At 57.7% G+C, this 108,735-nt stretch overlaps 8 protein-coding genes across 14 annotated transcripts; 4 read left to right on the top strand and 4 right to left on the bottom strand.

Moving 5' to 3' along the window:
* Window positions 1–1,619: 1,619 nt before the first annotated feature.
* Window positions 1,620–15,922, bottom strand: SP1 (Sp1 transcription factor). 2 transcript variants are annotated; one of them, XM_090128422.1, is made up of 6 exons: window positions 15,818–15,922; window positions 14,373–14,473; window positions 12,335–13,820; window positions 4,340–4,508; window positions 3,929–4,128; window positions 1,620–2,337 (listed from the first exon to the last, which is right to left on the bottom strand). In XM_090128422.1, the coding sequence occupies exons 1-6, from the start codon at window positions 15,822–15,824 to the stop codon at window positions 2,018–2,020; spliced, it is 2,283 nt and encodes a 760-aa protein (XP_089984548.1). In that variant the 5' UTR covers window positions 15,825–15,922; the 3' UTR covers window positions 1,620–2,017. The 2 variants fall into 2 exon arrangements, with proteins under 2 accessions (XP_089984548.1, XP_089984549.1); XM_090128423.1 differs by lacking the exon at window positions 15,818–15,922 and adding an exon at window positions 15,120–15,308.
* Window positions 15,923–15,925: 3 nt separating this feature from the next.
* LOC149913926 (uncharacterized) lies at window positions 15,926–21,539 on the top strand. Of its 2 annotated transcripts, XM_090128442.1 has the most exons (5): window positions 15,926–16,017; window positions 16,678–16,828; window positions 17,436–17,537; window positions 17,647–17,743; window positions 18,390–21,539. In XM_090128442.1, exons 1-5 carry the CDS (start codon window positions 15,998–16,000, stop codon window positions 18,458–18,460), a joined length of 441 nt encoding a protein of 146 aa, XP_089984568.1. In that variant the 5' UTR covers window positions 15,926–15,997; the 3' UTR covers window positions 18,461–21,539. The 2 variants fall into 2 exon arrangements, 1 of the variants encoding a protein (XP_089984568.1); XR_016460815.1 differs by lacking the exons at window positions 15,926–16,017; window positions 17,647–17,743 and having other exon boundaries at window positions 16,170–16,828.
* A 2,348-nt stretch (window positions 21,540–23,887) lies between these two features.
* Window positions 23,888–29,530, top strand: SP7 (Sp7 transcription factor). 2 transcript variants are annotated; one of them, XM_090128432.1, is made up of 2 exons: window positions 23,888–25,124; window positions 27,364–28,029. In XM_090128432.1, the coding sequence occupies exons 1-2, from the start codon at window positions 23,947–23,949 to the stop codon at window positions 27,524–27,526; spliced, it is 1,341 nt and encodes a 446-aa protein (XP_089984558.1). In that variant the 5' UTR covers window positions 23,888–23,946; the 3' UTR covers window positions 27,527–28,029. The 2 variants fall into 2 exon arrangements, with proteins under 2 accessions (XP_089984558.1, XP_031458674.2); XM_031602814.2 differs by lacking the exon at window positions 27,364–28,029 and adding an exon at window positions 28,057–29,530 and having other exon boundaries at window positions 23,889–25,124.
* A 2,194-nt stretch (window positions 29,531–31,724) lies between these two features.
* On the top strand, window positions 31,725–37,979 carry AAAS (aladin WD repeat nucleoporin). The gene is given in 18 exon segments (XM_031602785.2): window positions 31,725–31,743; window positions 31,746–31,846; window positions 32,331–32,455; window positions 32,769–32,824; window positions 32,927–33,018; window positions 33,182–33,228; window positions 33,673–33,771; window positions 33,978–34,157; window positions 34,360–34,503; window positions 34,724–34,844; window positions 35,063–35,187; window positions 35,423–35,483; window positions 35,566–35,656; window positions 36,158–36,251; window positions 36,341–36,408; window positions 37,038–37,119; window positions 37,417–37,501; window positions 37,666–37,979. Coding segments are annotated over 18 exon segments (1,731 nt in total). The 3' UTR covers window positions 37,807–37,979.
* Window positions 37,980–39,404: 1,425 nt separating this feature from the next.
* MYG1 (MYG1 exonuclease) lies at window positions 39,405–42,087 on the bottom strand. The gene is made up of 7 exons (XM_031602788.2): window positions 41,871–42,087; window positions 41,201–41,313; window positions 40,968–41,127; window positions 40,718–40,867; window positions 40,519–40,641; window positions 39,940–40,121; window positions 39,405–39,862 (listed from the first exon to the last, which is right to left on the bottom strand). The coding sequence occupies exons 1-7, from the start codon at window positions 42,081–42,083 to the stop codon at window positions 39,679–39,681; spliced, it is 1,125 nt and encodes a 374-aa protein (XP_031458648.2). The 5' UTR covers window positions 42,084–42,087; the 3' UTR covers window positions 39,405–39,678.
* A 547-nt stretch (window positions 42,088–42,634) lies between these two features.
* On the bottom strand, window positions 42,635–77,407 carry VDR (vitamin D receptor). Of its 4 annotated transcripts, XM_090128428.1 has the most exons (11): window positions 77,365–77,392; window positions 72,346–72,486; window positions 60,646–60,717; window positions 59,312–59,462; window positions 53,103–53,233; window positions 46,443–46,627; window positions 46,162–46,285; window positions 45,610–45,781; window positions 44,784–44,935; window positions 44,070–44,186; window positions 42,635–43,910 (listed from the first exon to the last, which is right to left on the bottom strand). In XM_090128428.1, the coding sequence occupies exons 3-11, from the start codon at window positions 60,707–60,709 to the stop codon at window positions 43,651–43,653; spliced, it is 1,356 nt and encodes a 451-aa protein (XP_089984554.1). In that variant the 5' UTR covers window positions 60,710–60,717; window positions 72,346–72,486; window positions 77,365–77,392; the 3' UTR covers window positions 42,635–43,650. The 4 variants fall into 4 exon arrangements, with proteins under 4 accessions (XP_089984554.1, XP_031458644.1, XP_089984553.1 ...); XM_031602784.2 differs by lacking the exon at window positions 72,346–72,486 and having other exon boundaries at window positions 77,365–77,407; XM_090128427.1 differs by lacking the exons at window positions 72,346–72,486; window positions 77,365–77,392 and adding an exon at window positions 61,544–63,522.
* Window positions 77,408–82,333: 4,926 nt separating this feature from the next.
* TMEM106C (transmembrane protein 106C) lies at window positions 82,334–88,182 on the top strand. Its single transcript, XM_031602779.2, has 8 exons — window positions 82,334–82,433; window positions 82,984–83,204; window positions 83,320–83,383; window positions 83,931–84,090; window positions 84,184–84,324; window positions 84,571–84,620; window positions 84,893–84,946; window positions 85,356–88,182. The coding sequence occupies exons 2-8, from the start codon at window positions 83,003–83,005 to the stop codon at window positions 85,501–85,503; spliced, it is 819 nt and encodes a 272-aa protein (XP_031458639.2). The 5' UTR covers window positions 82,334–82,433; window positions 82,984–83,002; the 3' UTR covers window positions 85,504–88,182.
* On the bottom strand, window positions 88,168–107,343 carry COL2A1 (collagen type II alpha 1 chain). Its single transcript, XM_090128419.1, has 54 exons — window positions 107,209–107,343; window positions 104,886–105,095; window positions 103,175–103,191; window positions 102,819–102,851; window positions 102,664–102,696; window positions 102,487–102,540; window positions 102,265–102,366; window positions 102,092–102,169; window positions 101,429–101,473; window positions 101,279–101,332; window positions 101,111–101,164; window positions 100,950–101,003; window positions 100,795–100,848; window positions 100,642–100,695; window positions 100,511–100,555; window positions 100,363–100,416; window positions 100,223–100,267; window positions 100,056–100,109; window positions 99,869–99,967; window positions 99,636–99,680; window positions 99,118–99,216; window positions 98,112–98,165; window positions 97,589–97,696; window positions 97,440–97,493; window positions 97,240–97,338; window positions 96,444–96,497; window positions 96,260–96,358; window positions 96,124–96,177; window positions 95,946–95,999; window positions 95,610–95,663; window positions 95,478–95,531; window positions 95,324–95,368; window positions 94,959–95,057; window positions 94,759–94,866; window positions 94,630–94,683; window positions 94,497–94,550; window positions 94,361–94,414; window positions 94,213–94,266; window positions 94,016–94,123; window positions 93,853–93,906; window positions 93,681–93,734; window positions 93,214–93,375; window positions 93,014–93,121; window positions 92,562–92,669; window positions 92,346–92,399; window positions 92,141–92,248; window positions 91,813–91,866; window positions 91,595–91,702; window positions 91,410–91,463; window positions 91,117–91,224; window positions 90,749–91,037; window positions 90,174–90,361; window positions 88,883–89,125; window positions 88,168–88,771 (listed from the first exon to the last, which is right to left on the bottom strand). The coding sequence occupies exons 1-54, from the start codon at window positions 107,294–107,296 to the stop codon at window positions 88,625–88,627; spliced, it is 4,470 nt and encodes a 1,489-aa protein (XP_089984545.1). The 5' UTR covers window positions 107,297–107,343; the 3' UTR covers window positions 88,168–88,624.
* Between the last annotated feature and the right edge of the window lie 1,392 nt (window positions 107,344–108,735).

Raw genomic sequence — 108,735 nt, 5'->3', positions numbered from 1 at the left:
CCAAACAGAGGGCAGGGCAATGGACCCCCCCACCCCACACAGCTCTGCACCGCCGGCCGCGTTTCCATAGGAAAATTAAGAAAATTAATCAATCAGCCCAAATAACAAAGGGATAATGGGGGGGTGGGGACACGACAGGGGGAACAGTGACACTGGGGTGGTGCCATGGGGGGACCCCAAAAACCTGACAGCAATGCCCATATAGGGCGTGGGTGGGTGGGGTTGGCACTTGGTTCCTTTTGGGGGGGGGTCCTGGTGGCCTTGGTGCCCCCCCCCGCAGCATTTGGGACTATTGGGGGTCAGGGGAGGGGGGGGGAACCGAATCAGCATTAAATTAACATCCCGCTTTCTTCCCAGTCCTTACAGCTTCCAGTATGGAGGGAGAGGAGATGGATGTGAGGCGCTGGGGGGTTGGGGGGGGGGCAGGGGGGGGATTCATAGTGCTTCACAGATTATTAAAATACAAATGCTTAAAGTTTCCTATATAAAAATATACAAATGCAAAAATATATATCGAGAGAGAGAGAGAGCGGGGGGGGGGGGTGGGGGGGCTAAAAGGGGTGGGGGGGAGGCGGGGGGGCTCAGCTCCTCCCTCCCTGCAGGGCCCCATTTGTGACACACAGAACCAAAAGGGGTTCAGGTCACAGTTGGGCTGCATTCCTGTTTGGCCCTTGGGGGGGGAAGAGGGGGGGTCAATAGGATGTGGGGCTCTGGGAGAGCACAGTGATGTGGGGCAGCCCCCCCCTCCTCCAGGAGGGAGGAATGGTGATGGGAGCCCCCCCCCAGCAGTGGGTTTGATCCTCATCCAGACCTGGGTTGGGAAACACCATGAAAAATCCCTCTGAAAATCAGAGGGAGGGGGGGGGTCTCAGTGTGCAGCCCCCAAAGCCCCCACTGTGTGCAAATCTGGGCACAAATGTGGCTCCAGGGGGGGCACTGAGCCCCACAGCACAGCTCTGGGGCTGCGGGAGGGGGGGGCTGCACCAGGACCCCCCCCCCCACGACTCCTTCCTGCCCAGAGGAGGGAGAGGAGGGCAGATATTGTCCAGCAGCAGGAAGAGGAGGAGGGGGAGGAAGAGAGGAAGGGACTGCGCAGCCTTGGGTGGGGGGGCAAGGCAGACATGGAGGGGGGGGGGGGGAAATTGGGAGAAAATGGAGCCTTCCCATAACATCCCCAATTTCTGACACCCATTTCTGCTGCCTCGTAGGGGAAAATCCCAGCAGTCCCATTGGGGGTGGGGAGGGGGGCAGCAGGCAGGAGGGCTCAGAGCACAAAGCGGAGGGGAGGGGAAAGCAAAACCTCACCCAAATAATGACAAAGAAAGGAAAAACCCTAAAAGCAAAAGGAAGCAAAGATTTGGGGCTGGGGGGGGGGGGGGAGGATTGGTTGGGTTTCTTTCTCCTCTCTGTGTCAAACAGCATCAAATGCGACCGAAGGTCCGAACCGCCCCCGGGGTGGGCACTGAGATAAGGCAGCAAAGAGGAACCTCTCCTCTCTCCAACGAACACATTTTATATTTTTATATATATAATAATAATATAGAATCTTTTTTTTTTTCCCCTCTTTTTTTTTTTTTTTTGCCTGTTTTTTTTTTTTTTTTTTTTTTTTCCTTTTTTCGTTTTTGTTTTTTTTTTTTTTCCTAAAAAGTATTCCAATGATAGCATACTTTTTTTCTGCTTTTTGTTTTTTCCTCTCACCAAGGCATGATGGCATCGAAGGCTGCAGCTCCGGAGGGGGGCGGGCGGATTTCGAGGGCTGGGGGAAAAAAGGGGAGGTGGGGGTCTGCAGGGAGGGGAAGGGGGGTAATAATAATAATAATAATAATAAGGTGAAGCCGAAATTAAAAAATACAGACAAGCTCTGGCCTTCGTGTGATGCTGCAGCCTGCAGGTGCTGGGGGGGGGCTGCGATGCCCCGGGCGGTGCAGCGCTGTGGCCGCCCCATGCTGGGGGGGGGGAGGAGGGTGGGATTCGGTTCCGCTCGCCCCATTGCTGCCCCACTGCATCCCCCAAGCCTTCAGAAGCCGTTCCCGCTGATGTTGATGGACTGCAGGTCGGCCACCTGCATGACGTTGATGCCGCTGCTGGCCAAGCGGGCGATGCCGTCGGGGCAGATGGCTTCCATGGCTACCATGTTGGTGGCGATGAGGGCCGACGGCGTGGGTCCGCCGCTGCCTTCCGACGGTGCCCCCGTGTCCATGGGGACGGCGGAGACGTTCATGGCCACGCTGTTGGCCGCGCCGCCTTTCTTGTTCTGGTGGGTCTTGATGTGCTTGGAGAGGTGGTCGCTGCGCATGAAGCGCTTGGGGCACTCCGGGCAGGCGAATTTCTTCTCCCCTGGAAGAGAAGAAAGAGAGAGAATTGCAGAACGGGAGCATGGTTGGGTTGGAAGGGACTTAAAGGTCACAGAACTATGGGATGGTTGGGTTGGAAGGGTCCTGAAAGATCACGGAACCATAGAATGGTTGGGTTGGAAGGGTGCTAAAAGAAATCACCGAACCATGGGATGGTTGGGTTGGAAGGGTCCTTAAAGGTCACAGAACCACGGAATGGTTGGGTTGGAAGGGTCCTTAAAGGTCATAGAACCATGGAATGGTTGGGTTGGAAGGGTCCATAAAGGTCACAGAACCATGGAATGGTTGGGTTGGAAGGGTCCATAAAGGTCACAGAACCGTGGAATGGTTGGGTTGGAAGGGTCCTGAAAGGTCACAGAACCATGGGATGGTTGGGTTGGAAGGGTCCTGAAAGATCACAGAACAGTGGAATGGTTGGGTTGGAAGGGTCCTGAAAGGTCACAGAACCATGGAATGGTTGGGTTGGAAGGGTCCTTAAGGATCACAGAACCATGGAATGGGTGGGTTGGAAGGGTCCTGAAAGGTCACAGAACCATGGAATGGGTGGGTTGGAAGGGTCCTTAAAGGTCATAGAACCATGGAATGGGTGGGTTGGAAGGGTCCATAAAGGTCACAGAACCGTGGAATGGTTGGGTTGGAAGGGTCCTGAAAGGTCACAGAACCATGGGATGGTTGGGTTGGAAGGGTCCTGAAAGATCACAGAACAGTGGAATGGTTGGGTTGGAAGGGTCCTGAAAGGTCATAGAACCATGGAATGGGTGGGTTGGAAGGGTCCATAAAGGTCACAGAACCACGGAATGGGTGGGTTGGAAGGGTCCTGAAAGGTCACAGAACCATGGAATGGTTGGGTTGGAAGGGTCCTGAAAGGTCATAGAACCATGGAATGGGTGGGTTGGAAGGGTCCTGAAAGGTCACAGAACCATGGAATGGTTGGGTTGGAAGGGTCCTGAAAGGTCACAGAACCATGGAATGGTTGGGTTGGAAGGGTCCTTAAAGGTCATAGAACCATGGAATGGTTGGGTTGGAAGGGTCCTGAAAGGTCATAGAACCATGGAATGGGTGGGTTGGAAGGGTCCTGAAAGGTCACAGAACCATGGGATGGTAGGGTTGGAAGGGTCCTTAAAGGTCATAGAACCATAGAATGGTTGGGTTGGAATGGTCCATAAAGGTCACAGAACCATGGAATGGTTGGGCTGGAAGGGACCTGAAAGGTCATAGAACCATGGAATGGTTGGGTTGGAAGGGTCCTGAAAGATAACTGAACTATGGAATGGTTGGGCTGGACAGGTCCTTAAAGGTCACAGAACCATGGAATGGTTGGGTTGGAAGGGACCTGAAAGATTATAGAATGGCTTGGGTTGGGAGGGTCCTGAAAAATCATAGAAGGGCTTGAAGTTGTGTCCTTAAAGATCACGGAACAGTTCCCCTTCCACTTTTTCTCCTTTTATTTCCCCTCTCCCCAACAGAAAGCCCAAAGGAGAGCTCCGAGCTCCCCAGATGGGCTCCCCAGCAGCACCGTGCTCCCCTCCCAACAGCACCATGCCCCCCACACCGCCCCCCACCCCAGGCCTTACCCGTGTGCGTGCGCTTGTGCCTCTGCAGCTCATCGGAGCGGGTGAAGCGCTTCCCGCACAGCATCCACCCACAGATGAAGGGTCGCTCCCCCGTGTGCCACCGCAGGTGGGCCCGCAGGTGGGAGGTCTTGCCATACACCTTCCCGCAGCCTGGGATGTGGCAGATGTGCTGCTTTTTTTTACCTGGATCCCCAGAGCTCCTAGAAGAGCACGAGGGTGGGAGTTAGAAGCTGAAGAACGCGCTTTGTTCGCTGGCGTTTGCCCCGTTCCCATCCCCACCCAACGAAACCCAAACACCGCACGGGTGACAAAGAGCCAGGTTCCATCCATGCCCGTGAGATACATCCCAAAACGCAGCTCTGGCAGGGAAGCAGAGCCCGGCAGCAGCAGCTGCCCCGCACGCAGCCTTACCTCCCCTCGCTGTCCTTGCAGTAGGGACAGGTGCAGGCTTCCCTCCGCACCTTCCGGCCCTGCTGGGGCTGTGGGTCTGGGCTGGTCTCCCCTTCCTCCACCGCTGCGCTGTCGTCACCCAGACCGTCCCCGCTGGCACCGTGCAGCCCCAGCTGGGCACCGTGCTCCCCTGGAAAGCAAGAACAGGGTTTGGGATGGGAGTCCACAAGGAGGAAAAGGGGACTGAGAGGTGTCCCCGTGCCCACCGCAATGCTGACAGCCTGACTGAGTCCCAGGATGTGATTAATCCCGGCTTCCTCTCTCAGCTTTTCATGGTTTTCCATCCCTGGGAATCCCACCTCCAGCCTCTCCTCCAGCCCCCAGTGCTCTGTGCCCACCAATGGTGTCCAGATCAGAGCTCAGAGCTGCACTTCTCAGCAAAACCCGACCTCCAACATAACTCTCACCACCTGCCAATTATCTCAGCTATTTCTAGCGCAGAAAAGCAAAAAAATGTAAACCCAGCAGCACCAGGCAGCTCCAAACAGTGTCAGTGATAAGGAAAGCATCAACACACCACTGAGGGGAGCCCTGCCTCCCCAGCAAGGCCTGCTGCTGGCATTTCCTCATTCCCACATTCACACCTCCAACAGTCAGGGCTGTTTTCCCTCTCCTCTCCCTGCTGACAGCTCCAAAAATGACCTTTTCTGGTTCTCTTCCCCTAAAAGTCCCCTTTTCCCCTCCATTTCGGGGCAGCCTGCCCCTCCCAAGCATCTCTCTGCTTTAATCCCAACCCGGGAGCAAATCAGTAAAGCAGATGCGATGCCTGGTGCCAAAAGCCCCCAAAAAGGCAGCAATAAATAACACAGCCCAGAACACCACCGATTGGCAGAGATGTTATCAGCTCCAGCTCCTGCTTAATTACTGCAATTACAAAAAGGGATGCACATATAAAGTTGAAAAATCATCTGGCACTGCAGGTGGGACATATTCTCCCCCCCCCCCCGGAGGAGCAATTCCCAATTATGAGCCATAGGAATAGCAGTGCTGAGCTCTCAAAGGCAGACAAACATAAACCATTTGTAACGGGGGGGGGTGAAGGGCGAGGAAGTTTTCAAGCCTATCAGTTTTCATTGCCGTTTTATTGCTCTGCAGCTTATGCTGTCATCTAATTGCTTCTCCAATAACCCCAGCTACACTTCACAAGTGTTTTATTTCCCTTCCAGCTCCGCTGCTTGATGGTTTTCATGCCGGAGAGCTGCGCCGGCAGGCTGAGTAATCTCTTTTCAGCAGCAATTAACATATGCTAATGGGGCTGACGGCAGATTTAGGGCTGGGACATGATGATGGTGATAGGCCTCATCTTGTGGTGATCCCAGCCCCAAATTCACCTCTTCCTACCAATCTTCTGAGATAAGGAGGTCTGTAAGATGATGCGAAGGTGGGAAGAGAAACCTGGACAGGCAGAGAAGAACCCGATGAGGTTCAGCATGGCCAAGTGTGGGGTCCTACACATGGGGATGAGCAAACACACATCAGTGCAGGTCAGGGGCTGAGCTGCTGGAAAGGAGCTCTGCAGAATGGATCTGGGGGTCCTGGCAGCCAACAGGGTGATCACGGGCCAGCAGTGTGCCCTGGTGGCCAGGAAGGCCAATGGTTCCCTGGGAGGCACAGAGCATGGCCAGCAGGGCTAAAAGGGACATCGTGTCAGTGATTTGCTCTACATCACACAGGACACAAAAAAGGACTCACCCCAACTCTGCTTCCCACTACCTGCAGAAATACCTCCAGCAAAGCAGCAGCGTTTGCTTTAAGAATCTGGTTTTCCGTGCTGTGGGAACAGGCAGCACAGTGAGCACCTCAGGTGGGATCCACTGCGGGTTCTGTCGGCCTGGAACGTTTACTAACTGCAGGCTGGGAGCAATTCTGCAGCCTGGAAGGAGCTTCCAATCCCAGAGGGCAGAGGGAAAATGATGGAGATGTTCTGGGAGAGGTTCTGGCCGTGCTCAGCAGCTCTGTTACCAGCAGGTGTCAGTGGTGCCTCAGGAAGATGAAAAATCACCAAAAAGAGACTGGGGCAGCTTCCATGGATGTGACACAGTGAACACATCAGCTCTTGGCTTCCTTCTCCTGCACAACCAGCATCCGGCGGGAGGAAGAGCTCCGGTCTCACCCTCTTCATCACACGAGGATGCTTAACGAGGCTCAAAACGAGCTGCTCTGCGGATTTCCACGGAAAGGGGAACAGAAAGAGCAGAACTTCTGCTGCAGGGGACGAAGACACTACAGGAAGCAGAAGGGCTGCAATCAAGGAAACGAGCCCTGACTCACTCAGCCACTGCTGCTGTCGCAGCATAGAAGGATCCTCAGCAGGAGAGTGGAGCTCCATCCAGGTGTCACCCATCAGGTGAGAGCTGTGCCCACATCCTGACCCCACAGCAGTGGGGCTGAGGATTGGAGGATGGGCTGCCCAGAGCTGTGCACATCCCAGGCTGCTCCCCTCTGTCCCACGGCTGCGGCACACAACTTTCCTCTTTTTGCCATTTCCAGGAACTGGCAGAAGATCTTCGCAGCTTCCAGTGAATCTTGGAGAGGCTGAAGCCTGGGCTCCACGCAGAAACCCCCAAACCCTTCTGCGGGGCTCCTCCATGCCACAACCACGGCTACAAAGGCTTTTTTCCCCTAAAGGCACTGCTCTGGTTGTACTCACACCAGAATGGAGGAAGGCTGCTGGATGCAAACCAGGTCCTGCTGCTCAGTGCTGGGCACAAGGAGGGCAGCGAGCATCTCTCCGAATTGCTACCAGGTTTGCAGATGCAGGCCAGGCCCTTTGGCAGCACCACTGCTACACTCCCCACAACATCCAGTAAATTCAGCACAAACCCTTCCCGGTGCCCCCCAGCTCTTACAACATATGTTTACAGGCTAAAAGCAGCACAGGAGGAACCGAAGTGGTTTTGTTTTTAAGCTTCCTAAGCCGACAGCTTGCAGCTCCCAGATTAGAGATTTCCCTGCTGCGTCTGCGCCATCCTGGGAGGGAGGGCTGCAGCAAACAGGATGGGAAGACATTTTTGGGTCTCCCCCCAAAAATACGTTGGGGAGGAGAGGATCCCACACCGGTACCTTGGAACCGCTTCAACCTTCCAACAGGCAAAAGCCCACGCAGTGCTTTGCGGGCTCCTGGCACGTCACACGGAGGGGAAAAAACCCAAGGCTTCCTTCTGGTAATCTATGGCTCGCATCTAATTAAGGTATAAATAAATTACGGCAGGAGAAGACAGATCGTGTACGTGCACGCTTCATCCTTCACATCTCAGGACGCGCCGAAGCCTCCAGAATATTGCAGCTTCAGAGGAGAACATGGTGGAGAGAAACCAGCTGGATAATTTATGTTTATTATCTGCACTAATATAGATTGCTTCTAAGACTAAAGCTTTTATGCTGCTGCCAAGTCCCTGGTCCACGCTCAGGTCAACGGAATCCTGAACAAACACACAGAGAGCAGAAAGCAGGGGGGGATGCACTGGGAGAGGATGGGGTGGGAGGTGGCACAGGGACCTCCTGGCCCTGCCCTCCCCGCTGCTCTGCCATTAAAAGCCCAAAGCTTTGGGCTCTGGGCTGGCGGCTGCACTGCAGACAAAGTGCTGCTTGTCTTCCAGCTGCTCAAAGCTCAGACCCGCTGGTTTTATTTAGCAAACTGGACCGAGGTGAGAAATGCTCTGCGGATGGGAGACAGGGCTGCTCAGAGCCACCCCGGGTGACCTCCAGAGGGGACAGGAGCGACGTTCATTCCTGGGAAGGAGCTGGAAAGAAACGGCTTCTTGTGCAAACAGCAGCGCTGGCAGCCACAGCTGTGCTGAGCAGGAGAGGAAGAAGGGAAAGAAATCGGCGCTGTGCAGCACAGAGCTTCAGCTTCCAGCAGAGCACAGAGACAACAGGACGGCTTCAGGCACAAAACAAGGGCAGCGAAGCCCCAAACCCGACAGCACAGCGTGAGCCACGCACAGAACACAGCACCAAACCTTCCCAGCACCCAACAACGCTGCACCTCGTCCCATTTCCTCCTCCTTGCCTTCATTCTTTCTCTATTTTTGGCAGCCTGAGAGCTCTGTCCGACCGCTGCTCTCCCAAATCGCATCCCAGAGGATCACACTGCGCTCACTGCACCAAGGAGCACAGTGCGGGTCGTAATGCAGCCCCTCCACTTCTATCTCGTTTGATTTCCTTACTAATTTGCAAAATGAGTGGAAGCCATTGATGTCAATGAGCCAAGCTCTGTCTTAGTAATAATTCTTCCGAGTTCTCTGAGTTACAGACAGGGGTGCAGGGAACACACACTGCTCAGCTGCGTGCGACGGTGCAGATTTGAAGTCAGGCTGCAGCACATTGAGAAACTGCCACTTCTTCTGCAGTTTAATGACTCGAAAAGCCACACGGTGAGCTCTGTGATCCCCTGCCATGGTTGGAAGTCTCCGTGCGTCACCATTAATCACACTTCCTTCGGAGAAGCACTAAATGGGCACTGAGCTGGCAGGTCTGCGCCCATCCGACTCTGCCACCCGCAGTTGTGCATGGGGACGTCACCTCCTGTGCTCACACTGTGACCCCCAGGCTGTGCCAGCTACCTCGCTCACACTGAAAACCATCCCCACACGTCTCCTCTGCCCCCTGCTCTTCATTGGGATTGCTGCAAAGCTGAGATTGTGCCTGCAGTGCTGGAAAGCTCCGCTGCTGCAGCACCGACCCTGCGGCACAGGCAGTTCCAACCGAACCACACCGGGCTGAGTGAAAACCCTGCAGTGATGGGCAACGAGGGCCCGAGCACAGCCAACAGGGGACAACGGGCAGAGAAATCCCCACACGCAGGATGTACCTACAGACCCCGAAGCTGTGCTGCACTGCTGCCCTCTGCAAAGAGGACTGGTAACATCTCAGACCCAGCAGGGACGCAGCGTCCCAAACGCAGCTCTGAGCTGTGCAGACTGAAGGGGAGGGGAGGGCAGTGCTGAGCTGGGCGGGGAAACTTCAACACAATCACAGCGTGCTGCTATGCACACCCAACCAGTCCGACCAGCAGTGCTGCAAAGCATCCCAGTGGCCTCGAGGAAGAGGAGGAGGAGGAGGAGGAAGGGCAGAGCTGCCCGCAGTCCTCATGCTGTGCTGTGCTGACAGCGGTGCTGGGAGGGCCCCATGTGCTGCCTTGCAGTCACACCATGCTTCGCCCTGCAGAGCTGAAAGAGAGGGCAGCCAAGGAGCTGGGAGTATTTCAGGTCCAGCCCCGCGGAGTTCAGAGGAGGAAATTTCACAAAGTAATTATTTTCTGCAGTGATGTCATGGGCGGAGTGAAACAAACAATTACAGCGCGTGAAGGGGAGAGCCTGTCAGGGCCTGCTGGCCAGAGATCCATTCCAAATCTCCCCTCCCCTCTGCGGATGATGCCATGTGGATGTCTCATCAAGGCCATGCTACAAAGCTGCCCTTAAAAACAGAAAATGGAGACAATCGGGGCTTTGTGCCGACGGTAGACACGAAGTCAGGGCACACAGCTGGGGATGTGCTCAGAGCATGGGGCCCAAAGGGGCTCCAATCGATGCCTTGATTTGACCACGAGACTTCATCCAAGCGAGGGTTGGAGCCTGGGGACAGCCTGAATGCCACAGGGATGTGATAAGTGGGTCCAGAGTGGATGCAGGCAGTGAGGATGGGGCTGGGGAGCACTCACTGCGGTGGGGTCAGTCCCTCCATGTCCCTCCGTGTCCCTCGATGTCCCTCCATGTCCCCCAGCAGTGCAGGGATGAGGCTCCCCACGAGCCTTGGATCTTCGCCCACCAGTCTGGACATTCTGGCATCCTCAGCATGACCAGCATGCCACAAAGGCAGCGTGACTGGCCCAAAAAAGAGCCCTCGGTGCCACTCTCCATGTTTGTCCACAGCTGGGGGGCTTTTCCCAGGGCAGGAAAATGAGCGCTCAGCTGTCTGCCACAAAGCCAGGAGGCTCCAGCACTGCCCCAGCACAGCCTACTGACCAACAAATGCCAGAGCCAGGCAGTTCTCCTCATCAACCAAAGCTGCAGAGGGGCAGGGATGGGTGTTTGTGGCTGAGCCAACACCAGAGCTGGGGGACACTGACGCCCCAATTGCTCTCCTTGACTGAAGGTCAGAAGGCAGAAGCGAAACCACAGCATCACAAACTTCTCCAAAGCCCTGCTGGGTGCAGCCATCACACCACTGGGACACAGAACGTCCCCTCCTGGCACTGCAGTGACCATCAGTGACCCCACTGAGCACAGGCAGCCGAATGCTGAAACATCAGCAGCCCCCAAAACCTCCTTTCTTCACCTCAGAGCTCCCTGTGGGCCGGGGCACGGTGGCACGGAGGCACTGTGCAGGATTTGGGGAGGGGCCGAGCCGGTCCGGGGCCTGTTTGCCTGCATGCCATCCCATCACAGCCACAGAGCTCACCTCTCTGCTGCTAATTGGCAGCCGTCAGCTAATTAATACAATCGTGGCCTGAACTACAGCTGCGCAGTGCACCGGGAGCTGTGCTTTAAAACCCTTTTTAGGCTGTTTTCTTCTTGAGGGGATCTCTCCCCTCTCCACTGTGGGCTGCACACGACAGACGGACTCACAGCCACGTGGGAGCAGCAGCAGCAGGGCAGAAAGCTTTCAGGACCTCACGCAGGCGGGTCGGCGCTGCTCAGCGCTCAGCCCTGCAGCCTCAGGTCCCCACAAACCCTTTGAAACCCGAAGCCTGCCCCGTTTATCCAACCTCACAACATCAAAGCGTCGCCTCGATGTCGCATCCTCCCGGCTCCAAGGCAGCAAATGCGACAGGGCGTGCAAAGAGGCTGCAAAACGCGCTGCAGAGTTGGGAAAAAAACAAGGAAAGAAGAGGGGGAGGAGGAGGCGGAGGGGAGCTAGGGTGGGTGGGTGGGTGGGTGGGGAGCTGGGGGTGGTCTCGGGAGCGGTCCTCCCTCTGAGGGCAGAGCCACGCAACAGACAGGAACCAGGATTCCCCCATGTGTTGGTGGTGGTTTTCAAACACTGCACGCACGCAGCACGATGCCACGGATCTCCAGCCCCTCCCCGAGCCCACACTGCTCCCGTGAGGTTCGGAGCAATGGAGCTGTGGGGATGAGGCAGATCCTGACCACACCGCTGCCTGCAATACCCCAGCGGATGCCTGCGAGCCGAGCTGCTGTAGCAACAGCCCAAAATACTGCTGCAAAACAACCGCGGGCGAACGGCCACGTCCTCTCGCGAGAAGGAAGCGAGCGGGGCTGAGCAATGCCTGCACTGCCTCTAAATCCAGCAGCAGCCCTTTTAGCTGCAGCCAGAACGTTACAAACAAGGAAAACAAGGAAAGCGAGCGGTGAGCAGCGAGCAGAGCTCCATGCAGCAGCGATTCCTTCTCACACGTGGCAGTTTTGGGGCAGACGCTGGGAGCAGCCCAGGCTGCAATGGGAACACGGCGTCCCTTCAGCACAAACACACCCGGCGAGAGCTTCCGCTGCTGCAGCAGCTCCCCAGGGTTTTCTGGGCTGTTTGTTTTTGTGGAGGGGGGGGGGGAGGGGGTTGCTGAAGACCTTTTGCTGCGTTTTTTCTGCGTCCTACACACAGTCGTGGCTCTTCCTGCCCTCCCCCTCGAGCTCTGTGCCCTTCCCAGGGCGCTGCTCAGCCTCCCCCCAGCGCTGTTTCACCCTTAGACCTGCTCAGCATCCCCTATCTCCCTCCTCCCTGTGCTCCACTCGCATCTGCTCAGCCAGCAGACAGCTCACCAGAACCAGAACTCCCCAAAGCTGCTTTCGGTGTCACTTGGCCACCAGCAGAGGCTCACTGTTCCTCACTAGGGCTGGCACGAGCACCAGGCTGCTTGCCAGCTGGATCCCACATCGATTACCCCCGGATCTGGCTCCAGCTCGGTGCCACCAGCACATTGCTGGGCCCAGACACCACGGTTTCACCTTTGATTTCCTCCACCTGGCTCAGGGAGGGGACCAAGCCCATCCCACTTACCGGTAGCGTTGGCGATGGCCAGCGGCAGCCCCGGCAGCTGGTGCACTTGGATTCCAGACGCTCCCAAGGCACTGAGGTTAATAGTCTGGAGGCCTGGCATAGAGGAGAGCTGGGCGGCGTTGACCGTCACCGTGCCGCTGGGGAGGGAGGCGATGGGGGTGAGCGTGGTGCTGGTGCTGCCCGTCTGCCCCAGCGACACTCCCTGCATGGGGGCCAAGGTGATTGTCTGCGCCTGGGGGTTCTGCACCTGCAGGTTCTGGAGCTGGATGGTCTGCCAGCTCACCTGCCCGTTCGGCCCCACCGTGGGTGTTCGGATGATGATCGGCCCGGAGTTGGGCACAGCCTGGAGCTGGAGGTTCTGCAAGGCATCCTGTGAGATGGCTTGAGTGGTAAAGGTCTGGCCGGAGAGCGGGGTGGTCTGCAGGGCTTGGATCGTTTGCCCCCCTTGGACTAACTGAGGCTGGATCAGGATCTGCTGCTGCTGCTGCTGTGATTGCTGGCTCTGATCCCCCTCCTTCTGCTGCCCCGGCTGCAGAGCCACCCCAGAGACCTGGCTCTGCAGGGAGTCCGTGCTGGGGGCCCTTTGGGGTGTCTGCACTTGGACGTTTGTCCCCACTGTGGAACTGCTGGAAAAATTCATGATGCCCATGTTACTGGTGGTAGTGGTGGTGGAATAGCTGTTGGCGTTGGTAAAAAAAGAGCCGGAACTGGCGTGGGATGTGGCAATGTTGGACGAGCTGATGGCAGCACCTGAGGTGGTGGGCTGGGAGCTGCTGTCCGGGGAGCCAGAGCCGCTCAGGGTGACGGTCTGAGAGGTGGGGGCCAGGCTGGCGGCCACGCTGTTGACAGGCAGCAAGGTGATGTTGCCATTGAGAGCCACGGGGACGTTGGCCACGTACTGGGTTTGCCCTGAGAGGGTGTTGTTAGCCAAGCCCACCCCCTGGATGGGGACAGCCTGCTGCAGCAGGTTGGGCATGGCGATGAGGTTGCCCGTCCCTGCTCGGCTCGTGATGATCTGCTGGTTTGTGCCGGGGATGATCTGGAGCTGCCCAGAGGCATCCTGCTGCACGTTGACTTGGGTGGGGGTGGTGGCAAACTGGAGCTGCTGCCCATCAATGGTCTGGAACTGGGGAATGACTTGGTATTGGATGTTGGGAATGACGCCGGGCAGGCCCGTGAGCACCTGCTGGTTCTGCAAGTTGGAGGCAGCTGTGACCACGTACGGCCCCGTGCTCACAGGACGGCTTTTGGAGGGATCTCCGTTGCTGCCGTTGCTGCCCTGCTCCTTGGAAGGCGTCGGCGTGGTGGAGCCAGTGGAAATGATCTGCCAGCCGTTGGCCGACTGTGCGATCTGGGCAGCGGCGGCCGTCAGGTCCAACTCACCGCTGCCGCCTTGCTGGCCCTGGGAGCTGTTGGAGTTCTCGTTGGGAGACTCAATCCTGCTGCAGGTGGCAGCCAGCAAAGCCAGCGGGGACGGCTGTGACTCCTGAGAGGGGAGAGGAGGAGTTAAAGGAGAGGGAGGCGGCCCTGTGGGCAGGCTGAAAATAAAAAGAGGAAAAAAAAAAAAAAGAAAAAAAGGCAGGGAGGAGCATACTTGGAAAAGATAAACACTCCTTCCTGAGAAAACCCACGCACAGCCGGAAAAATACAACTGCCAGACACAGGGCTGTCAGGCCGGGACAGATTGAACCCACAGAGAAAAACCCCTCTGGGAAGGGAAGAAAGGGGAGGAAGGGAGGGAGGGAGTGCGTGAGAGCCTCTCCTGCCCCACTGCAGTGAGATCTCCCTGTAAAGCTGCAGGACAGCAGCTCCTGGGACGTGCAGTCACTCGTGGACACCCCAACCAGGAACAGGGCGGTGGTGTCACCCTTTTGGGGTCACAGTGACGATCCCTCGTGCTCTCTTCCTCTCCCCAGGGGAAGCAGGCTGCGCAACACTCGGCTGAGTTGAGCAAACAGCGAGGCTGTGGACTTTGTGCCAGGGCAAGCAGAGCCAGGAAGCTGTGACACGGAGCGTGCCAGGGGCTGCACTCACTCACCTGGCCCTCCCCAGCCGGCGAGCTGCTGTCACTGCTGCCATCTCCTTCGCCCCTCTCGGGCGTTCCCTTCACTGCTGACATCTCCTCGGGACTCTCTGAATCTACATGGGCAGACAGAGAGGGTTACAGACATTTCCAGGCAGTGGGGTGAAGTGGGGGGGAGAGGAGGGTGAGGAGGGCCCAGAGCAGGGCGCTGGGGGGCAGCTGGCAGCAGGATGGGTGGGGGGGGAGGCCCCGGCCGGCTCCAGCTTTGCTCTTCCCCACCCCCACGGGGACACTCCCTGCTCCCCCACCCCGTTCCTCCGCCCCGGGGCCTCCCCGTTCCCCTCCCCGCCACCCGGGGAGCTCTGCCCAGACTCGGCCCACCCCCCTCGCCCTGCCCACGGGATTCCCCCGGGCAGATCCTCCCCCGGGCCCTAAGCGGGATCCTAATACCCACGGCTCTGTGCTGTAATCTGTCCCCTCCCCCCTCGGCAAACCCCTCATCACATTCCAACCTCCGCGTTTTTTTCCCCAAAGACCCCCCCGCCACCCACCCACCCACCGACCCCTCCCCCCCGTATCCCTCTCACCCCCGGCTCCCACAGCACCCTGCCCCCCCCCCTCCACCCCCCCCCCCCCGTGAAAATCCCACTCCTCGTACAACAACCCCCCACTGCTCCCCCCATTCCTTTCACAGTGCCCCCCCCCCCCCGCTGCCCCACATCTCCCGACGTTCCCCCCCACCGCACTGCTGTCCCCCCTCACCTCACAGCTCCCGGTTTTCCACTCCAGCCTCACAACTTCCCCACATTTCAGCCCCACAGCTCGCGATTCCCCCCCCCTTCCTCCCCCCCCATCCCATATCTCCCGCTGCCCCCCAGCCACGCGTGCCCCCTCCCTCTCCACGACCCCAATGCTCCCCCATCACCGCGCCCCTCTCCCAGCCCCACATCTCCTGGCTGCCCCCCCCCCCATCATCCCCTCCCGTTTCCCCCCCCCGCCCCATAACTCCCTCTTCCCCCCCCCCCCCACCTCGTGACTCCCTACGCTCCCTCAATCCCCCCCCCCGCCCCATAACTCCCCGTTCTCCCTACCTGCCCCACGGCTCCCTATATCCCCCCCGCCCCCCATCTCTCGCCGCCCCCCCCGCCTCTCCCCCCATCCCTCAGTTCGCCCCCCAGCCCCCCATCTCCCCATACACCCCCCCGCCTGCCCTCCCTGCCCGGCCCCGCCGTTCCCCGCCGCCCGCCCCCGGGTCCCTCCCCCGAGGCCGATCCCCCTCCCCCGGGTCCCTCCCCCGGCTCCAGGTCCCCCCGGCGCGGTGAGGCGAGGCCCGGCCCGGCGGGGCCCGGCCCGGCGCTGGGCGGAGCCGCCTCTGGCCCCTCCGAGCGGGCGGGCGCCTCGCGCTCAGCGTTTCGCCCCTCTCCTCTCCCCCCCCGGGCCTCGGCGGGGCCCGGCCTTACCGCTCATGGTGGCCGGGGGCCGAGCCCGAGCGGCGGCGGGGCGGGGAGGAGGGGGCGGGCGCGCCCGGCGCGCTGAGGCGGCGGCCTAACCCCGCCGGTGACCGCCGAGGGGCTGCCGAGGGAGGGAGCCGCGCACCGCTGCCCCGGCCCCGCTGCCCGCCCCCGCCGCCTCCTCGCCCAATGGCAGCGCGTCGAGGGCGGTGAGTGGCGGGCGCTCCGGCCAACGGGAAGCGAGGGCGGGCCGCGGGAGGGGGGAGGGGGGGAGCGGGCACACCGCCCCCGCCGCCCCGCCCCGGGGGGGAGGGGGAGAGGGGAGCGCGGGGGCCAATCGGCGGCGGGGAGGGGGGGGCCGCCGGCCGCGCTGGCCAATCGGCGCCCGCGCGCGCTCGCAGGGAGACCCCGTATGGGAGCGGCCGCGGCGGCCTGCCCCGCGGCGAGATGGGCGTTGCGCGCAGCCAATAGCGCGGCGGCATCGCGGGGGAGGTGGAGCGGGGGCGTGACGGACGGCTGAATTCGCCAATCGGCCGCGCGGGTCGCGCCGCCGGGGAAGGCGGACCGGCAAAATGACGGGCGCGTGGACCAATCGCGGCACGGAGGCGTCGGCCACGAAGGAGCTCCGCGCCAATGAGAGCGGCGCTCTGTCTCAAACTGCCCAATGGGCACCGCAGGGAGGCGGGGCGCGCCTCCGGGCTGCGCCCTTGGAGGGACGGCTCGGCGGCGCCGCGAAGGTGGCGGACCCGGCGCCATCTTGTTTCTGGCTCCGCCCCGGCGGGGTCCGCCGCTTCGCCGCGGCCCCTGAGCCCGCGCCTCGCCGCCACGACGCGGAACATATCGCGATAGTAGCGCTGTCCCCTCCGCAGCCCCGTCCTTCCGTCACCGCCCCGCCTGCCGCCATCTCGCAGCGTAGGCCTCGTCACGACGCTGACACCGCAGGAGCTCTGTCACGATAGCCAACCCTCTGCCCTGTCACGATATGGCAGCCCTGCGACAAAGCCGGGCTGGGAGCCGTCGGTGTGTTTGTTGGGAGGACTGGAGCTGGGGGGGAAAAAAAAAGCCCTCGTTCTAAATAATAATACAAAAAAATATAAAAAAAAATTAAAAAATGGGTTTTTAAGCTCCAAGGTCGTGTAGAAAATAATTTAAAATAGAGCTTTACGGGGAAAAAAAGAAAAAAAAGGGTTTTCTTGGCGACAGGAGCCGTGGCACGCCGGCCTGCAGGGAGGGCCGCTGCTGTTTGGGGTTTAACCTGGAAAAAAAAGCCTCGATTTATTAAAAAAAATACAATAAAACGAGGTTTTTAACCCCCCCTCCCACCCGTTTATGTCGGTGTGAGGTAATTTCTCACAGGAGGGGCTTCCAATGGAGCACAGCCGTGGTGGGAGGGGGCTGCGGGGTGAACCAAGGGAAAAAAACCCCAAAATAATGTTTATCAAAGGAAAAACAAAATCCAAAATAAGGCCTTTAATGCCTCCGTTCCTATAAAAACAAATCATGTTTTCGCTGTCCTGAAGAGAACTGCAGTGCTGGGGTCCACACTGTGACAAGGCCGGGGGGGGGATTGAGGCTCAATTTTTCCTTTAATAATTACTTTTCCCCCCTTTTTTTTTTCTCTCTGCAGCTCCTGGGCTGCCATCAAAGCCCTCTCAGGACTCCACGCAGCGCAGCCCATCGCTTTGAGGCACTGCTGACCCCAGCCCCACGGAGCCCTTTTCCTCCACCCGTTGGTTTTGAAGCCCCCCATCACCGCTTCCCGCTGTCCCCCATTTCCTGGGGCTGTTTTTTGGTTTATTTTTCTCTCTCCTTCCCCCCCCCTTCCCTCCCCATCGCAGCTGGAAAGTTCTGCAGTCGCCCGCCATGACCTCACCGCGCTTCCAGCGGAACTCTTTTATTTTTGCTTTCCATTCCTGGCGGATGGCGAACCCCAGAGTAACTGAAATAACACCGGGGGGGGGGGGGGGGGGGAAGAGGGGGACAACCCCAGGGAGGGTGGAACAGCCCCGCCTCACCTCAGCATTGTGCTTTTTGGAACGGCCCCCCTCCCTCCCTCCAGCTGACAAACCCACAGCATTTCCCCTACAGCCTGCAGGGAGGGGGAGCTGACGCTGCCCGCTGATTGCAGTCAGTAATTAATTGGAGGAGGGGTGTGCTCAGAGGTCCCCGCTCCCTCTGTCCGCAGCTCCTCCCTGCCTCAGTTTCCCCTTAGCAGGGCAGAGCACAGCCTTCCTCCCCAACAAAACGCCTTAAAACTTCTTTTGTAAGACAAAAAAAAAAAAGGAACTGTGCAAGAAGGGAGAGGCGTCCCCCCTCCCCGCAGGCCGTGTTCAGTGTCCCACCAAGTGTCCCCTTCCCCCTTATAGGGGCTCTGTGTCCCCACTGCAGCACAATGATGGCAGCCCCTATCACAGTCTCCCCATCTCTTCTTTCCCTCCCAACCCACGTCACAGCCACAGGGACGTCCTCCCCACCGCTGTTCCCACTGGTGGTGGCACCTGGGGACACAGAGCAGTGGCCCATGGCCCCGCTGCTGTGCCTGCTGTGAGCTCTGTGCCTCAGTTTCCCCTTTGCCTTACAGGCAGTGCTGTGCCAATGGCGAAGGGACGAACCTCCTGCCTCAGTGCTGCTGTGTTTCCCCGGGGTCGGTGAAGTTCCCTGGCTCTGCGCCCACCGGTGGGGCCGGGCCTGGTGCTGGGGAGGGCTGTGGGGCTTTATCTTTTCCCTGCATGGTGTGGGTGGGGGCACATTGCTGTCCCTAAACTGGGTCACAGCCAGCGCCGTGCGGGGCGAAGGTTGACTCTGCCCCATTCCTCGGGCAAAGGCTGCTCTGCATCCCGGCTGTTGTCTGTGCTGCCTTGGTGAAGGGGGGGAGGAGGGGAAGGGGGGCAAATTCTCCTCCTGGCCCATTATGGGGGGGCAAATCCTCCTCCTGCCCCACTATGGGGGCAGTGTAAATGCCCATCCTGCCCAACTGTGGGGGGGTGAATCTCTATCCTGCCCCATTGCTCCCTGGTGGGAACAGCTGGAGGCAGATCTCTGTCCTGCTGCAGTATTGAGACGGGGCTGGGGGGATTTGGATACAGCCCCCCCTCTTTAGACTCCCCTTCACCCCACCAGCAGCCCATTACCTCCATCAGCAGCTTCCCGTGAGCACCTTTCAATTACCCCCTCACACTCCTCATTAGCACTCATTAAGACTCCATTCCCACTCCCCCCCCAGTTACCCCCTTTCCCCTCTCCCCATTACCCCCATCCTATTACCCCCCTTCCCGTTCACTCCCCCCATTTCCCCCCACCCCATTCCCCCCCTCATTTCTCCCCATCCACCAGCACCTCATTACCCCTATTAGCATCCCCCCAACTGGCACACCATTATCCTCATCACCCCGCCCAGTATCCCCAGTAACCCCCCAGCCTCCCCCCCAATACCCCCCATTCCCCCCCCCCGGCTGCGCTCTCAGCGCCCTCTGGTGGCCGCAGATGTCGGTGCCCCCCCCCGGTTGCGGTTCTCTGCTGCCGCCTGGCGGCCGCGGGTGGCACTGCCACGTCCCGTCTGTCCCATCCCTGTCCTGCCTTGTCCTGTCCCATTATCGTCGCATCCCTCCTGTCCCATTCCTGTTCCTTCCCCGTCCTGCTCCTGTCCCCATCCTTGTCTCCAGACCCCATCTTGCCCACGTCCCCATCCTCATCCCTGTCCCCATCCCACATCAGTATTAGGGACACAGGACAGGGACTGAGGCACAGCTGTGCGGGCACGGACCACAGAGGGCACTGGGGGGCACAGGGACCAGTTTGGGTGCTGGGGGGTCACTGGGATGAGGAATGGGGGCACTGGGATGAATAATGGGGCGCAGGACCACTGCTGGCGGGGATAAGGGGGCACAGGGATGGGTGCTGGGGGCACTGGGATCGGTGTGGGGGAAATGGGGCACTGGGGTGGATAACGGGGGCACTGGGGCCTCTCTGGGCCCTGGGGTGGTTCCTGGGGGTCCCCATACCCTCGTGCCCCCCCCCCCCCCTCGGGGACCGCCCTTCCCAACCCCCCTCCGGCGGGTCGCGGCCGCGGAGGAATGAGGGCGACGCCGGGCGGCTCCCGGCAATTTGGGGCGGGGAACCGCAGAATGCGGCGCGGAGCTGCCGGGGCCGACCGCGGGGACGGGGACAGCGCATGGCCGGGGGGGGGGGACGGGGGGCATTGGGGGGGTCTTGGGCATCCCGAGGGGGGAGTCCTATAGGAGGTCTCGGGCGTTTGAGAGGACCCAAGAGGTCGTAAAGGGGGGTTCCTGGGTCCATGTGGGGACCCGAAGCACCGGGGGTGTTGTTATGTTTTCACCCTGGAGGGGTTCTCAGGCCATTAGGTGGGGGTCTGTTTTAACCCTTGGGGGGGTCTGAGGACGTTGGGGGGGCTTCTGAGGGGACTCAAGGAGTCATAAGGAGGGGTCTCTGGGTCCAAATAGGGACACTGAGGGGACCCAAAGCTCTGGGGGGGGTCACAGGGGCTGAGTGAGACCGATGGGGCACCCAGATGACCTTGGTTGGGGGCGGGGCTCCCTTGACAGAGATCAACCGGTGGGGGATCAGGTCCCCAATGTCCCCCCCCCAGCACTCCCCCCTTCTCAACGCCACCGCTTTGATGTGGCTGCGGCACCACAGCGCAATGAGAGCCACATGGCGGGGGGGACGGGGGGACAGATAAGGGACGGACGGACGGACGGACGGGGGTGGGGGGCGTGGAGCGGTGGTCTCACCGGTCCCGGAGGTCGGTGCTGGGGGGTCCCTTATCGCCCCCCCCACACACACACCCGGTGTCCCTGTGGGCCGGACCCGCCCCGGCGGTCGCCGCAGGTATTTATAGCCGCGGGCGGGGGATAATTACAGGGGGGGGGGAGGAAGCGCCCGGGGCGTGGGCAGCTCTCGGCCCCGCGGTAACCTCTGCCCCGGCATCCCCGGTTTCCCCCCCCCCCCACCCCTGGGTCCCCCTGAGTCCCACCAGGGCCCCATAGAACCCCCAAACCCCATAGATCCCTCCCCAGGTCCACATAGGTTCCCCAAACCCCAAAGGTTCCCCCAAAACCCGTAGGTTCCCCCCCCAGGTCCCGATAGGTTCCCCAAACTCCATAGGTCCACCCACACTTCTTGGATCCTCCTCCGGTCCCCATAATTCCCTTCCGGTCCCCATAGGACCCTCAAATCCCGTAGGTTCCCCCCATGTCCCCATGGGTCACCCCAAACCCCATAGGTTCCCCTCAGGCCCCTATAGGACACCCAAACCCCATGGATACCCTCCCCCCCCCAGGTCTCACTGGGTCCCCCCCATTCCTTACACCCCCCAACTTCCCTCCTCTCCCCCAAACCCCGTGGAACCCCCTGAGACCACCCCTCTTCTCCCTACCCCAACCACAAAATTAAAGCTCCTCCCCCCAGGTCCCAAGACCCCCATCCCAAATATATCCCGAGGTATGTGTGGGAAGGGGGGGGTGGGGGGGGGTCGGAGCAAGGCAGTGGGGCGCCAGGGGGTGCCTAACCCTATACGATCCCTCTGAGAGTCCCCGCAGCCCCCCCGGCCCCGCAGCCCCCCCCGGTCCGCGGCCGCCCGGAGCCCGTGGGCGCTGGCAGCAGTGCCCGGCGCACCCACACGTAATGGGGCCGCCGCTATTTTGGGGCCTCCGACCGCAAAAGAAACATCCGGGGGGGGCCGCGAAGGGATGGGGAGGGGGAAAGGGGGGGGGGGAGGAGGGGGGAACGCGGTGGTGGCCGCTGCCACCCCAAAAGCCGTGGGGTGGAGGGCAGCCTTGGTGGTGTCCCCGGCTGGCGGCCGGCCAGGGGAGGGGGGCTTAGGGTTGGTGTCCCCAATCCCAGTGTCCTTTATGGGTGGGAGGGGACACAGTGCCACTGGGGACACTGCGCTGGGGAGGGGGATGGACGGATTTGGGGACAGTGAAAGGGGGGACAGTATGGGGTGAAGGGGTTGGGGACACTGGGATGGGGGATGCTATGGGGTGCAGGGACTGGGGACAGTGGGAGGGGGGGATGCTATGGGGTGCAGGGACACTGGGATGGGGGATGCTATGGGGTGCAGGGACTGGGGACAGCGGGAGGGGGGGATGCTATGGGGTTGGAGGGACCGGGGACACTGGGATGCTATGGGGTGCAGGGACTGGGGACAGAAGGAGGGGGGGATGCTATGGGGTTGGGGACACTGGGATGTGGGATGCTATGGGGTGCAGGGACTGGGGACAGCGGGAGGGGGGGATGCTATGGGTGCAGGGACTGGGGACAGCGGGAGGGGGGGGATGCTATGGGGTTGGAGGGACTGGGGACTGGGATGGGGGATGCTATGGGGTGCAGGGACTGGGGACAGCAGGAGGGGGGGATGCTATGGGGTTGGAGGGGTTAGGGACGCTAGGATGGGGGATGCTATGGGATGCAGGGACAGCAGGAGGGGGGGATGCTATGGGGTTGGAGGAGCTGGGGACACGGTGCCACTGGGGACACCAGGCTGGGGGGCTTGGGGTCGGGGACAGCACATTCCCAGCACCTCTGATGCTGTGTTTGCTGTGCTCCTCCTCCCCAGTGCCCCCAGTCACCATTCCCAGTGCTCCCAGTTCTCCCCATTCCCAGTGCCCCCCAGCCCCCATTCTGGATTTTCCCATTGTCCATTCCCAGTATTTCCAATCCCCATTTCCAGTCCTTCCAGTTCCCACCCTGGGTGCTCCCATTCTCCATCCCCAATATTCCCAGTCCCCATTCCCAGTGCCACGTTCCCAGTGCTCCCCCCTCCCAGTGCCCCCACTCCCCCCACACACATGGAAACCATTTGTGGATGGTTCTCTCCTTTTGAAGGGCTGCACAGCCCCCAGCCCCACTGCTGCGTGGTGACCGCAGGGTGTGGGGGGCCGGGGGGGGGCGGTGGTGTCCCCCACCCTGGGATGGGGATGGGATGTTTCCATCCTGGGCTCAATGAGCTGCAACCTCTGTCCCACCCAAACTCATGGTGTGGGGGCAGAGAGCCCCCCCTAAAGCTCATGGCATAAGAGCTGAGCCCCCCCCCCCCCCCACAACTCATGTCACATCCTGAGCCAGGTGAAGGAAAGGTGGGGATGGGGGGAAGGAGGCAGTGGGAGAGAGGGTCAAAGGAGAGAAGGGAGAGGGACGAATTGAGAGGGAGGGAGAAAAAGAGGGAGAGAGGGGGTATGGGGGTGATGGAAGGAGAGGAGGAAAGGATGGGGAGATGGGGAGGAACAAAGTGATTGGGGGAGGGATGGGAGGATCAAAGGAGGAGAGAAGGTGCTTAGGAGGGTGGAGGGAAGGGTGGGGAGATGGAGGGATGGGGAGATGGGAGTGGAAGGACAGATGGGGAGATGGAGAGGGAAGAGATGGAGGGATGGTTGGAGGATGAAAGGAAGGATGGGGAGATGGAGGAAGGGAGGAAGAGATGGAGAGGTGGGAGGGAGGAAGGGAAGGGGAGATGGAGGAAGCGATGCAGGAGGGATGTTGGGTCCTGGTGTGCTGGAAGTGGGGCAACACTGAGACCCCCCCAGCACAGCTCCCCCCCCCACAGCCCCCCACTGCCCCCAAGAGTCGTTGGGTCCCCACTAATTTCTCACACAGCAGAGCACAGCTGGAACAGCCCTGCAACCACTGGGGCTGGGGGTCCTTCACCCCCCTCAGCATCTCCCCAAAAACCCCATAGGGCCATGACCCCCCCTCCCCAAAAAACCCCTTAGGGTTTATCCCCCCATAAGGATCATCCCCACCCCAAGGTCGACGCGTTTGTCCCAGTTTGGGTAGCAGGGATCAGTGGGCGCCCCGTGGAGGTGTGGGGGGGGCTGTGGTTGTGGTGTTCGATGGGGGGAGGGGGGGCCCGTGGTTGTGGTGTTCATTTAAGGGGGGGGGCGCTGTGGTTGTGGTGTTCGGCGGCGCCGGTGGTTGGGGCCGTTATTCAGCGGCTGCGGAGCGGAAAGCCCTGAGTCAGGGCTGGGAAAGGGCCCCGCTGGCTCCAGAATGGGACATTTGGGGGAAAAAAGAAGGGAAAAAAAAAAAAAAAAGGAGAGAGAGGGAAAAAAAAAAAAAAGGCAAAAAAATAATATTTAAAAAAAAAAAAGTGGTTCGGATAAACTTCTGCTCACAGGGAAATGGAGGCCCCCATCCCCACCCCTGGGACCCCTCTGCTGCTCCCCTCCATCCCTGTCCCCCTCTCCATTCCATTCCTTCCCATTCCCATCATTGGTGCCTCATTCCCAGCCCTCTTCTACCCCATCCCTTTCTGTCCCCATCCCTGCTTCCCCTCACACCCCACTCCTGGTACCTCCAACCCCATCCGTGCTCCATTTGTATCCCCATCCCAATGCCACCCCCATCCTTTCTCTCCCATTTCCCATCCTGGATCCTTCTCCTGTTCCCACCCCTGGTCCCCATTTCCACCCTGGCTCTGTCCCTATCCCTGCTGTGTCCCCCAGGCACCATTTTGGGGTGGTTTCACCCCACCTCACCCCAGAGGCCGTAGGGTTCCCCCTCCCCTCCATCCCTTCCCCTTCCTGCCCCTCTTTCCCTTCTGCCTTTTTCTTTCTCTCCTTCCCATCACTTTTCCCTTTCATTTCCCCTCCTCCTCCCCAGCCCTTCTCTTTTCCTTTTTCCTTTTCCTTTTTTTTTCCTTTTCACTTTTTTTTTTTCCCTATTCCTTTTTCCTTTCCCCCTTTTCTCTTTCCCTTTTCCCTCTTCCTTTTCCTTTCCCATTTCTCCTTTTCCTTTTTGTCCTTTCCCTTTCTCCTTCCCTCTTCTCTTTCGTTTTTCTCCCTTTCCCCTTTTCTTTCTCCTTTTACATCTTTTCCTTTTTTTCCTTTCCCCCTTTCCTTCTTTTCTCCTCCTTTTGTTTTTTTTTTACTTTTCTCACTTTTTCCCCACTTTCCCCCACTTATTTCCCACTCTTTTCTACTTCCTCCCCCACTTTTTCCTACTCTTCCCCCAACCTTTTCCCACTTTCATCCTCATTTCTTCCCCTTTCCCATTTCCCTCCTCCTTCCCCCTCCTCCCCCCCTCTCCTCTTTTCCTTCCCCCTTCCCCTTCCCCGTCCCCTCCCGCCCCGGCCCCGCCGCCCCCCGCCCTATAGGGGCGGTTCGGGGAGGGCTCCCGGCCCCGGTCCCGGCCCGGCCCAACCCCGGCGCAGCGGCACTGCGGGGCGGGCGGCGGCGGTGCTGCTCCGGCAGCGGACCCGGCACCCCGGCAGCCCCGACCCGGCAAACCCGGTACCGGCAGCTCCGACCCCCCCGGAACCCCCCGTCCATTCACCCATAGCATCGACATCAGAGCAGCGGTAAGGATGTGGGGACACGATGGGGATATGGGGACGTGATGGGGATACGGGGACGTGGGGACATGGTGAGGATATGGGGACACGATGGGGATATGGGGACACGACAGGGATATGGGGATGTGGGGACACAATGGGGATATGGGGACACGGGGACACCGTGGGGAAATGGGGACACGATGGGGATATGGGGACACAATAGGGATATGGGGACACAGGGACATCGTGGGGACATGGGGACATGGGAATGCCACAGGGATATGGGGACAACATGGGGATACGGGGACACGAGGACACTGTGGGGATATGGGGACAGCCTCGGCATTGTGGGGTTCTCTAGGGCTGGAGGGGGGACATCTGGGGACAGGGACCCCCAAGGCAGGGGAGATCCCCCTCTCCTCACTGGGATATGGGACCTCGTGGTAGGGGGACCATCAGGATACAGGAATCCCCCCAGGGGGATACAGAACCTCTGGGATATGGGATTCCCAGGATAGAGGAATCCCAGGATATGGGACCTCAGCACAGAGGACCTTTGGGATATGGGACCCTTGGGACATGGGACTGTTGGGATATGGGACCCCACGTGATTCAGTACCCTCAGATGTGGGACCCTCCCAGGACAGGGACCCCCAGGACAGGCAGCACTGGGGTTTGGTGGATACGGGGAACTGGGGCTGTTTCCAGACTGCTGTCCCCATCCTTGCTGCCTCAAGGACCCCAGGGATGGCACCCAGGGGACAGTGGGTGCAGTGGCTTTGGGTGCTCACAGGGGGTGGACGGGGATGCGGTGCTGTGCGAGCTGCCACTGGGACACGGCTGTCCCCAGGAGCTCCGTGCCCCACATCTGGGGATGGGGACATGTCTGTCCCCAGGGCAGCGTCACCCCATGATGTGCCTATGGGGACACGTCTGTCCCCAAGCCGGTGCCACCCTGGACCTGGTGACAGGGCCACGTCTGCCCCTGGCACGGGGCCACCAGGACAGCCACGGTGACGCAGCGCGGCCACCACAGCCCCTGGGAGCCATGGGGACCAGGAGATGGGGACACACACACGCACACACACACGTCCCCACTGCGTGTCCCTGTCCCCACGCAGGGTCTCATCCTCCCTCTTGCTGTCCCTGTGCCCACCTGGCTGTCCTCCACCCCAGCAGGGCACCAGGGAGGGGACAATCCCAAGTGCCACCTCTGCCCCGTGCTGTCCCCAAGACCAGGTGCACCCTGTGAGCAGGGACAGCCAGGGCCCGGACGGTGACATTTGGTGGCTGTGGATTGAAGGGAGGAGTGGGGATGGGGAAACTGAGGCAGGGGACAAGGTGGGTGCTGGGTCTGGGACAGGAACTGAGGTTGGAGCTGCAGACAGCGGCACCTTGGGGATAGGGAATGGGGATGGGGGCAGAGGACTGGGAGGTGGGGACCCAGAAACGTGTTTAGGGACATGGGATCGAGGATCTGGGATGGGATTTGAGGACATGGGAGTGGGGACAAGGGAGCAAGGGAGCAAGGGCCTGGAGTGGGGTTTGGGGACATGGGACTGTGGATGGGGACATGGGACTGGGGACAAGAAATGGGGCTTGGGGACATGGGATGGGGGGCAAAGGACTGGGGATCAGGAACCTGGAAATGGGTTTGGAAACATGGGACAAGGGGTGAGGGACTGAGAACGATGGGCCAGAAACGGAATTTAGGGACAAGGGAGCAGGGACTGGGGACTTGAGATACTGGGATGGGGTCTGGGGACGTGGAACTGGGGACGTGGGGTTGAGGATTTGGGACCAGGGAGTGGGAACGTGAGATAAGGGCTGATGTCTGGGGACGTGGGTTGAGGATTTGGGACCAGGGAGTGGGAACGTGAGATAAAGGCTGATGTCTGGGGACGTGGGGTTGAGGATTTGGGACCAGGGATTGGGAACATGAGATAAAGGCTGATGTCTGGGGACATGGGTTGAGGATTTGGGACCAGGGAGTGGGAACGTGAGATAAGGGCTGAGGTCTGGGGACAAGGGGAACTGGAAATAAGGGGAACTGTGGGCCGAGGACCAGGGAACGGCTTCAGGGGGTGAGCAGCTGAGGATTGGGGAGCACAGATGGGGGACCACAAACCCAGGGGCAAGAAATCGGGGACGGAGCGACCCCGACAGCGGCTCCGCTTGGGGGCTGAGGGGCACAGGAGGGTCTCAGGGGGGGAACCCAGAGCCGCCCCATCCCACCCATGCACTGAGCTCATGCCGTTCTCAGCCCGCATCTCCCTCATATCCCGGAGCTGATCTATGGGAGCTGTGCACTATTTTCAGCTCCTCGTCGGACGCTGGTTTCAATTAGCGCGGCGGGGCAGCGTTCCCGGGGCACAGCCTGGCCTTGTTATCCTTGGAGGGCCGCGAGCGCTGCGGCCACGGCTTAAAAATAGGAGCAATAACCAAAGAGGGGAGGGGGGGGTGTGGGGGGGGTTGTATATATATTTATATAGATAGATGTATGTCATGCTGAAAAAAAAGCCATAAAGTGGGTGAAAGGAAAAAAAAAAAAAAACAACTAAAAGGGGGTGCTGGTAGTTGGGGGGGGGTGCAGCTCGTGATGCCGGGTCTCAGCCCGCCACCATGGAGCTGCAGGGAATAAAGGAGAGGAAGTCGCCGGGTGGGGGGGGGGAGGCCGCAGCATAATTTGATTAAAAGGGCATAAAGGCGTCGGGAGCCGAGATTGGGAAGGGGGGAAGGCGGAGTGGGGGGGGGATGGGGGTCTCAGCACAGCCCCGCTATGAGCCCTCCGAGCTCCTCATGGTGGGGGGGGGTGGCAGCCCCCGTGGTGCTCGGCTGCACCAGATGCTGCACTGCGCCGTGTGCCCCATTGCGGTGGGTGCCCCCCGACGCACCACAAACCCCCCGACCCCCCCACCTCCCCTCTCTCTCACCCCCCCTTTTCCTCTCCCCGCAGACCGCCATGGCTCCGTGCCCGCGCTGACGGCCGCCCCATCCCGCAGCACCTCGGGGTGCCTCCCCACCATGGGGGATTCCTACACCGCCGCCTTCCCCAGCGCCGCGGGGCTGCTGTCCCCCTCCGTCAGCCCTCAGGCGTCCCCCGGTCCCTACGGCCCCGACTACGGCCCCTTCGGCCACCCCTTCCCCACGGGCAGCGCCACGCAGGAGGTGCTGGGGGCTCCGGTGGTGGTGGCCACCAAAGGCCACCCGTCGGGCGACTGTTTGCCGGGGGTTTTCCCCCCGCTGGAGATGCCCCATCCCTACGGCTCCTGGTATAAGGGCGGCCTCGGAGGGGGGCTGCCGGGGGGGTCGGGGCCGGCGGCCCCCGCTTGGTGGGACGTGCATCCTAACGGGGGTTGGCTGGGGGGTCCGGGGGGCGCCGAGGGGCTGCAGGGTTCCCTGCAGGCTCAGCCCGCGCTCAGCCCCCCGCTGCCCGCTTACGGCTCCGATTTCGGGGCCCTCAACCCCCCGCCCTACGGCGGAGCTCCGGGGGTGACCCCGACGGCGGCGGCGCCCCCGAAAAGCGAAGCGGGTGGGGGCAAAGCGCTGCGAGGAGGAGCCGGGGGGGGCGGCGGTTCGCCGGGCGGCCGCGCTTCGTGCGACTGCCCGAACTGCCAGGAGATGGAGCGCATGGGGGGAGCGGCGGCGGCGGGGGGGCTGCGGAAGAAGGCGGTGCACAGCTGTCACATCCCGGGCTGCGGGAAGGTGTACGGCAAAGCGTCGCACCTGAAGGCGCACCTGCGTTGGCACACGGGGGAACGGCCGTTCGTTTGCAATTGGCTTTTCTGCGGGAAGCGCTTCACCCGCTCGGACGAGCTGGAGCGCCACGTGCGCACCCACACCCGCGAGAAGAAATTCACGTGCGTGCTGTGCAGCAAACGCTTCACCCGCTCCGACCACCTCAGCAAACACCAGAAGACCCACGCCGACCCCGCGGCCCCCAAAACTCCCTCCGAGCCGCCACCCCCAGCTCCCCCCGCCCCTCAAAACAACCCGCCTACCCCCGGCCCGCCCGGCTCCCCGCGCCGCCCCGTCGCTCCGTCGCCCCGGAGGGATGCGGGCAGCCCCGAGGCGGGCAGTTTGCTGGAGATCTGACCCCCCCCCTCCCTCCTCCTCCCCCCATCCTTTCCCCCTCCTCGGTATTTATTTCGGGGTGCCCCCCCCCCCTCAATAGAAAACCCGTCCCTCCCCCCCCACCGCTCACCCATAGGCAGCGGCGCCGCGGTATCGTTTATAATTTATGTCTTAAATTATGGCGTGGGGGGCCGTGCTGGGGGGGTTAGAGGTGGGCATCCCCCTTTGTTTCCCCCCTCCCCATTTTGTTTTCTTCCCCCCCCCAACTTTTCTCACCCCGCACAGAGCTCAGGGACCGGGTTCACCCCTTCTCCTCCGCCTCATTAACCCGCCCAGGTCGTTTGGCGCTGATGTACCCCCCCCCCCCCCTTTTAGCTAGCTACCCCCCCTCCCAAAACATAAATAAACGATAAATGCAATAAAGGGATTCAAGGAGCAGCAGTGGCACACAGCCCCCCCATCTCACAAGAGGGGAAACTGAGGCACGGGTGGACACAGTGCAGGCACAGCCCCAATACGGGATGTCCCACACTGTGAGGGTGGGGGTGATTCTGCTTTGTCCCCTTCCCCCCCCCTCCCTGGTCCTTGTGGGCCCATATCCTTGTGCTCTTGTGTCCTCGTGTCCCTCCATCCCCGTGTCCCTGCATCCCCATGACTCAGGGACCCCACAAATTGCCACAACCCCCCACACATGTGTCTCTACCAGTGTGTCCCCAAACCCCAGGAGCACTCATAGGGGGGATCCCACAAACAGGGCTGTGCACACAAACACACACGTGCGCATCCCAGCTTCATCCCATGCCTCAGTTTCCCCCACTGCACGCAGACCCGTGACACGTGTGGGGCCACGTGTGACCGAGGACACCCCAGCGTTGCACACCGTGGGACACCCCCACCGCTCTGAGCTCCCGCCCCACTTTGGGTCTTTTTTTGGGGCATTTTTTTTTTCTAAAACCCAAAATAAAGCCACGGAAAAAGGCAGAGGGAGGCAGGACAGGCCGGGTGCCAGCGCCCATAGGGACAGCACTGTGTCCCCATGCCAGCGTGGCGCAGCCCCGAGTGCCACCCCCGGGTGCCACGTGTGCCACCGCGCTGAGTCACCACCGTACGGCTGGGAGGGGGGGGGGAACCACGAGGGGAAACTGAGGCACGAGGACACCCCCCCCCCTCAGCCCGCAGTGCCACAGCGCCGTCCCCGTGCTGCCACCCCCACGAGGGTGGGATTTGGGGTGGTGGGTGCCAGCTTGCATCGTAACCCCTCAAAACCTCCTCGGATTTATTTCGTTTTTAGGGTTTTTCCCCCCAAAACGCCGCTCGCTGTGGGTGGGCCGCTGCCAACGGGCGCCGAACACATCCGTCCACATCCCAGAGCCAAACCCCAAACGGGAGCCTCCCCAAAACCACGCTGGTCCCAAAGCCACCCTCGGCCCCTGAGTTCCACCCCCCTCCCCTCCCATCCCTCCCGGCTTTGGGGATTTGGAGGGGGGGGGGCAACGCCAGCGCTGCGGTGGCTCTGATGTCTCCCAGCGATCGGCGCCGTCCAAATCGTTGTCTCCTATCAAACCCCGCTCGCTCCGTAACGGGTGAGGAATGCAGGGCCCCCCACCGCAGTCCCCCCCCCCCCCCCGCCAGAGCGTTTATTTAATATCCTGAAAAAATTAAAATAACTCCTGCGGCCGCTGAAGGAAAACACGGAGATAAATGTAATAAAAGCGAATCTAAAATGGGACTCTGGGGGGGCTGGGGGGGGAGGAAGGAAGGAGGGAGATGAGAGCCCAGGAAGAGGGGCTGGGGGAGATCCAAATAGAGGGGATGGGATGGGGGGGGAGAGGGGTGCGGGAACCCGGGGGAACCCAATAGAGAGGTATTCCCATATGGCACCCAGGGGACCCCAGTGCAGGGGGATTCCCATAGGGAAACACACGCAACCCCAAGGCACAGGGATGCAGGTACCCGTGCGACCCCAGTGCAGGGGCACCCATGGGACCCCAATAGAGCGGGATGTGCGGATTTAAGGGAACACAATAGAGGAGCGTACGGACACCTACGGGACCCCAATAGAGGAAAATTCCCATGTGGGGCACCCACGGGACCCCGACGGGATGGAGATACTCATGGGACCCCAATAAAAGAGGGTTTCCCATAAAAGCACCCACGGGACCCCAGAACAGAGAGACGCGGACGCAGCGAAACCCGCGCACCAACAGCGCCACGCGCTTTTTTCCCGCCCCCGAGAGGACGCACCGCCTCTCTTAAAGGGGCAACGCCCCCCGGCTGTGGGCCCACCAAACGATCAGCTCCCGTTACAGCGCGACAGCCCCCGATTCCCCATTGCGCCTTTGTACGAGGAGGGAACAGACACAGAGCTGGGCGGCGAGGGGGGGTTGGGAGACCTTCGGTGCTGCCCGAGCGCTGCGCACACAGAACCGCGGCCCCTTTAACGCCCCCCCCCACGCCTGGGGCGGAACGCGGCGCGGTTTGGCCCTCGCGGCGCTCCGTCGGCGGTTGAACGGCGCCCGCGGTTGGCGGTGCTGCCGGTGCCGGTTCGCCATGTGCTCCCTGGCGCTGTTTCCCCCCCGCCCCCCCCGGGCGCCGTCACCCTCTGTGAATTTAACAACGCTCTGCTCTGCGGGCGGCGGGGGGAGCCGCTGCCGCTCGACTTCCAGAGCCTGGTGAGGAAACCCCCCCTTCCTCCCCCCCCCCCAACACGCGGACCCCCGGCGCGGGCTCGGGACCCCCAACCCTTCCCCCAGAGGGTGGTGGTGGTGCTGGGGGTCCCCGGAGCCCCGAAAGCGGACTTGTCCCCCCGTTTCTGCCCCTTTTTTCCTTGTATGGTTATGCTGGGGACCCCCCTCACTTCCCATCAAAAGTGGGCTCGGGATCACCCACTTCTGCCCCCCCTCCCAAATTGTGTTTGGGACCCCCCAGCCTTCCTCAAAAAGTTGAGACGACCCCTCCATCCCTTTTCCCCTGAAACTGTGCTTGCCCCCCCCCCTCCATCCTTCCCCCACAGTTCTCTGTGGGCCACCCTCAACCCCACACTCTCCCCCCCACAAGAAAGCAGTTCCTCCCCCGTGCTCCGAGCAAAGCCGTTCCATGTTGTAACCCCCCCCCCCCACACCCCTCCCCCTTATGCAACCCCTCTCCCCCCCCCAGCTGGCAGCGCTGCCCGCTCTCACTCTGCCTGAGGATGGTCTGAAGGGTCCCGGCCGCCCCGAGTCGGGGGCTCAGCCCTTCCTGCACCACCGTGAAGCCCTTTGGAAGAGGGTCCTCTGTGCCTGGTGAGTGCTGAGTGCCCCCCACCCCCTTAACAGTGATGGTGCTGAGCCCTGCGGAGCCCTGTTTGTTACTGCTCTGCATCTGCTGGACCTGCGTGGGCTTTGCTGCACCTTCAGGACCCCACAGAGGTCCAACACAAATTTCTACAACCTCCCTGCAACGGCCACGGCCCCATCTGGGACTTTGTGGTTCTGCTCTGAGGGCTTTTTTGAGAGTGGGGGGGGTCAGGATGTAGGGGGGAGCTCAGTGCAGTGGTCCCAGTGCTGAGCCTGCAGTGGGGTCCCCGCATCCACACTGATTTGACTTTGGCTGCAGGCGGGACGGGGGGCTGTGTGGGCTGCTGAAGGAGATCGTCAGCGCCGAGGAGGAAGGTGAGTGGGGCCAGGAGGTCCCTGCAGCACCGTTCTGTGCTGCCCCATTCCCAGGGATCCCCTCCTGCTGGGAGCAGTGCTGACGTTCTGTGCTCTCTGCAGGGCTGCAGTGGGCGAAGACGGCCCTGAGCTGCGTTCTGACCGCGTGCCGATGGCTCTCCTCCCTGCACGGCTCCATCCTCCCACACCTCTCGGTGGGTTTCAAAACACTGCAAGTTCCCTTCTGTGATGGGAGGAGGAACGGTGCCGAAAGGGCGCTGGGACAGCAAAGGGATGCAGAGGGAATGAAGAAGAGAAGGAAGGGGGCTTTCTGCCCGCTCAGCACTGATTTCCCCACATCTGCCCCTTCCTTTGCAGCTGACCAGTGAGGATATGATTGCTGCCTTCTCCCAGGCGGTCGACTGGTGAGTGCTGTGTGCTGTGAGACCACAGCTGTGCACGTGTGTGTGTGTGTCACACCATCCTTTGGTATATCTACACCTGTAGAACGGTGCCCTGGAGCAGAGGGAGAGGATGGCATCGCCCCTCTCTTCTGTGCTCAGCCTCCCCAGCACAGGGATGCTGAGGGGAATAATTCCCCATCGCCTGGGGCTGCTTGGTACCCTGGTGCTGTGTTGTGCACAAAGGAGGAACAGCATTAAACTTAACCAGGGCTTAAGTTAAGCGGTGAGCAGTGACTGTTTGTTGAGCAGCCTGTGAGAAGCTGCCAGGAAGAGGGAAGTTAGCGGAGGATAACATCTTGCTGAGCAGTGAAAGCTGAGATTTATTTTGGTGGTGGCTTTGGGAGTTGGAATTGGGGGTGGCAGATGTGGGTCCAGGTTGCTCCCTGTGCTCCCTCCCTCCTGCAGGGCCGGCTGCAGCGTCCGTGCCTTTGCCTGGCATCCACACACCAGCAAATTCGCCGTTGCTCTGCTGGATGACTCCGTGCGGGTCTACAACTCCAGCAGGTGAGGAGGGGGGCAGCAGCTCCAAAATCACCATCCCAAACCCACCCTGAGCACGTGCCCAGCACCCCCTCCCTCACCCCTGCCCCACTGTGCTCTCGCTGCTCCCTGCCCCCAGAGCTTCTCACAGAGCTGTGTTAGGACCCTTCTTCACACCCCCAGCCCCCAGCCAGGCTTTCTCTCGCCCTTCAGCCTCATTTCTCCTCTAGGTCTCCCTGCTCCCCCGGCGGGTCTCGGCAGGCATATAAAGCCCTCCTTAAGAGAAGACTCTCCCAGCTCATGCTGCGGCCCAAGCAGCGCTGCCCTGCTGAGCCGCTCTCCCCCTGTTGGGATTTCAAGCCAACAAGTGCCAGATCTCCCCCCGGGCTGTGGGCACTGAATCACACAAGGTGTGCTCCAGCAGCGCCGGTGTCACCTGCCTGGGTCCCCTCTGTCCCCCCCCTAAGGGCACAGCTCACGGTGGGTCCCCCTCCCCATAGGCTTTAGGCACCCACTATGTTCAAGACTGGAAGAGGTCCCCGGGGATGTCCCCTGTTGTTGTGACCCTACCAATCCCACTCGGCCTCCTGTCACACTCCCTCCTCCCTGCAGTGCCACCATCCCATCGCTGAAGCATCGTCTGCAGAGGAACGTGGCTGCTGTTGCCTGGAAGCCGCTGTGTGCCTCCATCCTGGCCGTCGCCTGCCAGAGCTGCGTCCTCGTGTGGCACCTGGACCCCACGTCCCTCTCCACCAGGTGACGTTCCCTTAGGGTGACGTTCCCACATGGTGACAGCCCCATACTCATGCCGCTGAGCCCACACCTCACAGCGAGGGCTGTCCATCCCATTTCTCTGGGCTTCTGGTTAAATTCAGTCTGGTGTCCGTCCGGCTGTGGGTACAGAACACAGTGTGGTGCATCACCAGTCCTTGGTGTTCCTCTCTTCCCCCATCAGCTGTGCTTTCTGTCCCAGCAGACCCTCATCTGGCTGTGCTCAGGTGCTGTCCTACCCCGGGCACAGCCCTGTCACCAGCCTGGCGTGGGCACCCAGCGGGAAGCTGCTGCTCTCAGCCTCACCCGTGGACACAGCCATGCTGGTGAGTGTGGGGCCATGTTTGGGGGTTCGGGGCTGTTACCCCACTGCTGGGACACTCAGGAGGCTGTGTGACCACAGGGGACAGCATTTCCTCAAAGGATGGTCTTGAATTTGGAGCACTGAGATCTGACAGCATCAGTGCCCCGCAGTATGCCACGTCTGTGCTCTGGCTGATGGTGGGAATGCTGTGATCCCCCAAACCCCTCTGTGCCCCTCCAGGTGTGGGATGTGTCCACTGAGAACTGCGTCCAGCTGCAGTGGTTTGGGGGTGGTGGGGTCACCTTCTTGGCGTGGTCTCCTGATGGCAGCAAGGTCCTGGCAGCCACCCCTTCAGCAGTGTTCAAGTGAGCTCCTGACCCTGCTCCTTCCTCTTTTTGTTCACTGTCAACTCTATTACCATTTTCATTTGCCTGCCATCAAAGCACATCCGGCTACTTTATGTCCTCTCTGCTCCCCTTCTCCCTGTGTCAGATATGAGAGTAAAGTCAGGTCCAAGGCCTCGGGCTCCTCTCAGAGGGACTGAATTGGGGCAGGTTTGGGGCAGTTTATCCCTTTCACGTCATTCTCTCTCTCTTACAGAGTGTGGGAAGCTCAGATGTGGACGTGTGAGAAGTGGCCCACGATCAAAGGGCGCTGCCAGGTGGGGCGGGAGCAGTGGGAAGGGGCATTTCCCACCACGTGGGGGTGTGTGGGGTGTTCTGACATCCCCCTGTGCCTCACAGACGGGGTGTTGGAGCCCTGATGGCAGCCGGCTGCTCTTCACAGTGCTGGGGGAATCCGTCATCTACTCCTTGTCTTTCTCTGAGTACAGGGGTGAGTGCCCCCCAGAGGGCCCCATTTGCTCCCCCAGCCATCGTTTTGCTTTCAGCTATGGGTGGTTGTGGCCAAGAGAGGCTCTGTGTCCATCAGGGAGAGCTTCCAACCTGCTGTGGTGTAGCAAAGCCGGGACAGCAGGGAAGGGAGTGGAAGAAGGAGGTTTGTGGGTGTCCTCACAACAGTTGGGTGTCCGTATTTCCCCCCTTGTGTCACTCCTTCAGCTTGGAGCTTTGCAGGGAGATTTTCACAGTGCAGCTGCTCAGCTCACACGGCTGTTTTGCACGGAGGCAGTGGGTGCTCACTTCTGTCGAGGGAAACCCTTCCCTGTGCACCTTCCCAAACACCGCAGACGCTGCTGGGACAGCAGGAGGCTCCACAGCTCAAAGAGGCAGAAATTCTGCATCGTTCTGGGAGCAGAAGCACAGATGTAGGGCAGTGAGACAACCTGCACAGAGCAGGGAAGCAGAAGTGAGTGCGCTCTCTGTGACTTCATTTCAGGGGACATGCAGGGGCAGGTGGGAGGTTCGAAAACAGCTTCGATCGTGGCAGATCTGTCAGAAACCACCTTTGAGACGCCCTATGGGGAGGAGAGGTGAGTCTGATTGCATGCAGCAATGCTGGGAGGTGGAGGGGCTCTGTGCCCCCCCAGCCCTGGGCTCACTGTGCTGTGCTGTACTCCAGGATCGGCGGAGCTGTGCAGTCCATGGTGTGGGATCCCACCGGGGAGCGGCTGGCTGTGATCATCCGAGGTCAGAGCTGTGCTGCAGCGCTGCTCCCTTTGTTCCAAATCTGCCTTTCCTGTAGGGAAACTCCTCGCGGGTTGGGGAGGCAGCACCCACCTTCTCTCCACTCTTCCTCGCTGTGACTTTGCCCCTCTGCATAAAGCATCCCCCCACGGTGACGTGCAGTGCTCCTGGTTATCCCCTGAGGAGAGAGCACTGTTCCCTCCTCACTGCCAGACACGTGAATCACCTCTCCCAGCCCCACCGCCAGTTCTCTGCGTTCCCAGTGCCCACATTGCACCCTGAGCCCCCACTCGAGGAGCAGCCTTGGGATAATTGAGCCATTGAGGTCCTCCTGGCTGCAGAGACAAAGCACAGCTTTGACAGCCCTGAGGTGCAGCGCTGGGGACGCTGTGTTGGACCTGAGCTCAGCTGCTTGGTTTTGCTCTGCTTATAAAGCTACTGGGAAGGAAATGGGGAGGGAAAAGCTGCAGGGCAGCAGGGCTGCCCCCATCCTGTGGGGGGATCCCGTTTGGAAGGGAAAGGAGCACTGCAGGCAGAGGTGGCTGTGTTCCCCACATCGCTCCCACTTTGCTGTCCCAGTGCTGCCTCTCACATCCAGCACAGCTCACGGCTGCTTCCCTCCCCCTCTGCAGGAGATCCCAGTGCTGTGGAGACACAAACCGTGGTGGCCGTGTTCCGTATCCGCAACAGCCCCGTGTTTGAGCTCCTGCCGTGGTGCGTAGCAGATGGGTTCAGGGCTTCTCGTGGTGTTCTGGGGTTGGTTGAACGCCATCCACCTTTGGGTTGCAGAGGGAAAGATGCTGTGCTGCTGCCATCCCACGCTGCTGCTTCAGGCAGTGCTGCAGTACCATTTTACCCCCAAAGCAGTCACATTTTGGACACGTTGTCCATTATCCTGAAAACCCTTTGTGGTTCTCTCTGGCAGTGCAGCAGAGATCCCACTTAACCTCACAGCGCTGCGTGTCCGCTGTGCCGCCTCTCACTGCAGCTCTCCTTTCCTTTCCTTTCCAGCGGATTCCTGCGGGGGGAGCAGAGCGCCGAGCCGCAGCTCATCGCCTTCCACCCCTGCTTTGAGAAGGGAGCATTGCTGACCGTGGTGAGTGCAGCTTTGGCTCTCAGAGCTCTTAGCCACACCTCGGTGAGAAACGCAGCGGGTGAAATCGCCCCCTGGCGCGGAGAAAGCAGGGAAGGAGATGGTGACCCGTTGCTCTTTGGGACGGCGGTGCACTGTGCTGAGCTTTGTGCTGTTGTCCTCTCCAGTGCTGGTCCACGGGGACCATCAGCCACATCCCCTTCTTCTTCCTGAGCTCCCGTGTGCCGTACGGCAGCCCTGGTCGCAGCCCCGCCGTGGTGACAGCCAGCAGCAACGTGCGGGAGCAGCCACTCTTCTCAGAGCTCTGACAGCAGCTCAGAATGTTTGGGATCCATCTGCAGTTCCCTCTTCCTCGGGACACAGCAGGGCTGCGATCCATTCCTGTACCCTCAGGTTTTGCACAGCTCCGTGCATTCATCCTGTGGAATGTGGGGTTCAGCAGGTGAGCGCCGTGCAGATTAAAGGTGACTCCTCTTCCCCATACTTTGCTCTGCTCCTCACTTTGTCCTTGCCCAGGGAAACAGGGAAGCTTTCCCTGGAAGTTTTTTGAGGGATGTGTTCTCAAAGCCACTCTTTTTGCTTCTGGGGCTCTGGTGCTGCTCTGTGATGTCAGGTCATAGTTTGGAGTGCACCTGCAGGAAAAGAGCCATTCTGTGCTTAAACTAAAGTAGATTTAAGGCTCCTGTCACAACATTTGTGTGCAGTAAACAAACACCTGGGGAGCCCCCAGGTGAGTGTGGGGTTTTGCTCTGTGGTTAAGTGGCTGCACTGAGGGCCGAAGGGGCTGTGAGGGGCTCCTTGGCCCTAAATGCAGCCTTTGGGTTTCACCTTGAGGGGGTAAGGAACAACCAGAAGCACTGCAGCTCAGCAAGACCCAGCACAGATCTTTCCCTCTCAGCCCATTTGGTGAGTGCTGCTGCAGCCCCGTGCTGGCCCACGTGAGCCCAGACAGCGCTGGGGGGAGCAGATGGGCTGGAGTGGGATTAGGGGAAGGCTGAGGGGGGCAGTGCTTAAACCCCAGGATTACACATGGTTAATCCCTGGGATTACGCTGTAAATGCTCTGCAGTGGAGACGGGGAGGGCCCTGCTCAGCCCATGCTGCCAACACCCCCACGACCCACACAACCCTCCTGAAAACCAAACCCCAAAACAAGGCAGGGAAACTGCCCCTCCACCCCACAGAAATGATGGCAGCAGCCCCCCTTGCAAGAGGACTGTGCTGGGAGAGCCACAAGGACATGGGGTAAACAACAAGGTATGAACTCACACCAGAGACGTTTAGGGATGCTTCACCTGTGGGGATCCCCAGTTTGGATCTGCTGCTGGGAACTTCTGCCCACAGTGTCACAGGACGGTGCTGAGCGTCTCCTCCTCCCCCGGGCTCGGCCGCTGGCAGGGCAGTGCCCTCAGGTACTCGAGATGCAGGCGGGTATCAGCACGGCTCCTTCTCACGTAGCGTCCCACGTAGGCGAGGACGGCACCGAGCCACCCACCCACGGCCACCAGCATGGCCACATCCGGCACCCGTGGCTGCCTGCTCCCTGCCAGGGTCTCATTGCGGCTGCTGGCAGTGGGGGGAAGGCTCTGGGACCCCCCCCAAGGGAAGCGGGAGCCTTGGGGGCAGCAGGGCAGTCCCAGAGCCAGCAGGAACAGCCAGGCTGCTCGCATCGCCCTGCAGCGGGAGGCGGGGAGAGAGGGGGGGTCCATGTCCTCCCCAGGACAGCTGGGCTGGTGACGTTCCCCTCCCAGGGGCAGCTGGGATGGGGGGAATGGGGATGGTGAGGCTGCACCTGCTTCTGCACCCCGGTGTGAGACCTTTTGCAACCCCATGCGCCCCCCCTGTGCCCCATGGACACCTCCAAAGCAGCTCCCACTACAGCTCCCACTACCTGACTAGCAGATGCATTGGGAACACACTGGTTTTTACTGGTGTTGGCAGCCAATACATAATGGACCAGACTTCAGAACACTGAATCCTAAAAGCTTCTTGGTCTGCTCTGTGCTCTCGCATCAGTCCAACGCTGTAACTGGGACCAGTGGCACCCCCAGCTCACAACACAGCTGCTTTGGTGTCCTACTGTGACCATGCCAAGCAGGAATGTCAGCCATTCCCAGCAAGTCCATGGGAAGTCCTGGCACAGGCAACTCATTGGGGATGGCCCCTGCAGGGGTGGGGAACTCATCCGCTTTGTGCTCCCACCCCTTGCAGTGCCAATGTCCTCCGGGCCATCTCCAAAGCCCCCTCCCTCGTACGGTTGCCTCCGATGAAGCCACTGGAGTGCACGAAGACACAACCGGGAATGCCGGTGAGCTGAGACAGCGCCTCATCACGAACACCCCGCCATGGCTCGGGGAGAGGAAGGCTGCAGTGGTGGGAAAAGGGGCAGAGGGTGAGATCCTGCCCCCTCCTGGCAGGGGATGTGCTGGGGATGGGGCTCACCGGCTCTCGAAGCTGCGTGGCCCCACCGGGACGCTCTGCACCCGCCACTGCCCGCTGCGGTCAGGGAAAAGCACCAGCTGGAGTGGGTTGGGCAGTGCCAGCTCCTTCTCCAGGCTGAAGAGGTGCTCCTTCCAGGGGCAGCCGCCCTGAGGGAGCTCCAGCATCACCCCACTTGCATCCACCTGGAGAGGGAACACAATGTGGCTGCGTGGTGGCATATGTGGTACTGCCCTGTGCCCCAGCATTGCCCTGTGCCTCAGCTTCTCCCCCATTCACGTGCATTTTTCCATCTGAATAGAACAGCACCCCCTCCAAATGAGACCCTGCGCTGTGGGGATGCACCACCATCTGTTCAGGGTGCATGGAGAGTGGTGGAGCGTGGGAAGCAACGTGACAGTGTGTGGTGTTACAGGGGTGCATAAAGGGGAGTGCATGTGGCTATAAGAGTACAGAGAGAAACGGGGTGCACAGCCATGCCCTGAGCTGTGTGGGGTGATTAAAACCAAGGGGACCTGGCCTCCCTTTGCCCCAGAGTTCCACCCACCCTTTAAACCCCCCCAAAACAAGCATAGGGAGCACCTCAAAGCGGCGCCGGATGGCATCCTCCACAAGCACCCGCGCAGGCAGCCAGGCACGGTGATAGTAGTCGAGCCTGTCCATGAATTCACTGCCCACCAGCTCCATTGCCCGCCTAAACCCAGCCTGGGGACGCAGCAGAAGATCAGCAGTGACCCCAAAGAAGGCAGCTCTGCGTTCCCCCTTTCCCACATGTCCCCACCTCAGTGTCTTGGTCGGGGTCGTTCCAGCGGGGGTTCAGGTGCCCCACGCGGGCGCTGAGGTTGGTGGTGAGGGCGTAGCGGGGCTCCCCGTCCGTCTGCGCGATGCCGTTGTCAATGGCATCGATCTCCTCCACGAAATTCTCATAGAGCTTGGGGACAGGATAGGGTCAGAACACCTGGAACCCAACCCCTCTTATGCGGTGGTTTCCCCAAGGGAAAGTCATGCTGCTGGGTCACAAATCCCCTTACCTTATCGTAGAGTGCAGTCACAATGGGGCTGTCCTCTGGCTGCTCCAGAAGCTCAGCAAGGATTTGGGAGCCAAAGTGGCAATAAACCAACCCAGCGCTGCTCAGTTTGGTGGTCCAGGGTTTGCTGGGCTGGAGGCTCCGCATGGACTGGGTGAAAGACCTGTGGGGTCACAGGGTCAGCCCTTGGGGGGGGCTCCCTTATGTGATGACCCGAATGTGGTGGAGTGCCTCACCTCTGGTGATGGTCGTAGCGGTGCCTCTCGGGGTCATATTCACCCCCCACATCCACCACCACATCGCACTGGGCCAGGCGCTGGGGATCCCGTGTCCGCACCACCTCTGCGTCCTGCGGAGGCATGGAGTGAGGCTGGGGGGGCTCAGAGTGGGACTGGAGAGGCCGGGGACCTCAAAGGGGAAATGGGGACACAAGAGCAGGCACCACGTGGGATTGTGTACCCCAACAAGGAGCTGGGGAGCCCAGTGTGGCCCCAGTGAAGGACTGGGGACCTGAAAGCGTCCTTCAGGTGGGACCAAGGATTCTGACAACGGCCTGGGGACCGCAGGGTGGGACCTAATTGAGACTGGTGACTTCAGCAGGGGGCCGGGGATACGGGAGCAGTCAGTGGGTGAGACCGGAGGCATTATAAGGGAAATGAAGGCAGGAGCGGCTCCCAGCGGAGGCTGAGGACCCCAAAAGGAGGCTGAGGACCCCACTGTGGCCCAATGAAGGATGGGGGTCATGAAAACGTCCCCCACGCGGGCCGGGGAACCCAGGCAGGTTCTTCAGTGGCACTGCGGGCCCCAGCAGGGCCGGGGGACCCACGGGCGGCCCTGAGGAAGGGAGGCACCCGAAGGGTGGGACCGGGCCCGGTGCGGAGGGGCCCGAGGAGGCCGCGGCCGTACCCGGTAGCGCGGCAGGAGGCGCAGCAGGAAACACGCCAGCGCCTCGTCGCAGTGGAAGGTGCCGTCGTGGGTGCCGATGCGCGGAACCGGATCCGTTCGGGCCCGCTTGGACCCGGTCCCGCTCCCGGCGACGGCGGCGGCCATGAGGGGAACGGCGCGCAGAGCGCCGCGCATCACTGCGCATGCGCGACCCGCCTTCGCAACACTGCGCATGCGCGGCTCCGCCTCCGCGACACGCATGTGTACTGCCTCCCTGACACTGCGCATGTGCAGCACAGCCTCCACACCGCCTTTTGACTGCGCATGCGCATGTCTCGTCCTACCGCCCCGCCCCGCCCTTCTGATCTGCGCGCGCGCCGGCTCAGCCTGCCACGCCCTTTCGCACTGCGCATGTGCGGCTCCGCCCCGCCCTGACCCACCCGCGCATGCGCACAGCGCGGGGTTTTGGACACGTGGAGGGGCGGTGACGTGGGGACACGAGGGGGGGCAGGTGGGAAGGGAACGGTGATACGGGGCTGCGGGGAGGGGAGCTGGAAAGACACCACAGCGATACGTGGGGACACGTACACGGGCACACGGGGATGCGTAAGAACATGGAGACAGAGGGACATGCGGCCACGGAACAGCGTGGACAGACAGAAGGACACCTAGAACAGCCCCACCCAGACACAAACCCGGATAGACGGACACGGAGGGACGCACGGACACTGCCAGCAGCTCCACACAGACCCGGACAGACAGACACAGCCCCACAGCGCAGCCGGTGCTGCTCCCATGCCACGTTTATTTGCACGGAGATGGAGCCCCGCTGCTCCGTGTGCCCCCCCCGCGCAGCGCCCATCCCCAGGCACTGTCCCCAGGTCCGGCTGCTTGCAGGGTCCCCACCCCCAGCTGTCCATGCAGGGGATCGTGACCACTGTGTGTCCCCGGACGCGGTGCTGCCTGGGGTCCCACCGAAGCACTCAGCTCCCGCTGCTCCTCTGCATTTCAAAGTCCCAAATCCGTCCTCGCGGTGGTGCTGCTCCCACTGTCCCCTCCTGAAGGACCATCAACCTGCAGAGATGGCTTCAGTGGGGTCAGAGGGGATGGGGCACCCTCCAGAGCTCCAGCATTGCACAGGAAACCTCAGCGTGCCCAATTAGCTCTGGCCGGCCTCATTAAGGTGACGACAACAGACGACACCCTCACAGGATGCTGTCAGCAGTGGGGCTGATGTGGGATACAGGGTGGCAGTAGTGCTGGGAACACACATCACAGCCCGGCCGGCTGGTCCTGGCTGTGGTTCCCTTCTCCAACCTCTCACCACTGTCTGTGGGGCTCTGAGGAGCAGCCTCAGCATTTCCCTGCAGGGATCTGGGGTGTGCAATTCCATCAGCATCACCTTTCCCAAATTGGGGGTGAGCGTAGGGGTCCCTCAGGTTCAACAGATGCCATCGATGGTTCCCCAGTGCCATGAATCTGCAAAACCTGAGCCTCTCCTTCTGAGCAGCCCCAGTTTCTGGTCAGAAAGATATGGTTCAAGGCAGCCCAGCCTCAAAACATCCATAAAGGGATAAGTCAGCTCTTGCAGACGAGTGAAAAAAACACTCATGGAGGGGGGGGAAATGCACAGATCTGGGTCTGCAGCGAGCAAACCTCATCCGCCGTGGCTAAGAAAACAAAGCAGGACCTGCAGTAGTGTGAAACAAAACTATGTGCAACCTCCTCCCGGGGTCACAGCCCCCCTCTCGGGGCCAAGGCTGACTTATCCCTTTACACACGGGTTCTCAAATGGCTGGAATCAGGAGATCTCGTTGCCGAAAACCTCGAGCACCAACGGCGTGAGCTGCATGCTGTGCTCGGGCTGGAAGGAGAGGCAGCGGTACTGCTTGGAGTGCTCCTCGTTGAGGCTGCGCAGGTCGGCCAGCTTCTGGATCATCTTGGCGTACAGCAGGCGGCTGCCTGGCGGGGGGTGCCTGCAGCGGATGTAGGTCTGCAGGATGTCCGACAGGCGGTCCTGGATGGACTCCACCAGCGAGGTGTCCTGAACGCCAGGTCGATCTAGGGAACACCAGCATCATCAGATCGGCCCTTGGAAAAGATCTTGGAGGTTATCGAGTCCAGCTGTTAGCCTGGCACTGCCAGGCTTGGGGACATTGGTGGAGCCTTCGTGCTGCCAAAGGTGCAGGGTGGGGAGCTTGGGGATGAGCGTCCTCCTACCTGGGGACAGGATGCAGATGGCCATGAGGAGCACGTGCTCTTCCTCGTGAAGGTTCAGCTTCTTCAAGCCCACCTGGAATTTCACGAGCGGCTCGAGGAGCTCCATGCTGTGGCCGGCTGGGGACAGAGAGGAGCTGTTAGCACCTGGATGAGACCTCAGATCTGCAGCTGAGAGATGAGCGCGGAGCTCAGCACCTCCTCCTTCAGTGCAGCAGAGCGTCAGGATCACAGGATGCCAGAGGATGATTTTCAATAGAGCTTTAAAAACATGATTTCTTTCAATCTTTCCTCCCCAGCCGCATCTTTAAGGCAGGAGATTATGGAGCAGATGACTTCAGAAAGACAATTAACCTACAGGCAGTTTGCATCCTTATCACTCCCACACTGCACCACGTTGTGCAGAAACACCAAAACACATTTTGCGTGCCCACAGCACGCAGCAAGCAGATCCCATCCCTGCCCTCTGTGGCCCCACGCCTGGTTCCGATGTGCTGTTTGCTCTGCCTGGCTTCCTTGGGATCTCTCTGGGGAACCTCTGCCCTTGCACCAAGGATCTCAGCATCCCAGGGTTACTCCAATGCTCTTCCCAGTGCTGGGAGAGGTTTAAGATCCACCTGAATATCTGCAGTTTACTCAGTACGGTTTTCTTACACCTGAATTTCAGGCTGGGGTGCTGTTTTTGAGCCCTCACCAGCAGCCCAGCAGCACCTTTACCTTGGGTGACATCGCTGACTTTGTACTTGAAGTCATTGCTACCACAGGTCCACGACATGTCCTCCATGGTGAAGGACTGGTTGGAGCGCAGCATGATCACCTCAATGGCACTGGATTTCAGCAGGGCAATCTGGTCCTCTGCAGTCAGATCCCTGCGGGCAGGAATGAGGAGATGTCCACAACCAGAGGCATGATCCAGCTTCTCCCTCACCCTGAATTTCTGGATAATTAAGCAATGGGTATTTCTGCAGCTCCATGTATCGAGTGGCAGCACCCAGTGCCCTGGGCTCCAGGCTGACTCTTACTGGGCTGGCGTTAAATGGGATCTCAGGACATCTTGCACAAGCAGGATGAGCACCACTCACATGGCCTTGAGCATCCTTCTCAGGAGCTCAGGCATTTTGTTTACGTGGCCAGGGTGAATCCAACTAAAGATTAAAGAGGAAAAACCCCAGGAAGGGAGAGGGAAGGAGAACAAGAAGGTAGGAACAGACCTGGGAAGGAGAACAAGAAGGTAGGAACAGACCTGGGAAGGAGAACAAGAAGGTAAGAACAGACCTGGGAACGAGAACAAGAAGGTAAGAACAGACCTGGGAAGGAGAACAAGAAGGTAGGAACAGACTTGGGAAGGAGAACAAGAAGGTAGGAACAGACCTGGGAAGGAGAACAAGAAGGTAGGAACAGACCTGGGAACGAGAACAAGAAGGTAGGAACAGACCTGGGAAGGAGACAGAGTGAAATGGAGATAAATGACTGTGGAGGCTGAGACTGAATTCCTGAGAGCAGAAAACCATCGCGGGCACCTGGCGTGGGGACAACATCTCACCTGAATCCAGGGATCATTTTGGCGAAGCCGATCACCTTCTGTATGCTGTAGCTGACCAGGTCAGCCAAATGTGGGAGCATAGGGAGGTGGGGCAGCTCGATGCTCATGGAGGGGCTCTCATCGCTCTCCTCGGAGAGGTCCAGGTTGGAAAACATCTGGGGCTCCATGGGCTCTGGAAAGAGGGAGGTGGTCCATATGGGTGAGATGCTACAGGGACAGGGAGGGGTGTCAGCCCGAAGCAGGGATGGTGTTTGTTGTGCTGGGAGGTCTTTGCATTGGGCTGGGAGAGCTGTAGGATTTTTGCAGAGGGATTTTTAGTTTAGGTCTAACCATGCAACACAGCTCATGGTCCCGATGCAGCCAAGCACTTAATGCTCTCTGCTCATCAGGAGCCTTCTAAACACCCTCAGGAGGCTCTTAGAGTCAAATGCATTCCCTAGGAGAGCTGACACAACTGTTTCTTCCTTGGCCAAGCTTAGAAAAGTCTCTTCCCCTTCTGCTCCCATAGCATACGGATGCCTGGAATGCTGCACAGAGAGCTGAGTGCAATACCTGGGAATGCACCAAAGGCATCGGAGCCAAAAACATCATTGGAGTCCTCGGAGGAGCAATCTTGGGACATGACACAGGAGGAGTGCGTTGCTGTCCTGCTGCTGACTTTGCTTCTTACAGGGGGCTGGAAGAGAGAGCGGGGTGTGAGGAATGGGGCTGGGAGAGCAGCTTTAGGGGAGCACCGAGATATTTGCACCGGGTTTTATTGGCACGAAACTGATGAAGTTCTTGGAGCTGCTGGTGCTGAGGTGGGAATCGGGGCTGTTGTGCCCCCAACGTACCCGAAACTTGTTGAAATCGGAGTAAGTGGTGTCGAAAGTTTTGTGGTGGGCCTCGAGGAGGATGTCAATGACTTTCTGCTGCTCCTCCGACAGCTTGGGCTTCAGGCTCTCCTTCAGCGCTTCCTCCTCTTTGCGCTTCAGGATCATCTCACGCTTCCTCTGCACCTCCTCATCCGTCAGAATGACTGCAGGGATGGAAGGAAAGAGCAAAGGGTCACAGATAGGCACTGAGACCGAAGCACATCCCTCAACGTTGCTAATGAGTTATTGAACCTGCATTGACCCTATTACTGAACCCGTCCTCGTCTGCTGGGTCACGGCTCCCTGCTATGCATCATTTATGGCCCATTTGGGTGCTGTTGGGTGCAGTCAGGTCACGTCAGCACCGCCACGGGTTTGCTCCAGACCTCACTGTTTGCTTTTTGCTCTGTGCTTTCGGGTGAAAGAAATCTCGAGATGTGGGCCAATGGGTTCATCCACGCTGCTCTCAGCTCTGACAACAGCACAGTGCGGTGGGCAGCAGCATCACAGCTGATTTTAAGCTGAGGGGACACACAGACATGGTGGTGATGGATGGTGGTTGGACCAGATGATCCTAGCGGCCTCTTCCAACCTCAATTATTCTATAATATATCAATTTATTGCTTGTATTATGAGCAACAGCCTTCAGCAGCAGCCAAGGGTCAGGTCCAAAGGCAAAAAGCAAAGCTTCTCCCATTTATTAGAGATGTGGGAACATCCAAAGGCAATTTGGGCTCCAATGTGACCCTTATAAAGAACCTAAAGACCTGAAGAGCCTCACAGGGTTGGAAAAGCAACAGCAAGCACCCACCCTTGCACCCAATGGCTCGTTAACGCTCCCAATCAGCAAAGCACATCCACTGGTGGGTGCTATAAATAGCAGTGCCCCTTCATGGAGAAGCTATTAGCCCCAGAACCAGTTATTAGCAGCACAGCCGAGCGTGTTATCTGATGGCAGGCGGCTTCCTGCGGTCGGGTGGAATCTGGAAGGAGAGGCTGACGAAGGCAGCGGGGCTCAAGGAGCCATTTGCACTTCTTGGCCCCTTCTGCTGCCTTTTGCCAACAGCATTTTTCCAATATGTTTTTCAACTTGCACAACAACCTCGGGGGGGATTTAAAGATCTGGAGGTACTGAATGAGCAGCTGAGGTCGAAAGGTCGCTCCCGTGACCGGCACGGTACGGTCAGTGCTGCAGGGGGCAGCCCGGACAAAATGGGGAATTTGCCATCCCCCATCCTATTAGAAAAGTTTGGGATCCATCTGGGCACTGCACGCAAAGAGGGAAATCACTGAGGAGTGCAGCAGCATCGGGAAGCACCACGTGGGGTTGGAAGGGGGACAGAGCTGAGATGGGATCAGCAGCTCCTCACCCACCCCAGCATGGAGGAAAGCGAGGAAGAGGAGTTGGGATGGGAGGAAGAGCGCACGCACCGATCCCTGGTCAAATCCCCTAAGGCAGACGGATTTCCCTGTATGGGATCTGTACAACAAAGCATCTTTCCTTATTTGTCCCGGGGTTTCGGTGCTTTGAGGCCTGGCAGACTGTGGTGTGGGCTGCACGTTGCTCTGAACCCATTGCAAAACCACCACCAGGGATTTTTGGGTCGGTGCTGAATGCTCTGATGGGACTTGCCAGAGCCTAAAGGAGTCTGAAACCTGAAGGAAGCCCCGCAGGCGGATCGAAGGTGTTTTAAAGATCAGATCAACGTGATAAATGCAATTGCAATTCCCTTCCAGCTCATCTTGCAAACAGAGGCGGTGCTGTGCGAGCCCCAACAGAGCCCAGCACCAGCTCAGCCAACGGGGAGCAGCAAAGCTGAAGCTTTGGGGTGAGAAATGGTAACAGCACAACGTCAGCGCAGGACTGATGGGCTTTATAAAATTCCTGGGAAAAAGGCTTCATCTGCGCTCACCTCGTGCACACGGAAGGATGGATGGGGCCAACACGCCCCAGCCTGCATCTTCAGCTTGTGATCACATCCCAGGGCTGCTCCCTTCCCCAGCGCTCAGCTGGAGCCGTGCTCACAGCTCCTGGCACAAACAGAGCTGCAGTGGAACGGCTGTGGGCTGCCCTGACCCCAAGCACAGGAGGAGGCTCCGCCAACATCTGCACATCACTTCTATGCAGACACAGAACGGATCTCTGCAGACACCGCAGGGACTGGGGAGAAAGCCACAGGGCTGCTCTGAGGTTACTGAGAGCACGAGGACACAGCTGGTGGGTGAGCATCTGACCATGCAAAGCAGGAGCTGGAGGTGCTGGGGATGGCATGGAGGGAGATGTGCTCCGTTGGGAGAGCACAGGGCAGCCAAACACCAACCAAAATGAAACAGAGCAAATATCAGTGCAAGACTGCTCACTGGGTGGCACTCAGGCACTGCATTTAGCTTGGCATGCAGCATTTCAGCTGGAAGTGGGGACGCCATGCAGCCCCCAAAAAGCCCCGTGGGTTCCCTTCCAACCCCAGGGAGTGGCACTGAGGATGGGGGGAAGCAGAACTGCCCCTGCAGCAGCAGCTCTGCAGCCAAGCCATGCAGTGATCCGCAGGTGGGTGAGGGCTGGGCAGCACGGTGTGTGTTTAATGTGCCACAAGGCGCTCACATCAGGGCAGGAATCATCCCCAAAGAGCCCTGCAGGGCGTTGTGACCCCACTCCATTGCCAAAAGCACCCAGGATCACTCTGCAGCCATTCTCACGAGATGCAGCCTTCAAAACCAAGGGTGCAAACCTAATTCCTCCCCACTGCCTCTCCCACAGCCGTGCCTTCGCTTCCCCCACATCCCAGCTCCCATATAACGCTCTGCAATCCATCCACAGGCAGACAAACTGCAGCAGGACACTGCAAGCACATCTGGATCCTTCCCAAGGAGACTCCTCCATCCTGGCACCATGACAGGCACCCAAAATCCCCCAGCAGGGAGAGGAGGGATGCAGTGAAGCTGCTGCGGCCGCTCAATTCAGCGCCGTGTTTTTTGCCTCCCTGCTTTGCACCAACACCTTTAGACCGTGCAGCACAGGGCAGGCAAGGGGAAGCACATCTCCTGCCCGTGTGCGCTCTAATGACTGCAGAGCTGATAAAAGCAGGGAAAGAGAGGGCAGCGAGGCCAGGAGAGGTGAATTACCCACAGGTAACGCACGGCCTCGGAGGGATGGGTGCCCCTTCTGGAGCACCACGCAGCTGACAGGAGGCAATTTTGCAGGGTGGAAGGGATGAGCTCAGCATTGCTTGGGCCATCTGAAGGGAAACATCCCGAAAACATTTCCAAACGACGCGGCTTTCGCCTTCGCCGATGGCCTGACGCTGTTCCCCTAAGTTTGCCCTGTGCTTTACCCCACGCAGATAAGATGGGTGGAAAACCACAAATATTTGCTAACGCTGCTTGCAGATTGCAGCTGTGGATCAGCCCCCAGCCCTGACCCTCACTGCTGGGCTCAGCGTGTTCCTATGGCTGCAGCTCATCCCCTCCTTGGGGACAGCGGCTGTCCTCAGCTCCCCAGGGAGTGCAGCAGGCCAGGGCTTCTGCTCCGTGTCAATTTCAACACACACAAAGCCTTCACCTTCCTGCACCTCTCTGAGAGCCCCTCAGTGCAGCACCCAGCCTGGAGGCGACGTCCCTGCAGATGTGGCTGGAGGCAATGCTAAAAGCCACCCAAGATTTAGGATGGGAGGAGGAGACAGAGCTGCCTGCACCAGACCTCAAATTAAAAGAGTGTCCACATCTGCCTCCTCCTCATCCCGTTTTGCTCTCATTTCTGTTTCAGACCCATCAGCAGCGGAGCAAACCAAGCCCATCCCAACCCGTGCCAGCAACCGCAGCCCGGGGAAGACACGAGCCCACCCCAAGAGTTCAAAGATCCACGATGCCACCTAAAAATAACAGCAGCACACCTTGTTCCCATTCATTGAACCAGCAGCAGAGGCTGCAGGAAGGCTATTTTTAGGCTCCTTGGTTAGGTTTCATTAATACAGAAACCGTTTGCTAAGGGGGGGGTCGCTTACAAGTTAACTCCGAGGCGGGCAGGCGAATCCCTCGCTGCATTTTCTGGCCCTTCCTGGGTAATTAACTGCTACAAGTCAACACGTTTCCCTTGTTAGCAACGCCGATGCCAAACGAGCTGCAGTAACCAGGGCTGGAGGCTCCCAGCCAGGCAGCCTCGTGCATTGCAGTGCTCTCCTTTTCAATAAGCTCAGTGCTTTTTCTCCCTCTGTGAGATAAGACCCATAGTATAAACATGCCATCAACGAGGACGGCTCTCCTACTGCTCTGGGTTTTGGAGCAGAAAGTGCCCAACCGTGCTGTTCCAACCAAGAAATCAGATGTGACAACAAAAAACTGTGTTTTGTGCAGTGCTTCCCACTGCTCGGCCAACTACAGGGAGCAGCATTGGCTCTTTTGCTCTGTCCAAGCATTAAACCAAAGGGAGCAGATGTTTCTGCAGGGCAGAACATAGGATGCGGACCTGCTCCAGTTTGCTTCTCCATCCCTGTGCTCTCACAAGAGAAGGATTCACCTGGTGCATTGCCTGCTCTTTGCTTTCTACCCCTCTACAGAGCACAGCTGTCGCTTTACAGGATTTAGGGGCTTCCTATTCCTCAAGATCTGTTTGATCTCTGGGGCTTCTGGACATTTAGGCATTTTTTTCATCAAGTTCTTTGCAAGTTCTGACTTGCAGATTTGCACCCCATGCCACCGGGTGCTCTTTGTTCTCTGCCCAGCACATAAGGAAACTGTCAGCGCTTCCATTTTCCAAGCCAGCTCTGAATTTTCAAGCCCATCAATCATAGGACAGGCTGTCCTGTTTGCAGTCTCCTAGCAGAGGGCTGTTATTTTGGTTTAAACTCCCGAAGTCTCGGGGCGTAGAAAGCACGCATGTGTAGGAGGAAGCGTGCCAAGCAGCTTTTATTTTTAAAAGCTGCTTATCTATAAATACAGTTGAAAAAAAAAATAAATATTTGGACAACATTAGCCTGTTTGGATTGGGTTAAAAAGTACTTTACTTCCCTCTGCTATTTGTTTAAGTCTCTGCGGTGCACGTGGCGGGATGGACGGACCCGTGCTGCAAAAACAGGGGCCTGAAAATAAAGTTATTGCAGAGCAAAAGGTGGAACGATGGAAAACGACTCGCTGAGAGTGCAGCTCCCCATCCCACACCATCAGCACCCAAAGGATCTCCAGCTCTCCCTGCTCGGCCACGTGCTGCAGGAGGACGATGACTTTGCACGGACAGGACGTGAATGGGCTCCATCCATGAGTTAATCAGCAACAGCCCCGGATGTGCTCACCGTGCAGCTGCCCCTGACTGCCAGCAAAGCCAGCTCATTAATGCCTCAATCATTAAATGAACCCAGCGCAATCATTACCCACGCCGTCCCCTGCCCTTTGCATCCTCTTCGAGCCCTCGCACGGCTTTCAGAGCTTTGAGCACAGAGGTTTGAATTGAGAAGGAGGAGAAGGGCGCTGAGGCTGAGCCTTGCACACAGAATCACAGAATGGCCAGGGTTGGAAGGGACCTCAAGGATCATGAATCTCCAACCTCCTGCCACACGCAGGGCCACCAACCATCCCACCTAATGCTAGACCAGACTGCCCCATCCAACCTGGCCTTGAACACCTCCAGGGATGGGGCATCCACAGCCTCTCTGGGCAGCTGTTCCAGCACCTCACCACTCTCTCTGTAAAGAATTTCCCCCTGACATCCAACCTAAATCTCCCTTCCCTCAGCTTAAAACCATTTCCCCTTGTCCTGCTGTCACTCACCCTTTCAAAGAGTTGATTCCCCTCCTGCTTGTAGGCTCCCTTTAGGTACTGAAAGGCTGCAATGATTCACCCTGCAGCCTTCTTTTCTCCAGGCTGAACAAGCCCAGCTCCATCAGCCTGTCCTCATAGGGGAGGTGCTGCAGCCCCCTGCTCATCTTCGTGGCTCCTCTGGCCCCTCTCCAACAGCTCCCTGTCTTTTTTGTACTGGGGGCTCCAGACTTGGACGCAGTATTCCAGATGGGGCCTCACAAGAGCAGAGCAGAGGGGAACAATCACCTCCCTGTCCCTGCTGGCCACCCCTCTGCTGATGGAGCCCAGGATCCCATTTGCCTTCCGAGCCACAAGGGCACGCTGCTGGCTCATATTAAGCTTTTCATCCATCAAGACCCCCAGGTCCTTCTCCACAGGGCTGCTCTCAAGGCCCGCTCCTTCCAGTCTGTAGGGATGCCTGGGATTCCTCCGGCCCAAGTGCAAAACTCTGCACTTTGCCGTGTTGAACCTCATCAGGTTCACCCAGCCCACCTTTCCAGCCTCTCGAGGTCCCTCTGAATGGCATCCCGTCCTTCAACCGTGTCAACCACACCACTCAGCTTGGTGTCGTCAGCAAACTTGCTGAGGGTGCACTCAATTCCATCATGGATGTCATTGATAAAGATGTTACAGAGCACCGGTCCCAAGACAGACCCTTGGGGGACACCACTCATTACCAGCCTCCACCTGGACATGGAGCCACTGATGACCACCCTCTGTCTGCAGCCTTTCAACCAGTTTCTTATCCATCGAGTGGTCCACCCATCAAATCCAGTTTGGAGATAAGGATGTGGTGGGGGACCGTGTCAAAGGCCTTGCTCAAGTCCAGGGAAATGCCAGCATACTCACACTCCTTCATCATCCCAATGTCCACGCAGCGTTTCAGCCGGCAGGCCTGGCAGTGCCGCCGGTTGTCCTTGGTGATTTTGCAATCCCCGTTGAACGGACAGGTGAACATTGCTTTCCTCTTCATGCTTCTCCTGCAGAGGAACAGGAAGGAAAAAAAAAAAAACACACCCCGGGTCACACGGTGCTGTTTTCACTGCAGGAGGGATGCTCCAAGCAGCGGGAATGGGGGAGATGCAAAGCACAAATCCGGACAGCAAACTGCTGGAGAAAGGCTGCTGAGAGCACATTGGGAATGACTGACCTGACACCCAGCAGCTGGGCTCTTGGGAAGGCTCAGCTTGGAAGGACACAGCTGTGTGCGTGCACATTTGGGGTTTGATCTTCCAGGTCTGACAGCATGGAAAAGCTGCCCTCTCAAAAGGACACAGCCTGCGGGCTCAACACCACTGAAACAGCTTTCTGGTTTCACGTTGTTTTGAAGCCCAACAGGAGGAGGTAGAACTGTAGAGAAACGTTTATCTGAGCCTCCAGGGACAGAGAAACCAGAGAACAGAGCAGCGTGTACTAAAGCAGCGTTATTAAACATTTACCAGCCTTTAAAGCCTGGCTTTGCTAGAATAACTGGCTGGAGCGCATGCTTGCGTGTGCACGAGAAAAACCTCACTGCAGGACACGAGAGAAACAACACAACATAAAAACCTCTTTTCCACCAAAACCACACTGCGCCACGTTAATTGGGACTGCAAACCTTCCGAGCACAAAGGGTCAAAGCTCCCAGCTACAAACTCCTTTCTGTGTGATATCCACTAATGACACATTGCAGGACATTGAGTTTGTCTACTAAGGGTGGGTTTTGGCGATGCCACATCTCTTCTTTGGGGAAAGTTACTCAACAGTGAGCAAGGCTTATCTTTCTGTGCATTTCTACACACAGCACTCATTGTAAATGAAGATCTGAGGATGCAGGGTTGATGTTTGTGTGATGTAGCATAGCATGAATCTGTCATGGATCAGTGATAGTAGTAGTAGTGCTGCTTGCAGAGCTTTTTGGCATCCTTCTTTTGTGGATGTTTGCAGAAGAGTGCAGAAACAACAAATATATATTTGCATAACAGGTGAGGACAGGCTGGATGCAGTGCTTGGTCTAACAAGATTTTTGTAGTAGTGAAAGCAGAAAAGGGGTTTGTATTAGCTGACAGAAAGACATTTGAAAACTGGGTGGTACTTTGGCTAAGTAGAAGCAAAGCACGCGTAGAGGTGAGTTGTCATTCAGTGCTGCGTTGAATCATGAAACGTGATGCAAAATCACAGAATGCACAGAATGCAGTCCCAGCCCCTTGCTGCAGATTGGGCTGCACAGGGTCTGTTCCTGCCCTTCAGCACCTCCAGGGACAGGGCATCCACAACTGCTCTGCAAATACCATGATTACTGAAGTGGATCTTGAATAGTGCATAATGTTAGGATGCATTTGGGGCAGCTTGGTGGAACAGGAACCTAAGGAAGACTGAGATGTATGTCGTACCATGTGCTTCATGAGACAACAGGCCGCTGGGTTCACCTCCAGATGTTTGGCATGCTTGTGCTGTTCTTGTGGTTTGAGTTTAATGCCCTATTTATGCTTATTGGACCATGCAAGAGGGCCACTAGGATGATCAGAGGACTGGAGCACCTCTCCTATGAGAAAGGTTGAGGGAACTGGGATTGTTTAGCTTGGAGAAGAAAAAGCTCTGGGGAGACCTCATTGTAGCCTTCCAGTACTTGAAGGGAGCGGATAAACAAGAGGGTCTGACTGATTACAAGGGTGGACAGTGATAGGACAAGGGGGAATGGTTTTAAACTGAGACAGGGGAGGTTTAGGTTGGATATGAGGAGGAAGTTTATCACACAGAAGGTGGTGAGGCACTGGAACAGGTTGCCCAAGGAGGCTGTGGATGCCCCATCCCTGCAGGCATTAAGGCCAGGCTGGATGTAGCTCTGGGCAACCTGGGCTGCTGGTTGGCGACCTGCACACAGCAGGGGGTTGGAACTTTGTCATCCTTTTCAACCCAGGCCATTCTATGATTCTATGTGAGTTTGAATGGAGGCAAACCAAACCCCCGGGCTGGAAATCAAAGTGAGCATCATCAGAAGGGCAAAGCAGCAGAAAAGCACATGGGAAGAGAGCAGCACTGAGACACAGCTGGAATACAACAGTGAGAAACCAAACACGACCGCCTGCAATTAATGCCCCCAGATGGAGTTCTGCAAGGAGGAGCTCTTGCAATAATCAATTACCTTGTGATAAAACCCTCTTGCAATGTCAAGTGGACACGGCACAGTCCTGAGCTCCGTGGGCACAGGACAGGGATCTCCAGCCCAGGAACAACACCAGGGCTGTGCCTATGGGGTATAAATATAAATGGTGTTCCTGGGCTGCAGACCCACGAGGGTGCAATTAGAGGCTGCTTTCAAAACAGAGATGTAAACAGCGAGGTTTTGCTCTCCTCTCACCTCACAGATGAATAAATGCATCTGGGGAAATGAATGCAGGAGAAGCTGATGGCAGAGCCTCCAGCACCTGCCTCCGCAGCCCGAATTCTGCGTTCTGCCCCACAGCTGCGTTTTGGTTTTATTGCTTTTCTCTGGGTTTTCCCCTTTCACTAAAACCAGCATCGTTCCAGGAACGAGGACAAACACTGCCCAACCCAGGGGCAAAGCAGGGTTTGGAACCAAACACCCCACAATCCCCCAGTTTCGGTGAACAAATCTCTGTTATTTTTGGGTATCTGGAGCAGCGTCTTCTGCCCCACATCCCAGGGCAAGGCTGGGGAGGGCACAAACAAGAGGAACACGAGGCCCTGGGGCAGGGAAAGCTGCAAGCCAACATTATGGTTTTGGAATGAAAATTGCAGTTTATTTGAACCCAGGGCGGCGGGGCACAATGGAGGGTTTCTGAGCAGCCTTTCCCTGCCCTGGGGTCGGTGGCCCCACAGAGCCCAGCCTTGCATCAGCAGAGCGCAGCCGTCTGGCTCCGGTGTATTTTTGTACAGAAGTGCCATACACAAGTGGCCATTTCAGGGCTCATTTACAGCCCTGTCCCAGGCAGGCTGCTGGATGTTAAATATAACCTTCCCTCCCTGCATTGAGCTGGAGGCAGTAAACAAAGCCTCATCCGGGTTGGGGGGGTGGAAGGAAGGCTGTAGGGAGTTTGGGGTCACCCGAATCACCCCAAGCTCTGCCCACCAAGTGCTGCGGTGGGGAAATAGGGAGAGAATTTCCACCAGCGTTCCCGAAATGATGGCTCTGTGCCTGCAGAAGGAGGGATGGAGGCTGCAAAGCCTGGCAATGGGACACACGACCCACAGGGATGGGCAGAGCTGTGCTGAGCCCCACGGCGCTGATCTTTGTGTGAGTGAAGTGAGATCTCAGCACACACAGCTCAGCCCAAGTGATGCTGCAGTTCCCAAAAGCAGCCCTACTCATAACCAAACCCCACTGCAGCCTTCCCAACTCCACCTTTCAATCACCAGCCCTGAAAGCACCACTGGGATTCGGGATTCATTTTGGCACCGCCTTTACCCATAACAGGGTGAAGCTGTCAACACTTTGGGGTTGGATAATTCTTATTTCTTCCTCACTGCACCTACACAGCCCTCAGGGAAGCCCAGCATCAATAGCAAGTCCATGCTTTGGCCTTCTGCCCCCCAAATCCTTCTGGAAGCTGTCAGCCATCTCTTATCCCAACCTATCTTTAAAGACCCCTTGGAACATTCTTGTTGGGAAACAGACTTTAGGATGAGCCCTCGAAGCAAGCTGAGGAGTAAGGCTGCTGTGCCAGGTTTCTGCTGCTCACTTTCTACCACTTAAATCACCATTTTGGCATATCCAAACCTTTCTCACCTTGGCCAGGTGCTCATCTCCTGCTGGATGCACAACCCCACTCCCAAAGGTCTGGGATCACACCTGGACTCTGCATTACCTGGATTTCAGCCTCATGCATAGAGTCATAAAGGTTGGAAAAGGCCACTAAGATCACCAGTCCAACCATCAACCCATCACCACCACGCCATCAACTCAGCACCTCAAACAAAGCAAGCAGCAGCTCGCAGGTTGCCTCCTTCCAAGCACAGGAGGACGACACAATGGGATGGAGATGGGAAGCTGAACAGCTCACGGCCCCGGGGATTTGTTTCAAAAGAAAAGAATAATTAATCTCCCACTTCCAGGTAGAACGGGGCAAAGACCAACTGGGGAGGATTACAGGAGTGGGAGAAACGGTGATGCAGACAGGATGGGTGGGGAGTTGTTGGGTTTTGAAACATGCAGAGCCATTCCGAGCAGCTCTGCTATTAATACCCAGTATCACTGTGCTGGAACTTCAGAATAAACCAGAGAAACTGTGGATGCTTCAGCCAAGTCGCAGCAGAATAAATCACTCCGGCTTAGATGCATTTTAAGAGCCCCTGAGCAAACAGCAGAGCTCAATAAAAGGCTCCTGTTGCCGTTGGCATCATTAATAAACAGCGGACTTTGAAGCAAGTGGCCAAAGGTTGCCTCATGCCTGTTTGTGCTGCAGTTTACGTGCACGTTTGAGCACCCAGAGGTGCCAGTAAATTCCTAACACCTTTTATAGAGCCATTAAACCCAGGTTCCTGATTTCATGCTGGAGAATCACCCACGCAGATACGACCCAAAGCAGATGGGACCGAGCAGGAAGTCCTTCACCACAAGTTTTGCCACTGCAACCTGGGATCCCCTCGTCCCTTCTGCTCCTTCCAGGCTCAATTCTGACCCCCAGGGCAGGTAACAGCCACCAGGAATTGGTATCTGTGCAGTGGTTCTCCAAAAACCTGCTCAGGGAGCTGAAACCAGCAAGTGCACGTAGGCACAAAGCGTTACAGAGGTCCTTGCAAAGGGATGCATGGATTTTCTGGGTGAGTTTTAGGGGGTCCAGCTTCCCCCATAGCAGTGCTGTGGTGTTTTCAGGCAGAAAGCACCTTTGCATATTGTGGTAGCAACGAGAATTACTCAATTCATTGGTTCTAAATAGCTTGTAAACAAGCCTGGTTGGGCAAGAAAGAACACACCAAGACCCAGCATGGGGACAGCGTGCCTGGAAAGCAAGATGAAGGAAAAATAGAGCCTTCAATTGAAAATCAAGGCCTTCTATGGGGCATGAAGGGCTAGCTGAAGATGAGTGCTTTTCACACCATGAAAACGTCTGCTCAGAAATACTGTTGCAGCTGCGTGTCGTACATGATTGCACCAGCGTGGTGCACAGAGATGGGGAAGCAGCAGAGTGCTAAGGAGGGCTGACAGTGTTAACAGCTGCACTGCAGCCACTTAAGGACCCATCCACCCCATGGCCACCGCAGGCACGGAGGGGACAGGGAAGGTTGGGGCCACCAAACCAGAGCCTGAAGGGCAGCACCTGAAAGCAGAGTTACTCATTGAGCAGCGGTGATTGAGGAAAATGTCGTTGCTCAGGCTGCAAGACTGTGGTATGTGAAAACCTCCATCCAGCCCCAAAATTCCTGCAAGGGGAGGAGTTATGACTTTGCTCTGCAAACCTGTGCCCTGGTTGCTGTAACAGCCCTGCTGAACACGCAGGGATGTGCTCTGGTGTCTGCAGTCTGCTGCCTCCATCTCATTGCAGCACGCAGTGCTTGAGCAAGGCTCTCCTCTGCCAGTCCCATGCCAGGCATTATCTCTCCTCGTCTCTCTTAGTCATTCTCTCACTTGGTGCAAGCGACCTGAACTCCCACGTGAATGGTTTGACACCATCAGGGCAAGCAAGCCACTAAAACACCCACCAGCTTACAGCTCATCAGGGCCTGGGATGGTTTTGCCTTCATTAGGAGCAGCTGCAGACTACGAGACACTCACCTGACGGCTGGAAAAAGCCTCAATTCAGCTGCAAACAAAAACTACGGCTGCTTTAAACACCCAGACTGCTGGCTCTGGGTCTGCTCTTCCCAGCCCAGGCGCACACTAGAGGCTGGCATGCTCCTATCTATGCAGCACGTGAAGTTTGCAAGGCTCCTAACAGATGGCTGACAGCCACAGGAAGGGAAATAGAGGGAAACACCTTGCAAGGTCTGAATGACTGAGGACACGCTGGCTGTCTGCAGTGCAGGCATGGCTCCAGCCTCTGCAGGGCTGCACCCTGAGCACCAGCAGCTCTCTGTGTGTGTGGGGTGGGAATTTTTTGCCCTGAAGCTCAGCTCACCTGAAGAAGCCCTTGCAGCCCTCGCAGGTCATGGCGTTGAAGTGGAAGCCGGTGGCTCTGTCCCCACAAACCCCACAGATTCGGGGCACGTTGCGGTCAAACTCACCAGCTGGGTCGGGAAGGGATGTGCTGGCAGCCATGGTTTCCATCTCTGGAGGGGCAGAGGAAAGCAGTGTTTGTGGCAGCTGTCACAGCATTACAAAAAGCAAATCAGATGCAAATAAAGGATTTTTTTGTTTTGTTTTGCTCGCGTTCAACTTGATGTGACAAGAAAAGCTGCTGTGTTCCTCTGGCTCTGCGTAATCACACCATCACCAAGCAGGCTCCAGGTAGGGCAGGACCGACCCCCACAGCAGAACGTGCTCACGTTTATTTGCTGCACTTCAGCAATAAGACCCCACTCCAAACCCCGTTCTTTTCTCCCCCACTCCTTTGCTTTCCAAAAAACGAGCCTTGAAAGAACCCAAATTCACCCAAAGCGGAGATGCAAAACCGCAGGGAAAGAGGTCACGGCTGGAGCAGAATTTCCCCCATGCAGACGGGAAGCAGCGCCAGCACTCACAGCAGCTCCCGTAAGTCAGACAAATCCCAAACACAAATCCAGTGAGCATTGTTCCAAAAATCCTCAAAGGGACAGAAAGAAGGAAGGAAGGAAACGGGGCTCCCAGCGTTTGAAGCTGAAAGGAACACCGGAACGGAGCTTGGCACGACCTGTTTTCCTGGCTGCTTCTTTTCTCCTTTTCCCCATTTTTTTCTTTCTATTTCCCCTTCTTTCCCCCCTCCCCTTTTCCCTTTCCTTTTCCCTCCTTTCCTCCCCTCCCATTTCTTAAAACTATTTATTTTAGAGGCCATTAAATGCTTTCTCGAGAGGCACCACAAACAGCTGCTGCCTCTTTGGCTCCACGCTGCTTTCTCGAGCCTCTCAGCTGATGCTGGGGATTTCCTGCACCAAACACCATCAGACAACGAAGTCTGGAACAAAAGTGAGTTAAAAAACCCCAAAGAAATCGAGAACTAAGAGCACAGCTCTGCAATTTAAGGCTCGGTATGAGTGTACCCAACTGCTATGGTTTGATCCCAGGGCAGCCCAGGCTCCTTTCAGCCCCTTTGAGGTGCAGTGGTTCTGCACATCTTGCACAAACAGCCCGTGGGGAAATGGCTACGGGGCACCTGGAACACAGAGCTGCTCCGGGAGCTTTCAGTTCTTGGTTTCACACCCGCTTTAATGGGAGCTCAGCACAAACAACGCTCTGAGAGCCTTTAGAGAAGAGTTCTGATCTGCTAAGCTTGGAGAAAGAGAGAAACAGGAGGAGAATCCCTGCAGGTGGGGTTACCTGCATCAGGGAGGTACGCCATGCTTTGCTGGTGTAAATCCCAGGAGCTGCAGAGCTGAGACATGGAGAAACCTGCAAGGAAGCACAGCATGCAGTGAGACGACCCAAGGGAGAGCACCCACCCCACAGCCCCCCCTGCACCCCACGGGGGGCACAAAGAGCTGCCCCACACGGCGCAGTGCTGGGAGATGTCACAGCTCTGCATGCAGACACGTTGCTAAGGGAGCAGGGAATGCAGTGCAAGGGCACAGGGAGGAAAGGACACAGCGAGGGGAAGCACAAGGCGTGCTGTTCACCCCGGTGATATTTCCCCATAAATCTCAGTCCCTCCATTCTGCCCGCCAGGAGTTCAGCCCTGTGCGACCGGACGGCGGCGTGGGATGGCACAAAGCAGAGCCAAATGGCTGCAATAAACGTGGGGCATCACAACAGAGGAGCACAGCTCCTCAATGTCAATGGGATCACTGAGAGCTGAGGATGGGAGTTTTGCTCCCGCTTCGCATCACTTTGTTCTTTCAGCCTGCAGAAGGGGAAGCATCACAACGGCACCGGGCTGACACCGTGCTGGGACAGAACCAAGAGGAGGCTTTAAGATGCTTTGCCTTCCTGAAGTTCTGCTGTCTTAAAGCAGGGATTGGGGTTTAGGTTGTCCTCATCACAGCACAAACTCAGGCACCACAAGGCAGGCAGCACGCAGACATCCCGAGGCATCCCTTAATGCTTCCCCAGCACTCAGTGCCACTCCTCGCTCTGCCAGCCCATCCCAGGGCCACGCACGTGGATGCTGACACCTCCAGGATGGGGGAAAAGAGGAACTGATGGCACAAAACCACCACCACGCAGGTCCCCCACATCCCTCCCTCTCTCTGCCAGCTCTCAGCTAAAGGAGAGCACGCACAGCAATGAGATCAGCAGCGTTCGTGAGGGAGCAGCACGCCAATGCCAGGCAGTTCCCCACGGGATGCAGCTTTAAGCTGCCATCTCTGACTTCTTGGAAAACGTTACTCAGCCCCATCATGGAAATGACGTCGGTGTGGGGTGGAGCACATAAAGGAGTTTCCCTCCGCCCCCGTGAAAGGTCGCTCATTCATCAAACGTGACATTTCGCCTTCGCCTCCTGGAAGGAGCAAAATCATTTGTTGTTGTTGTAAAAGCGCCGACTTCTTCCATGCGGGCACCTGAAAGGTCAAACTCATTTTGCAGCTGGTTACAGCAAAACGACAGCAGGTTCTGCCCCCAGCAGAGCCCAGGGCTCGGCCCCAAACGGCCGCGCTGTGCTGAGCTGCAGGTTTCACAGAATGGTTGGGTTGGGAGGGAGCTCAAGGATCACGAAGCTCCAACCCCCTGCCACACGCAGGGCCACCAACCTCCACATTTAATGCTAGACCAGGCAGCCCAGGCTCCATCCAACCTGGCCTCCAACACCTCAGGGATGGACGGGGCATCCACAGCCTCTCTGGGCAGCTGTTCCAGCACCTCACCGCTCTCACAGCAAACAACTTCCCCTGACACCCAGCTGAAATCCGCCCTCCCTCAACTCCAGCCATTTCCCCTCGTCCTGCACTTCTCTCCCCTTCCCAAGAGCTGACTCCCCTCCTGTCTGCAGGCTCCCTTGAGGTGCTGAAGGCTGCAATGATTCACCCCGCAGCTTCTTTTCTGCAGGCTGAACGAGCCCAGCTCCTTCAGCAGGGCAGGAGCCGTCACGTTTCTGCTTTTTGCTGCTTTTTGCTGCTTTTTGCTGCTTTTTGCTGCTTTTTGCTGCTTTTTGCTGCTTTTTGCTGCTTTTTGCTGCGTTGTGCACAGTTCTGCATCTCGAACAGCTGCAGGGAAGGCTGCTCTCGGCAGCTCCCTCCCCTGGGATGCAGCCAGGTGACACCTGGAGGAAGAAGCAGCGTGCAGCCAAGCTCAGAAGACGTGGGAAAAGCTCAGCTGTGGAAATAGCAAGCAGGGAGAGGAGCACCGGTTGGCCAAGCGCTGCAGCTCACAGCTCCGCGCCAGCCTCATAACTACTAAGCAACGAGTTATTTGGGACAGTGCTGCAACAGATCCCTGTTATTTAGGATGAGGCTGGGATGGATCCCACAGACATGGGCAGGGAAGATGTGGCAAGGCTGACCGGGGGCTGCCCGCCCCACCACTCCCTGTCTCACCCCAGGGCTGAGTCACCGCAGCACCGACGGCTCGCCTGCGTGCAACCAACGCGATGTGGTCCTTCCACTGTGCTGCTGTGGTGCACTGCAAACCCCGGCTGTGCTCAGGGAGAGCAGCAGGAATCACAGAATCAATTGCCAGGGTTGGAAGGGAGCTCAAGGATCATGAATCTCCAACTCCCTGCCACATGCAGGGCCACCAACCTTCCCACCCAATGCTAGACCAGGCTGCCCATCCAGCCTGGCCTCGAACACCTCCAGGGATGGACGGGGCATCCACAGCCTCTCTGGGCAGCTGTTCCAGCACCTCACCACTCTCTCTGTAAAGAATTTCCCCCTGACATCCAACCTAAATCTCCCTTCCCTCAACTTAAAACCATTTCCCCTTGTCCTGCAGTTATCAACCCTTTCAAAGAGTTGATTCCCCTCCTGTCTGCAGGCTCCCTTTAGGTACTGAAAGGCTGCACTGATTCACCCCGCAGCCTTCTTTTCTCCAGGCTGAACAAGCCCAGCTCCATCAGCCTGTCCTCACAGGGGAGGTGCTCCAGTCCCCTGATCATCTTTGGGGATCAGGGGGTGGAGGGGGGGCTGAACGCATCTGCAGGGGAGCAGAAGGTCTGCACAAACAGGAGAGCAATTCAGGAGGGGGTCGGTGCTCCCCAAATGTAACCCAGCTGTGGAAGGAAGCTGTGTGAAGGCATGGATCAGAGCTGGGACCTCTGCTGGGGATGCACTGAGTGCAGGAGTTACCTGTTCTACTGGGAAGCACGCACGCAGCATCTGCTCCTCTTCCTCCTCCTTAAAAGCAAAGGACCCTCCTTTGGGCTCAGCGTTATCACAGTTACTTCTGAGCCCCCCCCTGTAGCCCCTCGGGCTCTGATAGGCAGCATTTTGCTTGAAGTATTTTCTCATGCTTTGTCACTTTCCTTTTTCTCCTGCCAAATCGCCATTGCAAAACCCACACTCACAGCTCCTCCAAGACTTGGCAGAGGGGAAAAAGGCTCTGGAGAAGGATTGCTCCCACTGACAGCCTGAGTCATCTGCACAGCAGCAGGTTTTCCTTCCCAGCGTCACAGCGCTGAAACGCTGCCTTCTGACAGCACGATTCTGCATCAGCTGCAAAGCAAAGGCCAAAGCACAGCTGGAGCCAAAGCACAAACCTCACTGAGGGACACAACTCAGCAGCCATGGCTTCGGCTGCCCCACGCTCAATCACTGCACAGAGCCAGAAATACATTTATTGCAAAAGCCCAGGATTGAAAAACCTTTACAGGAACGGTCTGTGGCTTTGCATGCATGCGAAACGCAGCGTGCTGAAGGCAGCAGTCCTGAAGCTGGGAGAAAACAGGAGATTGCAATGGTTGGATGGGGTGGGGTTGGAGCCCTCACACCTTGCACTGAACACATTTACACCTAAAAGAGAGAGCAGGAATTTGTCCAGCCAAAGGTCCCAGGGTGAGGAACTTCCCTCTGTGCCAGGACTTTGGGGGGAACAAAGACACTTTGGGAAGGTCTGAGCCCTGCCCAGGCAGCACAGGGGACATCTCAGCACAGAGGGTTTCAAGTCTGCAACGTTTGGAGACCGACATCCTTAAACAACTCCAAGATGCAGAAAATAAACCACAGCGATGCCACGAAAGCATCTGTCATGTTCTCAATATCTTTGTTTTGCATTGTTGGGTTCGTTTCTTTGCCAAGGAAAACAAAAGCTTTCCCCGCTCAGCCTGGAAGGAGCAGGATGGCTTTTGAAACCTCCATAAATCCTCAGCCCAGCGCTGCTCTGAGTGCTGCTGAAGGCTTTGCTGAGCCTTGGAGAGACCCATTCAACTCTCAGGGAGGCTTCACTATTTTCCTGGCTCTCACGCTCAATTAACACCTCTGTGACACATCAAAACAAAGCGATGCTCCCTGAGCCTCTCCAGAGCCTCTGGCAATGCACTTGCATCCCAAGAATCTTCCCCAGTACAAATCAGCCTATTCAAAGCATCCAGTCGCGGCACGCAGGCAACCCCTTTCCCTATTAAAGAGGCAATTAAATCATTTCCTTCTGTAGCTCCAGGGAGCCCCGTTGCTCCGCTGCTTTCCACGAGATTTATGAGGCAGCTGACTGACAGCCTCCTGGGAAGATGAAGCACAGCCTCCACGTGCACACTTGGAGCTCAGCATCACTCTGGGGATGCGGCCCCACGCAGTGCACACGGATGGATGCACTGATGCCTCCTGCCCATAGAGACCAGCACCGTCCTGCCCAACTCTTCAGGGAGGGATGGTCGCTTTCCCAATGGGTCAGAGGAACCCAAATCCCCCCAGAGTGGGGCTGGGAGACTTCCCAGGCACACAACCCACCAAACACATCCACACTCCCTCACCCACAGGGCAGCTCCAAGGATCTTGGATGCGTTCCCTCCTCCCCACCTCACACCCACTGCAGAGTAGAAGGGCTGCAGTCTGGCTGCAAAAGGCATCAGCAGCACAGAGAGGAGCTGAGGGAGCAGGGAACCAGAGATGAGCATCGTGGTGCAAACCCTCAGCAGCTTTCCCAGTGTGGAGAGGTAGGAGAAAACCATCTGGCCGTAGACAAGCTCTTTTGCCACATTAGCCAAGTATCTTTATGGGATCTCCCATCACAATTAAGCAACAAATCCTTACAAGCACAGGTAAAAGCAGAACGTATTTCTATTCCTCCCTCCTGATAGGGAGGAATGAAGTAAACAGATTTCCAGATTCCTGCTCGGGCACCACATCAGGAATACCTCCAACCTGAGTCCTGGCTGGCCCAGCGCAGTCATTGCATCCACAGGAACTCAGCACACACTGCAGCAACGCTGCTGGAAATCCAGAGGGCACCACCAACTCTGCATCATCAGCAGCTGGACTGCTTTAACACAGGGTTTGTGTGAGCACCACGACCTCCCTCCAGCAAAAAGACGAACAGAGCTTTGCACGTGGCACAGCTAGTGGAGTTCCTATTCCTTTCCCCCTCCTCACATCTGTATTATGGCACTGTGGCACTACTGGTGGGCACGAGGGCAGACAGAGGTTTGTTTTGCAGTCCATCTCATTCAGGTTCTGCCCTCACCCCAACCTTGAGCACTCAGCTTGCTGCAAGAGCCCGCAGACAGGCAGCTCCCTGCACCGTCTGCCAACCCGGATGAGGAAACCTGGCACACCCCACCAGGCCCTCGGCTGCTGATAAGGGCTAATGACAGAGGAGCAATGGGTTACAGCATCACCGGAGCGCCCACAGACCCCCTGCCCCCACCCCAGGGGTTGGGTGTGAGGTCAGCACCCGCACAGCCCAGTTCTGGTGCTGCAGGAGTGGGGCACAGGAGAGAAAACACAGAGGGAAGGATGCAGCAAAGCATCTCCAGACCTGGGGATCTTCTTCTGTCTGCATCAGCCAGGTCCTGGTGCCCTCTCCTTGGCCATGGGATCAGAATAAGTCAAGTCAGAAGGACCCACAAGGATCAGGGATTTCCACAGAGCACTGAGACCTGAAGCTGCTCAGATCTTTGCCCTGGGCTGAAGGAGCTGCTCCATTTTAGGGTTTCCTATTTACCACGTTGATTCATTTAGAGATTCAGAGCCCAAAAGCATTTCTTGGGTAAAGGAAGTCCAAAAAAAAAAAAAGTTTTTAGACAGGAACACCATTCAGCAAAGCATTGATCTCACTGGCTTCGAATTCAAAGAAAACACCGAGCAATGATTCAGCACTGAAATCACATCACACCAAGTGGCCCCGAGAGCTTCACACACATTCCAGCCCTCAGACACATCAGCTGCCTTTATGAATTTGAGTTTCCTGGGCAGCTTCGGCTCTCTGTCCCCAAAAAGGCCAAAAATAGTCCTCCAGTAAATGCTGTTCCCTGTGCCTCCCATTTCAGACAGGTACTGAAAGCCAATCGCTCCACAGGTCTCAGCAGCCCCAAACCAGGGCCAGCCCCACTGATGGGGTCCTGCAGCACTGGGGTCCACGTTTTGGGGGAATTTGGGGGGTTTTACAGAAGGCAAACAGCTCAACCCCCCCGCAGGGCTCTGCCACAACGGGGCTGATTCCAGGAATGGGGCAAACTATTCCCGTTTCCCTTCGTGGGAAGGAACAGGAGATGAGCACTTCTAAAGGGAACAGGAAAACAGGAGGTGCCTCTCCCAGCCCTGTCTGAGTCCTTTTCCTTTTTCAGCACCAAACTTCAGAGAAATGCAGCAGGAAGAACACCCCAACCTAATGGGGGCGAGGGGGGAGGAGGGGGGAGCACGACAGCATTTGCAGCAGCTCCAACCATCATAGATAGGAAAATAACGAGCAGAAGGAAGGGTGAAAGTCTGCCAACAGACAATGCCAACAGCGGGCACAGATCAAATGGGGCCGTGTTGTTCCCAGGGAGAAGAGATCAGCACCTGCCCCTCTGATCCCACCGAGAGGGGCTGTGTGCCATTGGGGGGCTGCGTGCCATGGGCAGAGCTGTAGGGCTGCCATGGGGGGCTGTGTGCCGTGGGCAGAGCTATAGGGCTGCCATGGGGGGTTGTGTGCCATGGGCAGAGCTATAGGGCTGCCATGGGGGGCTGCGTGCCATGGGCAGAGCTATAGGGCTGCCATGGGGGGCTGTGGGCCATGGGCAGAGCTGTAGGGCTGCCATGGGGGCCTGTGTGCCATGGGCAGAGCTGTAGGGCTGCCATGGGGGCTGCGTGCCATGGGCAGAGCTGTAGGGCTGCCATGGGGGGGTTGTGTGCCATGGGAAGAGCTATAGGGCTGCCATGGGGGGCTGTGTGCTGTGGGCAGAGCTGTAGGGCTGCTATGGGGGGCTGTGTGCCATGGGCAGAGCTGTAGGGCTGCCATGGGGGGTTGTGTGCCGTGGGCAGAGCTGTAGGGTTGCCATGGGGGGGGCTGCATGCCATGGGCAGAGCTATAGGGCTGCCATGGGGGGCTGTGTGCTGTGGGCAGAGCTGTAGGGCTGCCATGGGGGGGCTGCATGCCACGGGCAGAGCTGTAGGGCTGCCATGGGGGCTGCGTGCTGTGGGCAGAGCTGTAGGGCTGCCATGGGGGGGCTGCATGCCATGGGCAGAGCTATAGGGCTGCCATGGGGGCTGCATGCCATGGGCAGAGCTGTAGGGCTGCCATGGGGGGGCTGCATGCCACGGGCAGAGCTGTAGGGCTGCCATGGGGGCTGCGTGCTGTGGGCAGAGCTGTAGGGCTGCCATGGGGGGCTGTGGGCTATGGGCAGAACTGTAGGGCTGCCATGGGGGCTGCGGGCCATGGGCAGAGCTGTAGGGCTGCCATGGGGTGAGGGGGGCTCTCCTCAGCTTCCTCTCCTCTGGGCTGAACAAACTCAGCTGCTTCTCACACTCTTTGCCCTCCAGACCCATTCCTATTTTAATATCCCTCTTCTGGATGCTCTCTAATAGCTTTATATCCTCTCTCTATGACCTATAAAACAGCTCAGCGCTGATCAGAGCAGGGAGAGCACCGTGGTGGTGAGCTGCAGGATGCCTCACTTCCCGAGCAGAGCTGTGGGAGGATGTTAATCACCAACCAGAACCAACGACAGCCCCTGACAGACCGGGATGCTTGGGTGTGAGAAACAGCATCAGGTCCGTGCAACGGAAAGCTGGGAGCAAAGGGAATCTGACACACAGGTTTGCAGTTTGTTTAAGGAGAGAAGGCTGCTGTCAGGTGGTAAACAGGTTTATCTCCCAAATAATTTGGGCTTTTGTAGTGCTGCACTTACAGCACGATTCACAGCTCTGGTACAGCTGCTGGTCTGCACTCCCTAAAGCAGCACCCTGATGGTGCCCCAGCCCAGTTACAGCACATCCAGAACAGAACCAGATTCTTCCTGACCTCCCAGGAGGAAATCCACAACATGCTGAGCTCCCCAAACTCATCACTGTGCTGCTCCAGCCCTGCCTGCACCCGGACCTCTTCCTGCACCCAGCCTGGCAGCTGGGACGCTGCTTTGTTGGCTTGACGGATGACAAAAAAAATCACGTGTAGGAGCTGAAAAACAGGTTGGTTTCAGCCCAGCCGTGCCCGGCAGCAGCGCCAGCTCACAGCCCCGAGCACGCAGGGAAGCTGCGCCCCGCATAACACCGCTTCAGGTGGCAGCTTTTGTCCCTAGCAGAGCATCAGCATCTCCATGCCCACCCCAAAGGGCACAGACACGACCCCCAGCACTGCGGCTGCCGGCTGAGAGCGAAGGCTTCGGTCCGTGCACGCTTCCATCTGCCTCCAAACCGCTCCGCTGTGTCCGCAGGGCAAACGCACGTGGCTCCCCAGCAGCCGAGCTGCTGCCACCAGCGGCACAGCGCTCATCGCAGCGCTCGAACCCCGCGTTTCTCATCGTTTAGTGGCTGAGGACGGAGCGGATCCGGAGGAGCCACGCAGGACCTCCCAGCTCTGAAGTCAGAGGGGAGGCGGTGCGGGAGCGGCGGTTCGCAGGAAGGATTCGGCTCCGTCCAACTTCCCTTCTGACTCAGCGCAACCCACAAAACTGCTCTGCCCGGATTCGGTGGAAAAGTTCAATCCCAGCCGGGCCCCGGGCTGCGCTGCTCACCGGAGCCGCAAGGGAGGAGCTGCTGCTCTGCAGTGACAGCCAGCATCACCCCTAAGAATTCGTTAACTCAGGGGAAAAAAGGGACAAAGTTCAGAACAGAGGCAGCCCTGCTACATGATTTTCTCCCCCGGGTTTCCTGTGGCTGTGGAAGCAGCCACTCTCAGCCTGAGCTCCAGCTGTGGAGGTTTTGCTTAGCAGCTCTGAAGCATTCATGGGCCACGGAACGAAGCTGAAGGAACCTCGGGCTGCGAGCACTGCAGCGCCACAGGGCTTTGTTTGCTTTTCGTACCCATTTCATGAACAAATGCATCTGTAGGCACAGCCGCCCTCCACGCAGCCCCAGCACTGCACCCCCTATGGGATCATCTCTGCCGAGTGATGCTCGGCCAGGTGCTGTTGGAGCTCCCAGGTGGGAATGCAGGAGTTTACAGAGCTGTGAGATCACAAAGCACTGCAGCAGCAGGACAGGAATGCATTCAGAAATAAACCCACACAGCTGCACTACAAGGAGCTGCAATTCAGGGGTCAGCAGTGACAGCCTCTCCTAACCCTTCCCCTTGCAATTTTGACAGGCAGGAGAAGCAGAAAAATCGCTGTTTTCTTCTCCCACATTTCCATCCTTATCTCCAGGAGTGATTTCTCCAAGCTCATGTTTTCCAATGGAAACTCTGCCTTCCAGCAGCGTCAGTGTGATCTCCGTGCTGATATCAGTGTTGTTGTGCTGCACCACATCACTGCGGGGCACAGCGAGGACAGGGCTGAGGGAATGCTGTGTGCCAAGGAAACCACAGCAGCAGTCATTGCCACCCCAACAGCATCACCTGAACCTTCCAAGATCCCGGGTCACCCAATTCCCCTCAATCCAAATTCATTCGTCCACGCCTTCATTTCCCAATCACTGTTTCCACAGCACGAGCAGACAAGGAATCCTGGCTCTCACAGTGCAAGAATCCAGGAAGGACGGACAGACAGACAGACAGGAGCTGTTCCTGCATGCGGGAAATGCAGCAAAGGGCTCTTCCCCATTTTGAAAGGTATGCAAACAGGTTCTGGTGAAGAATGCAAATTGCTGTCCTCATCCGGGGGGGGGAGTCACACTGAGAATATGTAACACCCCCAGAGACTCTGAAGGAAATTCTATATGGGGAACAAGTCTAACATTAAGCTCGTTGGGTATTTTTGCTGTTGCTGAGTCGTGGAGGAAAAGTGACAGCAAACAGAAGTGGGCATAGAAATAACATCTGCTGAAGGCATCACCTGGGTTTGTGAGATCAGCTGAAGAGCAGAAGTGGAGCCTTCAGCTCTTGGCACAGAGGAAGGATGGGGAGATGCTGCTCTGGGGGGGAATCAAGGCTGGGAGGTCTCCCATTTCAGAGCAGTGGCAGCCCCAAGGAAAGCAGGTCAGGTGTTCCAACACAGCCATACCTCCAACTGCTCGAAACAAACACGTAAACTTGGAATCAAGGGCTGGAGGAGAGCAGCTCCTCTTTGCTGAGCGCCAACTCAGAGCTCTGCAGGAAGAACCCAGAACTCAAAGGTCTCAGCATTCACAAAATCACAACGCACGGAGCAAAGATTCAAAGCCCTTCAGAGGCTGCCGACCCGTTCTGGTGGCCTTTGAAATAATAAACTCATTTATTAAGATCCCAGTAGATAGAGGACAACATCTGAAACCACTCCCAGAAGCAGAGAGCTCACAGCTTTGGCCAACTCCTGCTGCAATGGCAGGAGCTCAGTGCAGGGTGCCTACAACACCCAGCCATTGCTCAGGCACCTACCCTGTGCCAAGCAAAACCCATTTGTGCAAGAAAAGCTCTCTGCATCAATCTGAGCTTGCCCAGCTTTGCTGTGATCACAGACTTCCCATCCAGCTGTGTTTTCAGCTGTTTTAAGACATTTATTTTAGGGAAGGAGCAATGCAGAGACAGCCAGGTTTGGAGAAGCTGAGTGACGGGCGCTGATCTGTGTTGGATTAATCACCTCAATCAGCTCCATGGAAACACAAGCCTTGACCAGCCCTCCTTACGAGGCACAGACAAACCCTCCAGGCTTCCCCTGTGGTGTAAAACAGACCCAGAGTCACCACTGAGCACGTTTCCCATGAATGTGGCCTTGCAGCTGCCACAAGTCTTACTGCTAAAGGAAAGTTTTAGCTCCCCAAATAATGAGTAACAGAACCCAAAGCCTCACTGGTCACAGCAGCCTTAGGGTAAGATGGGACGTGGAGTCAGGACAGCCCTGGGCTGAAGATTAGCTGGGGTAGCCAGGCAGCCCAACCACCCCACTTTTTGCATCCTACCCCAGCTGGTGCATCTCAGTGGGATATTCCTGCTTATGAGAGCAGAAGACTGATCCACATCACCCCCAAGGCCGTCCAGCAGTCAGGACTATTTGCATGGGAAGGATAGAAGCTGCCAATGATCATCTCCAGGACGAAACTCTGCAGCCTTCCCCAGTCCTTCCAGGACAGATCTCTGCCCTGCACAGACTCCAAGAACCACAGAACCATCTAGGTTGGAAAAGACCACTAAGATCACCCACCCAACCATCAGCCCATCACCTGGGGCTCAGCCTGTTGGAGCACCTCGTCAACTTTGTACCCATGGGCTGACCTGAGGGCAATTGGGATCCATCCAAGCTGGATCTCAGCCTGCACACCCTTCCTTCCCTCTATCCAACCCAAAGCACTCCCAACAAACCCCACGCACAGAGCAGCATTTTCTCTATCAGCCATGCTGAGGACAATCAGAAACCCAACAGACACAGGTTGAAGACAGAAGGGAACAAATAAAAATCAGAGCAAGGAGCAAAACTGAGTCAGACAAAAGAAAGAGGACTTCTCAAAGAGAAAAGGCAAAGCGACCGCTGCACATCAGCACGGATTGCTCCTCTCGATAGCACCTGCCCAAATTGCAACCTCCTGCTGCAGATCCCTGAGGAAAGGAGCAGAACCAAAGGCACGGAGCTCCTGCAGGTCCCTAGGCTGGGTGGCTCCTTACCTGCAGAAGGAACGTGGCTGTGAGGTGCTGCTCCTGGGGCTCTGCCTCTCCTGCCTGTCCGGGCAAACGCGGCGCTGAGCGCAGCACGTGACAGCCGTGCCCTGCCCTCCACTGCCAGCTCCTTCTCCAGCAATTTGACTGCTGCTCAAGGAAGTGAGTGGGTGAGCAGGGTGAAAAATTGTTCCCCTCTACTCAGAAACAGCAGAATTACCCACAGATTTCTCCTTCCCACAGATGAGCTGCAATGATCCCATTACCCCACGTTGGCCAATTTCAGTTCGCCTCGCTCTCAAGCGGAGCGCACCAAGCTGATACGTGGGTTATTAGAGCTGGTAAACAGGGTGAGAGCAGGGAGTCCAGGAGGCATCATCCCCACACCGCCAGGTATGAGCAGGTTCACACCACCCATGGATGCAGGCACTGCCTCATCCTTTTGTCCCTGCAGAGGTTCTGTGGTGCAGATCACCATGGTCAGGTTTTGTCGCAACGTGTGCCACTGGTTTGAAATTATGTCATCCATGCAAGCAAAATAAGTGAAATAAAGGGCCTCTCGCAGCAGTTCTGGTGCAGACAGAAGGTCTCCTACCTGTAGATATAATTGCTATCTGAAGAGCAGGCAGCCCAACCACCCCACTTTTTGCATCCTACCCCAGCAAAGCATCCTCAGGACAGCGTGGTTGAAGCCACCCAACGGGAACACAAACTATTTCCTCCCTCTGTCTCCAGCAAACCACAGCAGCACTCAAACGTCTGAACATGATGCAGAGATGCTCAGAAAGCCATTGCCTCCCCTTTGAGCTCATCAGAGCACAACTCGAGACCCTTACAGACTGAGGAATGCTCCGCACTCACATCCCAGGGCACAAGGCTGGAGGGAAGCCGTGTGCCACAGCTCTGCTCCACTCCAGGTGGAAAAAGCTCCTAAGCAGGGACTGAAGCTCAGCATCCAGGACTGCTAAGCACCACCTTCCCATAGAGCATAACGCAGAGCTATCAAATCATAGGACCATGGGATGGCTTGGGTTGGAAGGGACCTCAAAGATCACGGAGCCACGGAACGTTTCCACACAGCGCCCTGCATTCTGCCCACCCTCGCTCCCAAAGGTGAACCAAGCTCCAAGCAAGGACACAACGTGTTCTGCAGAACTAAGCAGGTCTAAATATAGATCCCGCTTGTATCTTATCTACGTTCTGTTAAACGGGCGCATTCATCAGGTTATAAGAGTTTATCCATAAGAAACCTTCCAAGTCAGCACTATCCACGTCCCCAAAGCAGGGGAAGGGAGAGGAGCCTCAGCCAACCTCGATGTGATGCCCCCAAAGCCCCATCCCATGTGCATCCCTGCACCACAGGGCACAGCCACAGCTCCGCACCCATCACCCATCCCTTCCTGCCCAAACAGGAGGCGGTGGGGTGGGAACTCTGATAAAACAGGAGGTGCTGTTGTGTTGCAGCCATGGGTTGAGAAACCAAAAGGCAGCAAGCAGGATGGGGCGCAGCACAGCACCACGAAAACACACGGACTTCTCAGGAACAAAGAAGAGGAGCATCCAGAACAGCTCCTTCAACCACATCTCACTCAACCAGAAGCCTCCATGAACGGAAGCCATCAGGCTGGAGGCAATCACAGTGTCTGACTGCTGGAGGACCGCAGACAGGTCGGGTCAGCAGCTCCCAGATTGTTCCTGGCAAAGGAACCGCTTTGAGATACACAGATAGAAGTTCTGGGTATTGTTTTTTTAATCACTCCTACACCCCATTTCCAATCATTAGCAGACAAAAGTCACTTCCATGTGTGATATGGTTTAACCACAGGTGAGAAAGCTGTGTTTTACAGTGGCTGATTCAGCTCAAAGGGAAGGCAGACGCATGCAGGAGCTGCACTGATGCTCACCCCACTGCCTCGATCCTTTGGGTGAAGCCATGCTGAGCTCTCCTGGCCATACAAAACCCACTCCTTGGCCAAGGCATCTTTCTCCTTCAGGTCACTGAAGCCCTACTTTAAACCCTATGGAGTCACTGCCTTCCCTTATCTCCCAGACCTTTGCTCCCCTTGTCATTTACACCCCTCATGCCCTGCACCAACGCTCCTTTCCCCTCCCAGCTCCACGCCAGTTGCCAGATGCTCTCACAGCTCCACAGCACAGCAAGGGCTGAGCAGGAGGGGAAGCATTGCTGGCAGACAGGGCCTGCCCAGGGCTCTCACATCTGCATCACACAGCCCACGATGCCCACACTCATTAACCTCCTTCAACCATCACTCTATTCGCTCAGATAAAAGAGACCCAGAAGTAATAATAAAGTATTTTTTCCTTTCTATGTGGTGCTTTGGTGTCCCCTCTACAGTGGGGCACACAGCCTCATACAGAGCCCACTTAAAGACACGCTGCACAGCTGCAGCATAACACAGCTCTGAGCTGCAGCTCTCCCTCTAATAGCTCAGGGTCTATTTTCAGAAGCTCCTCTTGCCTTTCTCTTATTGGGGTGTTATATTTTAACCTTGCAAATCTGCTCTGAATTCATGCCACCGCCTCCCCTCCAACCACAGGGTGCTGCACAGCAGGAGAGCAAACTGAGCTGCCACATCACAGCAGCCACAGAGCTGTGGGAATGCTCACAGAGGAGCTGCCACATGTGAGACCACTCCGGTCCCCCAACACATTCTTTCGGGTCAAAAAACAGCAAAAATAATATTAAAAAATCCAGGTCCTGCCTGCCAAGGGTTGCAAGACAAGGAGCAATGGCTCGTGATGACTTCCACCTGCTGTCCAAAGAGGCAGCTTTGCTTCCAGCAGCTGTTACACTGAGATGCTGCTTTCCCTTATCCTTGCAGCCTCCTCCAATAGGGAAAAGCAGCACAGACCCACACAGAAACTCAGATTTACCCCTCTGATGCAAAGTCCTTCGAGGAGAGCCCCTCTGCACCCAACCCATGGAGGGGCAGCACTCAGTGACAGCCCCCCGCCCTCCCCTCCCCACTCTACCAGTGCACGCAGAGCTGTTTACCACCACTTTTATTTCTTTCCCAGTGACATCTCAGCGTTTCCCCCTTTGAAAGCCACAGGAAGTCTGGGCCGGACGGGCTGCCTTCAGCTCCGTGGGTTAAACATTATTCTGTGGGGCTGGAGGTGTGCTTGAGGGGGGAAGCAATTCTCAGAGTTACACATTAAGAGGTCAGATCATCCACTTGTTTTCGCTTTGAGGACAACAGGATTTGGGAGAACACCAAGGGAGAAGCTGACAAGTTCTTGACTAATAATAAACCCATTTCTGTGCTTTGTGCCTTTGATGCTGGGTGAGATCTCACACCCGATCTGCCACAAGATGTCAGACAGATGAGCAGCAGAACCCTGATGGATCCGCCGAACCTCACGTGGTTTTTCACCCTACCCTCAGTCTCAGGGCACCTTTACAGGACCCATCCAAAAGCAGCTACAAACCTGAGTGCAAGAAGAGGTTTGAGGAGCATCGACAGCCCACCTCAGTACAGCAGATGGGTTAAACGCAGAGGAGGCAGCGGTGGGCTCCTGCCCCGACCACACAGCCAACCCCATCCCGACATCACTGAGCTCTGGAGGAAGATGAGTCAGTGCCCAGCGTGGGAGGCAGCGCAGCACGGGGCGGCTGCTGGCACCCAGCAGCTTCTGGGGAAATTCTGCTGAGTGCCCCAAGCAGCTTCGGGCTCAAAGAAGGGGAAGGAGAAACTCAGCTCCTCTGTAGCCCCCTTCCTCCCCCCACCCAGGTCCCTTTGGGTGCCCTACAGGGACCACCCCTCCCTTTAGGTGCCTTCAGATACCCTACAGCAGCCCCTGCCCCCCTTCCAGCTACAGCAGCTGCTCCTTTCCCTCCTCCCTCCCCCCCCCCCAGGCTCTTTCAGGTGCCCTGGCCCTGCTTGCTGTAGGGAAAATCCCCCTCATCCTCACGTAAATCCCCAGTGCTTTCCTTTTCCTTGCACTGGGATCTTGAAGTGTCACAGCTGTCACATCCAACGTGGACACAGGCAGCCAAAAAGTCACCAGGGAATCACAACCCAGTGCCTACAATCACACCTGGCAGAGGTGGTCTGCCCATATCCCTCCAAAAAATAACCCCAAACAACAAAAAACACCCAATTGGGCAATTAAACTGAATGTGCTCTTCGAGGCTGGTCATTAATCAGGCTCTGAGCTGAGTCAGAGAGCAGCGTGTTGAAAAGAAGCTGAAAGCTCTAAAACACAAAACAGGTAGTCAGAGAGAAGGGGACTTGGGGACAGGACACAGGAACTGGAGTGACAGCACACAACAGGGACGCTCAGACCAGAGAGATGCGAAGCTGGGAAGGGGCTTTATGTCAGCACGGGATATAGGAGTGGCTCCAGCTTCTCTGTAAGCTCAACACATAGAAGGGGGAAGCAGCCCAGAGTGGTGAAAATCAGTCAAATTAGGGGGGGGAAACTAAGCCTTCCAGTACAACCTTATCTACACCCCTCTGCTCAGACACCCCACAGCTCCAGCTGAGCCCAGCAGTGAGGGGGGCTCTGACCCACACTTCTAATTAAAAGCAACACCCAGAGAGATGGCTAGAAGGGACAGGATCCCCCCCAGCCTAATGAACCCCACGGGGGAAGAGGGGAATCCTTAGCACCCCCTTGGAAGGAAGTGGGGGAGAGCTCACAACAAGAAGATAAAGGGGTTCACACAGGACCCTAAACTGGGCAGGGGTGCACAGTGCTTCACGGGGACAGATCTGGGAGGACAGAGCACCCCCAGAGCAAGAGCAGAGAGACTGGGAGGCAACGCAACACCAGTGCAAGTACCCCCAAGCTCTGAGAGTGCCTCTGAGAGTGCCACGGGGTGACTCCAGGCTGCTGTAACCACAGGAAGCGCTAGGGAATCCCCCTCTATAATGAAGAGGTCCCCATAGAAGCCCCCAGCAACCACCACAACTCCTCCCCCACGCTCCAACAGCGATACGAGGCTGCTCCCACCACACACAGCACTCAGAGCCCACCCTCCCCAGTCCCCATAGCACCCATTACCTGCACTCCCAGCGCTGCCACCCCCTCCCTCCCCCTCCGCCCCGGAGCCGCCTTTTGACGGGAACCGCCGGCTCCGCGTCCCACCCCCTCCCACGGCCACGCCCCCTCCCTCGGCCACGCCCCCGCTCACCCACCAATGACAACGCGGCATCTCCTAGGCCACGCCCCCTAAGAGGTGGATCCGCCCTGACACCGCCTACCGTTGCCATATAAGGCGAGAAACGCGCTAAGCCCCGCCCACTGTGGGCGTGGTGTGGGCTGGCGGGAAATTGCACGTGGCTGCCCGGCCCGGGACCCCAAAAGGCGGCAGCGCGGCACCCCCCCGTTTCGGTCCAGCTTCTGCCCGTGCTGCTCCGCACCTGAGCCTTGTGGGGAGACCCGTGCACTGCAAGGAACTTCTGGGCAGCTGCTGCTGGTTCTGCTTTGAGCTTTTGGGGTTCTGCTGCCTGGCATTTTTGGGAACACAGGCACTCTAGAAGGCGCAGTGGGGCGTGCAGTTTTGCTTCCTCCTGGCCTTCCCTCCTAGCTGCTTACCGGACAGAGCAAACTCTACCAGTACAACAGTGCCCCCGAGAAGTCACAGGCAAATCATCTCACCGTTGTAACAGCTCTTGAGGACATCCAGGTATCCTTGCAGTGGTTCACCTTTGCTCTGGTGGCTTCTAGAAGCTCAGGTGTCACATGGCTCTGTCCACAGAGCTGGCAGTGCTTCAGAGGCTGCTTCCCTTCCGGAGTTCTAAGTAATAATCCACTGTGTACTGGGAGCATTCATCACCTGGCAAGTGAAATTCATTTCATTTATGCGCCTGCAGCATCTGCAGAGCTGGTCTCCATCCTTTCCCATTTTTACGATTACACCCAGAAGAGCTGCCACTGCAGACTGCAGTTCCTCTCCCTGATTGCATCTCTTGGAGAGTTCATGGATTTTTCTGATGCCTAGATCAGATTAAGGGCAGAAGGAGAGTTGATTCATCCCCTTCCTCCAGAACCAGAGACAGAAGCATCTGCAAGTGCCCAAGCACAACTCCAAGCACAAGGATCAGTGTGGGCTCCCAGCAGTCAGGGCTGTTTGCAGCCCCCAGTCTCCACTCACCCCTATCATAGCTGGGGCTCCACATCCTGCACATGAGCTGAGCCCGTGCAAAGCCCTCACATGACTGGGGGTCAGGGACCTGGAGGTGGGGTATGGCTGCCCTGCAGGTCCTGGAGGTATCTGGGACTGTGCAAGCAGCCATAAGTATTGATTATCATAAGTACTGATCTCAGCCACCCCAGATCCCCTTTTTGATGATGCAAGTCAAACCTGCAGCACAGGGATTCAATCTGAGCCATTTCAGCTCACGCTGCAGCCCCCAACCCAAACCTCTCAATGTTCTGGGCACCTCACAGCCCTGCTCTGAAAACCTCCAGATATTTGTCAGCTTCTCCCTTTCCATCTTCCAAAACCTGTCCAGCAACATTTTATAAAGCGACAAGAAAGGCATTGAGAAAGTCCCTTTGTGATGTTCCAGGGTTTACCAAATGTCCCCTAAACCCAAAATCCCCAGAGAAAACGAACCCAAGCGCGGGCGGCACAGCAGACAGCAATCACCGCCCTGCAGCTGCGCTCATCGAGTTCAGCAGCTTTAATTTGTGTGGGGAAAGTGTTTTGCTGAATGTTTTCAAATTGATTTAATGAGACCAATCAGTGGAGGAAAAAAAAAAAAAAAGATCTGGGGAGAAATGAGAGTTCATTAGAGACAATTGGGTCGTATAGAACTTTTTTGGGGAATGAGGAGAGCGTTGTGGCAGAGGAGACAGACGGGGATGGTGATAGGGATGGGGAAGGGAAAATGGATAGGGATGGAGATAGGGATAGAGATAGAGATAGGGATGGGGATGGGAAAGAGTTGGGGATGGTTATAGGTATAGAGATGGGGATTGGGATTGGGATAGAGGTAGGGACAAGGATGGGGATGGCTCTCATGCTTTTGGGATAGACTTGTCCCCTATATCCAGACTGGCTTTGAAGGGAAAATGCCTTTAAAACTGGAACAAAAGGGATTAAACCAGGATACCTGTCCCCTAACATGACTTCACAGTGTTTGGCACCCCCCGGGCAGGACCTCACATCGAGGTTTCTCACCCATAGCTTTGAGTGCAGTTTCTTCCTGTAGGGATTCTCTGTTGTCTGCTACAGGGCTAAGCTCACCTTTCAGCCCACCTTTAGTGGCTCAGTGAAGGCTTCCCTCTTCCCATCCCCTCCCTAAAATGCCCTGTGCAGAGCCCATCCATCCTCTGTTCACTTGAGGGTGATGGGATATGAGCAACTCATCCAATTAGGGAAGCAATTAGTGTGGACCGCAAGGCAGGGAGCCTCCCTCACGCCAGTTGCTCTCAGGAGGAAGAGAACAACCGATCCATTAAGCAACGCAGAGTTGTTACAAATATTTTCTTGCCATAAATTTGATTTTTATGGTTGGAGTGATTATGAAGGGAAGGAATTTGATTTTCCATTGAGCCCACACATTTGGTGGGGCAGCAAAAAACCTGGGAGATCACAGCAGAGGCTCTGCAGGGTTATGTGAGCATCGGCTGACCCCAAAGGTCCGTTTCTTTTTCTGCTTCGGTCCCAGAGATGCAGGGCTTGGGATGAGGGGGATGAATGAGCTGCTTTGATTCTGTTTTTTTCTCCTCCACCCCCCAAACCAATTGTATGCTCCTCTGCACCCATTTATAATTGGGGAACGGGGGAGTGGGGAGGTTGGATTTTCCCCTTTATCTGTGTATCCAGAGTGCAAAGCCCCTAAAATCCCAATAAATCGATGCAGATGGATCAGCACCCCCCTCAGTGCGGAAATAAACCCCAAGGGACAACGCAGGAGAAGGAAGGGACAGTTGAGAAATGCGAATTTCTGCAGTAGCATGAGAAACCCTATGAACCTCAGAACTGCCAGTGAGAAGCAATTTCCCCCTTAAACGCTGCGTTTTGGGGTAATTTGTCTGCAGCGGTGCTTCTCCCCTCCAAACCCTCCGCAGCAAATCCCCGTGTTGGGAGCAGCAGCTTTGAGCTCTTGGGGGGGGGGAGCCTGGAGTTGAGCTTTTAGCAGAGGTGCACAGAACGGTGTAGGAGCTGCTCTGAGCTGGGCGAGGCGACATCTAGCGAGCCTGCAGCGCAGGACAGAGCGTGCAAGGCTTGCACGGCCCTGCAGCACGCTCAGAGCATTGCACGGACACGTACAGTCCTGCACAAGCACGCACGACCTTGCACTAGGATGCATGGTATTGCATGAGCATGCACAGCCTTGCACGAGTGCACGCAGTCTCGAGTGTTTTGCACAAGCGTTCGTGGTTTTGCATTGCCTCACATTGGGACTGGTGAACCTACAGCAGTTTGGGGGTTCATACTGGGATGGGTGCCCCCATACTGGTGTAGGAAGGGTTTGTACTGGGATGGGTGCCCCCATACTGGTGTAGAAAGGGTCCATACTGGGATGGGTGCCCCCATACTGGTGTAGGAAGGGTTCATACTGGGATGGGTGCCCCCATACTGGTGTAGGAAGGGTTTGTACTGGGATGGGTGCCCTCATACTGGTGCAGGAAGGGTCCATACTGGGATGGTGCCCCCATACTGGTGCAAGAAGGGTTCATACTGGGATGGTGCCCCCATACTGGTATAGGAAGGCTTCATACTGGGATGGGTGCCCTCATACTGGTGCAGGAAGGGTTCATACTGGGATGGGTGCCCCCATACTGGTGCAGGAAGGGTCCGTACTGGGATGGGTGCCCTCATACTGGTGCAGGAAGGGTTCGTACTGGGATGGGTGCCCCCATACTGGTGCAGGAAGGGTTTGTACTGGGATGGGTGCCCCCATACTGGTGCAAGAAGGGTTCATACTGGGATGGTGCCCCCATACTGGTGTAGGAAGGGTCCATACTGGGATGGGTGCCCCCATACTGGTGTAGGAAGGGTCCATACTGGGATGGGTGCCCCCATACTGGTGTAGGAAGGGTTTGTACTGGGATGGGTGCCCTCATACTGGTGTAGGAAGGGTTTGTACTGGGATGGGTGCCCTCATACTGGTGCAGGAAGGGTCCATACTGGGCTGGGTGCCCTCATACTGGTGCAGGAAGGGTTTGTACTGGGATGGTGCCCCCATACTGGTGTAGGAAGGGTTCATACTGGGATGGGTGCCCCCATACTGGTGCAGGAAGGGTTTGTACTGGGATGGGTGCCCTCAAACTGGTGCAGGAAGGGTCCCTACTGGGATGGGTGCCTCCATACTGGTGCAGGAAGGGTCCATACTGGGATGGGTGCCCCCATACTGGTGTAGGAAGGGTCCGTACTGGGATGGGTGCCCCCATACTGGTGCAGGAAGGGTTTGTACTGGGATGGGTGCCCCCATACCGGTGCAGGAAGGGTTCATACTGGGATGGGTGCCCCCATACTGGTATAGGAAGGGTCTGTACTGGGATGGTGCCCCCATACTGGTGGTGGTTCCATACTGAAAAGCGCTCGCAATACTGGTTGGGCTCCATACTGCTGTACGCACACACCAGTGCCGACACCTGTTCCCCCCAGCGCATGCGTACTCCACCCCCAGCTCTGCGCAGCACATACGCATGCGCGAGAAGGGCCGCGTCTGCTGCGCAAAGCGCATGCGCGCACAGACACGTGTCCTCAGAACACGCCCCGCCCCTTCCCGCGTGCGGGACCCCCCGCGTGGTTGCGGCGCATGCGCAGTGCGGGACACGCCCCTCAGCCCCACCCAAAAGGCAGGGCCGTGCGCACCGCCCTAACGCTGTGCGGCGCATGCGCACTGAGGACGCGGCACACCCGGGCGGGGCGCCGCGTTTCGTCACCGCGGGAGCGGCGCCCTCCTCAGGCCCCGCCCATTACCCCGCGGGTGGGGCGGTGACGCAGCGCCTTCTCTCCTACGCGCATTGGGCGGAGCGTCAGCGAGGGGGGCGGGGCTTGCGGACACCGCCTTTTCCTTCCGCCCTGCGCCGGAAGTGGAGGGGTGGGGCGAGGGTGAGGCGTCGTCGTCATAGCAACGGCGGCTGCGTGGTCTTGAGGCCATTCGGCTGCGGTGGGTGCGGGGGGCTGCGCTGGGCCGTGGTCTTTTGGGGTCTTTGTGTGGCGGTCCTTTGGGCTCGTTTGAGTGAGAGCAGTGCTTTTTGTGGGTGTTGTTGAAAGGGGGTTTGTCTCTGAGGGGGCTGTCCATGGGTGGGCCTTTGTGGCAGGGCCTTTGTGGGAGAGCTTTGGGTTTGGTTTTTTTTGAGGGGGCAGCGTTTAGGAACGTTTGGCTCCTCGGGAAACGTTTGGGGCAGCGCTGGGTGTCTCTGTGGGGTTTCTGAGGGGGTTTGAGGCCCTCTGTGTGGAGGTGTCTCTGTTATGGGGGGGCTCTGTGGGGCTGTTCCTGGGTGGGGCGTTCCCAGTGTGCCCCACCACCCTGTGGTGGGGGATGGGCACCTGAGGGTGGGTGGTTTTCAGATAGGAGAGGGCTGAAAAAGTATGGGGCTGTGTGTGAGGGTCTGTAATGGGTTTTGGGGGGGTTGTTCCCCTCCTGCCTGTGGTTCAAAGTGGGGTTTCTCTGTCTGCCACAAAACGCACTGAATTCTCTGCTGCTGTCTGTGCAGCTTTTCCTCCACAGCTGCTATGGGTTCTGCACTTTCTCTGTCTGCTGACAGTGCTGCCTCCAGGCGGAGGAGGAAGGCTGATGCAAATGATGATGGTGATGATGATTTACTCGATAGCCGAGACCGCAATGAGGACATTGCCAAATTTCCATACGTTGAATTCACGGGTCAGGACAGCATCACCTGCCCCACTTGCCAAGGCACTGGCTGCATTCCCACAGGTGGGTGGTTTTTTTTGTCCTTAGCACAAAAAGCAGGGTGCTGCAACGTTCCTTATTTACTTAAAAGGTTTGGCAATCATATGGAGTTGGTCACTGTGTTCTTTCTGCTTTCCAGAACAGGTAAATGAGTTGGTGGCTTTGATACCCTACAGCGACCAGAGGCTCCGTCCACAGAGGACGTAAGTGCGTAGTAGGAGCATAATTAAACCTCTGCAAAGAGCAGACAGTGCTCTTCTGTCAGTGACTGCCACAGCTCAGAGCTTTATGCAGTCTGCAGCTTTTCCTTCGTCTCATGCCTTGTTTTCACTGAAGTATGCCAACAAATACAACTTAAACTTTCACTTTAAATATTTGCTGTTAAGTCCCATCGTAGGAGTGAATGTGGAAACAGTCATCCCACTCACACACTTTGTTTTTGTGCTCTTTACAGAAGCTTTTAGAAAGAAACTGCGTTCCCAACAGCACCATTAGTAGTAGATTCTCAGAATGCTTTGGGGGAAAGAAAGATTGTTTGGTTACTCATTACCGAAAAGTGAGCTGTGTAAAGGGTGGTGTTTTGAGCAATTTCAGATACGAAAAATGTTAAAGCAGCACTTCTAGTCTCTTTTAGGGAAGAGCAGATGTGCTTGGTTTTGCTGACAAGTTTGGGTTTCGGATACAAGATGTCTTGCAGTTGCAGATGCTGTGTTAGGGCAAAGGCTGTGACCCATTTCTCGTCTGTTCCAGGAAGCTCTATGTCCTCCTGTCGGTGCTGCTCTGCCTTCTGATCTCAGGGTTGGTCGTTTTCTTCCTCTTTCCACACTCTGTGCTGGTGGATGATGGAGGCATTAAGGTGGTTCAAGTGTGGTTCGACAGGAAGAACTCTGTTGTCCTTCTTGCCATCACGGTAAAGTTTTTGTGCATCCCTGTTCTTGAGGGACAGATCCTGTGCTGAGCTGCCAGGAATGAACAGACCTGTGTCTCCCTGCTGTCCTTCCAGGCCACTTTACGGATCAGGAATTCCAACTTCTACTCAGTGACAGTGGACAGTCTGACTAGTCAGGTGCAGTACATGAACACCGTGGTGGGCAGCCAGCAGATCACCAACATCTCCAGCATCCAGCCACTAAGTGACAAGCTGGTATTTGTCTTTATTTGCCTTTGCAATGTGTATTGTAAGCATCACTAAATCGTGTGTGGAACTGGTGTGGTATCTCAAGCTGACTTGAGGGCACTGTGTCTGTGCCTTGAAGGTTTGCTTAGCAAATAGTCTCTTGGCTATGCTCTTTGCACAGCAGCTGAAATGCAGTGTAATGCAGGAAATACTCTGACGGGGTGTTTTGAAGCGAGTAACCAAACTGCAAGTGAATGTATTTTTGTCTTACAGGTGAATTTCACAGTGAAGGCGGAGATGGGAGGACCTTTCTCCTATGTGTAGTAAGGATTTACTGGTTTTTGTGTATAGTAGGTTTTAGCTGCTTTAGTTATTGCTTGCTTTGGAAATGACTTGCTTTCTGCTAACTTTCTGGAAAACAACCATTTGCTAGAAATGACTTGAAAGGCCACTTTATCAGGATGTTGTGTTGGGGTTTTGGATGTTGAGTTATCATCAGAGGTAGAACTACATCAGAAGATTCCAAGAAGTGCAGTCATTTCTGCTAAGCTGCTTAGCCTGTGCTGACCACTTTCTCTCTTTTGATCTCTTCCAGTTTCTTTTGCACATTTCCCAAGGTGAAGGTGCATAATATAGTCATCTTCATGAGGTAGGTTTAGCTCTGCTCCTGACTCAAAATGGAACTGGTGCCACAGCAAGTCTGGGGCACACAGAGAAAATTGTGCTCAGCAAACAACCCAGCCTGGTTCACTGTGTCAGCTTTAATCCAGGCCGGGTGGCACAGGCAGGTAAAATGTAAGATAGAGTGGAAGAGAAGATGCCAGATGGCTCTGAATGGAGCTTCTACATGATGGATGCTGTGTTCTGGGGTTTGGCTCAGCAGCTCTGCTCACCACTGCTCTCTGCGGTGAGCACTCCTGGGTAGGTTTGCTAAACCTGAGAAAATCCCTTGTTTTAGAGGGGGCACTTATGAGATGACCATGAAGCTCACTGATTGCATTTAATGGAGGGATCTACCCCTGGCCCTGTCCCCACTGAGCTGCTCTCCTTTCCCTCAGGACGTCGGTGAAGCTCTCCTACATTGGCCGCAGGACGCAGAGCTCTGTGGAAACGTACCACTACATCGACTGCAGCACCAACTCCACGGCTGACCTGCCCCCTCTGCCGGCCCCCTCCGGGCACGGCGTGGCTCTGAGCAAACCCTGAGCTCACTGCTGTGTTCTGAGGGTGGTGATGGTGCAGATGGATTTCCCTGGTGAAATATGAAACGCGTAGCTGTAGAAAAAGAACTTTGAAATGGAAGCAGAAGGACTGCGAGTGACTTTAGGAGAGACTTGAAGGCTCTGGGTCCCTTTTGCACTTTGCCACCTGCAGCTGGGCTGCACTGCTGGCCTGTCCCTGACATCCCTGATGCTCGTGTACAAGCCTCCAGGTCCCTTCCAAAGTGAGAGGCCTGACTTCCTTTTGAATTCTTTAACTGTTTTTTTGTGTGTGTGTGTGTGGAACTGAGGATTTGAGCTCTGTGCTTTGGGGTCCAAGGATCTCAGAGATTTAGATTGAAGTTTTGAAGTTTAACACTCTGCTCCTTTCAGGGCAAACTAGCTAGTTCTGTGTGATTTATCCCAACTTTGGTGGCAGCCTGTTACTGGCATCTTTCAGAGCAGAACTTGATAAAAAGGGATAATCCTCTGCCAGGAATGCACGGATGAGGTGTTCAGGCTTTCACCTGTGTAACTTGCACTAGTAGGAGGAAAGGGAATTGAAACCACCAAAATGTTTTCTCTTTTGCTGGCAGCTGAAGCTGCTTCCAGAGACCCGATACCAAAACACCCGTCTTAATGAGGACAGCCTCATTAAGCAGGGTGCTGTTGGTGTGGGGAAGGGTCCCTGTGGCTTTGACCCTCTGATCCGCGCTGCTTGGGGCGTGTGGCATTCAGCAGCTGTGAGTTCCCTGGTGTTGAACCCAGGGGAGGTGCAGCTCAGTGCTGCTTTGTGTTTGTGCCTGCTGCGAGTGAGCGCAGACCTGAACTGATTTTGTTGAAGATTGGGGAGTTTTGTGTTTCAAAGACTCACCTCTCCGGAGCCGATCGTTCCCAAAGGATGGCAAAGCAAACAAACCTGATGCTGCAGTTCAGCAGGCTGCAGTTCTGCGGTCTGTTTGCTGTGTTTGCAGCTTGGAGAACTTTGTTCTGCTTTTGCCCTTTCTAGTTTTTCTGGAACCACATCACTGCAGCCTCCTGTGTTTCCTCTGTGCGCACCCTATGCTGTTCTCCATCCATCTCTATGTGGAAACAAAGTGGCCAAAGGGAAGTGGCTCTGGTGTTTTTTCAATGAAGGAGGCTTTCTTTTGTGCAAGTGTGAAATAAAAATGCCCTTTGTTTTTTTTAAGAGGTGGAGTGTCTTCCCAGCAGAGCTTCTGGAGCTGAAGTCTGCCTATTAAAGGAGAGCTGTGTGCTGAGTGGTGTCTTTACCTGGAAACTGAGGAAATACTGTGTCTGCGTCCTGTGGAAATCAACCTTTTGTCCCAGAGGGAGTGCTCAGTGTTGTGACTGGCATCGTGTCACCTTTTGCCTGAATGCCCCTTGTCTCCTGCTGGTGATTTGGGGGAATGAGGGCTGAAATCCTCTCCAGCAGAGCAGCCCTCCCAGCACCTCCGTTCCCACGCAGGGTTTGGGTTCATGGACCTCAGCTCTGCAGCTGTCACTGCACCATCCCCATCTCATCACGAGCTCCTCACACTGTGCTGATAAACCCCTATCAGCATCTAACTCTGCTGAGTTGAATTTTCTGTAAGGAAGCTGTAGGAGTCACACGCTCTGCCCTTCCTCGTCCTGCTGGCTGAGCTTCCTGATGGCCCCCAACCCTTTGCTGTGGTGCTTTGGCTGCAGATAACAGATGCTCTCCTGCTCCCTGGGGTCAGGTCCTAAAAGCAGAGCTGCTTTTACCTGGTGAGGGAGAGCTCAGAGGGCTGCCTGTGGGATCCCCCATCCTGCTGCTTATCCGAGCAAGGGAAACAGCTTTTGGGACATGGAGAGCCCTGGTAATTGGGGGTGCCCTCTGGGTCATGTGGCACTTGGCCTTATAAAGGGCGTTTATTTTGGAAAATCCTTCTTAATCCCCCAATCCTTTCTAATGAATTTCTTCTGCCAATGTTTCTTGCAGCTCCCAGCCCTGGAAAGCTGCCTCAGGTGCTTTGGCTGCAGCATTGCCAGCTGCCAGCACTTAAAACTGAGACCAGGGCCCCAAAGCAGCATTTCTTTAAAGGGGTTTTTAATCCTTTCAAGTCATAATTTCTCTTAATGAAGGACTGCTATCAGCTGGTGCAAAAAGCTGACCCTGTAACAGCAGTGCTGTGGTGAAACCTGTGGGCCAGCAGCTCTCATGGGGTCACTGGGCTAATTTTCTTGAAGATAGTTAAAAACAATTAAACTACTGGGGCTTTCCCTCTAATTAACAAGCTGCTTAAGAGCAGCATTTACATATGTCGTGTTTTAATAAAGCTTAAAGGCAGAGCTGCTTCATTACAAGGAGTCCATGTGTGCACCCCATGGCCATGAACTCTTCCACTTGCAGTTCTGCAGAATCTGCCCTTAAATTATCTTTACATGTGCACAAAACAGGACACAAGGAAGGAAAGTCAGAAGGATTTTCTTTTCTTTGTCTGAAGAATTTGTTTAGTTATGGTTTCTTCCCTTTTCCATCTCTCTTAACCCATAAGTCTTGAGATCTGACCCCAAACCCTTACGGGGGGGGAGAAGGGAAGAGGTTGCACAGCAAACAAACACAAGAAGGACCCGCACAGCTGCTTTTACTTTCCACCAAAAGTTTTTTTTTGTGTTTTTTTTTTTTTTGTTTTTATATCAACTGATGTTAAAAAATACAGACTTGTTTTACAAGAATAGCACCATTTCTGTTGTATGATACATTAGCACTCCTGCTGTGATACACGGGGAGGGGAGGGGATTCGCGATACCTGCGTTTGCCAGATCCCTTTGTGGGAAGGGGCCATCATACCTGCCAGATCGATTCCCACCTCCACCCGACCTAAAAAAATAGGCCTTCCAGGAAGGCAATAAATAAATAAGCCCATGGTTTTATGTCGCAGTCTGCCCGGTGACGGCGCTGGAGGGTCCCGAAGGGGAGCACGGGGTCGTGCCATCCGTTCAGTGCAGAAGTTGTGATGGGAACGTACGGGTCCTCGGGGTGGGATTGGTTTGATTTTATGGTATTGGGCTGGATTCCTTTTTTTTTTTTTTGTAAAAAACAAAACAAAACAAAAAAACCAACAAACGAACAAACAACAAACACACAAATAAAACAACTCTTTTTACAAGAAGCAGACTGGGCCAATATCCACGCCAAACTCCTGCTCGGCTCCGCCAATGTCCATAGGTGCAATATCTACAATGGGCAGGCGCGAGGTCTTCTGCGACCGGTACTCGATGACAGTCTTGCCCCATTTGCCAGTGTGTTTCTGGGGAGAAAAGGAGGGCAGGGATGCTGTCAGCTGCTCCAACCCCATCCCCACAGCCTCAACCCCACCTCCCCATCTACACCTTTCTTTTGCAGGCGCTCAGCAACCTACCGTGCAGCCGTCCTCCAAGACGCTGTAGGTGAACCTGCTGTTGCCCTCAGCTCTGATCTCCACGTCGTTGGATCCCTGGATGAGGATGGCTTTCTTCAGGTTGCCCGTCTCCTCGTCCATGTAGGCGATGCTGTTCTTGCAGTGGTAGGTGACGTTCTGGGAGCCCTCGCTGGACAGGAGGCGCAGGAAGGTCATCTGGATGCTGGCGGTGTTGGGGGACAGGTTCTCATCGCCGTAGCTAAACTGGAGGGAAGAGGTGAGGAGTTAAAGCCTGCAGGCATCACGACCATCTTAGTCGCAGGAGCTTTTTGGGAAGATTTCCATACTTCAGGTTCCCAGCTGGCTGAAAAAAATCATGGAATGGTTTGGATTGGAAGGATCCTTAAAGATCGTAAAACCAATAGAATAGCAGAATAGTTGGGTTACAATGGTCCTCGAAGATCACAGAACCATGGAATGGCTGGGTTGGAAAGGTCCTTAAAGATCACAGAACCATGGAATGGCTGGGTTGGAAAGGTCCTTAAAGATCACAGAACCATGGAATGGCTGGGTTGGAAGGGTCCTTAAGGGTCACAGAACCATGGAATGGCTGGGTTGGAAGGGTCCTTAAAGATCACAGAACCATGGAATGGCTGGGTTGGAAAGGTCCTTAAAGATCACAGAACCATGGAATGGGTGGGTTGGAAGGGTCCTTAAAGGTCACAGAACCACGGAATGGCTGGGTTGGAAGGGTCCTTAAAGATCACAGAACCATGGAATGGCTGGATTGGAAAGGTCCTTAAAGGTCACAGAACCATGGAATGGCTGGGTTGGAAGGGTCCTTAAAGATCACAGAACCATGGAATGGCTGGGTTTGGAAAGGTCCTTAAAGCCCACCCATGAGCTAGTTGCCCTCTGTACATCAGGACACGCAGGATCTGACCCAAAACCCAAACTCAATGCCTGAGAGCATTTTCCCAATGCTCCCTGAGCTCCAGCATCTCGGGGCTGTTCCATGCCCAATACCCTCTGGGGCAGAACTTTTTCCTACCACTGCTGTAGGGCCATAAGGGGTCATAAAGGGCTTTAGGGCCGTGAGGCCTCTCTTCATCCTCATCTTTTCTGGGCCAAACAGAGGGAGCTCAGCTGCCCCATCCTATCCTTTTCCTTTGATTTGTGGAGCTAAACTGACCCAACTCTATGCCTTCAAAATCACCCTCTAAAACTTCACTAAAATCCATCAACATAACTTCAAGGAAGGACATCCCAGGTGGGATCAATCCTCCAAAAGGACGCCCAGGGGGACACTTACGTGGAAACCGCCGTTGATGGTCTCTGCAAACCAGATGTGCTTCTTGTCCTTTGTCTTGCTGGTCCACCAGTTCTTCTTGGGGATGCTGCTGGGGGTCGGGTAGACGCAGGTTTCGCCCGTCTCCATGTTGCAGAAAACTTTGATGGCATCCAAGGTGCAGCCCTGGTTCGGGTCAATCCAGTAATCTCCTGCAGCGGGGAGGACAAATGGAATGTTCATGGGGTTGGGGAAGTCTAGGAGTCATTAAGACCTCAAAGATCACCTCAAAGTCCGCCCAGCACCACCATGCACACTGATAGAAGCACAGAGTCATTACGACTGGAAAAGACCTCTAAGATAGGTCCAACTGCTGCCTCATCCCCACCAAGCCACATTCCCAAGTGCCACATCTCAACAGCTCCCCAACACATCTGGGGACAGCGACTGCCCCACCTCCCTGCGCAGCCCAGTCTGGTGCCCAACCACTTTTACGGAGCAGAAACCTTTCCTAACATCCCACCTGACTGCAAGGATGCTGGGGATGCTCTTCTTTAGGGAGGATGGGAGGATGGGAGAGGCAGACACGGAGCTCTTACCGCTCTTCCAGTCGGGATGGCAGAGTTTGATGTCGCGGCAAGTCCTGGCTGGGTTCTTCTTGGAACCCTCGGGGCTGCGGATGCTCTCGATCTGATTGTTGAGGGATTTGAGCGTGGCGTCCACCTCCACGTCGTGCTGCCGCAGCCCTCCTGCCGCCTCGTCTGCCCTCATGTAGCGGATGGGGTCGGGACCCTTCTCTGTCTGACCCAGTCCAGCAAAAGCTGACATGTCGATGCCGGTGCCCGGAGGACCGGGAGGACCGGGAGGACCGGGGTTTCCAGGAGGACCCTATGGGAGAAGGAAGCGATGCTGATGGGCTGCTCTGTGAGCTGGACTCCATTCCCTGTCTCCCCACACTGGGACTCACCGCAGGGCCAGGTTCACCACTCCGTCCACGGGGACCAGGAGGACCGATGGGGCCGGGCATGCCGTTGGAGCCATCTTTGCCAGAGGGGCCAACGGGACCAGGGGGACCCTAGGAGAGAGCCCCAAAATGGGGGTTGAAGGCATTGCGAGACCTCAGGGCAGGGAAGACAATGGGGAGCTGTTAACTCCTGGTGCTAACGAGCAATCAGGAGCTAACAGAGGCTGCAGGTGCCCAGGGAGGGCACTGCTGCTCCTTTCCCTTTCACCACCCCAAACACCACTGCCAGGACTTACTCTGGGACCGGAGGGACCAGCGGGACCGGCAGCACCTTGGTCTCCAGAAGGGCCCTGAGGAGGAAGCCAGGGTGGTAACAGCTCTGTGGTCAGCACATCAACCCCTGCCAGAGCCTCGGTGGCCACAGAGACCCCAAAGGAGCCGCATCCTACAGGGGGGCTCAGCGCTCCCCAAATCAACTTACAGGTGGTCCGGGCAGACCCTGCAGACCGGTGAAGCCGCGGTGGCCCTTCAGCCCTCTCTCTCCAGCCTCTCCTGTCTCACCTTTGTCACCACGAGGCCCTTGGGGACCCTGAAGTGGGGACAGGACCGTGTTGGGCTCAGGGTGGGCAGAGCCCTGCCCGGCACACAGCACCCCACACTTTGCACGTGGGATGTGCTGATGTGCTCAGCATCACTCACCGGCATTCCTCGAGCTCCAGCGGGACCAGAGGGACCCATGGGCCCTTGTGCACCCTGCAGGGAGAAAAAAAAGGACATCAGAAGGTGACAGCGACCTGAAACACCCCCTCAAAGCCATGAATTCGGGATTTCAGGGGTGTATGAATCAGTCCCTCCCACCATACCCCAAATCCAAGCAACAGTGACAATCAGCAGCTGTCTGTGCCTCAAAGCATCTTTAAATGCTCTCAGCTGGAGCACTGGAGCAAGGAACAAACCTCGAGGGGAATCACAGCAGATTTTCAGCCATAATGAGACCCTAAACCCTAAACCCTCACGCAGCACTCACCGTCTCGCCTCTGTCTCCTTGTTTTCCGGTGGGACCAACAGGACCAGGAGCACCGGGGGCTCCAGGAGCACCAGGGGCACCCACAGGGCCGGTCTCACCACGATCACCCTGTGAGCAGAGGGTGGGAAGGTCAGATCTGTGCAAAGCCCCATGGCTTTTGGCACAGGGATAGTGAGCGCTCATGGGGCGCGCGTGGCAAGCTCACCTTCACACCAGCTGCACCATCCCTGCCAGGGGGTCCATCAGCACCAGGGTTGCCCTAGGAGGAAAAGAGGATGTTTTAACCCTGGGGTGGAGCAGCATTTGTGCAAAGTCTCCTTTCAATGCTGGAGAAAAGACACCAGGGAGCTCCAGGAGCTGAGTTGTGCCATGAGGTCGGTGATGCCCAGTGCTGGTGTGATGATGCTGGGGTTTTGCTCACCTCACGCCCAGGTTCTCCAGCAGGACCTGTCAGCCCAGGGGGACCCACGGGGCCAGGGGGACCTCGGTCGCCTGCAGAGCCAGGAGCTCCTTGCTTTCCAGGTTCTCCCTGAAAGAGGGGAAAAAAGTGCATGAGTGGGAGAGACCCCAGCGCAATCCCTTCTCCATTTTTTATGGCTCCCAGACCCCTCTGCAACAATTAACCACCAATGATTTTCCTGCCCCAGCTTTAAGCCTTGCACCAGCGGCTCCTGGTGGGGAAAAGGAGCTTTGCAAAACCCCAAACCATCTGGAAACGGTGTCTCCACAGGCTGCACCAAGGGGCTGGAGGTCCCTGAGATGGGCTCCAGAGCATTGCAGCCCCCACATATCTGCAGCCCCCACATATCTGCAACCCCCACATATCTGCAACCCATAGGATTCAGTGCATCCAAATGAGAGTGACCCACTCACCGATGGCCCTGGCAGTCCGGGGAAGCCTCTCTCACCACGCTGTCCTGGGAGACCCACGATACCACGCTGTCCTGCCAAGCCTTGAGGCCCGGGGGGGCCGTCGGGACCCTGCAGGGCAGCAGAGAGGGGGATCAGACCCAGAACAATGGCACCATGCAGTCAGGGGGTGCACAGAGGGAGAAGACCCCCGAAATCCTCACCGCGGGGCCGTCCTCGCCGGGTTCGCCCTTCTCGCCAGGGGGGCCAGCAGGGCCTTGGAGGCCAGGGTCTCCAGCACGGCCAGGGGGGCCAGCATCACCACGAACACCCTTGGGGCCATCTTTGCCAGCAGAGCCAGGGGGTCCAGGGGGGCCTGGGTTACCCTAAAGGGAAGGAAAGCAGCGTTGGTGCAAACCAGAGGTGGCCAATCTTCATCACCCACATCACAGCGCTGCTTGGTTGGGGAGCTCTTTTCCTTAGAAAAGCTCTTTTCTATCATTGGAATGGCCAAAAGCATCAAAGACCTGAGGAAGAAAACCCCAGATGCCCGTGTAGGGACACAGTGCCCCCTCCAACACGCAGCACAGGGAAGCAGCACCCAAACCCCAGGTGGGGGCAACCCCAGAACCCCCCCCTAGACTCACATTAGGGCCAGGTGGGGGCAATCCCAGAATCCCCCCAGACTCACATTAGGTCCAGGAGGTCCCACGCGGCCGGCGGCTCCGGGGAATCCCGTGGCTCCCTGGGGAGGGAATCAGAGAATCACAGTGAACAGAGGGAGAGAAGAAACAAGGCTCAGACACAACTCAGCCCCACGGTCACCCCCTCCCCATCCTGCAGCCCACCCCTCTGGTACTCACAGGGGGACCCTGAGCCCCGCGAGCTCCTTTGGGACCAGTGACGCCAGTTGGACCCTGGCAAGGAGAGAAAAACAGGTTACAAATACAAATGGGAGCTGCAACGTGCCTGCATTGGGGCTGTCATGTCCCAAATTTGGGGGTTTGCCCCATTTTGGGGCTGTACCTGGGGGCCAGGAGCGCCGGAGGGACCTTGTGGACCGGGAGCGCCGGCATCACCCTTCTGCCCAGGCTCTCCCTGCTCGCCTTTGGCACCGGGTTGTCCATCGGCACCCTGATGGGGACAGCAGCCACCGTGAGTGGGGTGAGGACATGGGGTGATAACGTGGGTGTGTGATGGGGGCTTTGGGGTGAAACACTCACCGGGGGGCCAGCAAATCCAGCAGGACCAGGGGCACCGGGCTCGCCACGCTCGCCCTAATGGAGAGAGATGGGGGAGGTTGATAAGGGGGTTGATGGGGGTTTAGGGTTATGGTTCAAGGCACACAGGGGCTGCAGACGTTGTGCTTACAGGGGCTCCACGGGCACCGGCAGCACCAGATGGACCAGGAGGGCCGGATTCACCCTGGAAAAGAAAAGATGGAGAGGTGGAGGCACTGGGGTCATTCCATGGGGCGCAATGTGGGGCACTGTGATGCTGCTCTCACCTTCTCGCCGTTGGGGCCAGCGGGACCAGGGGGACCGATGGGACCCGTCAGACCCTATGGGAGAGAGACAGGTGAGGATGTGGTCTCTGTGAGCATCCTTTGCCAGCCCATCCCATGGCCATGTCTCACTTACACGTGCGCCGTCCTTGCCCGGAGCTCCCTCGGGTCCTTTCTCACCAACATCTCCCTGTGGGATGGGATGAGTGTGAGCCGAGCTGAGACCTGATGCCACTCAGGACACTTATGGGATGCATCACCTTACCCGATCACCCTTGGGGCCAGCGATGCCAGCTGCTCCTCTCTCACCAGGCATTCCCTGCAGCCCTGGGGGACCCTGGGCACCATTGGGGCCAGCCGGACCGGTTGCACCCTAAAAGCAGAACAGCGATGCGGTCATTGGGGCTTTGATGGCATCACAGATCCGTGGTGGTGGCACCGTGCCACCCACCCTCTGTCACCCACCTTTGGTCCGTCAGTGCCAGGTGTTCCAGGCAGCCCACGGGGACCCTGCAGCCCTTGGGCACCAGGAGAGCCGCGTTCACCAGGGAATCCACGTTCACCCTATGATGAGGGGAGAAAATCAGAAAGAAGCCCCCCGAGGCCACGGTGAGGAAGACAATGGCATTGTCCTCAGGACAGAGGGCACTGCATCCATCCCAGGTGGGATTGGGGTGAACTGGGAGGAAAGAGGACACTGAGCCACTGGAACTGTGAAGGTCCGATGGTTTTGGTGGAGCTGTTTGGATTCTGCTCCCCCCTGAGCCCCCCAAACCTTCTGTGGGACAGGAGGATCCCTGTCCCCGAGCAGGGGGATGAGCAATACTCACTCTGGGACCAACAAGACCAGGGGCACCAGCTTCTCCGGGAACACCCTGCAGAGAGGAAGGGAGAGCCAGGAGTCAGCACTGGGGGGAGTCGGTGCTGGGGGGGGGGTCAGAGAGGGCTAAGCCCCCCTTGCAGCCCAGGGATGAATGGCCTCACCTGGTCTCCGGGTTTGCCGCTCTCTCCAGGGGGACCTGGTGGTCCAGGCAGTCCCTGTTTGGGGACAAGGAGAGGTGTTAGGGGGGTGCCCACCTGCATCACCCCAAGCCCCCCTCGTGTGTCCCCACTCACCTGGAATCCGGAAGGACCGGGGGCTCCTTGCTCTCCTCTCTCGCCCACAGGACCCTAAAGGAAGGACAGCAGCGATGGCTCTGAGACACCCCCCTCCTCCCTCCTGGATTCACCCCTTTGCAGCCCCTCACCCACCCGAAGATTCAGGACAAAAATCAAAATCACACCGGGGTGGGGGAGCTGGGACACAAAATCCCCACACTTCAGCACTGGGGGTTTTGCCCATCCTGTATCCCCAGATGCCTCGGGTGGTCTTCCACCCAGATCCGGGGGCTACACCCCCCCAGCCCCACATTTCAAACATCTGTCCCCAAAAAGAGAAGCAGTGACACTCACTGCGGGTCCGGGTGGTCCAGCAGCTCCTGTCTCCCCATCCTTTCCAGGAAGACCCTGCAGAGGAGAAATCCCCAGCACTCAGCCCTGTGCCTCAGTTTCCCCACCCGCACACAGAGCACAGTGCAGGGGAAACCCCAAAAGGTGATTCTATGGGGTTGGAGTGGCAGAAGGAGCTCACCCGCAGTCCTGGGGCACCAGGCAGTCCTTTCTCTCCAGCTTTTCCAGGCTCACCCTACAGGGAGGACAGAGGATGGGATCACACCTGTACTGACCTTCACTGCTCCATTTTGGGGCAGAAAATGGTCAATACTCACATTAGCACCTTTGGGACCGGGGAAACCCATCACACCAGGCTGCCCACGAGCACCCTGAGGGCCGGGAGGGCCGGGGCGGCCATCCTCTCCAGGAGCACCCTATATGGGGAGGGGGACATCAGCGTGGGTCACAACAGCCACCCCCAACCCCCCCCCTTCCCCCACCCCGTGGAGCATCACTTACAGTCGGACCGACTTTGCCTTGAGGTCCCGCATCGCCAGGGCGGCCGGTGAGACCCTGAGGGGGAAGGAAGCAATGGGGGCTGCAGCAGGTGGGGGCCCCCAGTTGGGAGGGGGACACACTGGGAGCCCCTGTCCTGCCCAGCTCCAGGGCTGAAGTGGAGCTGAGATGAAGGCACAGGGGGCTGCGTGCCCTTTAAGAGCTTCTTTAGTAACCCCAAGGAGCATCTTTGGTACCCCCAAAAAGCAACTTAACTCATCCCAAATGCATCCTGTCACCCCACAGAGAGCGTTAATTAGCACCAAAGAGCACCTTCACCCCCGATGGGGTTCACAAACCCCACCTGCACCATAACTACTGCAAGTGCATCTCAGCTGCTGCCAAAGTTCACCCTGATTAGAGCCAAAGAGCAACTGAACCACCCCCAAAGAGCGCCTTCGTGACAAAGCTCTTCTTGGCTAAAACCAAAAGAATCAACCCCAAAAGCTCCTTAACCAACCCCAAATATTCTGTAACAAACCTCAAATGTTCCCTAACCAACCCCAAATGCTCCTGAATCAACACAAATGCTCCTTAACAAACCCAAAATGTTCCTTAACCAACCTCCAACCTCCTCAACCAACCCCAAATGTCCCCTAACCAGCAGCAAAACCCCCTGAACTGCCCCCAAACCCCTCCTCACTGACCTCAGCAGCCTCCACCACCACCCCACATCCTTCTGCCACACCTGAGCCTCCCAGCACCCCCACCCTAAACCCCCCCCATGGGGAGGAGGCTCTGTGCCCCCCCAAGCTCTCACCCTCGCTCCAGGCAGCCCAGGCTCTCCGGGACGTCCGGGGTCACCGGTGGCACCTTTGGGACCAGCGAGACCAGCGGGGCCACGTTCACCTGGAGCACCCTGTGTGGGGTTGGGAGGGGGGCACAGGTTGGGACGGGGGGGCACAGGGAGCTGGCACTCCCTATAGGACCCCCCACCCCCCCATAACCCCAAGGTCCCACCTTGGGTCCGGCCAGCCCGTCCTGCCCGGGGAATCCACGATTGCCAGGAGCGCCCTGTGGAGGAAGAAGAGGGGCAAAATCAGGGCTGGTTGTTGGGTTTTTTTTGTTTGTTTTCTTTTTTAAGGTGGGGGGCAGCACTCTGCACGCACCCTTTCTCCGGGGGGGCCCACAGGGCCAGCGGCACCAGGTTCACCACGAGCTCCTCTCTTGCCTTCCTCGCCAGCCGGCCCGGGGGCACCTTGGGGTCCTGCGGGGCCCTGAGGAAGAGGAGAAAAAGGGGTCAGAGCAGCAAACCAGGATGGGTTGGGGGCTGGGGTTCAGCTCGCAGCTCCCCCCCTCCCCCCCAACCAAAACCCCCCCATCTCCGGGGGTCCACATGGTGCCGCATGTCACGACGGCGCCGGGGCTCAGCGGCCCCATAGTGGGAAGCGGCCCCACGCATTGAGGTTGGTTAATGAAGCGATGGGGGAATGTCCCCGGCCCCGGGGCCGAGGGGGGGGCACAGCGCGGCCCTAACACAGAGCCTATTGTTCCCCCTCCACCCCCCGCTGCAGGAGGGGGGACGCTGCCCCTCGAGGGGCCTCGTTAGGGGAAGAGGTTCGTTAGAGACGCGGCCCCGCAGCGGGGTCCTCCCCAGATGGCGGGGGCTGGATGGGCCCCCCCAAAACTCACCGTCTCGCCCTTCGGTCCTTGCTCGCCCTTGAAGCCTGCGATGCCGGGTTCACCCTGGGGGAAGAGGGGGAGGTGGGCAATGGGCTCTCAGTGCCCCCATCGTGGTCGCCATCTCAACCCCAGCCCTGTTCCCATCCCAGTTCCCATTCCATGGCCTCATTCCCATCCCATCCCCATTTATATCCCTATCCCATCCCCATCTCTCCAGCTCTTTTGCTGCCCTTACCCCTATCTTCATCCCTATCTGCATCCTTGTCCCCATCCTTGTCCCCATCAAATCCCTGTCCCCATGCCTTTCCCATCCACTCCATATCTGTCCCCACGCTGTCCCTGTCCCCCATCCCCTTTCCTGCTCCCCAGTTTTGTTCCCATCTCTATTTCCACTCCATCACTGCTCCCACTTCATCGCCATCTGTATCCTTGTCTCCATCCCTCTCCCACTCCTGTCTCCATCTATTCCCAGCTGTGTCCCCATTCTCACCTCAATCCCAAACTATAGCTGTCCCTTCTCAATCTCCATCTTATTCTCCAGCCCCATCCCCTCTCCTATCCCCCATTTCCCATATGCTCAACCCTGTCCTCCTCCCCATCACCACCCGTGTCCCCAACTCTTTCCTCATCCTCTTTCCCGTCCCTATACCCACGTGCCCATCTCATCCCCATCCCATTCCCATCTCATCCCATCCCATTCCCATCCCATCCCCATCTCATCCCATTCCCATTCCATCCCACCCCAATCTCATCACCCACCCCATTCCCACCCCATCCCATCCCCAGTGGCCCCTTTGGGGACAAGAAAAGGGTCTCCTGGGAGCGACCGTGGGGCACCTGGGGAGGGGGCAGAGAGGGACCCCCAGTGGGGTCCTGCACGGGGGCGTGTCCTGCGACCAGGTGGGCGGGGCATGTGACAAAGTGGGCGGGGCTACTTCAACAGTGGGCGTGGTCACGCGGCAGTGGGCGGAGCCTCACCCGCGGTCCCCATGTGGGGTCTCAGGGGGTCTCTTACCGTCTGTCCTTTGGGTCCCAGTGGTCCGGTGGCACCTTGGGGTCCGGGGGGGCCGCGTGGGCCGGGGAATCCTGGAGCACCTGCAATGCCTGGGGCGCCCTGCAGGCAGACAGCAGCCGTCAGGGGGGGCACAGCATGGCCCCATGCCCATTAACGGCCCCATGGCCCCCAGCATCCCACAGCATCCTGCCCATGACTCCATGGCCCCCAGCATCTCCTGGCTCCCAGTCCCCCCACCAGCCCCACACATCCATCCCCCAGCCCTCATCATCCCCCCAGCCCCCCAGCATCTCACAGTGATCCCCGCATCCCCAACACCCCCATATCCCACACACATTACACATCCCCCCTACAGCACCTCCAGTGTCCCCAGAATCTTCACCACACCCCCCAACCACCCCCCATCTCCCAGCATCCTTATGACACCCAGCATCCCCACGTGTCCCACCAGCTCCATCCCAGCTCCACCCCAAAGGTTCCGGGACCCCTCCCCCCTTCCCACCCTGCTCCATACTCACCGCTGAGCCCTTGGCACCGGGGATGCCGTCAGTCCCAGGGTTACCCTAAAAGAAGAAGAGTGAGGTACATCTCTCACCCCGTGCCTCAGTTTCCCCATCCCCAAGCACAGGATAACCCCTCTGCTGCTCAGACCCCCCCCCCCACACACACACACTCCCCACAGCTCCCGAGCCAAGGGGGATGCCATGAGGATGGGACATCCCAGGGATGTGACATCAGTGGGGACACTTACGGGTGCGCCAGCGGGGCCGGGAGAGCCGGGGGTGCCGGATTCGCCGCGGGGTCCTTGGGCACCCTCGGGACCCCGTGCGCCAGTGGGACCAGCTTCACCCTGGGGGGAGAGAAATGGGGTGAGACGGGGCACCGTGCCTCAGTTTCCCCCCCCCAATCCTCCCCGCATCCCTCTGCTCACCCCTTACCTTCGAACCGGGGGCTCCGGGGAAACCAGGGGCTCCGGCAGGGCCGACGGGTCCCTGGGGGGACAGGAAAGTGTGGGGGGGCTGCCCAGGCTGGGGGGGCTCCCGAAGAACCCCTATGGGGTTCAGCAGAATGTTGGGGTGCGAGGTCAAAGCAGCCCCATACTTACAGGGGGTCCAGCAGGGCCGGGGAGACCATCATTGCCACGAGCACCCTGGGGGGAGACGGCAGTCACGGGGGGGGGTCACAGCACCCCGATCCCCCCCCACAGGGGGCAGCCCCGTGCCATAGGGCCACTGTCACACTCACCGCAGCGCCGGAGGGGCCGGGACGTCCTCGCTCTCCAGGCAGCCCACGGGGTCCCTGCCGGGATGGAAGGGGCACAGTGCAGAGGTTATGGGGTCTGACCCCCCCATTCCGTGCCTCAGTTTCCCCTATGCCCATCCCCCACACTCACCATAGGGCCGGGGGAGCCGTTCTCACCCGGTGAACCAGATTCACCCTATATGGGAAAAAAGGGTCGAGAGAGGATGAGCCCGGGTTGGGGTACACATCCCCACACCATGGAGGTGGTCGCCCCCCACTCACCTTGGCTCCGGGAGCCCCAGCCTCTCCTTTGGCACCATCCAAACCGGGGTAGCCCTGGTTGGGGGGGAAAGGAGAGAGGCAGAAACAATGTTATGGGGGGGGGGACAGTGGGAAATAAGTGATGGGGGGCAGTGTGGGGTGGGGGGCACTCACTCGGTGGCCTTTTACTCCGGGGAGACCAGGAGTCCCAGGGAAGCCACGAGCGCCCTGTGGGAAGGAATAGGGTTAGGGTGAACTTGAGATGGGGGGGGGGAGAAAAAGGGTTGGGGGCAGCAAGGTGGGCAGCGTTCAGCCCAGTGCCGCCTCACCTGGGGGCCGGGGGGGCCACGTTCTCCAGATTTGCCGGGTTTGCCTGTCTCACCCTGCAGGGAAATAATGGGGTTTTAATGGAGAGGAAGCAGATCTTGAAATGGGGGCATCAGTGCACTGAGCTGCCCGTGCTCAGCACCGCTGTTACGGGGGGACTCACGTCGTCACCGGGTTTCCCAGGTGGTCCCGGAGGTCCCCGGGGACCCATTGGACCCTAAAAGGGACAGAGAGACAGCGGTGAGGTGAGGGGGGGGGCAGGAGGTGTGTCTCCAAGTTAAGGGGGGGACATAAAGGGAGGCAGAAATGGGGACAAGGAGGGGATACTCACAGCAGCACCGGGTTCACCTTGCTCACCAGGGTTGCCTTGAAATCCTTGGGGACCCTAAAGTGGGGAGAGGGCAGAAGGTGGCATTGAGGGGGGGTGGTGGGACACCCAACCAGAGACCCCCCCAGAGCACAGGGGGCTGTGAGTACTTACAGGTGCACCAGTGGGGCCGGGGGGGCCACGGGGTCCCATGGGGCCCTGTAGGGACAGAGATGAGAGACAATGTCACCACGGGGGAGGGGAAGAGGTGGCTGTTGTCACCATCATCCCCCCCCCACCCAAAACAGAAGTTCCCCCCCCACAGGTGGTGGTGATGCTGCAGGTCCTCCACGTCCCACAGTGGGGCTGCAGGGATGAGACACCCCCTATGTCCCACAATAGGGATGAGATACCCATTGTTTGTGTTGTTGGGTTGGTTTGTTGTGTTTCTTTTTTGGGGGGGGGAAGCAAGGTGGTCATCATCAACATCACCTCCCCCCCAAAAAAAATCAGAGGGGGTCCCCTGGGAACAATGGTGATGGCACAGGATTCCCTATGGGACTCCCAGGTGTGGGTTTGGGGTGTTTCATGGGGTAGCTGGGAGTGGGGGGTGGCTGTCACCACCATCACACCCCCCACCCCAGGCTGCAAAAACAGAGGGGACCCCTCCCCAGAACGGTGTCTTTACTGTGGGGTCCCCCCATGTCCCACAGTGGGGCTGTGGGGATGAGACCCCTGGCTTTGGGTTGGGGTTTTTTGGAGGGAGAAGAGGCTTGAATTCTGGAGGGACCCCTGGTTTTGGGGTGGGAGGGGGGCTTTGGGAGGGGGAGGCTTTACCATGGGTCCCTGCATGACACCCATCTGCGCTCCACCCGCCTTCTCATCGAAGCCGCCCGCCATCTGCGCCGCAAAGTTCTGCAAACAGAAAAGTGCTCAGCCCTAAAACCGCCGATTTTCACCCCAAAATGCCCCCCTTCCCCCCTCCCCCCTCTCCGTTCCTCAATACTCACTCCACCAAGTCCGGGGGGGCCAGGAGGTCCGGGGGGGCCGGGGGGTCCAGGGTTCCCAGGGGTGCCAGGTTCTCCATCCCTTCCACGGGGGCCAGGAGCACCCTATGGGGGGGGGGACACAGCAGCGTTGTACTCCAAAATGCTCTGTCTTGGGGGGGGGGGGGAATAGGGGGGGGTGGGCTTTGTGCCCCCCCCCCCTCCCAGTTCTGGGGTTGCACTCACCTTCTCCCCCTTCTCACCACGGTCCCCTCGCTGTCCCTGCTCTCCTGCTGGGCCCTAAGGAGGTGAGCGGGGGGAGGGGGGGGTCAGCTCTCCCCAGCTCCACCCCCATCACCCTAAAAAATTCCCACCCCCTCCCACAAATATTCCAGCAATGCGCCCGGAGAAACGCGCTCCCACCTGTGGTCCAGGAGGCCCTCGGGGTCCTACAACCTGCATGGGGGGGGGAGGAGGGGGGGAAATGGGAGGGTGAGAGAAAGGCACGTGGAGACCCCCAACCCTAATAACACCCCCGCATCCCATCTGGGACCCCCCCCCTGCTCCCCATCACTTACATCTTTAATATCTCCGGGTTCTCCCTTCTGTCCCTGCAAAGCAAAGATGGGGGTGAGAAAAAGCGGGGGCGCCCCTCTTGTGCCCACCCCCACATTTCTGACACCCCCCCCTCCCCATTCCCCCCGCCCCCCTCCCCATCTCCATCCCCATCCCCCCCCCCAGAAGCAGCCAACCCTTCCCAGGAAGTGAAACACCCCCCCCAGGAGGAGACAATTCCAAATCCCCACACACATGGCCAAGGATTCTGTCCCGACCCTTCCCCCCCCCCCCCAAAAAAAAAAAGAAAAAAAAGGTGAAAATCCCCAGAATTTGGAGATTATGTTGGAAATGAGGAGGGAGGGGGGCACAGCCTCACCTTGGGGCCAGGTTGTCCTGTTGGGAAGGGAAAGAAAGAATGAGAAATTAGAGCGAGGAGGGGGGTGGTGGTCAAACTGGGGGGGCACTGGGGGGGCACTGGGGGGGTTCAGGGCCCCCCCAGAAGCGAAGCACGCGGAAGCGGGGACACACGCTTGGGGTTGGGGGGGGGGGGGGGGATGCTCAACCCTTCACCCCTCCATGGCTGGGGGCAGAAAAGGGTTAAAAAAAGGCAACTTTGGGGTTTTGGGGGGGATTGGGGTGGGGGGGGGTTGGGGTGATGTGGGGAAAAATGGGATCAGTACCCATCAATGGGGGTGGAAATGGGGTTTGGGTGAATAATGGGATGAAAAACAAACCCAAATCCAACCTGAGGCTGTGACCCCCCCCCCCCCCCCCCCGTGGGGTTTGGTTGGGTGTGCAAAATGTTGGGGGGGGTTCTGAGAATGAAAAAAATGGGGAGAAAATGGTCAAAACTGGGGGGAAAAGAGGGCAAAAAGGAGGGAAAAAGTGCAAAAGGGGGGGATAAAAAATGGGAAAAGGGGAAAAAAAGGCAAAAATTAAGGAGGGGGGGGTGGGAATAAAGGGAATAAAAGCTAAGGAGGCCAAAAAAGGGGTAAAAAGGGACCAAAAAGAGGGCAATTAAGGCAAAAAAAAAAGGGGGAGGGGCAGAAATGGGTAAAAAGACAGTAAAAAAAAGAAGCAAAAATGGTCAAAAAGGTCAAAATGTGGCAAAAATCAACAATAAAATGGAAAATAAAGCAAAAAGGGGAGGAGGGGAAGGCCAAAAAGTGGGAAAAGAGGAGCAAAAGGGGGAAAAGGGGGGCAAGAAAAGGCCAAAAATGGCCAAAATAGGAGAAAAATGGGCAAATAGAGATAAAAAGGGGCAATAAGGGGGGAAAGGGGGAACAGGAGGCACAAGAGAGGCTCCAAAATGGCAAAAAAAAAATGCAAAAATGGCAAAATGGGGCATAAAAGATAAATAAGGGGGAAGAAAATTCTCAAGAAGCCCCCAAAAGGGCCAGAAATGACAATAAGGGCAAAAAAGGGGAAAAACAAAGGTGAAAAGGGGGCATTAAAGGGGAAAAGAAGATGCTAAAAGAAGGAAGAAGTGAGAATAAAGGGCCAAAAATGGCAAATAATGGGCAAGAGAGGGAAAAGGGGGCAATGAAAGCCCCCCAAGGAGCCCAAAATGGCAAAAAAGTGCCAAATGGGGGCAAAAATTGGGCAAAAACGGGAAAAGGGGGGGGAAAGGGGGAATGAAAGACCCCCCCAAAAGGGGCAAAGAGCGTCAAGAATGGGGTAAAAAGTGGCAAAACAAGGGTAATAAAAGGACGAAAGGGTCAAAAAAGTGGGGCAAATAAAAAAAATGGGAGATGGAGGAAAAAAGGGGCAATAAAAGGAACTTCAAAAAGGCGCAAAAAGACCCAAAAGGGCCCCCCAAAAAAAGGCAAGAAGGGGCAAAAAAAAGTCAGAATGCAGCTGTTTGGGCGTGAGAGGAGATGTCTGGGGGGGGGGGTCCGTATGGGGGGGTCCGTATTAGGGGAGGGGTCCCAAGTTGCCTTTTCCCCGCCGTCCCCATGGATCGCCCCTCATCCATGGGGCGAGAAGCGCACGGTAATTTATTTATCGGTACAGGGAGGTGGGGGGGGGGGGAGGTAATTAAAGTGATTATTGTGGGAGGGGGGGGGGGGGCGTCATAAATAAATTACGGGCGGCGGCGGGCGGCTCTGCGGGGCAGACGGGGCAGCACTCTCCGAAGGGGATTTCGGGGCTGGGGCAATCCCGCAGCTCCTCGCAGATGATCTCGTCGCACAGAACGGTTCCCGTGTCGCACACGCAGATCCTGCACGGCTCCGGCTTCCAAACGTCCTTGTCGCTGTAGCTCTGCCCGTCCTGCACGCAGCCCCCGGCGGCCTCCGCTGCGGGGTCGATGGGGTGGGGAAGCGGGGGGAGGAGCGGGGAGGCGGGGGGACGGCATCACCCCCGCGCCGTGGTGGCATGGGGAACCCCCCCCCCCCTCCCTTTCCCCACTCCTTTCTCCCCGATCCCACCCTCCTTCCCCTCCCGGTTTGCCTTTCCCCGTGCGCAATGAATGGAGCGATTCATGGGATGGAGCGAAACGCGGGGATTTGGCAGCGGGGGGGGGGGGGGGGGGGTGGATGTGATGCCCCCATTCCATCCAGAGGAGGAAAAGGAGGAGGAGGAGGAAGGCTCCCCAAGCAGCGAGGCGGTGCGCAGCAGAGGGGGGGGGGGGTTGAAGTGAGGAGATCTCCCCCGGAGTGTCCCAACCCCGATGGCGTTCGGTGTCACTGTGCCACACGCGGACAATCGGCACTTTTAGGTGGGATTGAACCTGGAGGGGGGGCTGGGGGGCAGTGGGGGGGCATTCCCGGTGCTCCCAGGGAGCCCAAAGGGGAGGTGGGGTCTGCAGGGTGTGTCCCCAAAAGGTGCCCAAAGGTCCACAAAAAGGGTCCTAAGGTCTCCGGGGTGTGCCTGGGGTCCCCGGTTGTGCCTCAGGTCCCCAGGTGGTGTCCCCAAGGTCTTCAAAAGGTGTCCCACTGTCCCCAAACTCAGCCTCAGCATCCCCAGGTGGTCCCCTGAGGTCTCCAAAAGATGTCCCACGGACCCCGAGAGGGGCCCTGAAGTTTCCAGGTTGTTCCTTGGGGACTCCAAGAAGCGTCCCAATGTCCCCAAAAGATGTTCCAGGGACCCCAAGAGAGGCCCTGAAGTCCCCATGTGGTGCCTGGGGGTCCCCGAGAAGTGTCCCTAACTGGGGTCCCCCACAGGTGGTCCAAAGTCATCGTGCTGTGCCTTGGGGTCCCTCCCCAGGCTACACCCCAGGGTCCCAAGAGCCATCCCCGTGTGTTCAGGGGGTACCCCAGGGTCCCTGGGATGTGTCCCCAAAAGGTACCCCTGCATGGATGGAAGCCGTTCCAGAGATCCCCCCCCCCATGAGGTGTCCCCGTGCCTCAGGGATGTGTCCTGGTGCCCCCACGAGGTGCTCCAGAGTCCCCAGAGGCCCCCTGGGGTGGCCAGGATGGACCCACATCCCCAATGGGATCCCACATCCCAGTGGGACCCCACCTCACATCCCCAGCTGGACCTGTGTCCCCAGGCTGTCCCCCACTGCCCCACACTGTGCCCTGCTGTCCCATCTGTACCCTTTGGTCCCAATGCTGCCTAAACCCCATTCCCAGGCTGTCCCCCCCCATCCCAGACAATTTCCCCCCGTCCTTACACAGCCTGCAGTGTCCCACGCTGTCCCCACCCCCACTGTCACATTTTCCCCCTCCGTCTCACATCACCCCACTTTGTCTCAATCTGTGTCCCCCCCATCCCCACACCGCCCCCCCTTTATCCTCACACATTCCCCTTCTGTCCCACACTGTTCCCTGCTGTGTCCCCCCCTCACCACCCTCACACTGTCCCCATTTATCCCACACTGTCCCCACATATCCCACTTCCCCCCACTTCCCTCCACAATCCTCACACTTTCCCACCTGTCCCACACTGTCCCCCTCCATCCCACTCTGTCCCCCCCACCATCCTCACAGAGTCCCCACAAATCCCACGCTGTCCCCCCCCCCACTCCCCACTGTTCCCCCACTACCTTTGCACCGTCCCATCTGCCCCCCCCACCCTCGCGTCGTCCCCATCACTTTCCCCACTTATCCCAAACTTTCCCCACGTATCCCTCACTCTCCCCCCCACCCCACGCCTCCCCACTGTCCCACACCGTCCACCCCATCCTCACACTGACCCCCCCATCACTCTCTCCATCACTTTCCCCCCACACCCCAAACTGCCCCCCCATCTCACGTTCTCCTTCACGCTTTTCCCCCCCACGCCACGCTGTCCCCCTCCCCACAACTTCCACCTCCACCCCACTTTCCCCCCACCCTCCAACCCCCCACCCCGCACCCCCACCGCACCGCAGGGATCCCGCAGCTCCGCGTCCCGACGGGGTGGAGCGGGGGAGGGGAAGGGAAGGGAGGGAGGGGGGCTGTGGGGGGGGCGGCGGGTGGCACTCACGGAGGTCGCGGTCCTGCGCGGCTGCGGCGGCCGTGAGGAGGAGGAGGAGGAAGAGAGCGGCGGAGCGGGGCGGGCGGCGGCCGTGCATGGCGGGCGGCGGAGCCCCTCTCACCGTCCGTCGGGCCGAGCAGTGCCGCACCGCCCCGACGCCGCGTATATGTCCCGGCGCGGCCCCCCGGGCTCTGTAACCCGAGCCGGGACGGCCCCCCCGACCCTCCTCCGGGACGGGACCGGCGGGTAGAGAGGGAGGGAGGAAGAGGGGAGAAGGGGGGGGGGTCAGGCTGAGTGCCCCCCCCACCTAACACATGCCGCGGTGATCCGACGGGTTGGGGTGTGGGAGGGGGAGAAGCCCCGTGCCGTGCTGGGGGGAGGTTGGGGTGTTGAGATTCCCCGGTCTCATCCCGTCGAGAGGAGTGTGGGGGGGGGCAGGGGGCTGAGACCCTCTCTTGTCACATTGCAGAGGTCCAGGGAAGTTGAGACCCCCGCCCCAGTCATGTCCCATCCTGGGGGTCCCGCTGGGCTGAGGTCCCCCCCATCACACCCTGGGAGTCTCGGGGAGTTGAGATCCCCCCATCTCATCCCATTCTGGGGGTCCCAGGGGGCTGAGACCCCCTCCAGTGCCACCCTCGGGGTCTCAGAGGGCTCAGCTGTTTCCCCCCCCACCCCACCCCCATCACATCACATCCTGTGGATCCCAGGGGGCTGAGATCCATCCCTCCATTCCGTGCCATCCTGGGGGGGCCCAAGGGGCTGCGATTTCCCACTCCCACCCCATCAAATCCTGATGGTCCCACAGGGATGAACTCCCCCCCCTTCATTTAATCACATCCTGGGGGCTCCCAGGGACTGACTCCCCCCATCCCATCCCATCCCATCCCACCTCGGGGGTCCTAAAGACCCCTATTGAGGTGTTCAAGCCTCAGTTCCTGACAGAGGACCGCCCCCCACCTTCCCCCCCAGCTCAACAGAGCCCCCTCCCCTCGACCATTCCTCTGCCTGGAATTGGCCCAGTAAGTTCCCCCCTCCTCGAAAAAAAAAAAGGGGGCATGAAAATGAGGAGGGGACAGTACCCAGCATGACTACCCAGCCCTCACAGCCTTATAAATGTGCCCCCCCACCACAGGGAAGGGGTTCAGGATGATGGTGGGGGTCCCCTCACCCCAAGGCACTCTGTAGTGTTGGGGGGGACATTTTGCAGATCATATCAAGCTCCAAAAATGGGAGGGGGGGGGGAGAGATGGACTCTTCAAACACCCCCCCTCCCTCCCCGCCACGTCTGCACCCCAGCTCTGCAATGGGGGGGGAAGGAGGGGATGAGCCTTCTTCGGACATCTGTAGTCCCCCTCCCAGGCAGGTCAGCCCCCCAGCCATGGGGGGGGCGCTGGGGGCTGTCAGGTGATAGCAGGGACCGCCCCCCCGGGTTTAAAAGAACATGGGGGCTCCACGAGCAGCCCCGGGCTGCGGGAAGAGGGTCTCCAATAAAGGGATTCCCAACAAGTCGGGGGGGGGGGGAGTCCCCAGATGTCC

The sequence above is a fragment of the Phasianus colchicus genome, chromosome 33, assembly GCF_987193195.1.
Source record: "Phasianus colchicus chromosome 33, bPhaCol1.hap1.1, whole genome shotgun sequence".
Taxonomy (NCBI): Eukaryota; Metazoa; Chordata; class Aves; order Galliformes; family Phasianidae; genus Phasianus; species Phasianus colchicus.
The sequence above is the reverse complement of the archived record's forward strand: the minus strand, read 5'-3'. Positions and strand labels throughout refer to the sequence as shown.

Coding starts and splice junctions, on each gene's coding strand:
- SP1 (XM_090128422.1), bottom strand. Junction 13,821..14,372: donor CGCCGGCTGGGGAGGGCCAG/GTGAGTGAGTGC, acceptor CTCCCCTCTCAG/GAGTCACAGCCGTCCCCGCT. Junction 4,509..12,334: donor GGCCATCGCCAACGCTACCG/GTAAGTGGGATG, acceptor CTTGCTTTCCAG/GGGAGCACGGTGCCCAGCTG.
- COL2A1 (XM_090128419.1), bottom strand. CDS start 107,296: ATGCACGGCCGCCGCCCGCCCCGCTCCGCCGCTCTCTTCCTCCTCCTC. Junction 97,339..97,439: donor ACGGGCTGGCCGGACCCAAG/GTGGGACCTTGG, acceptor AACCCCACACAG/GGTGCTCCAGGTGAACGTGG. Junction 93,122..93,213: donor CCGGCGAGGACGGCCCCGCG/GTGAGGATTTCG, acceptor GCTGCCCTGCAG/GGTCCCGACGGCCCCCCCGG.
- TMEM106C (XM_031602779.2), top strand. CDS start 83,003: ATGGGTTCTGCACTTTCTCTGTCTGCTGACAGTGCTGCCTCCAGGCGG. Junction 84,091..84,183: donor TTGTCCTTCTTGCCATCACG/GTAAAGTTTTTG, acceptor CTGTCCTTCCAG/GCCACTTTACGGATCAGGAA. Junction 84,325..84,570: donor AGCCACTAAGTGACAAGCTG/GTATTTGTCTTT, acceptor TTTGTCTTACAG/GTGAATTTCACAGTGAAGGC.
- MYG1 (XM_031602788.2), bottom strand. CDS start 42,083: ATGCGCAGTGTTGCGAAGGCGGGTCGCGCATGCGCAGTGATGCGCGGC. Junction 41,314..41,870: donor GCCTCCTGCCGCGCTACCGG/GTACGGCCGCGG, acceptor ATGCCTCCGCAG/GACGCAGAGGTGGTGCGGAC. Junction 39,863..39,939: donor CCACGCAGCTTCGAGAGCCG/GTGAGCCCCATC, acceptor CCACCACTGCAG/CCTTCCTCTCCCCGAGCCAT.
- SP7 (XM_090128432.1), top strand. CDS start 23,947: ATGGAGGCCCCCATCCCCACCCCTGGGACCCCTCTGCTGCTCCCCTCC. Junction 25,125..27,363: donor GCATCGACATCAGAGCAGCG/GTAAGGATGTGG, acceptor TGCCGTTCTCAG/CCCGCATCTCCCTCATATCC.
- LOC149913926 (XM_090128442.1), top strand. CDS start 15,998: ATGGCAGCGCGTCGAGGGCG. Junction 16,829..17,435: donor AGCCGGGCTGGGAGCCGTCG/GTGTGTTTGTTG, acceptor TTCTCTCTGCAG/CTCCTGGGCTGCCATCAAAG. Junction 17,538..17,646: donor GGAGCCCTTTTCCTCCACCC/GTTGGTTTTGAA, acceptor TCCCCATCGCAG/CTGGAAAGTTCTGCAGTCGC.
- VDR (XM_031602783.2), bottom strand. CDS start 60,850: ATGCAGAGCTGTGACATCTCCCAGCACTGCGCCGTGTGGGGCAGCTCT. Junction 53,234..59,311: donor GGCTGCAAGGGCTTCTTCAG/GTGAGCTGAGCT, acceptor GTTCCTCTGCAG/GAGAAGCATGAAGAGGAAAG. Junction 43,911..44,069: donor CATCTGCATCCTGTCCCCAG/GTAGGAGGACGC, acceptor GGTGTTCCCTAG/ATCGACCTGGCGTTCAGGAC.